Below are 144,179 nucleotides of genomic sequence, written 5' to 3' on the forward strand. Positions count from 1 at the left end.
GTGCCATAAAGTCAAGGCCCTCCTTAATCACAAGTGAGTTGTATGTGGGGGGGATGTAGCAGGCTAGTATCAGAATAGGGGCTCCATTAATAGCAGCGTGTATCAATATATATCTGCCCTGCCGGTCCGTCTGGAGTAGTATTAGCTCAAACGGAACCATTTTAGCAATCAGGACAGATACAGCTCTGGAATAAGAAGTGTGGGTGGCGTGATATGCCCAACCAATCCAGGGTTTTTTAAGAGAGGATTGCAAGTGGCCCGTGACGTGGATCTCAACTAGGGTGATGATATCGGCATGTTGGGACTTAAGGAATGTCAGGGCGGCTGTACATTTAATCTTATTGCGCAAGCCCCTAACATTCCATGTAAGGAACTTCAGAGAACTCATGGTGGGAAAAGGGTATGAATAATGAACCGCGGCTGGACCAGGACCGGCAGAACAGACATAGCCACATCAGATAACATAAAACACAATGATAACCAGTAACGACAGTGCATGTATGATAATAACATAGTATCTTTAGCGTAAACAAACAGTTGCAAACATGGTGGTGTGAGAAAAAAAACAACCACAACATTTTCCCTCCCTCCCAGTCCAGTGCCACCCAAACTTAGCACAGACATAATATCCCATAACCAGGTATCAACTAGGGACATCCAACGTATAGGACCCGTTGGAGGCCAGGGACTTAATTTCAGAGGAGCATAGATACCCATAAGAAAGGGAATAAAAACAAAGGGAAAAAAAAACAGTCAAACCAACGGGAAATGAAGAAATTCACAAAAACACTAGGAGGGTGACTTCTTCTCTGAGAAGTGCATGGGGTGTAGGGGCCACAAAAATGTAGCGCCATTACAGTTGCGCAGGGGGGGGACTCCGCTTGCCATCAGGGTGGTAGATAAAGTAAAGTAACAGAGTCTTGAATGACGATCGATCTGTTATTCTCTAAAGGCATCTCACAGGTAAGGGGAAATCGGGGAACATGAGTCAATGAGGTCACTTGGAGACAGTAGGCACACTGTGAGATCCAGTATAGGGCTGGAAAGGATTTGCAAGTCCACCCTCCAGCTCCAGCAAAGGATATGTACGTGCAAGGTGCCCACTGAGAGGCTCAGTAGTAAAGCAGTGGATGATATTGCTGGTACCGGGGGAAGTAGAGGGAGAAAAAAAGGGTAAAGTACTCACTGCTTAAAGGCTAAGTGATACATTCAGTCTCAGTAATCCCTCTGGTCAATCCAAGCGGATGCTAATTCAGGGTCTTCAAAAAAGTGGGTTCGCCATCGCACTCGACACGGAGCTTTGCAGGATACAGCATAGCGTATTTGAGGTGCAGTACTCGGAGGCGTCGTTTAACATCCTGAAACTTGGATCTTTGTTGTTGTACCTCGTTGGAAAAGTCCGGAAATACGGCCACACTAGTGTTGGTATGGGGAATATTCCCCTTCTCCCTGGTCAGGCGGTGGATTTTGTCGCGGTCTCTGAAATTGAGGAACTTCGCTATCAGGGTACGCGGTGGAGCCCCTGAAGGAGGAGGACGGGAAGGGATTCGATGAGCCCTTTCCACCGCAAACATTACCGAGAATGCATCTCTGACGAAGGTGGATGTCAGGAGGTTTTCAAGAAAACTTGCCGCGTCACTGCCCTCAGCATTCTCAGGAAGGCCGATAAATCGGAGATTACGTCTCCGGAGGCGATTCTCCATGTCATCCTGTTTTGCACTGATCTGCTGAAGCTGCCGGCGCACCTCATCAGTAGTATGTTGCAGGGGGTGCAATATATCCTCCGCTCTACTAATATGGGTCTCTGTCTCTGCCATGCGGTCCCGCAGGGTAGAGAGGTCTTGTCGGATAAGAGACACATCAATTTTGACTTCCTCGATTTTGGTGGTTAGCGTGCTCTGGCATAGGGCAATAGCATCTAGTACTTTGTTTGTGGCCGCTGTAGAATTTTCCGTGGCTGGAGAGGGACCGGCACCATCTTTGGCCTGTTGGTCTTCTTCAAGGCGACGGTACCTGGCAAGCTTGTCAGTAGCCTCAGAAGCCTTTTTTGGTGGAGACATAGTGCAGAGGTGGTCGGAGGAATCTCGGGGTGTACTAATATGGCCGCTGCTTTCAGGGCCGAGTCCTCGGTGATCCCCTCTCTTCGCAGTTTTAGAGTGGCACAATAGGGGCTAAAGATTGCGGCCAGAGGAATACGAGGGAGGCAAAGATCAGTCTCCGGGGAGCCGAGCAGGCCAGGGAATCCTATAGGGCCGTCGCTGGGTGTAGCAAGATGGCCGCTGCTCCAGGGACCAGGTCAGGGCCTCAGACCTTCCAACCAGCTGCTACAGGGTGTAGAGATGCTGTGGCAGTGCCCACAGGTAATCCGGTGGCCAGGGCAGGTAACCAGGAGTCTCTGGGGGGCAAGATGTGGCAAGAAAATGTGTAGGAGCTGCCGGCGGGTGTAGCAAGATGGCCACCTCTCCAGGGACCAGGTTGGGGCCTCAGACCTTCCAGCCAGCTGCTACAGCGTGTAAAGATGCTGTGGCAGTGCCCACAGGTAATCCGGTGGCCAGGGCAGGTAACCAGGAGTCTCTGGGGAACAAGATGTGGCCAGAAAATGTGTAGGACCTGCCGCCGGGTGCAGCAAGATGGCCGCCGCTCCAAGGATTAGGCCGAAGCCGCGGTCTCTCCTACAGGCAGTCCCCGGGCGGGGAGATCTGGCGATCGCGGCCGCGGATGGCGCTCCAGAAGGCTGGATAACTCCGATGGCCAGTCAGGGGACAAAGCAGGCTTGCTGGGCACTGTATTTAAGGTAGGATCGCCAGGATTAGAGCAGGATGGTGTTGCAGGAGTATGGGCAAGCGGAGCTTTCACTGCACACGTCCTACCCCATCGCTCTCCAGGCCACGCCCCCCCAGGTATGAAATTTAAAGGAATATTACACTTTTATTGTTTGACTTTAAGCATTATTAAAATCACTGCTCCCGAAAAAACGGCCATTTTTAAAACTTATTTTTGTATTGATCCATGTCCCCTGGGGCAGGACCCAGGTCCCCAAACACTTTTTATGACAATAGCTTGCATATAAGCCTTTAAAATTAGCACTTTTGATTATTCATGTTCGTGTCCCATAGACTTTAACGGTGTTCGCACAAATTTTTTGCCTGTTCGCATGTTCTGGTGCGAACCGAACAGGGGGGTGTTCGGCTCATCCCTACTAGAAACCAAGGTTATACTTCTGAAGGTCAATGCACTAAACAAATGTCATGGCTGATATGTGGTGTATGCAGCATACCTTCAAAATGCATGCTAAGATATTTTGATCAATTGTACACTTCTAACTTTGTGCAAAAGTTTGGTGAAGGCTAATTTAAATTCCAGCATGACTACCCACAAGGCCAGCTGGGTGGAATATAACACCAATTGTGAACCAAGTCCTTATATCCAAAATCAGTGCCTAACATTAAAAATGCAATGCCCACAGATAAAATCCAAAACCATGCTGGAAGCCTTCCCGGATAAGTGGAGACTGTTGTAGATACGTGGGAAAAAACTTAAGCCCCTAAATAACTTAAGAACTGAACCAACCCTCATGCTGCATGGCGGGCGAGATCTCATTACCTTACCTGGCTTCCAGCAGCTCCGCTCGGGGCGAAGAACGGAGCTGCCGATGTCACTTCTGGTTTTCGTCTATTACACGAAACCCGGAAGTAACTTCAAGATTTAAACAACAATGCTCCAGCCCGAAGTGATTCTGTGATTCTGAAGCTACTCGGCGCTTTGTATTGCATCGCAAGGCGGGTTACAAGCCCGTAAATGAAGCGCCACGTCTGCAATTTCATGATTGCATTGATGTGGCGCTTCCCATAGCGCACTGTGTCTGGCGCCCGAACACAGTGCACTTAGTTAAAGGACTTTTTTTTCTTCTTAAAGGGGCAGTTTTAAAAAATTTTATTGTTTTGAAATTTTTTTTGTGACTACACAGGAGGGGGGCGGCGCACAGGTGCCCCCTATGGACAGGCCGCCACTGCACCACACCATAATCCCCTCTCCACCCAAGGATTTGGACCAGTGCACAAAGCAAGGTCCATAAAGACATGGATGAGCGAGTTTGGTGTGGAGGAACTTGACTGGCCTGTAGAGAGTTCTGACCTCAACCCGATAAAACCCGATAAACCATCTAATCAACTGATCACATGTGCAGCTTAATGGCAGTTGAGGAGTAAACAGAGACCAAGATTACAGCTTCCTTGGCTGAAAATGATAGTTGGGTTTACTTTCACTTTAAGTTGAACAATAGAGGACACAGTCATCGAATTTAAGAGTGTTGACTCTTGGTCAGCTGAATAGAAAGGTTTAGGTTTGTTTTTCATTAGCTTGGCAGCAGTAACACTTGTAAGTTCTGAAAGCCTATAAATATGGAACAGCTTCAGTTTTAAAAAAGTTTACTTCTTTCTGGGTCCAGGTCTTAAGTTCTTAAGGTTCAAACTACCTTTTAGACTCTGGGCAAATTCTCAGGGTCTTTTAGTTTTCTGTATTAAAAGGTTTATCCAGAGGTTGATTAGTATAATTCATTGAGAAGTTATATGTAATAATTTTGAGGCTCTAACAAGTGAAAACCAAAGAATTTTTGAATTTTTATGAAAAGATGGACTAGCTCACATCACCCTAACACCCTTCCTCCAATCTCTGCTGCACTTATACAGTATATTATGACCACCCACACCAGCCTGTGTAACAGAACTCACACTTGGAGTATTCACTGCACAGCTCTTGGCCGCAGATTTGCATATAATTTTGTAAACACAGCTGTACAGAGAGTGCGCTCCCTGTGCGCTCCCAGCACAGTTACCGGCGACTAACAGAAAGCTTTCCAATAATGTGACTGCTGTGACAGACAATCATGGTGGTCACATGATCATAAACCCCGTCCTGCCTCCCGGCATCTGTAACCCCTCAAAGGGCCAGGAGGCACTGCCGCCAAGGGGTTTTCCTCATCACCATAGGTCATAGAAAATGAGGACTGTAGATGTCAATTTCAGTGCTATCTTTTAAGAAGGTGTTGAATGCAGGACCACAAATGTGACCAACTCCATGAGGTAGAGAATACTTTGATAATTTGTTTTCCAATTCTATTGGTCTAAGACACAGCATTGGCAAACAGGTATAGATAAGACTAGGCCTGGCCTATTGCATCTTGTATTCACCCTCATTTCTGTTCCTTTACATAGTTATGCAGTTTATAATGTTGAAAAAAATAAATCCAGTTAAACCTATGTAGTGTGATTTTTATTCTATAACAATCCCGGTAGCCTTGTATATTCTATCTTGTGAAAAAGACATCTTTTTTGAAGTATAGTTCTTTACTTACATGGCACCATTTATGTGGCCTCAAATATCATGGTCAGCACATCTTGTAATTGGCTACTATGCAGCTTCTGCCTGAAGACCTTCAGATGCCCTTTTGCAGGTACTTTGCAAAAGTCATCATTTATGTTAGTACTGTCCCTGGTACTGGTTTAAAAAAAAACACTAACCTAAAGCTTTATCTAACTATAGTAGTAACAAATATCATGGTCAGCACATCTTGTAATTGGCTACTATGCAGCTTCTGCCTGAAGACCTTCAGATGCCCTTTTGCAGGTACTTTGCAAAAGTCATCATTTATGTTAGTACTGTCCCTGGTACTGGTTTAAAAAAAAACACTAACCTAAAGCTTTATCTAACTATAGTAGTAACAAATAATTGGTTATTACTACATATATAAACTCATTATAGAATCGAAAAAGTATAACTAAAAAAAGTCACGTTTTGTGAAAATGTAAACATTTACTTTTTAGTTTTTATGATGTGTATATCTAATTAATATTTAAAGTAATTTATTTGGCATGCTATTTACAAAACGTAGTTTATTTATTATATATACACTGTGATATTGGAGCCGGAGATCATCAGCCAAGCACCTTAGTAAAAGCAAACAGTCCCTTTTACGGTCAAAAACAGGCCAACAGAAAAAACAGCTGGTCCTCCGGAAGCAAAAAATGACGATTAATTGTTGGTACAAAACATAAACGCTCGGCTCACTGCCAGTCACACTTCTACTTTAACAGGGTGTTTGAAATCTCCTGGATGTCTAAGGGGTCCCAAAGAGAAGGTCATCAGAGTTCAGCAAGCTTGTCTCAGCCACGCGCTAACCCACATTGCTCATTTAGTTGTGTTTCTTCTCTACTTCACATCACAGACTGGCACTGAGTGTTTCCTCCTCCTGTTCTGGACTCTGATACAAACGTGTGAACCCTTTCAGGGTAAAAGTCCCTGTAATGAGGGATGGAAGTTCTTTCTCACCCAAATATCTCTCTGAAACTCCAAATTTCGGGTCCCAAATGAGGACTTATCAAACCAGAGGGGACCATAAGTCAGTCCTCTTCTCTCCCTTGGGTTCAGACTCACTGATCACAGTTTGGGGTAAAGGGCCAATCACAGCGGTCCTTTACCACGTGATCAGCTGTGTCCAATGACAGCTGATCACGGATGTAGACACAAGCCGGTTATCTGTGTTTCTTTCCTCACACTGAAAGTGCTAGGAGAGAAGAAGGAAGCCAGAAACCAGCTTGTGTTAAAGGGGCATCAACACTGTTAATAAGGACACTGATGATCAATGCAGTCCCAACAGTGCCCACCAGTGCTGCCAATCAGTGACCATCAGTGCCTCATCATCAGTGCCAACTATCAGTGTTGCTTACCAGTGCCCATCAGTGCCACCTATCAGTGCTGCCTATCAGGACAGCCTCATTAGTGCCCACCAGTGCTACTTATTAGTGCCCATCAGTGCCACCTAATAATGGCCATCAGTGAAGGAGAAAAATTACATCTGCCAAATTCTATAACAAACTATGAAAAAAAATATTTTTGAAAAATGTTCGGTCTTTTTTCGTTTGTTTAGAAAGAAATTGAAAACCCAGTGGTGATTAAATACCACCAAAAGACTCTATTTGTATATTTGGCAAAGTGTATAGCATGACCGCGCTGAATTGTCATTCAAAGTGTGACAGCGCTGGAAGCTGAAAATTGGCCTGGGCAGGAAGGGGGTAAAAGTGCGCAGTAAGCAAGTGGTTAAAGGGAACACAACTCAAATAGTGGGGAAATATAGCTGCCATCCAGGACCGATCCCTGACGTCCTGTACAACACTTATCAATTTAATCTCTTCTAGATTGTTTCTCCTCACAAACTTTTAATAATGTTTAGGTATTGAACCTGATAATGTTAATTTTTTATGTTTTCTAATATATTGTTCATACACTGTATCTGATATTGTATCTTTATATAATCTGTATCCATATTCTGATGAAAGGTACACAGTAAATGTCCTGAAATGCGTTGGTTATCAATAAATAGATAAAAAGATATATTGTATACATAAAAGGTTTACAATATTGTTCCAAGGCAATTCAACACACATTTATATTCTGAATGATCTTTATTAAAAGAGTGATATTTGTTAACACAATTTAACACAGATTGATGCAAAATAGCATTGCTGACTTTAGCGCAACTGCTGTGATTTCTGACTGCAATAAAACCAGGAGGCCAACATAATTCTATTTGGCTAAATTTGGCTCCAGATTAATGCTATTGGCTCCAATCATCTACTCCCCTTTGCGTCCAACAATGAATAGAACAGCTTTATAATCAGTGAGATCGCTGACATTGCGTCTCCTCTTCACTGCACAGTAATCAATGACTAAACCCACCTTACCAAAGGCATTTTTCACAAACTCCTCATTACATTTAAAACAATGGAACCGTTCTGCTCCAACAAACAAGTAAGTTGTATCTAATGCCGCAATAAGTAACAGTTGGCCTCCGGGTTTTAGCAGCTTTATTGTCTTCTCCAGATTCTTCATGTATTCATCTTCATTTTTACTGATCATTTCCAGTATCCACACACTGATAACACAATCAGCAAGTGGTAGTAGCACCGGGGAAGATATGTTTTCATGTTCAAAATCACATTTCAAAATCTGCTTGATGGATGACCTTAGGCGCATTTCTTTCTCCTGAAGTTGATCTCTGAAAGAAGAAAAAAAACATAATATGGACATTACAGGAAATATTTCAATATACAGTGATGTGGCGTGATAAGCAATTCTGCTAAAATTCAGCGAGACTTTAATTTTACAAGTTAAAATAAAATTGTCATACTAGTGTAGCATTACCCCTGTAGGAGTTGCTAATGGCAGGGTTCCCCACTACTACACAGCCAGTCACACAGCATTTCCTTCTTAGCATTTCCTTCTTGTAGCCAGACACAGTGATCAGCCCTTTGGCTTTTTTTTTGTTGTTGTTTTATTAGGGGATGATAACTTGGATGGGGTAAGGGCAGGGCCATCTTAATAGCATCATGGGCCTCTGGGCTAAGTAATGCACTGTAGCCCCTACCAGCTTGCCCCAACTTATGCACCTACTTTCAAGAAATAGTTGATAGAATTAAACAAAGATTCATTAGTACTTTCAATAAAATACATTTTTCAAAAAGAAAACATTCCATAAATCAGAGACTAATCAACACAAAGGGGACAGTACAGTGGGGAATGCAGAAGGGCACAGTACAGGAGGGGTCAGGAGGGCACAATACTGAGATCAGGAGGGCACAGTATAGGTTCTGGGACACTTCCCAGGACACGGCCATCTCAGGACAGTTTAGTAAAGAGCATGAATGTCCCAGACAGTTGGCAAATATGATGTAATGCAAGATTATTGCGGGGCCCCATGCACCTGGGACCCCTGGGCAGTGGCCAGGAGTGCCCTTGCAATAAGATGGCCCTGGTTAAGGGATTATGGGATACCCAACTTGAAAATGTCCAACAATTAAAACCAGGGACAACTTCCTCCCTATTTACAAATTCCTTTTCTTCCTTCCACCTGCACAAACTTGGTTCCATTGTACAGATCCTGCTGGTTCACTCCTGTGGGAACTAACAGTCCCTAGTTAGTTCGGCAATAGCCCATTACAGGCTAGGAACAGTCCCTTGGTAAACTTACAATGTGGAGTGAACAGCATCTCACACAACCTTCTGCCTCCTCGTAGACACTTGTCCCAGTTCCACTGCTTGCAGAAATGCTAGCCCACCTGGCTGCCACCAGCCCACCTGGCTGCTTTCTCTTCCCACTCCTGTAATGGGATCCTTCCAGGCCAACCTCCCGAGTTCCAGCCCAAGGTAAAACTCCTCCTGGCGGGGGCCCCCAAGGGCCACCGACAGACTCTCTTCAACACTGCTTGTCCTTCTACCACTCAACTCCTCTGCTGGCATGGCTCATTAGTTCCCTGACAGGCCCCCAACCTGGGTATTGGCTAAGGACCCCTAAATATTCAAAGCAAACCCTCCCAGTTTTTGCCCACTATCTTCCAGAATGTTCTCCAACATTCTAGAAACAGTGTGGGGTTATCAGAGAGCTGCTATGAGTCATCCAGCCCTGGCCTCTAATAACCCTGACCTAGATCCAGTGACTCAGGTTTATCCTTGGGCTAGACTATAGTCTGCCTAATCTCCCTTCTAGTAGCACACACTGGAGGGTGCTACACTAGGATTTTGAAATTGAATTACATTGCAGTCAATAGGAGGTCATATCTGGAGGGCTGCTTGGCAAGCTATTGTCACTGAAATGACATGTTTGTGTTTGCTTGTTGTTCCTTGAACTGGTAAGACAATGAGGTTGGTTTACTAAAAGCAAAAAGGCTGTTGGCTTTGAAAGTGAAGTTGCACTTTGCAAGGGCATTTTTCCCCAGAGCTTAGTGAATGAGGTGATATTCCACTTTGCAAACAATATCCAATCAAGCACAAAGAAAGTGAAAAAAAATGTTTTACTTGCATGTGATTAGATGATGGAAGTCAGCAGACCTTCACCTTATTCGCTAAGTGCAGGGTAAAATTCCCTTGCAAACTACAACTTCCCTTGCAACGTCTATTTGCCTTTAGGAAATTAACTCCAAAAAGTGTGATAATAGCACCCTAAAAAACAAAGAGGCAATATAATTTCTTACCACATAGCGTACAATGCATCCAAACACAGTAAATGGCTCTTGCTGTCCCTTTATCACACACAATTTGTTTCTTTGGTCAGCGCCTTTTAAAGCGGAATTCCACTCAAAAGTGGAACTTCCGCTTATCCATCTTCTCCCCCCTCCATTACCACATTTGACACCTTTTAGGGGGGAGGGGGGAACGGGTATCTGTTTTTGACGGGGTACTGTTTCTCACTTCCGGGAGATGGGGCCCCTACTCCTTCCTCCGCCACCGGACCAATTAGAAAGCATAGCGCGCTACACGCATGTGCAGTAGGGACCTGGCTGTGAAGATCGGCTGGGGTGCCGACATTGCAGGATCCCTGGACAGATAAGTGTCCATATATTAAAAGTCAGCAGCTGCAGTATTTGTAGCTGATGACTTTTCATTTTTCAGGGGCCTCCTCTTTAAGTTCATTCTCATAACTGATTATTCACTGTGATTGTATTTCAATACATTTTACCTTCGACTAAATAATATTTCTCATTTTTGCATTCTGCCTAATAGCCCTTTCCTGTGCATGGCATGGCAGCATACTGATGGGTCAAACCTTACAGGGCTACAAGACTGACTACTCCATAAATAAAAAAAACTCTACCTAGCACCAGAATCCGTTTTTTTTTTCCTCACAGTAATAGGATGCAGCTACTGTCCCTAGCAAGATATGAATTACTAATGAAATTCATTTTTGTACTATTTTTACCCTTACCTGACTGCTTCTTTTGGTCCTTTCCAAGCAGGTTCTCTGAAACTCTCCTCCCTGAATTCCTCATACCAGAGGTACTAAAGGAGTCCCTCATGAGGAACCCTATTCTGGTGGTTGTGGGGTAATGTCCAGTAAGCAGGTAACAGAGTAATGTGGTGTTCTATCAATGAAGCACAGGACATGTGTTCCATGCTTATATTTCCATGCTTTCAAACAGACTTCCTGAGCCAGTGCATATGGAGATGATTACTTCAGATAAGCCAAATTGGCTCTAGGTATTGAATCTGCAAAAGCGGCTGGACATGGCAACTTGGATCGTAATATGTCAGATGTCAGCACTCAAGGCTGCAGAGCTCATTTTCAGGATATTCTAGTCCAGGGCAAATCACCAAGGTCAGAAATAATAACAGTCTTCAATATTCTGGACCATTGAGCACCATGACAAACATTGTACTTGGCTTCTCTAATCAAGAGGAAGAAAACTCTAATTCAAATAAACAACAAGATGGTCGTGTCCTATTTTCCGAAGCAAGGGAGAATGAAATGCAATGCCATCCTGAAGGAATCCAAGCCAATGAGCGCTGCATTCTGCGCCCTGATCATGGTGCAGTGTAAGCTGGTTGTTAAGGAGCAGGGCCGGGAAGCCGGCCGCAGCTTCCTTAACACCCATTGAGTCTTCAGCTGTCAAGGGGTTCCCCCGATGAGTCTTCAGCTGTCAAGGGGTTTCCCCCACTGACAGCTGAGCAAAAAAAAAGTCCAGTTAAAACCTAAAGAAAAAAAAGAGCGTGGTCTGATATGGGTTTGGAGGGGAACCCCATGCCAAATAAATAAAAAAAAAAATGGCATGGGGTCCCCCCAAAATCCATACCAGACCCTTATCTGGACATGCAGACCGGCAGGTCAGGAAAGGGGGGGCAAGCGAGTGCCCCCCCAACCATACCAGGCCACATGTCCTCAAGTGGAGGGTGGGTGCCTTGGGGCCACCCCAAAGCACCTTGCCCTCATGTTGATGGGGACAAGGGCCTCATCCCCACAACTGTGGCCGTTGGTTGTGGGGGTCTGCAGATGGGGACTTATAAGAATCTGGAAGCCCCCTTTAACAAGGGGCCCCCAGATCCCCCCCCGCCATGTGAATGGGTATCAGGTACATATTAATAGTACCCATTCACCTAAAAAGTGTCAAAATGTAATAAAAACAAGTTTTTGACAAATCCCTTATTAAAAATAAGAAAATGGTGTCCCTCGATGTAAATCCATCGTACCGCGGTGGGTGGCCTCCCGCCAAATGCCTGCTCTGCACTTTGACATGTTTTATATAGGTAAGGGGTGGGGCCACCTGTCTACATCACCCAGGGGCCCCTTGTGATATCACAGGCCCAGCATGCACCAGTCTATTTTTTTTGTTGTTGTTGAAAAATATGATCTTTATTAAATCATCACACATGGGAGATTATATAGAACATACTGTTTACACGATACAAATACAAGTACATGCGAAGGAAAAATCTCCCAATAGTACAACACTATACAGTACAATGGACAGTATTGAAGGCCCCCTGACCCGCCCCGCCCTGAGGAAAGGGAGCCTTGACTGCTGGATGCTTGGCAACCAAGCGGGCGTCAACCTAATCAGGGAGTTGGAGTGGCTCCGCTGGGATTGGCTACAATGGCATGAGGTGATGGGGTGGAGCCTGAACTCTAGAAAAAGCTACGCAGAGGCACGTCCCACTACTTCCGGAAGAATTTGAGGTCACAAGAGTTGGCCTCCCCTGCATTCCTGCTAGACTCGCCATGGACACCGATGCCTTGATTGAGAAGGTCAGGGATCTGCTCAAAAGGGGCCAGGTGGACTGGCTCATGCCTTTACTCTCCAGTGAGTCTGTTTCCCCGGCCCTCACCCCCCCACCTGTGGATGCAGCCGAGGCTGGCCTGCTGCTAGCTCCAAGGGCCCCCATGGCCACCCGTCAACCCTTCAGGCTGAGCCCCAACCCCCCTAGGACCACAACTCATGCTTCTAGGGAGGATAGGGAAGCCACTGGCCTTGATGGTGCTGGCTCCTCTGCTCACCCCCAGCCCTGCACTGCTCTTAGATCCCGGCATACTCCCAGCCGCGGCTCTCCTAGGCCTCCCCAGGCAGCTCGGCAGCGTCTCCCCCGCTCTAGGAGCCCCAGAGCCCCGCTGAAATCTGCCGGTCACTGTCGGGTAGCTGCTCGGGCTCGCACAGCACCTCCTCCAGAGACTGTTCCAGGTGCTCAGCCCTTGGCGCCCGGCAGGGCGGGAGCTGCTGCTGGTGCTTATGCCCCCTCACAATGCCGCGCGGCGCCATTACCAATGTTGGGGCTTGCCCCTCCTCACAGCGGAAAGTTTCTGGCTCCCTGTCAGGCTTGCGCCCGCTCCCTGGTTCTTCCCCCAGGCTCTCTGCCTTCCCCCCTCGCATGGCTCCACGGGGCGCGTGGGCATCGGTACCTGTGTGGGTGATGGCTCAGCTCCTCTGTGGGAGGGTCCCAGGCCCGCCTCTGCCTGCTTCCTGGATCCTCCTCTGCTCCTGCTGTTCTTTCTATTCCCTCCCGAAGTGACAATGCCGCTGTTCATCTGCCTGGGTTCACTGGTCACTTGAGGCAGGAGGCTCCAGCGCTGCTAGGTGAGTCTTTCTGCTCTGCACTGCCACCTGCTGGTCATTTCACTCACCAATAGCCTGTGTTTCTTCCCTTAGACTTGAGCTACTCCCAGCCTTCTCTTCTATCTGCACCTCCTCCCAGGATCAGCTGTCTTTCACCCGGGCTTCAGCATCCAGCTCCAGCTCCTCCTGCCAGTGACCACCTGCGGCAAAGTGCAACACCTGATGGACCTCCGCTGAGTTCCCCTACTCAGCCGCTATTGCGTGAGTATGACTATGGGGTGGTTTGGGGTAGCGATTCTTGCACTGTTTCCACAAACGACCGCATCCTTGTGGCGGTGAAATCAGTATTGATGCAGTTGGGCGTTACACCAGGCGCGGCGCTCTCGTCGTCCCCGGGGTCGGGTTGTCACCTGGGTGGCCCCCTGTGGTCTGTTTCACCGTGGGTCTGCACCTGCCGCAGGACATCAAAGAAAAAATTTGGCGCCATGAGTTCGTTGACGTATTGACGCTGGTGCCGTTTGACAAGGAGACAGTGGATAGGTGTAGGCAGATCGATGTGAATGTTCAGGCTGAAAAGGTGAAGTGGCTTCCTCTCACATTTGGGAACTGGCTGCAGGGTTTCTGCGCCTATGCAGGGGTGCTCTGTGAGAAGTTCCAGGAGCTGGCCCCTTTCCTCTTTGTATACCTGGATCTCATTTGGGGGGCATACAAAATGTATGCCGGGCAGTGCTGATTCAATTATGACACCCAGTTTCACCAGAGGATGGCCGCCCGCAAAGAACTGTGTTTTGACAGCCAGAATGGGAGTCTTTGGCTGCTACTCATGTGCCCTCATAGACCGACCACCTTTCAGTCCCCTGCCGGTGCTCTCGTCGGACCATCAGAAGCGTCCAAGAAAGGCATCTGCTGGATGTTTAATGAAAGCCACTGTAAGTGGTACACCTCGTGTCGCTTTAAGCATGAGTGTTCCACTTGCGGAGGGGCTCACCCAGCGGTCCGCTGTTTCCAGAAAACGAAAGGGCCTCAATCAACTAAGCAGGGTTACAGACCCGACCTTCCTAAGGCGGAGGACGCCGGGGAGCGTCACAAGGATGCTTCACTTGCTCGCCCAGTACCCTCTCAGTAGGGAGGCATCGATCCTTCAGGACGGTTTTTACTGGGGATTTTGTATTCCCTTTGTGCCGTCGGATGAGCCCATGATGTCCAATAATTTGAACTCTGCGGCGCGGTTTGAGTCCGTGGTTGCTGACAAAATTGAACAAGAGTTACTAATCGGCCGCATGGCGGGACTGTTTGACCTCCCTCCCTATCACAACTTACGGGTTTCCCCGCTTGGCGTGGTGCCTAAAAAAGATCATGGCAAATTCCGACTTATCCATCACCTTTCCTTTCCGTCGGGTTCTTCTGTTAACGACGGTATTGACAAGGAGGAGTCCCGGGTGCAATATGCCTCTTTCGATACGGTGCTTGGTCTGCTTAGGTCTGCAGGTGCTTCTGCTCTCCTGGCCAAGGCGGACATTGAATCTGCCTTTGGCCTCCTGCCCATCCACCCGGACTGTTTCCATCTCCTGGGTTGTTTTTTCCAGGACAGCTATGAGGATATGTGCCTCCCCATGGGTTGTGCCATTTCATGCTACTATTTTAAACTTTTTAGCTGCTTCCTGGAATGGGTTTTTATTCAGTTCTCTGGCTTTCACTCGGTTTTACACTACCTGAACGGCTTTTTGTTTATAGGTCCTGCGGGTAGTGACGCTTGACTTCACATGTTGTCAGCTTTTCAGGAGGTTTGTAGTTCCTTTGGGCTTCCCACTGTCGATTGCTAAAACCGAGGGTCCATTCCCTGTGTTGTCATTTTTAGGTATCGAAATTGATTCGGTGGAAATGGTCTTTCGGCTCCCGGCGGATAAACTGGCTAAGCTTAAGGCTTTGGTGCGATTCGCTAGGGACGCCAGGAAGCTCCGGCTCCAGCAGCTTCAATCCCTGTTGGGACATCTTGTCTTTGCTTGCCGAGTGCTTCCCATGGGTAGGGCTTTCTGTTGGAGGCTGTCATGGGCCACGAAGGGCATAGCGGCCCCTCATCATTACGTACGCATAACTAAGCCTATGCGTGATGATTTGGAGGTGTGGCTTTCCTTCTTACAGATCTTTAATGGTCATTCCTGCTGGCAGCTGGAGGAAGTGCCTAACTTGCAGTTGGTTGGTTCTTAGATGTTTACAATTGAATGTGTGGTTTAGGGCAAAACATGTCCCTGGTGTTTCTAATGCTATCGCTGTGTCAGGTACCTGGTAGGTTTTGAGCCTGAAGTGCAGAGAGAGGCCTCCCCTACGGCTCCCACTCTCATCCCTCTGGAGTGGAGACAGAGGACACAGAAGTAAGGAGTGGTATGGGTGCCTGGCAGGATCAACAGTCACCAGAAGTTCAGGAGTGGTGGAAACCTCTGGAATCAGGAACTGAAGAGAAGACTGGAGACTGGAATGCAGACTGAACCAGGAACCACAGCAGGTAAGTAGGCAGGAACTGGAGTGCTGGACTGGAACCAGGAACAAGCAGCAGATAGCAGGCTGGATACTGGAATGCTGGACTGGAACCAGGAACAAGCAGCAGGTAACAGACTGGATACTGGAGCGCTGGACCACAACCAGGAACAACAGCAGGTAGCAGGCTGAACGCTGGAGTGCTGGACTGGAACCAGGAACAAGCAGCAGATATCAGGCTGGATACTGGAACACTGGACTGGAACCAGGAACAAGCAACAGGTAACAGGCTGGTAACAGGTATCAGGCAGAGGAATAGTCAAACAGGCGGGTGGTTGATATCAGGCGGACAACAGAGGTACCAGGGATCAAACAGGAGAATGGTCAAGCAAGCCAAAGGGGTCAGATGCAGGCGGATAGCTGGATAGTCACAACAGGAAGCCGGGTCAGATAACAGAAGGGTTCAGATCAGATCACGGAACGCTGTAGAGCAGACAGCGGGGATGAGTGTGACAGGCAGGTTTAAACAGCCCGCCTGATGCCAATGGGAGTGCACGTGCCCGTGCGTGACAGCACCTGTGAGCGTGCGCGCATGCGCGGTAGTGCCCGTGGCCATGTTCCAGTGCGCCTGGAGCGCCGATTACTGGCAGGATCTTCATGACATGCTGATTCCCTTTCTCTTTCACGTTTCGACCGTTTCCGCTGGCCCTGAATGCTTCTCCAGTGGGCCTCCCTTGCCCGAAGTTCTTGTGGGCCCTCGTTTCCAAAGCTAGTTGAGCCACGTCGGTGCCTCACTCTATTGAAATACGTGGGTGGCCTATCGTCGGATTTGGTCTGAATGGGTGTCTGTGCTTGGCGGTGAGTTCCTCCTTTCTACCCCATAGGACAGGCGCTTGGCTCTCTTCTCCTTCCTGGTCCACCTGCAAGAGAAGAAGGTCTCTGATTCGTCGGTGGGTACTGCTCTCTCTGCTCTCTCCTTTTGGTTCAGGCTCCTTGGCTGGGAAAACATCACCAGGGATTTTGTCGTTCGGAGGGTTTTGCGAGGATGGAGATGTCTGACTTGCTTCCCCGACTCCGGGCGCCCAGTCCAAATTCTGACAAGTGTTTTGTCTATCTTACCTAGGGTTTGTTTCTCCTCCTACGAGAGTCTCCTTTTCCAGCTCGCCTTTTCCTGGGCATTCTTTGGTGCCTTTCGGATCAGCGAGCTGGTCTCCAAGGATAGATATTCCTTGGGTGGAGTTTTGGCTGAGAATGTACTTACCTCTAATTCTTTTGTCTCTATTCTTTTGCCCTCTTCTAAAATGGATCAGTCTTCCAGAGGTAAGCGCGTTGACCTCAAGACCTGTGGGGGCCCCTTTTGCCCGGTTCGCTTGTCTTCTTCCTTTTCTTCTGTCCGCCCTCCTGCTTCTGTTTGTCTTGTTCATGCTGATTCCTCCAATCTCAGCAAGTTTCAGTTCCTTCGGGTTTTCCGCCTTTGTCTCTCTCAGTTGGGCCTGCCTCCTGCGGATTTCACTCCTTTTGCATTGGCGCAGCCACCTCTGCGCATGGGATGGGTTTTTCAGACGAGGAGCTGCAGCGCCTGGGTAGGTGGGATTCTTCTCGGTTCTCCCTATATGTTCATCCTCATCTTTTGTGTTGATTTCAGGTTGCCCTCCAGTTCGGGTTTGGATCATCGGAGATTCTTTTGTTTACTGGGCTGCCTGACGTGCCTCCAACAGACGCTATGGGAGGAATCTTGGATTTCCTTTCTCGGTTGCCAGAATACGCTGGTGTGGCTTCCGTGGGCTTCATTGGGTGCAAATGTTGCCTGAACTGTTGATCCTTAGAAGATTTGTACAAGGTCCGATTGTCCTTATCATCCATGCTGGTGGAAATGACGTAGGCCTGTCTCATTCTGTGGACCTCATTTTATCCATTAAACGTGACATTGCTCATTGCTGTGCCATGTTCACTAACCTTACTGTTGTCTGGTCTGAGATTGTCCCCCGCCTGGTCTGGGCTCACCGTGCTCCAGGTGCGAGCCTGGAGTGTTTTCGGCGCAAGATGAACGCTCAAGTTTCGAAGTTTGTTCGCTGTATCGGTGGTATTGTGGTACGCCACAGGGAGCTGGAAGGGGACAACAGTGATTTACTGTAGCCTGATGGGGTCCATTTGAGCGAGATTGGCATTGACATTTTCAACCTGGGCCTCGTTGGTGGTGTTGAGCAAGCGCTGGCTGCAGTGGGGCGCTAGTCAGTGTACCACTGACTTGCGTGTGGCAGTTCTACCTTGCCAGCAATTGGTATTACTTTATGGGCTAAGCCCTCAAGTTGAATTACGGGGTCAGTTTAATGCCTGTCTCGTACTGATGGTGGAGACAGGTCTCTTAGACTAGACGGTTTGTTTATAGATGCTCACGGTATAACCGTGTATAACCGTGTATAACATGATGGGACTTCCCTTTGGCATTCCCCGTGACATCACAGGGAAGTCCCGTCAAGTCACCATGCGTCAGAGGGGGCGGGGTCACCGGGTGGCCCCGCCCCCCGTTATTTAAGAACCGTCAGATAAGGAGACGCCGTCACACAGCGGGAGCCTCCCTCCATGCCAGCATGGATGCGGAGCAGCCCCGAGAAGATGAAGAAGAGAAGAAGAGAAGAAAAAAAGAAGATGAAGAAGAAGATGAAGAAGAGAAGAAGATGAAGAGAAGAGCGGTAGCTTCCCCCCATGCCATGGGTGCGGAGCGGCCCGAGGAGAAGAAGATAAAAGACGCTGCGGAGGAGATGCTGGACGAGAATGCCGGAGGAAGAACCAGAAGAGCCAGAAGAACCAGAAGAAGATAAAGGAAGATAGAAGATGAAGGAAGATAGAAGAAAGAAGAAGCATTTAAATAAAGGAGTTGTCAAAAACTGTCTCTTGTCATTTTTAACATTTTTGACAGTTTTTTAGTGAAATGGTAGGGGCATGTAACCCCTTACCATCTCACACAGGGGGGGGGCGGGATCTGGGGGTCCCCTTGTCCCTTGGGGGACCCCCACGTCATTTTTTTTTATAATTTTGGCTGGGGTTCCCCTTAATATCCATACCAGACCTGAAGGGCCTGGTATGGAATTTGGGGGACCCCCACATCATTTTTTTTTTAATTTTGGTTCGGGGTTCCCCTGTGGGGAATTCCCATGCCGTTTTTATCAATGGACTTCTATGTGTATTGTCGGACTGGCAATGCAATAGCAGTTTTAAATGGCTTTTTTCCTTTGAAATGTCATTTTGCTGTCAGACTGTTCTAAACACGGGAAACATGCGCCCCTTTACAGGCATACTATAGACACCCCCCAGCTATGAAATTTAAAGGGATATTACACTTTTATTGTTTGACTTTAAGCATTATTAAAATCACTGCTCCTGAAAAACGTCCGTTTTTAAAAGTTTTTTTTGCATTGATCCATGTCCCCTGGGGCAGGACCCAGGTCCCCAAACACTTTTTATGACAATACCATGCATATAAGCCTTTAAAATTAGCACTTTTGATTATTCATGTTCGTGTCCCATAGACTTTAACGGTGTTCGCGTGTTCGAACAAACTTTTTTCCTGTTCGCATGTTCTAGTGCTAACCGAACAGGGGGGTGTTTGGCTCATCCCTACATGCAATACCGCATGTGGCCAGAGGTGGGGGGGCATTGGAGAGCCTTGGAAATACTCGGGGACAGCTCGGCTGAACTCGGAAAGGCTCAGAAACACTCGGAAACTGAGTATTTCCGAGTTTTTCAGAGTATTTCTGAGTTATTCCGAGTATTTCCGAATGGCTCCGAAACCGTTCCGAGTGTCCCCGGCGCTCCCGCACCTCTGGCCAAATGCGGTACTGCACCGCCCATTAGCTTGAATTCTACTCGTTTTGCAAGACAATACTCGCAAACCGAGTCAGAATTTTAAAAAAAAGTTGCTCATCTTTCAAAACGTTTGTTAACTGTGTTACTCGTAAACCAAGGTTCCACTGTATTTGGACAGGCAGCCTCTATGGACATAGATAAACTTCTTTTAAAGCAATGTATTATTAGTTTCACAAATCCAGGAGTTGAGTGTAGGGGGATCAGCCCTCATCCAACTTCTTGCAATTAGTTTTCTAGCTAGGAATAGGGTTTCATATTTAATAATTTTAGTGAACTTATCCATATCGGGATTAGGATAATGTTCAAGCAGACACGACTTAGGGTCCAGGGTCAGTGGGGAGCCCATGGTGTCATGCAAAAATGTCACCACCTGTGCCCAGAACTCCTGAATAATATGACAGACCCATAGCAGATGATAAAATGTGTCCGAGGTAAGTTCTGCACCTGAAGCATGTCGTAGGTACTGCCTGCATAGCATACCAACCACAACCCAGGGTTGTTGGGAAGAGGCCCTTGTCCCCATCAACATGGGGACAAGGTGCTTTGGGGCATGTGGCCTGTATGGGGGGGGCTCGCATGTCCTCTCCTGTTTCCTGACTGGCTGCATGCTCGGTTAAGGGTCTGGTATGGATTTGGGGGGGCTCTATGTCATTTAATTAAAAATTTTGGGGTAGTATGGGCCTGGTATGGATTAAGGGCACTCCATACCGTTTTTTCCTTTATTTTTTCAATAGCTGGATGTCGGAAATTGTAACGGCAATCATTTTAGTTTTTTCTTTAGAAATCTCATTTTTGCTGTAGCATGTTTTATGCATGCTACAGATGGCCACTTTACAGGCACATTAAAGGGACCCCCCAGGCACTATATGTAAAGGAATTTTTCATTTTTATTGTTGCACTTTAAGCATAATTAAAATCACTTCTCCTAAAAAAATGATAGTTTTTAAAAAGAAAAATGTTATTGGTCAATGTCCCCCAGGGCAGTACCCAGACCCCCATACCCCTTTTATGGCCAATTACTTGCATATAAGCCTTCAAAATGGGGACTTTCTGATTTTTCCTGTTTGGCTCTCATAGACTTGAGGTTCGCTGTTCGGGTTAGAACATTTCCCATTCTGGTGTGAACTGAACAGGGGGGTATTTGGCCCATCCCTATCCATATGTAATGGTACAGTAGGTTAGTGCGGTCATGTGATAGTGGGGAACCCCATAGGCTGATTGACACTGAGAGAACTGGGTGGCATCTGCATCTGAGTGGGGCAGAGGAGGGTATGAAATCTAAGATTATCTGATTTGTCTTTATGTGGAGGCTTCAAAAATATGATTCAACAAGTGTAGAAGTTTAAGGATTACATTTTTTAATGTTGTTTAGTAGGGATGAGCTTGGTGTTCGAGTTGAACGCATGTTCGACTCGAACATCGTGTGTTCGACCGTTCGTCGAATTACGAACGATATGGGCCGTTCGCCCCAAATTCGAGTGACAGGTCACGGCCCATAATTCACTGCGGCATTGCAGTGCATTGCTGGCTGATGATTGGCCAAGCATGCACTATGACCCGCATGCTTGGCCAATCACAGCGCGTCTGTACAGAGAGCTGTAATTGGCCAAAGCCAGGGGGGCTTTGGCCAATTATGGCTCAGGGGGTTTAGTACACGCCCCGCACTATATAAGGCCGCCTGCACGTTAGCCCTGTGTAGTGTGTTCTGGTGTTGAGAGACAGAGACAGAGAGACAGTGTCATTTGATTTAAGTTAAATAGATTAGGCAGGACAGTCAGTCAGTTAGCTGCACTTACAGTGTATTGTGTATATATATATGCATCCCAGGTGTTGTGTATATACATATATATATATATATATATATATATATATATATATATATATATATATATATATATACACTGTATTCAGATTAGCTAGATCCATTCCTGTTATTATCTTCCTACTGACAGGCAGGCAGGTGTTGTTACAGTATTTACAGCTACCTGAAGAAAATTGCTGGTGTTCTTCTGATCATAGTACCACAGGCAGGCAGCTACAGTATTTACAGTTAGTGTAGTGTGTCCTCTGCACAGTGCTCAGCTAAATCTACCTGTAGAAGATTGGTGGTGTTTTTCTGATCCTATCATTACCGCAGGCAGCTACATTATTTACAAGTTAATGTAGTGCGACCTCTGCACAGTGTTCAGCTAAAGTTACAAGTTAGTGTAGTGCGACCTCTGCACAGTGTTCAGCTAAAGCTACAAGTTAGTGTAGTGCGACCTCTGCACAGTGTTCAGCTAAAGCTACAAGTTAGTGTAGTGCGACCTCTGCACAGTGTTCAGCTAAAGCTACGAGTTAGTGTAGTGCGACCTCTGTACAGTGTTCAGCTAAAGCTACCTGTAGAAGATTGGTGGTCTTTTTCTGATCCTATCACTACCGCAGGCAGCTACATCATTTACAAGTTAGTGTAGTGCGACCTCTGCACAGTGTTCAGCTAAAGCTACCTGTAGAAGATTGGTGGTGTTCTCATACTAATAATACTACAGGCAGGCAGTTGATTCTGCTAGCTGCAGTATATATACAAATATATATATATATATATATATATATATATATATATATATATATATATATATATATATATATCCCAGCTTAGTGCAGCTACATCTCACTGCAGGCCATTAGTATGTCTGGAAGGCCAACAAGGAGAGGCAGACAATCACAAGCCAATAAAAGAGGGCAAGCAGGCTCTGTGTCTAGAGGCAACAGTGCTGGTTGTGGACACGGTGCATCCTCATCAGCACGTGGCCGTGGGACACGCTTGGCCTTTTTTTCGGCAGCTGGCCATGTTGAGCCGCAACATGTGGAATACTTGGTCGAGTGGATGCCCAAGCCGTCCTCATCTTCCTCATCCTCTCTCACTCATGCTCAGGGTACTTTGTCTGGCAAAGCAGCTGCCATCCCGGCCTCTTCCCTCAGCTCAATGTAATTAGTCACTCCTTCCCTAGCCCCACCATGTCCTCCTGAGGAGTCCCCCGAACTGTTTGACCACAGTGTTGGGTACATGCTCCAGGAGGATGCCCAGCATTTTGAAGGCTCCGATGATGGTACTCAGCTAGAGGAAGGCAGTAACGTGAGCCCAGAGAGAGGGGATGCACAAGAAGGACAGCAATCTGGCAGTCATGTTCCCCCTGCTGCAGCATACTGCCAGGTTTGCTCCAGTGATGAGGAGGGAGGGGATGATGAGGTCACTGACTCCACGTGGGTTCCTGATAGGAGAGAGGAGGAGGCACATCACCAACGAGGCAGGATGCCTCCAGGGGCCAGCTTAAGGGCAGCACACTGACTGCATCACACCTCAAAGCTCCACATGTGCAGGGCACTGCTGTCTCTGTGCATTATTCCAAAAGTTCTTTGGTGTGGGCCTTTTTTGAGACGAGTGCATCAGATCGCACCGCTGCTATTTGCATATGTCTCAAGCGTATCTCACGTGGCCAAAACACCTCCCGCTTGGGCACCACATGCTTGACCAGACATATGTTGACCTGCCATGCAGTTCATTGGCAAGCGTACCTAAAAGACCCACACCAAAGAACAAAGAGGACCTCTCCTTGCTCCTCATCAGCTGAGATCTCCAACCCCACTATACCTTCAGTCCTCTCTGAGACCTGCACTGGGAGGAATGAAGGTGTAGAATTAGGTGTGTCACAGCCAAGTACTTGTGGGCAATCTGCTATCGGTACACCAACGTCAGATTGTACCAGGCAAATTTCCCTGCCCCAGCTTCTGCACCGCCAAAAGAAGTTCGCTCCCAGCCATCCACATGCCCAGCGGTTGAATAATAACTTGGCAAAATTACTAGCACTTCAACTGCTGCCTTTTCAGTTGGTAGACTCTGCCCCCTTCTGTGAGTTTGTGGAATGTGCTGTTCCTCAGTGGCAGGTACCCAAACGCCACTTTTTCTCACGGAAGGCGATTTCGGCTCCCTACCGGCATGTGGAAGACAATGTCCATGCCTCGCTGGACAGGGAGGTCAGCGGTTGTCACGTACCTGGTGGGTGAGCCTGACGTGTAGAGGAAGGCCTCTCGTACAGCTCCGGCTCGAGAGCCCCTGATAGTGAGACAGCAGGCTCAGGAGCATGGTGGGGTAAGAGTGCCTATGATCAGTCCAGAAGTCTGTATCGCCGAAAGCCAGTAACTTGCAGCAGGAAGCCGAGACACAGCAGGTAGCAGGCAGGAGAGGTGGCAGATGGCTGGCAGACTTGGCAGGAGATGGATAAAGATGCACCACTGGATGCAGGAGCTTGCAGCAGGCTGGACAGACAGAAGCAGAGTCAGACGAATCGGGTAGGCAGCAGACAGGCAGATCAGGCAGACGTGGCAGGCAGAAGCGTAGTCGGGTCACAGGCAGGTTTTGGCAACAGACAGGCAAATCAGGCATAGACAGCAGGCAGAGGCGTAGTCGGGTCACAAGCAGGTTCGGCAACAGGTGCTAGGTAACAGGAACTGGAGACAGAGAATAGTCCGTGGAAAGCCAAGGGGTCAAAGTAGGAAGCAGGCAGCGGTAGTAGGGAACAAGCCGGATCGGTAGCAGAAGTCAAGCAGACAGGAATCAGGATTCAGGTAACGCTGTAGACCATGCAGCAACCAGCCAGTGTTGAAGCTCCATTTAAATAGACCGACTGGCGCCAGTTCTGGTAACAGGTGCGCATGCGCCAACGCGCGGTCCCGTTTGCGCGCGCGTATGCACATCAGCGGAAGCGCCCACAGTCATTCTGGACATTCTTGGTTGGCGCCTGCACACAGGTATGTGCCTGGAAACAACAGTGGTCCTTTGCAGACGTCTTCCCTGACACTGCCCCCCCTTACGGGCAGCCCCTGGATGCCCAATTGGTTCCTCTTCTGGGGGTGACTGTGGAAAAAGGCGCGGACCAAGTCCATAGCGTGCACATCCTGTTCAGGTTCCCAGGAGTTTTCCTCTGGCCCATAGCCCTTCCACTTAATCAGATATTGCAGACGACCCCTTCTCCTCCTGCAGTCTACAATTGCTTCCACCTCGAACTCCTCGTCCCCATTAACGATAACTGGTTCAGGCGGTCTAGTCCCCAGATTAGGAAAGGGATCCGGCACTGTGGGTTTTAATAAAGATACATGGAACACTGGATGTATCCTATAGGAGTCCGGTAAAGATAGTTCATAGGAAACATTATTAATTTTCCTCTTTACAGGGAACGGTCCCAAAAACTTTGGGGCAAGCTTCTTTGATGGGCAAGCCAACCTCAGATAGGTTGTGGCTAACCACACCTGATCACCAGGCTGCAGGATCAGTTCTCCCCTCCTCCTTCTGTCGAAAGCCTTTTTATTATCTTCCTGCACCTTGGTTACGGCTTCTTGCAACACCTTATTGTTACGACTGAAGAAGTCTACTGTACTCTGGACAGCTGGAACTGAGGGCTCGGAGACAAGGTCAGGCAAGAAGGTGGGATGGAAACCATAGTTTGCGAATAACGGAGACTGTTTAGTGGCTGAATGACAGGCAAACTCGGCTAATGGTAAGCGAGACACCCAGTCATCTTGGACAAAAGATGTGAAGCAATGGATATATTGCTCCAAAGTTTGGTTAGTCCTTTCGGTCTGTCCGTTAGACTGTGGGTGGTAAGCGGATGACATAGAGAGTTTGAACTTCAGGGTCTCACAGAGTGATTTCCAGAACCTGGATGTAAATTGGACCCCTCGGTCAGATATGATATCAACAGGTACCCCACGGAGTCTCACAACTTCCCTGATGAACACTCAAGCCATCTCTGCAGCAGATGGTGTACCCCTTAAGGGCAAGAAGTGGGCCATCTTGGACAGGCGGTCCACAATAACAAAGATGGCCGTACAACCTTCAGAAGGTGGTAATTCCATTATAAAGTCCATCGAAATCATGGACCAAGGCCTGTCGGGCACAGGCAGAGGTCTGAGCAAACCCCATGCCCTGTTTCGGGTGCTCTTACTCTGGATACAGGTTGTGCATGCACCTACGTAGCTTTTACAGTCCTTTTCCAGATTAGGCCACCAGAAAGTGCGTTGCACCAGCTCCATTGTCTTGCGAATCCCAAAATGCCCCGCTAAGGGATGATCATGGCAAAAACCCAACACCAGCAACCGAACTCCTTCCCGAACAAAAACTCAGTCCCCCTTCCAAAGAAGACCCTCCCTTGCCTGAAGGGTATCCCCGGTGGGAGCAGGGGTAACTGTGGAAGCTTGTTTTAGCTGAGACACCAAGTCAGTCTGTAGTAGTAGGAAGTTTCCTGCTGGCAGATTGGTGTCTGACACTGGCAAGTCCTTGGGATCTTCGAACATGCGCAACAGCGTGTCAGGCTTCACATTCTTAGACCCAAGTCTGTAGGTTATATGAAACAGGAACCTTGAGAAGAAAAGTGCCCAACGGGCCTGGCGAGGTTTCAGCCATTTAGCAGTCCGTAAATACTCAAGGTTCTTGTGATCCGTATATATCAGTATTGGGTGTGCTGCCCCTTCTAGAAAATACCTCCATTCCTCGAGAGCGGCTTTTATGGCAAGAAGTTCACGATCACCGACATCGTAGTTTTTCTCAGCAGGGGCGAGCTTCCGAGAGAAAAAGGTTACAGGGTAAATCAGATTCTTTAGACCTTGACGTTGGGACAGAACCCCTCCGACAGCACTCTGGGAAGCGTCTACCTCCAGAATGTAGGAAAACACTGGATCTGGATGGCTTAGGACGGGGGCAGATGTAAACAGTCTTTTAAGAGTCTCGAAGGCAACCTGGGCTTCGGGGGACCAGTGGAAATGGACACCCTGCCTGGTAAGTTGTGTAATGGGTGTAATGATAGTTCTTGATGAATCTGCGGTAAAATTTAGCAAACCCCTCGAATCGCTGGATTCCTTTCTTATCAGTGGGGGCTGGCCAGGTCCGGATTGTGGACTTTCTGGGGATCCATCTCAATCCCTCCGGTGGAGATGATTAATCCCAAGAACTGGATACTTCGCTGCTCAAACTCACACTTCTCTGGCTTGGCATAGAGTCCATGTAAGCGGAGGCGGCTGAGAATATTCTTGACATGTTCGCGATGACTTGCAAGAGAAGTGGAGAACACCAATATGTCATCTAAGTAAACGATAACAAAGATGTCTAGGTAGTCCTTAAAGACATCATTAATGAAGTGCTGAAACATAGCTGGCGCATTACACAGACCAAATGGCATGACGAGGTACTCGTATTGGCCAAAACGGGTGCGAAAGGCAGTCTTCCACTCATCTCCCTTCCGTATGCGGATAAGGTTGTAGGCTCCCCTCAAGTCTAGTTTGGTGAAGATTGAAGCAGAGCGAAGTCTTTGGAAAAGTTCTGGAACCAGAGGAAGGGGATAACTGTTCTTCACCGTGATCTTATTTAGTTCGCGATAATCTACGCAAGGCCGTAGAGAATGGTCCTTTTTCTCCACAAAGAATATTCCCGCCCCAGTGGGTGAAGTAGAGGGGCGGATGAACCCCTTTTAAAGACTCTCATCAATGTACTCCTTCAGAGCACCTAGTTCCTTTTCAGACAGAGGGAAGATCCGACCAAATGGAATTGTAGCCCCCGACAGGAGTTCGATGGGGCAATCGTAGGCTCTGTGTGGGGATAGGGTGTCTGCCCCCCGCTTACTGAAAACGTCCAGATATTCATGATAGGCCTCGGGCACCCTTTGATAAAGTTCAGTATCAATGTCCATACAAAGTAGCGCAGTGGGTGACATGTTGGGCTCAGATAGACAGTGCTCCTGACAGTAGGATGACTGGTACTTGATGCTGCCAGAGCTCCAATCAATCAGCGGGTTATGGGCCCGAAGCCATGGTAGACCCAAAATGACAGGAAACAGGGGTGAGGAAATTGCGTCTAAACGTAAAAGTTCCTTGTGATTGGTAGGAGTCAAAGTCAACAATGGAGGAGTCTCCTTAGTCACCAGTCCAGACTTAACACAGGAGCCATCAGCCAGAAATACAGTAAGTCCTTGCTCCTTGGGTAGCAGAGGAATATGTTGTTGACCTGCGAATACCAAATCGATGAAGCAACTGCAGGCCCCGGAGTCCACAATTGCTGTAGTAGATACGCTTCTGCCTGGAAGCTGGAAGGTGATGGGAAGTGCCAGTTGAGCAGAAGTTGCCAGCAGGACTGACTGGGAAACTGAAGAAGCAGTGAGACATCTACGTTCTTTAGTTGGGCAATTACGTACATAATGGCCGGCCCCTCCACAGTAGAGGCAAAGATTGTCCTGACAGCGTTGTGACCATTCTTCAAAGGAGAGTGACGGGCGGATCAGACCAAGTCGTGTGGACATTGCTGTTGTCGGTTTGGGTGAAGGTAACTTAACAGGTGTTGGCTGGGCCTGAACTGGAACTTTAGGGATCATCCATGCAGGTTAGGATGGACCAGTAGACCTTTCTTGCCTGCGCTCTCAGAGACGACGGTCAATCTGAATGGATACAGAAATTAAGTCCTGTAGTGAACTCGGCACCCCCACACAAGCCTACTCATCCTTCAGGCCCTCTGTCAATCCCAGGTGGAACTGATGCGCAATGCAGCGTTGTTCCAACCTGTGTCTGCACTCCAGCATCTGAAGTCCGTTACATAGTCCTCGACTGCTCGGCGGCCTTGCTGGAGTGCATGAAGAGAAGACTCAGCAGTAGCAGTTCGTTGAGGGTCCTCATACAGTCGGGACATCGCCTGGAAGAAGGAGGACATGGTATAAAGTTGTGCATCCCTTACTTCCAATAGACGATGAGCCCAGGTTTGGGGTTCACCCTGGAGCAGAGATATGATGAACACCACTTTGGTAGTCTTGGTAGAGAAAGTGCGTGGTTGAAGTGAAAAATAGAGCTGGCAGGCATTGCGGAATGCTCTAAACCTGGACCGGTCCCCGGAGAACCGTTCGGGACAAGGCACTCGTGGCTCGGGGGATGTCATTACTGTAGATGAATCAGTACTGGACACTTTCCTGGTTGACAAAATTTCTGAAGATGCTCCCGCAGGAATGGCAGGAAGAGGCAGGATCTGCACACGTTCTTCAAGCTGAACAAACTTTTCTTGCAGGGTCTTGATTGCTTGTGTCAAGCCTGCGATGCTCTGGCAGACTCCAGATACGAGAGAGGTTCCTCCTGCAGGCTCAGTCATGGCTGCTTGGTACTGTCACGTACCTGGTGGGTGAGCCTGATGTGTAGAGGAAGGCCTCTCGTACAGCTCCGGCTCGAGAGCCCCTGATAGTGAGACAGCAGGCTCAGGAGCACGGTGGGGTAAGAGTGCCTATAATCAGTCCAGAAGTCTGTATCAGCGAAAGCCAGGAACTTGCAGCAGGAAGCCCGAACACAGCAGGTAGCAGGCAGGAGAGGTGGCAGATGGCTGGCAGACTTGGCAGGAGATGGGTAAAGATGCACCACTGGACGCAGGAGCTTGCAGCAGGCTGGACAGCCAGAAGCAGGGTCAGGCGAATCGGGTAGGCAGCAGACAGGCAGATCAGGCAGACGTGGCAGGCAGAAGCGTAGTCGGGTCACAGGCAGGTTTTGGCAACAGACAGGCAAATCAGGCATAGACAGCAGGCAGAGGCATAGTCGGTCACAAGCAGGTTCGGCAACAGGTGCTAGGTAACAGGAACTGGAGACAGAGAATAGTCCATGGAAAGCCAAGGGGTCAGAGCAGGAAGCAGGCAGCGGTAGTAGGGAACAAGCCGGATCGGTAGCAGAAGTCAAGAAGACAGGAATCAGGATTCAGGTAACGCTGTAGACCAAGCAGCAACCAGCCAGTGTTGAAGCTCTGTTTAAATAGACCAACTGGCGCCAGTTCTGGTAACAGGTGCGTGCACGTGCACGCGTGCGCATCAGCGAAAGCGCCCACAGTCATTCTGGACATTCTTGGTTGGCGCCTGCGCACAGGTATGTGCCTGGATACAACAGTGGTCCTTTGCAGACGTCATCCCTGACAGCAGTAAGGTGCATATTACCGCTGACTCATGGTCCAGCAGGCATGGACAGGGACGTTACCTAAGTTTCATGGCGCATTGGGTGTCTCTGCTGGCAGCTGGGAAGGATGCAGGACAAGGTGCAGTAGTGTTGGAGGTTGTTCCGCCACCACGCCTCCAAAATGCTACTACTGGTGATTCTGACACACCTCTCTCCTCCACCCCCTCCTCTTCTTCTTCTTCCATGGCCCCTTCCTGTGCTTTGTCCTCGGAACCAGCGGTGCTCTGTAGGCATTCAAGAGGCTACGCAAGTATGCAGGCCAAAAGATGCCATGCGGTACTTGAGCTGTTGTGCTTGGGGGACAGGAGCCACACTGGGGCAAAGATTCTGTCAGCTCTGCAGGGGCAGGCTCAGAGTTGGTTGACGCCACGCCAGCTTAAGCCAGGAATGGTGGTTTGCGACAATGGCACCAACCTCCTCTCCGCCCTCCGACAGGGACAACTGACCCATGTGCCCTGTTTGGCTCACATCCTTTTTTTTTTTTTTTTCCTTTAAATCTTTTTATTTGAAAAAAATTTTCATTACAACAAACCAATAATAAAAAAGCAAGGGACATCATCATCATCATAAATAGAAGCACATTAATACCTGTCCCTACATTATTATTATACATATGTGTACCATTTCAAATCGCCCATAGGCGAAATGCTTCAAGAATAATTTCTTCCTTTTTCCCCCATTCACTCTCCCACCCCCTATCCACCCCCCATCATACACCTTACCATGTGTTTTACTATTTATTAGACCAACCCCCCCCCCCCCCATCATCCACATTACACCCCCCACCAATCCAACCCCATCCTGGTCCAGCCATGCGTTCCATATTTTTTAGAATTTCTTATAGTTACCCCTCTTCTTGTATATATACTTCTCTCTGCAGATCACCTCCCTAACTGCATTCACCCATTCTGGGACCGTCGGTGCTTCCCTTCTCTGCCAATACTGTGCGATAAGCTTTTTACCCTGAAACAGGCATCTAATCCTTGCTGTTTGTATGTCCCTTGAGGCCACTTTATCCCCCGTTAATCCCAACAAGCACTCTCTCGCCTCCAGTCTCAATGACGTCCCAAAAACCAAATTTATCTTTTCCACAATCCCTTTCCAATATATATGTAATTTGGGGCATCGCCAAAACATGTGGATCAGGTCTCCATACCCTCCTCCACATCTCTGGCACTTCGAATCGGACCTCTTACCCCACTTAAATAGTTTCAATGGTGTATAATATGCCCTATAGGAAAGATAAAAATGAGACATCACCTGTGAAGGAGAGAGAGTGACCCTGGGCCCCAGCGACAGAACCTGCTTCCATTGGTCATTGGACAGTGCTCCCACATCTCTCTCCCATTTAATCCTATTTTTATTTTCCGCCATACCCTTCTGGACTGATGTCTTCAGGCATCCATAAATATCGGAAATCGAACCCTTCGTAGTGTGTGCATCGGTAAGCTTTCTCAAAGAGGTCATTTCGCACCACACTGGGGCATCATTCCCGAATTGTGCCTCCAGGGCATGCCTGAGTTGTAAATATCTATAAAATTACCTGTTAGAGATTGCATACTCCTCCACCAACTCCTGGAAAGATTTTAATCTCCCCTCCTTATATACCTGTGTCAAGCAGTGAATCCCCTGGCGGTCCCACTCTTCAAAGCGTCCGCAACCTTACCCTTGAGATTTTTTTTTATCTCATTGAGGTTGTTGTTATCCCAGAGTGGGGAGAATTCCGCAAAGCCAGTATAACCCAGAGTTCTTTTAACTTGTACCCAGGCCTTAACCATCCCTAACATCCTTAACTTGGTGGTGCAGCAGTTCTTGGGCAGGTACCCGGGCTTACAGGATGTCCTGAGGCAGGCCAGGAAAGTCTGTGTGCATTTCCGACAGTCATATAATGCCAGTTCTAGGCTGGCTGACCTGCAAAAGGAATTTAACCTGCCCAAGAACAGCCTAATCTGTGACATGCCCACCAGGTGGAACTCAATGTTGGCCATGCTGCAGCGGCTGCACATGCAGCAGAGGGCCATCAATGAGTACCTGTGCGACTATGGCACCAGGACAGGGTCAGGGGAGCTTAGTTTTTCTTCCCCACGCCAGTGGGCCATGATCAGGGATGCATGCACTGTCCTGTCACCATTTGAGGAGGCCACAAGGATGGTGAGCAGTGACAGTGCATGCATCAGTGATACTGTCCCCCTTGTCCACCTGTTGGAGCACACGCTGCGTGGAATAATGGACAGGGCACTTGAGGCAGAACAGAGGCAGGAAGAGGAGGACTTCCTTACCTCTCAAGGCACCCTTTATCCAGACAGTGTTCCTGCATGCCCGCCGATCACACAGGAAGAGGACGAGGAGGAAGAGGAGGAGGAGGAGGAGGAGGATTGTGTTAGCATGGAGGTGGAGCCTGGCACTCAGCATCAGCAGCAGCCTTCAAGGGATCATTTACAGTCCCAAGAAACCCATGGACTTGTACGTGGCTGGGAGGAGGTGGCTGTGGATCAGGTTGTCCTTAGTGACCCAGAGGACTCCGGACCGCATGCCTCAGCAAACCTACGCTGCATGGCCTCCCTAATCCTGCAAAGCCTGCGGAAGGATCCTCATATTCGTGGTATCAAGGAGAGGGATCAATACTGGCTGGCAACCCTCCTTGATCCACGTTACAAGGGTAAGGTTGCGGACCTTATCTTGCCGTCGCAGAGGGAGCAGAGGATGAAACATCTTCGGGAGGCCTTGCAGAAAGGTCTGTGCAACGCGTTTCCAGAGACTGGGAGGTTACAAACTCCTGTTCCTGGACAACGTGTTGCTGAGGCTTGGGTCAGTCAAAGAAGGAGCGGTGGAGAAGGTGGCCGTCTGACGATGCTTTCAGATAATTCTTTAGTCCGCAGCCCCAAGGTATGATCGGTTCCAGCAACCATCACCAGCGTCTGTTTTACATGGTGCAGGAATACCTAGGGGCAAGCTCTGACTTGGACACCTTCCCCACCGAAAATCCTCTGGGTTACTGGGTCTTGAGGATGGATCACTGGCCAGAGCTTGCACAGTATGCAATTGAGCTACTGGCCTGTCCTGCATCCAGCGTTCTTTCAGAACGCACATTCAGTGCTGCTGGAGGCTTTGTAACCAATCACAGGGTGCGCCTGTCCACTGACTCGGTCGATCGACTGACCTTCATAAAAATGAATCAGTCTTGGATCACCACCAGCTACCAAGCACCTGATTACTGATGTAAGCGAATAATTTTTTTTGAAATGTCAGATCCCATCAAGACTGCCTATGCTGATGCCGAGTGACTATCCTGTTGTGCTGAGTGACTATCCTCTTCCTCCTCAATGATCATTCTGATAGCTTGTAAGAACATTTTTGGTTCTGGGCACCGCTACCAGTGGCTAAGGCCCAATTTTTCAGCCCCTGTTTAACAGGGGCGTGTAATTACAATTGTTAATGCTCTATTTTGCAGGAGGGCTCATTCCTGCACTCCAACTATAGTATCCATGAGGGGCTGCAGTGTTGTGGCACCAGCACCAGTGCCTAATGCCCAATTTTTAAGCCCCTGTTTAACAGGGGCGTGTAATTACAATTTTTAATGCAATACTTTGCAGCAGGGCTCGTTTCTGCGCTTCAATTAGAGTATCTGTGAGGGGTTGCAGTGTTGTGGCACAAGCACCAGTGCCTAATGCCCAATTTTTCAGCCCCTGTTTAACAAGGGCATATAATTACAATTTTTGATGCAATATTTTGCAGGAGGGCTTATTCCTGCGCTACAACTAGAGTATCTGTGAGGGATTGCAGTGTTGTGGCACCAGTGCCTAACGCCCAATTTTTCTGCCCCTGTTCAACAGGGACATGTAATTACAATTCTTGATCTAATATTTCACAGCAGGGACTGTTCCTGCGCCCACCAAGAGTAACTGTGAGGGCTTACAGTGTTGTGGCAACACCACCACCACCACCAAAGGCCCAATTTTTCAGCCCCTGTTCAACAGGGACATGTAATTACAATTCTTGATCTAATATTTCACAGCAGGGCCCGTTCCTGCGCCCACCAAGAGTAACTGTGAGGACTTACAGTGTTGTGGCAACACCACCACTACCACCAAAGGCCCAATTTTTCTGCCCCTGTTCAACAGGTGCATGTAATTACAATTCTTGATCTAATATTTCACAGCAGGGCCCGTTCCTGCGCCCATCAAGAGTAACTGTGAGGGCTTACAGTGTTGTGGCAACACCAATACCTAAGGCCCCAATTTCTGCCGAGTATATAGGGCAGGCCCCTACTTTCAAACATCCAACTTACAAAAGACTCCTACTTGCAAACGGAAAGAGACAACGGAAGTGAGATGAAATTTACCCCTAGGAAGGGAAATTCTCTCCTGTAAGAGTTTATATGGGAAAAACGTGTCTCCTCTCCACTGATGCTTTATCAACAATCCTCGTTTCACTAAAAACCCCAAATTTTCAAAAAACATTTGTCATTGGGACAGAAAGTGACGTGAAATCTTCTGAAAAGGTGCACAGACAGCAAAACAAATGTTACAGGGGTGATAACCCTTCCCTATGTTTTCCAAAAAGATTAAAAATAGATTTTTTGGCTGGAGCTACACTTTAAAAAGTACCAGTTTAAAATTACAAACAGATTCTACTTAACAACAAACCTACAGTCCCCGTCTTGTTTGCACCGCCTGTATACTGCTGTTCAGAGTATATAGGGCCTGGGGGCCCCTTAATATCCATACCAGACCCAAAGCGGCTGGTAATGGGCTGTGGTGGGGGGGTACCCATGCCTTTTCTCTCACTGATTTTCATTCATATTGCCAGGACCCGACATTACATTAAAGCCGCAAGCAGTTTTAAATGACTTTTATTCTTTTAAAAATTTCATTTTGTGCAGGGACTGTTCTAAGCACGGGAAACACGCGCCACTTTACAGGCATACTATAGACACCCCCCAGGTACGATATTTAAAGGAATATTTCACTTTTTTTCACTTTAACCATCATTAAAATTAAACTGTTCCTGAAAAAACGTCTGTTTTTAAAACTTTTTTTTGCATTGATACATGTCCCCTGAGGCAGGACCCGGGTCCTCAAACCCTTATTAGGACAATAACATGCATATTAGCCTTTAAAATTAGCACTTTTGATTTCGAACGTTCAAGTCCCATAGACTTCAATGGAGTTCCAACGTTCGTGCAAATTTTCGGTCCGTTCGCAGGTTCTGGTGCGAACCGAACCGGGTGGTGTTCGGCTCATCCCTATTGTTTAGTTATTGGTGATCACTTTAAAATATGTAGTACGAAAAAGCTAAAAAAAAATACATGTCTTAAAAGACAGGAGAAAAACGTGGCGTTGAGATTGTGCCATGATAATAAACCTGCATACTAAATCCCAATCGTAAAACTTACAAGAAAAGGAAAGGAAAAGGAAGGAAAAAGGGACAATACACAAATGTTTAACAGAAATATTGTGTAAGATAGGGAGCAAAGCTACCACAATCTAAACAAGCTGATGAATTAACCTATGGGGACACAATAAACTGGGATGAGTCTATTTACAAGATTAATTTGAGTGAATAGATGATCTCCAACTGAGAAAAAAAAGGGAATAATATGAATAGTCTGTGTAGGTTCATGAGATATTATGGAATCCAGCAAAGATGATGAATATGTAAATCTAAAAATAAGTTCACAGGAATAAATTAAGTGCTGAACTCAGAGGTAAATCTGTGTGGTTAAATATCACAAGACTGTGATGTATCCCACAGAAAAAAGTAAACTTAAGGCAAGATTAAGGGCTCATTCACACGATACGTGCGTGAAAAATGATGGGAACTGAAGAGAATGCAGATTTTACTTGCAGAAACATCAGTTTCACATCAGTTTACATACATTTTTATGCATGTCAGTTCTGTGCCCTGTTATGTTTCATATTCCCATTGCACACGTTCCTGGTATAAGCTCTTAAAGGTCGGGTGCTGCAGCAACAACCAGCTGGATACTGGTTCAAGTCACAATGTAGATATTTGCCAGCACACCAAGGATCAGCACACGGTGGCGTCCAAACGGTTTAATTTATTGCATGATCACAACACAAAAGGTGCAACGTTTCGGAGTCGCGCAGGACCCCTTCGTCAGGCATGTGATAAATGTGAAAATTTCAGTGAAGAGAATTTAAATAACCATCAACCAAGCAAAAATCAAGGAAAAGTAAAGAAACAATGAAACTCCTCCCCCCCAGGGGGGTGTGGCCTCACAAAACCCACCAGAAAGACTCAAAAATAAACATAATAAAAGAATAGCATGTTTAAAACAGATCACCTGGGCGGGGCCAGCGGGCATCACTGGTTTCTATGACACCGGCTGCCCCGACAATGCAGCGTCTCCCGTTTCTTAGTTACCGCCCATGCATCACGCACGCGCGGCCAGTGTCTCCCTAGTCAAACGACAATACCCCCACAAGAGCGCCGATCTGGCGCCGATCGCATACAAGTTTATGGCATCGGCGGCCCCTGGCATTACAGTGTCACTGCTGCCTGGTTCCGCCGCCACATCGCACAAGTGATGATTGCCATCCATGCCATCCTTTTCCTTGATTTTTGATTGGTTGATGGTTATTTAACCACTAAGCCACCGCCCACCGTCATATGACGGCTGGACGAGGCTTCTGTTATTCTGGGAGGACGTCATATGACGTCCTTGCCTTCCCGAGCCACTAGGGGGCGCGCGCGCCGCCGGCGGCGCGCGCGCGCGCCCGCCGTGTCACTCGGGACCCGGTGCGCGTGCCCGGTGGCCGCGATGTCCGCCGGGCACCCGCGATTGCCGGGTAACACAGCAGGAGCGTGGATCTGTGCATGTAAACACAGATCCACGTCCTGTCAGAGAGGAGAGGAGACCGATGGCGTGTCCCTTGTACATAGGGACAGCGATCGGTCACCTCCCCCAGTCAGTCCCCTCCCCCCACAGTTAGAATCACCTCCTTAGGTAATACATTAACCCCTCGAGCGCCCCCTAGTGTTAACCCCTTCCCTGCCAGTCACATTTACACAGTAATCAATGCAATTTTATAGCATTGATCGCTGTATAAATGTGAATGGTCCCAAAAATGTGTCAAAAGTGTCCGATGTGTCCGCCGCAATATCGCAGTCACAATAAAAATTGCAGATCGCCGCCATTACTAGTAAAAAATAAATAAATAATAAAAATGCTATAAATCTATCCCGTATTTTGTAGATGCTATAACTTTTGCGCAAACCAATCAATATATGTTTATCGTAATTTTTTTTTACCAAAAATATGTAGAAGAATACGTATCGGCCTAAACTGAGGAAAAAATTTGTTAAAAAAAAAAAAAAATTGGATATTTATTATAGCAAAAAGTAAAAAATATTGTGTTTTTTCAAAATTGTCCCTCTTCTTTTGTTTATAGCGCAAGAAATAAAAACCGCAGAGGTGATCAAATACCACCAAAAGAAAGCTCTATTTGTGGGAAAAAAATGATAAAAATTTAATTAAGGTGCAGTGTAGCACGACCGCGCAATTGTCATTCAAAGTGCGACAGCGCTGAAAACTGAAAAATGGCTTGGGCAGGAAGGGGGTGTACGTGCCCTGTATTGAGGTGGTTAAATTCTCTTCACTGAAATTTTCACATTTATCACATGCCTGACGAAGGGGTCCTGCGTGACTCCGAAACGTTGCACCTTTTGTGTTGTGATCATGCAATAAATTAAACCGTTTGGACGCCACCGTGTGCTGATCCTTGGTGTGCTGGCATATAGTTCTGTGCCCTGTTCACACCAATGTTGATGTCATGTCAGATTTTTTTCCGTGTGGAAAACTGCATACACATTTAAGATTTCTGCACAGAAAAAATCCACACGTGATACCAGTGTTTTGGTGTGAACAGGACACATAGAGAACCATTATTGTTTTGTCCCCTTGCAGACATGGGCGTCTGCAGAACTTTTTTCATGGGGGGGCATCATTTTAGGGTCACCCATGCACTGCCCCTTTTCGACAATGTCATTATCACATTATCATGGTCAGAGACTGCAGACGTAGTACAGTCCCTAGGATAAGTAATGGATAATGGCCAACAGGTCCTCTTACCAGACCCAGCGAAACTACAGCAGTGATCCCTCCGGCTTGACAATCACTCACTCTGGGTTCCCCGGGGACGACTCTGGTCAGTAGTGTAGCATGTCTGTACCCTGGCAGTGGCTCAGTCTTTCTCTCTCTGATGGTGCTGGGCAGCGTGGCTCTCTGGTGGAGCTGGGCAGCATGGCTCTCTCTGGTGGAGCTGGACAGCATGGCTCTCTCTGGTGGAGCTGGACAACATGTCTCTCTGGTGGCACTGGACAGCATGTCTCTCTGGTGGTGCTGGGCAGCATGTCTCTCTGGTGATGCTGGGCAGTGTGGCGCTCTCTTTGGTGGCACTGGGCAGTGTGGCTCTCTCTAGTGGTGCTGGGCACCTTAGCTCTCTGGTGGTGCTGGGCAGTGTGGCGCTCTCTCTGGTGGTGCTGGGCAGCGTGGCTCTCTCTAGTGGTGCTGGGCAGCTTAGCTCTCTCTCTGGTGGCGCTGGGCAGCGTGGCTCTCTCTCTGGTAGCGCTGGGCAGCGTGGCTCTCTCTCTGGTGGTGCTGGGCAGCTTAGCTCTCTCTCTAGTGGCACTGGACAGCGTGGCTTTCTGGTGGCACTGGGCAGCATGGCTCTTTAGTGGCACTGGGCAGTGTGGCTTTCTGGTGGTGCTGGGCAGTGATGCTCTCTCTCTGGCTTCCTCCCACCACACTCCTTGTTCTTTGGCCTGTAGCACTCTCTCCCTCAGCTTTTTTCCAGGCTGCAGTCTCTCAATCTCTCACTTGATCCAGCTGTAGCCTCCTCCCTGTGGAAAATGGGGCTGCCAATCTTTGGGACTACATGTCCCATGATGGTCTCCTCTCCTAGTCTACTTTGATTGGCCCTCAGTTATTGCCAATGGGGAAGGGAAAATGGAGCGGGCAGGAAGCTGGGTGTGGAACCTAATGAGAGCCGCCGTCTCTTCTCCCTTCACAGGAGAAAGGGGGGGGGCGAGTGGGGGTAACTTCTGCGCAGGAATCTGCAACCTGTATGCAGTTTTCTGCATGTGAAAAAAACTAACATGGCATCAACACTGGTGTGAACAGGACACATAACTGACACGCATGAAAACTGATGTGAAACTGATGTCTCTGCAAGTGAAATCTGCGCGGATTTCACTTCATTTCCCATCAATTTTCATGCACGTATGGTAGAAATGTTTTCAATCCTGATCTGATTAAATGCGTGTGAAAGGATGGTGATACTCTCCTTGATAGTGGAATAGACTATAATACAAAAAAAACTTAAAAATGGCTCAAATATGCAAATATTACTCAATGTGCTACACTGGCGGGCAAGTTCATGTGTAAAAAAGCAGGCCCGGGACAAGGGGTGCGCAGGACGTGTGGCTGCACTAGGCACTGTGGGTTCATGTGAGGTGAGGGGGGCGCTGCGAGGTGGTTGAGGGGGAGGGTATGTGTACTTGGAGGGAATTTTGAGGGGTAGAGGATTTGTGGTAGGAGGTATGACTTGGGGAGGGGTATTTGTATTGGGGGGATTTAGGGGATGGGGGGCAAAGATTTGTGCTCCGAGGGGAGATTTCAGCAGTGGGCAGATTTGTACTTGGGGGTAAGCATGCAGATTAGTGCTCAATTTTGTGGGGGGGGGATTTTTGCTGACACATAATGCTTATACATCTCAACATCGCTCTAGATTACTTTGTGACGGCACTGCAAAAAAGCATAATAAACCATGCATACCTATCAGAGTGCCCACTGAGAAAAGTCTAATGCCGCGTACACACGGTCGGACTTTTCGTCTACAAAAGTCCGACAGCCTGTCCGACAGACTTCCTGCGGACTTTCGGCGGACTTGCAGCAGACTTTCTAACGAACGGACTTGCCTACACACGACCACACAAAAGTCCAACGGATTCGTACGTGATGACGTACACCGGACTAAAATAAGGAAGTTCATAGCCAGTAGCCAATAGCTGCCCTAGCATGGGTTTTTGTCCGTCGGACTAGCACACAGACGAGCGGATTTCGGGGTCCGTCGTAGTTACGACGTAAAGATTTGAAGCATGTTTCAAATCTAAAGTCCGTCGGATTTGAGGCTGAAAAAGTCTGCTGAAAGTCCGGAGAAGCCCACACACGATCGGATTACCAGCCAGCTTTAGTCCGTCGGCGTCCGTTGGACTTTTGTAGACGAAAAGTCCGACCGTGTGTACGCGGCATAAGTAGAAGCAATAAGCTAAGTGTTTAGTATAAAAAATATAATATGATAATCCCTGTAGGGGCATGCCGAAGTACTGAAACCTTTACCAAAACAATGTGTAAAACATACAGCAGCCAATACTCTATTATTGCCTGAGAGTTATCACCCTAAACCCCTGAATAGAGGCATTCTGGTGGGCCAGTTCCTAAGAGTTCGGAGGAACTGTTCCACTGAAGATGACTATAGACGAGAATCAGATCTACTCTATGATCGATTTAGAGAGGTTACTCTCATCGCATTCTGAAACGAGCACGTAAAATTGCTGCATGCAAAACAAGGACTGATCTTCTCTCCATCCGTGAACCAGTTCCTAATGTCACAGACCGACACTCTGACCTGATCTACTTGTCAGCGGCATCGCCACTATCGGAGGAATTAAACAGAACTGGGAGATCACGGAGACTACGAAGCCCTTGGTGGTTACTGTGGAGTGGTGAGAGCCCTCGGGCTACCATTTAAATCTACCGTTTCTCTCCTTCCTCATTTTCCTTCCACACTAGTAGTGATTATATGATGCGATCCTATGAACTGTGCATGTTTCAGCAGAACCAATAACGACCGGGAGGAAACAAAATATTTTTTATACTTTTCTTGTGCCTATACAAGGTTATCTAATCATTTACCCCCCTGACAAGTCTTCATTGATATTTGTAGCATCTCAGTTTGGACATCAGTATTCGCTTAGCTCAGACAACGATCTACCAATTATCAATCAAATATTTAATCAGGAAACTTTCTCTAAATATGGACACCAGTAAGGGCTACAAGTCCGATATGGACATTTAGCTAAAAAATTTCATCAACATTTTTTGAAATGTTGAACTGGCTGTTTGCCAGTTCGCCGAACAGCAAACAATTTGGGGTGTTCGCGGCAAATTTGAAAGCTGCGGAACACCTTTTAAAAGTCTATGGGAGAAATCAAAAGTGCTAATTTTAAAGGCTTATATGCATGGTATTGTCATAAAAAGTGTTTGGGGACCTGGGTCCTGCCCCAGGGGAAATGGATCAATGCAAAAAAAGTTTTAAAAACGGCCGTTTTTTTAGGAGCAGTGATTTTAATAATGCTTAAAGTCAAACAATAAAAGTGTAATATTCCTTTAAATGTCATACCTGGGGGGTGTATATAGTATGCCTGTAAAGGGGCGCATGTTTCCCATGTTTAGAACAGTCTGACAGCAAAATGACATTTCAAAGGAAAAAAGTCATTTAAAACTACTCGCGGCTATTAATGAATTGCCGGTCCGACAATACACATAACAGTTCATTGATAAAAACGGCATGGGAATTCCCCACAAGGGAACCCCGAACCAAAATGTAAAAAAAAACTGACATGGAGGGTCCCCCTAAATTCCATTCCAGGCCCTTCAGGTCTGGTATGGATATTAAGGGGAATCCCGGCCAAAAAAAAATTGCGTGGGGTCCCCCTCAAAATCCATACCAGACCCTTCAGGTCTGGTATGGATTTTAAGGGGAACCCTGGGCAACATTTTTTAAAAAATGGCGTGGGGTACCCCCAAAAATCCATACCAGACCCTTATCCGAGTGCGCAACCTGGCAGGCCGCAGGAAAAGAGGGGGGACGAGAGAGCGCCCCCCCCTCCTGAACCGTACCAGGCCACATGCCCTCAACATTGGGAGGGTGCTTTGGGGTAGCCCCCCAAAACACCTTGTCCCCATGTTGATAGGGACAAGGGCTTCATCCCCTAAACCCTTGCCTGGTGGTAGTGGGGGTCTGCGGGCGGGGGGCTTATCAGAATCTGGAAGCCCCCTTTAACAAGGGGACCCCCAGATCCCGACCCTCCCCCCTGTGTGAAGTGGTAAGGGGGTACAAAAGTACCTACAATTTCACAAAAAAAGTGTCAAAAATGTTAAAAATTACAAGAGACAGTTTTTGACAATTCCTTTATTTAAATGCTTTTTCTTTCTTCTATCTTCTTTCTGCTATCTTCTATCTTCCTTCGGTTTCTTCCTCCATCTTCTTCTTCTTCTGGTTCTTCCTCCGGTGTTCTCATCCGGCATCTTCCTCAGCGGCGCCTTCTTCTCTTCATCTTCTTTTCTCGGACTGCTCCGCATCCACGATTGGATGGGAGGCTCCCGCTGTGTGACGCTTTTCCTCTTCTGACGGTTCTTAAATAATGGAGGGCAGGGCCACCCGGTGACCCCTCCCCCCCTCTTATGCATGGGGACTTGACGGGGACTTCCCTGTGGCATTTTCCGTGATGTCAGAGGGGGGCGGGGTCACCCATTACGTAACAGGTGACCCCCTCTGACGTCACGGGGGAATGCCACAGGGAAGTCCCCGTCAAGTTCCCATGTGCCAGAGGGGGGCAGGGTCACCGCCCTCCGTTATTTTTTTTTTTTTTAATTTTGGTTCGGGGTTTCCCTGTGGGGAATTCCCATGCCGTTTTTATTGATGAACTTTTATGTGTATTGTTGGAACCGGCAATTCATTAATAGCCGCGAGTACTTTTAAATTACTTTTTTTCCTTTGAAATGTTGTTTTGCTGTCAGACTGTTCTAAACACTGGAAACATGTGCCCCTTTACAGGCATGCTATAGACACCCCCCAGGTATGAAATTTAAAGGAATATTACACTTTTATTGTTTGACTTCAAGCATTATTAAAATCACTGCTCCCAAAAAACTGGCCGTTTTTAAAACTTTTTTTTGCATTGATCCATGTCCCCTGGGGCAGAACCCGGGTCCCCAAACACTTTTTATGACAATAACTTGCATATAAGCCTTTAAAATTAGCACTTTTGATTATTCATGTTCGTGTCCCATAGACTTTAACGGTGTTCGCGTGTTCGAACAAATTTTTTTGCCTGTTAGCATGTTCTGCTGCAAACCGAACAAGGGGGTGTTCAGCTCATCCCTATTGTCAGGTATGATGGGGATGCACCCCTTATTTGAATTATCTAACAATTTTTGGAATTTTAACACACTTTTTTGATACAATAATAACGTTTATTATCATTTTTGGATATACCGTGGTTGATTCTGCAAGGGGTTTTCTGGGGCATCCCTTTGCTCCATCTCTTTATTATTTAAATGTGTAAAACATGACTAAAGGATTTGTCAACCTAAGTTCTTACAAATTTAGAATAAAGGCACAGACTGAGTGACATGGGTTTTATACGGCCACAGCAGCCAATTTTATTAACCAAAGAATAAAATAACATATTATTAAAACATACCAATAAGTGCAAATTCAACAATGTAATGCCCAACAACAAGAGGTCTTTGGGTGTCCTTAAGGCACAATTTTAACTGGAATCATCCATGTCCTCAGCTGCGCCCCAACCGGCTCGAAGACGTTCCGACATCACACATAATTCCATAATCCCCTCCCTCAGGAGACCTCACTCCTGGGAGAACCACCGCTAACCAAATGGAAGCGTCATACTTTAGATGGTCCCCACAATTTTGTAACCATGTAATTACTGGACCCAAAGACCCCTTGACCCGCCAACTGCTGTGACAAAATAAGCAACATGCACCATTTAGTGAATTATTATTATATATGTATATTTTTTTATTTTTATTTTTTATCATTATTATTTTTATTTTGTTTTTTTTGTTTTGTATAAACTCAATAAAAACTTTAGACACATAAATACAACCACTTACCTATCCACTTCGATAAACCCCTAACACCAGGGTGGGTGGGTGGGAAGCTGCCACTCCTCCTGACTCCTTGGAATGTGAGAGAACTACCTCACCACAAAGACCGTCTAATGTGAACCCTGCCCCTTTGACCTCTGCCTCCAATTAGGTAAGGGCTACACCCCCACCAAACACACCGACCTAGCTGACCGTTCCCTGACCTTGTTCCTCCCTTAGTCATGCAGCCCCTCCATACATTTTCTCCTCTAGGTCTCACTTGACTAAAGGATTCGTCAACCTAGGTCCTTACAAACTTAGAATCAAGACACAGACTGAGTGACATGGGTTTTATACGGCCAAAGCAGCCACTTTTATTAACCAAAGAATAAAATAACATAACATTAAAACATACCAATAAGTGCAAATTCAACAATGTAATGCCCAACAACAGAGGTCTTTGGGTGTCCTTAAGGCACAATTTTAACTGGAATTGTCCATGTCCCTCAGCCGCACCCCAACTGGCTCGAAGACGTTCCGACATCACACATAATTCCATATTCCCCTCCTCCAGGAGACCTTGCTCCTGGGAGAGCCACCGCTAACCAAGTGGAAGCGCCATACCTTAAATGGACTCCACAATTTTGTAACCATGTAATTACTGACCCCCCAGGACCCCTTGACCCACCACATGAGCTTGAGTGACACCTCATTCAAGCAAATCTCTCCACACCTGCAGCACCCTCAGCACCCCCTCCTGTAGGCCCAAAGACCAAATATCTGTCCCCACTGCATTCAGGTGAACACCATCATCCCTCCAATAGCAAACAGACTGATCCTCCAGCTCCGGTGGTGAACCACCATGCCCCCGAGCTTAGCCACAAACCCGCCTACCTCCCTGTTTAACTTAATTCTCACCTTGTTCAGATGACCAATGGAGTGAGTAAAATGCCAAACCTTTTTAGCCACGATATCTATCATACAATGATGCATCTGGGAAAATCGTGCATCAAGCGTAAACATCAAATTTGACATCCCTCACCAGGTCCCTGGCAGCCCAGACCCCCAACTCAGTACCCCCAACCCACAGCACTATAACATCTGGGGGCCTGTCGACTCTAGAATTGTAATAAAATGCAGGGAGAACCTGGCCCCACATCATGCCCCGAATCCCCAGCCATTTCAGAATAGCTTCACTCCGTAGACTGCCAAGTTGCCTCCCCTCAGGATGAGTGTCAGCTCTCACAGCCCCCCAAAAACATAGGAATCCCCCAAGATCCAGACAAGCCCAGGAGGAAGATCTGAAAGGAAACAAAAGAAAACAGAGAGCCACACGAAAACCCACAATATAAAGAACAGATGACAACTTCAGAGCAAATGAGGGCAAACATAAATCTTAAAAGGATCGGACTCCCACCTCCCTATATATCTCACAACCTGAGGGCCAAAACCCCATCTGGCCCCCTCAGTAGCAGCCCCCACATGAAAGGAATGTGGCTGCCCGCCCCAGCCAAATAACGTTGGAAAACAGCCAAAAACTGAAATCGCAACAAAGGACAATCCATCCTCGTGCAGCAAAAAAGGCACCAACTCTTTTGCCAAGTGCCGACCCCCTCGCCTCGACAAACCGCTGAACAGAAGAGACTGGGCAAACCGAGGCTGGCAGTACCCGAAACAAGGACACAGTAACCCCCTTCTTAACTAATCAGTTTTAGATTTCCCAATATAAATCCGGACGCAGTTGTCAGCCACTGTCATATCCAAGGCTCGCAGTCCACCCACATCACACCTGTTCTTGCTAACCAGTTACCCAATCCACAATGTCCCAAAAAAGGCCAGTGCAAAAGCCACAGTAAACAGCCGCACCTCATAAGCAGAGGGTCAGACCCTGGGCAACTCCTCCACTAATTCCTGACGCAAATCAAATGAGACCGGGCGCCTGGTATCTATCTTCACCCTCCCATGCCGAAAACCCTTCATGGCCTGTATCACCATAAAGCCTTTGGTAACATCACACAAGCCATGCATCCGAAAGAGGAAAACTAAAGCAGCCAAGCCCTGGCAAATTCCATACCAACAAAAAAAAATCCAAAAGCAAAAACAATCAATCCGGAGTGGAAAAAACAACCACCGACCAAACTTACCAAAGCGCACCACTCACCCCAAACCGACAAATATCCAGCCCACGTACCTTCCCTCACAAATTGACTTAACAGCTCCCCTGCTACTCCAATGCCAGTCTCCACAGCTGTTCGGTACAAGGAACCCCCCGCTGTTCCTCTGCCGGTGCCAGCCTTCGGAACCTCTCCCACTGGAAACGAGACAATGAAATGGCAATGGAATTCAGAACACCTGGGACATGAACAGCTTGCACAAAACAATTCAAACTTAAACACAGCAAGACAAGGTGATGCAGTAAGCGCACCACCAGCGGCGATGAAGCAGACAGACTGGACACAACTTCCACCACCCCATGTTGTCGCAATGAAAACAAATTTGACAATCCTGAAACTTAGAGCCATAGGCATAATGCGGCAGGCAAAATTAAGCATACCCAATAAGGACTGCAATTGTTGAAGCCTAACCCTCTTCGCTGTTTAGACCTCATCAACCATCCAATGCAGATCTTCCAATTTGTCATTTGGCAAGCGACATTCCATTATTCACATGTCAATGACCCCAGAATTGTATGACCGTGGCAGAACCGTCCGTGATTTCAGACGCCAGAGGAATCCCAAACCGTGTTGCAATAGATTCCAAAGTGTGTGTCACGTACCTTACAGCGGAGCCCGAAATGATGAGGGTGGCCTCTTGCACGGTTCCGGTCCAAGCACCCCTGGTGGTGGGTACAAGGAGCGCGAGGACAACGAAAGGGTGCAGGTGCCTGCAGGCAGGAGGCTGGAACTTGGAGATATAGGAACCTCTGCTGAGGAGATGTGGAAACTGATCACCAAACTTGTTCAGCGGGAGCCAGATCAGGATCAACTGCAGAATCAGGAACAGGCTGGAGTCGGCAACAGGCTGGCAGTGGGGTACCAAGTCAAAAGGCAAAACTGTAGTCAGGAACAGGCAGGGGTTGGCAACAGACGGGCAGCAGGGTATGGAATCAGGAGACAGAGCTGTAATCATAAGTTCAAGCCAAGGTCAGTATTGCAGGTAGAGGTAGGTTCAGCAGGCAGGGGAGATCCAAGAGAATGGTCAGAAGATAGCCGGGTTTTCAGGAACAAGGTCAATCAGGCAGAGTAACAACAGGAACACAAGAACAAGCTGAAGAAAATCCAGCACTGATGCTAGGCAGACTCTCTGTTTATATAGGGTGCTGTGTGCCAGGATTCGCACCAGCGTACGTGCATGCACATTAGCAACTTAGTACATTGGCACATGCGCGTTAACACATTAGCGCTTTGGCACTCACGGGCGCACGTTATCGCGCGTGCGCGTTTGCATAGAGGTGCCATTGTGCATGCCCACCCTGGATCTCATTTGTCTCTGGCTATGGTTCCGTGCATGCACCTTGGCATTAGCAGAACAAGGATTAGTAGCTGCTGCATGGAGACGGGTGCTTGCTGTGTGAGTTCTCTGACATTGCCCCCTCCTTAGGGGCAGCCTCCGGATGCCCATTTGAGCCATCTTCTCTGGGTGGGAACGATGAAAGGCCTGTATCAGTCTCTGAGCATGGAGATTGGTCTCAGGTTCCCAGGAATTTTCCTCCGGGCCAAAACCTTTCCACTTGATCAGGTATTGGTTCTGCCCCTGTCATTTCCTACAATCCAAGATGGCTTCAATCTCAAACTCTTCTTCTCCATCCACCATTATAGCTTCTGGGGGTCCCACTTCACGATCTGGAAAGGGATTCGCTACGTCAGGCTTCAGTAGCGAAGCATGAAACACAGGGTGGATCCTAAATGAGTCAGGAAGTTCGAGCTCAAATGCTACCGGATTAATCTTCCTCTTAACTGGGAAGGGTCCCATGTATCTGGGTCCCAGTTTCCTGGAAGGGTATGCCAGTTTCAGGTTTGCTGTTGAAAGCGACACACGGTCACCAGTTTTCAGGTCCAGTTCCCCCCTTCTTCTTTTATCAAAGAATCTTTTACTATTTTCCTGTGCCTTGGAGATGGTTTCTCTCAACACCTGATTGTTGGTAACAAGGAAGTTTAGTCTATCCTGGACAGCTGGCAAAGGAGAGTCCGGCACTAGTGTTGGCCAAAAAGAGGGGTGGAACCCATAATTGGAAAAGAAGGGTGACTGGTCTGTGGTAGAGTGGGTGGAATTATTGAATGCAAATTCTGCCAGGGGCAGTAGTGAGGCCCAATCTTCCTGGGTGAAGGAGGAAAAACAACGTAGATATTGCTCCAACGTTTGGTTGGTACGTTCAATCTGCCCATTGGTCTGGGGGTGGTAGGCTGAGGAGTTTGATACCCAGGGCTTCACACAAGGCTTTCCAAAACTTTGACGTGAACTGTAACCCACGATCAGAAACAATGTCACCAGGAATTCCGTGAAGCCTAACAATTTCTTTAATGAACACCCCGGCCGTCTCTGTTGCTGATGGAGTCCCCTTCATGGGGATAAAATATGCCATCTTAGAAAGATGATCAACCACCACAAAGATGGACAAAAATCCTTCAGAAGGAGGAAGCTCAACAATGAAATCCATTGCGATCTTATCCCATGGTCTTTCAGGAATGGGCAGCGGTCTTAGTAACCCCCAAGCCTTGTTTTTACTGTTTTTATTCTTGAGGCAGGTTAAACAAGAACTAACGTAATCCCTGCAATCCTTTGCTAGATTGGGCCACCAGAAATGTCTTTGAAAGTCCATAGTCTTGTGTCCCCCGAAATGACCCGCCAAAGGATAGTCGTGGCAGGCCTGTAGGATGGTAGTGCTCAGGTCCTGTGGTACAAATATTTTATTTCCCTGCCAGTAAAGCCCATCTCTTTCTTGCAGGTTCCTGCCTTGAGGTAAGGAAGTTCTCAGGGATGCCTGACGGATCTGCGATACAAAATCGGATTGGGTTAACAGAAAATTTCCAGCTTGCAGGATAGTATCTGGAGCTGATGAAACTTCGGTCTCTGTAAACATGTGGGATAACGCATCGGGTTTGACATTTTTGGACCCTGGCCGGTAAGTGATATGGAAGTTAAAGCATGAAAAAAAAAGAGCCCATCTCGCTTGTCTGGGTCTGAAGCGTTTGGCAGTTCTGAGATATTCTAAATTTTTATGATCCGTGAAGATCAATATTGGGTGTGCTGCTCCCTCCAAGAGGTACCGCCACTCCTCCAAGGCTGATTTTATTGCCAACAGTTCTCGGTCCCCCACATCATAATTTCTCTCCGATAACCCTAGTTTTTTGGAGAAGAAAGCCACGGGATGCATTAAAGACTTAGGTCCTTGACGCTGGGACAGGATGGCCCCTACAGCACTCTCAGAAGCATCCACTTCCAGGATGTACGGCAAAGCAGGATCAGGATGCTTTAATACTGGAGCGGAGGTAAATAGTCCTTTTAGCTTGTCGAAAGCAGCTTGAGCTGCCTCAGTCCATTGGAAACGGTTTTGTTTCTTTGTGAGTTGTGTAATAGGTGCTATGATACCAGAAAAATTTTTGATAAATTTTCTGTAGAAATTGGAAAACCCGATAAAACGTTGTACCCCTTTCTTGTCGGTTGGAGGTGGCCAGGACATTATAGCCGAGACTTTCTGAGGGTCCATTGCCACACCCCCAGTTGATATTACCAAGCTGAGAAAATGAATGGTCTGCCGTTCAAATTCACATTTCTCGGCTTTAGCATACAATCCGTTCTGTCTCAGTCTGTGGAGAACTTGCTTCACATGGCTACGGTGTAATTCTAGAGAAATTGAAAATATCAGAATGTCATCCAGATAAACAATCATGAATAAGTCTAGGAAGTCCCTGAAGATGTTATTAACAAAATGCTGAAAAGTGGCTGATGCGTTACAAAGTCCGAATGGCATAACAAGATATTCGAAGTGACCAAAACGTGTCCGAAAAGCCGTCTTCCATTCATCCCCCTCACGGATTCTGATTAAGTTGTAGGCACCTCGTAAGTCTAGTTTTGTAAATATTTTTGCAGAACGGAGTCTCTGAAAAAGCTCTGGGATCAGAGGAAGAGGATAGAGATTTTTGACTGTTATTCTATTCAATTCCCTGTAGTCTACGCATGGGTGAAGGGAATGATCTTTTTTCTCAACAAAAAATATTCCTGCGCCAGCTGGAGAAGAGGAGTGTCGGATGAACCCTTTCCTAAGATTCTCATTGATGTATTCTTTAAGGACCAGGAGCTCAGGCTCTGAAAGAGGGAAGATCCTTCCAAAAGGGATTTCTGCCCCAGGCAACAGTTCAATTGGGCAATCATAAACCCGGTGAGGGGGAAGGGTATCTGCCTTCTGTTTGTCGAACACGTCCAGGAAGTCATGGTATACAGATGGGACGAGTTTCCGGGTTTCAGATATGGATTTCAAGCAGCCGATGACTGGAACTACATGGTGGGAGGACTTGAAAGTTCTGGAGGCAGTAGGAGGACTGGAAAATCACCTGGCCAGTAACCCAATTAATTTGGGGGTTATGGGCTTGCAGCCAGGGCATTCCCAGAATGATCGGGAATAATGGGGAGGAGATGACATCAAGGCATACCAGTTCTTGGTGATCTGGCAAAATGTCCGCAAACAAAGGTTGAGTTTCCTGGGTAATAGGTCCTGGTTTGATGCCTGACCCATCAGCTAGTTGTATGGAGAGTCGCTGTTGTTTGGGTTGCAGAGGAATGTTGTGCTGCTGGACGAAGGCATGGTCGATGAAGCAGCTGCAGGCGCCTGAGTCAATTATAGCCTGGACCCGGAGTGCCCCTTCTGGAAGCTGTAGTGAGACAGGAACAGCAATGTGAGCAGATCTGGTCAAAGTCAATACACAAGAATCATAAGGAGGGGAGTCACACTTACGGGTCTTGTTGGGGCACATGCTTGCATAGTGGCCAGCTCCCCCACAGTACAGACAGAGGTTATTCTGACGACGACTCTGCTTGTCCTCTGGTGACAGCGGTGAGCGAAGCAGGCCTATCTGCATTGGCTCTGGGGCTTCAGTAGTGGTGGTAGGTAGTGAGGAAGGAGGAACAGATGGACTGCTAGGTACTTTGGGCAGCATCCATATGGGACGAAATTGGCTGGTCCTCTCAGATCTTAGTTCCCTTAAGTGACGATCAATCTGGATGGATAATTGGATCAAATCTTCCAAAGCACTGGGGACCCCAACTCGAGCCAGCTCATCCTTAAGTGCTTCAGAGAGTCCTAGACGGAACTGGTAGTGGAGAGCGGCATAATTCCATTGTGTATCAGAACTCCACTGCTTAAAGTCAGTTACATAGTCCTCTACCGGCCTGCACCCCTGCTGGAGGGCGTGAAGGCTGGCTTCCGCTGTTGTGGTACGCTGGGGGTCATCATACAACTTAGCCATTTCATCCAGGAAAGAGTCCATGGAATTCAAAAGAGGGCTGGCTTGTTCCATCAAGCGGTGAGCCCATGTTTGGGGTTCACCCTGGAGTAGTGAGACGATGAACCCCACTTTAGTGCTTTCCAAAGAGAAGGTGCGTGGTTGTGGTGGCAGGAAGTATAACTGGCACGCATTCTTGGAGGCATGGAACTTGCTGCGATCTCCCGAGAATCTCTCAGGAGTAGGGACCCGAGGTTCTGGAGGAGGCACCACTACTGTGGGGACCGATGCTGATGTTGCAGGAGCAGAGGGTGGAGGTGCCGTGGCTGTCAGATGTGCTGAGGTGCCTGGAGATAGCGATTCTACTCTTTTTTCAAGTTGACGATAGCCATCTTGTAGGCCCTGGACTGCCTGGGTAAGGGCTGCGATCTGTTAGCACAGTGCTTCCATGGGTGAGGCCCCCCTTTCAGGCTCCATGTGGCTGGATTGTACTGTCACGTACCTTACAGCGGAGCCCGAAATGATGAGGGTGGCCTCTTGCACGGTTCCGGTCCAAGCACCCCTGGTGGTGGGTACAGGGAGCGTGAGGGCAACAAAAGGGTGCAGGTGCCTCCAGGCAGGAGGCTGGAACTTAGAGATATAGGAACCTCTGCTGAGGAGATGTGGAAACTGATCACCAAACTTGTTCAGTGGGAGCCAGATCAGGATCAACTGCAGAATCAGGAACAGGCAGGAGTCGGCAACAGGCTGGCAGCGGGGGTACCAAGTCAGAAGGCAAAACCATAGTCAGGAACAGGCAGGGGTTGGCAACAGATGGGCAGCAGGGTACAGAATCAGGAGGCAGAGCCGTAATCATAAGTTCAAGCCAAGGTCAGTATTGCAGGTAGAGGCAGGTTCAGCAGGCAGGGGAGATTCAAGAGAATGGTCAAAAGATAGCCGGGTTTTCAGAAACAAGGTCAATCAGGCAGAGTAACAACAGGAACACAGGAACAAGCTGAAGACAATCCAGCACTGATGCTAGGCAGACTCTCTGTTTATATAGGGTGCTGTTTGCCAGGATTCGCACCAGCGTACGTGCATGCACATTAGCAACTTAGCACATTGGCGCGTTAGCACATTAACACCTTGGCACATTGGTGCATGTGCATTAGCACATTAGCGCTTTGGAACTCACGTTCGCATAGAGGTGCCATTGTGCAAGCCCACCCTGGATCTCATTTGTCTTTGGCTATGGTTCCGTGCATGCACCTTGGCATTAGCAGAACGAGGATTGGCAGCTGCTGCATGGAGACGGGTGCTTGCTGTGTGAGTTCTCTGACAGTGTGTAACAAAACAGAACAAACTGAGGAATCTGGGGGGCCAATGCAAAGGAAATCATCGAGATAGTGTATCACCGATCTTACCTGTGTCTCCTCCCGTACCACCCATTTAACGAAGGGGCTAAAAACCTCAAAAGACGCGCAAGAAATGGAACAGCCCATCGGGAGACAGCAGAAAGAACTGCCTATCTCAAAACAACCCAGCAAATGTCGGCTCCCATGGTGAACCGGCAGCAGGCAAAAAGCAGATTTGATATCTGTCTTCGCCAACAACGATCCGATGTTTACGACACCGAAGCCAACTCCGGCGAAATGGCATAGTTCACCGAAGCTCCCTTTGGATACTACAAATGGTGTATTAACCTAATTTTTTGTTGGGTTCCCTTTTGGGGACCACCCCCAATGGAGACACCTGCAAAGACACACTGGGCGGAGGGTCGAATGGTCCAGCCATTCTCCCAAGTTCCACCACTTTTACCAATTTGTCAGAAACAATCTGAGGAAAATGCCGCGTGGATTTAAAATACCGAGGCAGTGAAGATGGAGCCACCAGCACAGAACACGGAACGCGAAAACCATGAGCAAAACCATCAGCCAGGAAATTTGCCACCTCCCTCTGTGGATATCTATCAAGATATGGCACCATCGCGGGAAGGCTTACCGGTGCCCTCCCTGTTGAAGCAGAACCCCTCTCTTAAAACATTGGGTTGCGTTGGAACTTCCCTCTCTTAAAACATTTGTCATAACTGTGTGACCCCCGCAACTGAGCACTCATGGCAAAAACGACAGGCCACGCCAAGACGGCATGAGCCCTCATTAAACTGCCAAACTCCTTTTTAAGGTTGGCCGACTGTCCAGCAGCACCCGCACTGCTATCCCCCCTGAGAAAGGGCCGCCCTGGAGCCCTCGCCTGAGCCATAAGTTTCATCCAAAGCCCAAAGTCCTTATGATCCCAGCACAAGTAGGCCGTAAGGCCCTCTCTTATGGCAGAACTGCTCATCATAACACAGCCAAGCAGTACCCCCGTAAACTCTATACGCTTCCCCAATGGCGTCAAGATAGCAAAAAGTGGAGAACAATTTTCCGGTGCCTTTTTGCCAATGACGCTGGCCAAGATGGCAAAAGCCTGAAGCCAATTAGAAATAGTGCGGGGGATAAGCCGCCAGCAGCGCTTCGCCTCCTTCTCATTCTTGCTTTCATCCGCCTTACCCTTCTCTATATTCAATTTCTCCAAAGGCAAGAGGTAACATATTCCCTCTTTCAGATTTTGTCCCCGACACCCTGCTTAAGATGGACCCCCAGTGGGCCCTCAAAGCACACGTAAATCTCGCACTTTGCCGCATCTTCCAACTGCCCCTCTCCTCCGTGGCTCATTTGCCTTGAGGGGTTCTGACCCCCAGCCGTCTCCGTTTGCAATGCAGACATAAAATCTGGAAACGGAGGACGCGATTGCCTCAGCTGTTCATCCGGATCCAAGCTGGCTCCGCAAGGCAGGGTGCCTCTCAGTCGACCGCCCATCATGATCTTTGCTGGTGACCTCATCGGATGCTGCAGAAGATTCCCACTGCGTCGGCGTCCCTTGCAGCCTGCGTTCTGGCAACTCTGGCTCAGGGCTCCCGGAAGCACCATCGTCTGCCCCAGTCGTATCTTGCAAGGATGATGAACTGCAGGGTACCTTAGATCCCTCAGCTGCAGCAGGGACATGCTGTCTCTTTAAGGGGGTGGATCCCCCAGCTTGCGTCTCCAGCCTTCTTCCACTGGCATTACCAGGCTGCCTATAGCTGATCTAATTGCTGGCAGCCGAGCTCCTCTCTGAGCTGAAGCCACAGAGAGAGCCGATGGCCATGGATCCCTGCGGCAGTGGCGGGCCGGGGAGTAAAGCGGACCCCCCTCTGTGTGATCTCCTCCAGCATCCAGGGCAGATGATCTCCCACCGGGAGCAGCTGAGGGGCAGCGACACCCCCCACTGTGTGTTCCCAATCATCTCCCATGCTGAGCCGCCCCCCCCCACTCAGCACCTCAGCAGGGGGGCAGCCACAAACTCTGGCATCTGAAGAGAGGGGGAGGAGGGGAAGTAAGAGCAGGATGCCCCCTCGGGTCCCGCCTGTGACGAGGATTCTTCCCGGGGCCACTGCTGGGACTTGGAGTAGGAATCCCAGCAGCGGGCCCTGGAGGCGGGTCCCTGAGACAGGGGCTCCTATGTGGATGCTGGACCTAGGGGACAGGTGAAGGACTCAGGCGCTCAGGAGGGGGAATCTTCCTAGTCCATTTCTGAGCAGATGGGGAAGTAGCAGGTGAGGGAGCCGCTCCCCACCCCCCCCAGCATGTCTGATAGCTGCTGCTGCAGCCGTTGCGGTCCCCGATCCTCCGCGGCCCTGACCTGGCCCAACAAGGCCTCCACTTCACTAATTCTTATATATTATAAAATTTTTATAGGGATAGAACGGCGCTACCTGAAAAACCTGTTGGCTAAGCCTATACAGGAAACATTAGCATAACGTTTTTTATCTCATATATACAAGATTCTAAACCCTCAAAGATGTATGAGAGGGAATATTTAATAATATTAAAAATGGGTAGGAGACATATGTATAAATCATACCATTGTTGCATGCAGCCTACGTTAAGAATGGTGTGTAAAACATATAAGAAAAAAACATATAAGAAAAAAACTTTATATAAACCCTATATGTTACTGATAAGTCAATAGCCAATCTTTAAATCAGTAACCATATCCAGCACTGTTGCAAAACAACTGGAAACATACTATGTGTAGCAAGAAGCATATACTAATGCAGTTATGCTAATTCCTATAAAGAAAGGTTGCATCCACCATATGTGTATATACAACAGTGTTTACACAGTTCATATGTTATGACGATTGAAGCACTGTATATTAGTCCCATGCACTTTACACGACAGCAAGGCAAGATATTTCCCAGGGTGACTTTCATGTGAACAGGGTTGACTGGTGACTTCTTTTTTTTTTTTTTCAAAATTTTTTATTTATCAAAGAAAACAGGTCTACAGGGACCGATACATCGGTATTTAACATTGTAACAATACAACATGAACATTTACTTAGGTCTTATACCGGAGACTATCTCCCACTTATTTTAAGGATCTCTTGTGTTGTGGTGTAGTATGAGATTGGCATATTCCAGAGGATACAACTGTGTAAGATCTTCTAGAATGATGGATAACAATATTGTTCTTTATTGTCTTCGGGTTATGATAATGTCATGGTGTGTTCGTCAATTAGTATCAGTATTGTAGGGCCTATTAATTGTTCCCTCGTGTACCCTGTTCTCTTCCTTGTTTTTATTTTCTATAGATCAGTAGAGCCGAGATAGGAGAGAGAGTGTAGAAAGAGGAAAAGCAGAGAGGGGGAGGAGACGGGTAGAGGAGGAAGGGTGGATAAGGAGGGGTCTGCGAGCAAGGGGGACTCCTTATTGTCCCGTGGGATTAATTTTCTAATCTGTCAATTAGTTACCTATAGGATTCAAGTATGGGCTAGGTATCTGTTTCCTCTCTCTGGAGGGCCTGTCCTTCTGCTGAGTATTTAAATATATTCCAGGGCTGCCAAGTCTTGGAGTATGTCTCACTTCTGTTCTGGCTCGTGAGGATTAGATCTTCCAATGTGCTAATTTCGTCTACCTTTCTAAGCCAGCTGGCGATAGAGGGCGGCTCGGGAGATTTCCATTTGAGGGGAATGCAGATTTTAGCCACGTCTAATAGGTGACGAACGATTGATTTTTTATATACCCGGGTAGGTGTATCGGTGGCGTGTAGGAGGAAGTAAGCCGGTTCATCAGGGACATTACGATCGGTGAATTTCTGTATTATCTCACGGACCCTTCCCCAGAAAGGCCTTATCCGGGGACATGACCAGAAGAGATGAATGAGCGTGCCTGTGTTCTGCTGACATCTCCAGCATAGTTTCGATGTCTCAGGAAAGATTTTTTGTAATAATGCTGGTGTTCTGTACCATCTCGTAAAAATTTTGTAATTGGTTTCTTGAAATCTGGTGCATATGGATGATTTATGAGTAAAGTGAAGTATGTGTGTTCTTGTTTGCGGAGTAAAGTGGCAGTTCAGGTCTTTTTCCCATTTATCAAAACTGGGGTGTTGGTAGTCTCCAGGAGGTGTGATGAGCATGTTATAGGTCAGAGACAGCGTGTGCGGTAGCACACCGCTTTCCAGACAGATTTCTTCGAGGGTAGTGTAGGGAGGGTCAGTTACAGTCGGGGGAGTCAGACTGTTAAGGAAGTGTGAAAGCTGGCTTGCCCTCAAGAAGTCCAATCGGTATAAACCGTTCGGATCTGATAGTTCGGCCAGAGTTGCCCACCTTCCGCCAGTGCTGTAATGGGAAGCTTGGTACATCCCTGAGTTTCTGAGTGTGCGGAATGTAGGGTCTGTCATGCCTGGGGTGAATTGTGGATTGCCTATTATGGGTCTCAGTAGTGAATTTTTAGTAGAGAGAGATGCTTGTGACATTAAGCGTGTACAGATGTTCGTTGTGGTTCCAATTAGCGGATGAGATCGTATTCGTGCAGGGAGTGTGGAGCCGCTCCATGGAGCTCTATTTAGTGGGATGTCAAATTGTGATTGTTCTATCTGAGGCCATAGCTTTGTTTCCTGGTGTCTGCACCAGTCAATAAGCCTACTCAGATGCACTGCTTGGTAGTATGTTTTAATTTCTGGCATGGCCATTCCGCCGTGGTGTTTTTGTAATGAGAGTGTCTTTCTCGGGAGGCGTGGTTTTTTCCCTGCCCATAAAAAGGTTGAAAATAGTGAGTGTACTTGTCTGAAATAGTTTGCGGGTATGTGAATAGGTAAAGCTTGTAGTAAGTACAAAAATTTGGGAAGGACCATCATTTTTAGTATATTGCAGCGTCCGAACCATGAGTGTAGGCCATTTTTCCAGTTGTGTAGTAGTATTTGGACTTTTTTTAATAAAGGTGGGAAATTGAGTTTGAAAATCTGGGAGAGTCTAGGAGGGATATAAGTGCCTAGATATTTCAGGGCTTTGTCTGTTCATTTGAAGTGGAAGTTATTCTGGAAGTGTGCGAGTTGGGTTTGTGGAATCCCTATTCCCATAGCTTCGGATTTGTTAAAGTTTATTTTTAGGTTGGAAAGATGTCCGTAGATCTCGAACTCTTTCATTAAGTTTGGAAGGGAGATGGCTGGGCTAGTGATGGTGAACATCAAATCATCTGCATATGCAGATACTTTATGTTGGGAGTCCCGTACTGTGATCCCCTTGATGTCTGGGTTTAGCCTCACGTGGCACAGGAAGGGTTCTAGTGATATGGCGAATAGCAAGGGTGATAGTGGGCACCCCTGCCTAGTTCCATTTGATATTGGGAAAGCCTCGGAGACAACACCATTAGCCCTGACCCTGGCTGATGGATTCGAATATGCTGCAGATATCCAATTAAACAGCCTTTCTCCCACTCCGATATGTTTCAATGTTTCAAACAGAAATTTCCAGTGTATGCGATCAAACGCTTTTTCTGCATCTGTGCTAAGAAAGATGCTTGGCGTCTCGTTTCTATTTGCTATGTGGAGTAGGTTCAGAACCTTGATGGTGTTGTCCCTGGCCTCTCTGGTTGGCACGAAGCCCACCTGATCTAAGTGTATGAGTCGTGGTAAATGTTGCTGTATCCTAGAGGCAATAATTTTGGTAAAAAGTTTTAGGTCGGTATTTAGTAATGATATTGGGCGATAGCTGCCGCATTGTGTGTGGTCTTTACCCTCTTTTGGGATTACTGAAATCTGTGCCTGGAGTGTCGAGGGGTGTAGTTTTGAGCCGTATCCAAGGTCATTGAATAGTTTCGTTATGTGGGGGCCTAAAGAAGGGAGGAAGGTTTTGTAATAGTTAATAGTTAGGCCATCGGGTCCTGGTGCTTTCCCCTGTTTGGTGGTTTTTATGGCCGACTGAAGTTCTATAAGTGTGATGGGTTCCTCTAGGGTTTCCCTTGCCTCCAGCGGTAGGGATGGCATTAGTGATGAGGATATATATTCGTGTGTATTGTCTGGTGTGGGTGGTGTCATCTGTAAATTATATAAAGAGTTGTAGTACGTTTTAAATTCTTCCGTAATTTGTTTGGGGAGGGAGACTGTCTTCCCGAAAGTGGTTGTGATCTTAGGTATGTATGACGCCAGCTTTTGTTGTTGTAGGGAGTGGGCCAACAGTCTCCCACACTTATTGCCGGATTCATAAACTTTTCTTCTGCATATTTGGAGCGCTGCTTTTGCTTTAAAGCGCAAAATGTCCGTGACTTGTGTACGGGTGTTATCTAATTCGGTCCCTAATTCCCTTGTGGGTGTTAGTTTATGACTTGTTTCTAATGTCTGTAATTTCCTAAGCAGAGTGTCTAATTGTTCTGTTCTTTTACGCTTTAGTCTGGATCCATGTTTAATAAGCACACCTCGGATCACGGTCTTATGTGCCTCCCACACCAGACCAGCGCCACTGTCTGGGGTATTGTTAGTTTTAAAGTAATGTTCAATTTCCTGTTTTATGTCTGCGCAGACTTCCGGGTCTTGCAGTAAGCTTTCATTTAGTCGCCAAGGCGGGCGCTGGGTCGTGTGCGGGTCAGCAATTGCATATGTCAATGATATCGGTGCGTGGTCGGACCATGTGATAGGTTCTATCTTAGTGTGTAGAACAGCCTGTAAGTTTTTGTGGGGTATTAGAAAATAATCTATGCGGGAATATGATTGGTGGGGCCGAGAAAAGAACGTATAGTCCCTCTCCCCAGGGTGGAAGAGGCGCCAGGCGTCCATTAGTTGCGCCGAGTGAAGGGCCATTTGTATCTTTTTGCGTGAGGTGTTTGAGGTCGAGGATGTACCAGAGGACGTGTCTTCTGTCGGGGTTAGGGGTGTGTTGAGGTCTCCCCCTACTATCAGCTGTCCTGCGGTGAACTGTGTAATTTTGTCTAGTCGTTTCTTAATAAATGTGTCCTGGTGTTCATTGGGGGCGTATAGGTTTGCGAAAGTCATTTTTGCGTTCCCTATCAGTCCTTTTAAGTATAGATATCGTCCTTCTGGGTCTGTTTTAGATTCTAGGCATGTCCATGGAACTTTGGCTGAAATTAGGATTGAAACCCCTCTGGACTTTGCTTGTGTATTGGTGGAGTGGTAAACAATGGGGTAATATCTGTTTTTGAGAATTGGTATAGTATTGTCTCTGAAGTGCGTTTCCTGAAGCAGGATTACGTCCGCCTTCATGCGTCTCATGTCATTAAGAAGCATCCGCCTCTTCTCTGGTGTGTTTAGTCCTTTTGTGTTTAGTGATATTATGTTTAGGGTGTCCATGCTTGCAGTTTAGGGAAGGGGGGGAAGGGGGGGAAAGTGGGGAAAAGAGGGGTAAGGGGAGGAGGGATTTGGAAAGAGAGTCAGATAATAGGTCAGTATAGAAATAGTAAGTAAGACAGAGAGAATAGTGTCAGGGCAGATTGCCCCTAAAGTGTAGGAAGTTTAGAGAGCTGTCACTAGGTTGTGCAGCGTGAGAGGATACTAAGGGTGCAAGTAAAAGTACTTGCTGAAGCGCTGTCCGGAGAGAGTCCGGCTATGTAGCGCTAGCCTAAGTGGGTTTGTGGGAGGACACGGTCAAGGGATGAGTCTCCCCGAGTCTCTTTCCGCCCGTGGCATAATGTAAAGTCGTAAGTTCAATCGGTATAATGTTGTAGTCTGATATGTAGAAATCAGTACAGGAATTAGCATTCAATATCAGGATATTCTTCAGCAGTAGTGCAAATAACATTTCAAAACAAATAACTAAAATCACCAAAAACTAAAAGATATAAACAGAGATCCCCCTCTCAACCCTGAGTAAGTGTTAGGTATTATTCTGTAAACCTCTGAATCTTGTTTCTGGGTACTTATGGAGGGTTTCTAATCCACAGAGGTTCTAACTCTCCTCTCCCACATGGAGAGAGCTAGTCTGCATGTCTCGCAATGTATATGAAAGGTGCTGAGATGTCTTTCCAGGGTTTGCAGACTAGAACAATATCCATCCCTCCCTCTCCCACCCTCATCCATGCAGCAAGGTTCAGTCTACAGCAAGAGGTTGTGCCATCCAGGCTTGTAAGGATATTAAAGTTCTGATAGTTCCTTCATAGCTGACCAGTAAGGAGGGTGGTATTTTCTTCTGTGCTGCATATAAGGGTTTTCTGTCTCAGTTTCTGACTACCACAAAATGTATTTCTAAAGTAGGCTCTCTTACTAGCATGTGGGGGAGTGATCCACCTCTGTTTTGCTGGGTAGTTTGTGGTTTAAACTAGCGGATCCTCTCGGGGTAGGTCGGAATGGTGTGAGCCCAGGGGACAGAAGTCACTTATCAGGTTAAGCCCTCACCGCAGGGACGACACCCCTGGGACAAGGGTGTAGGGCGGGGGCCGGCGGCAAATTGAAACATCCCCCCTCTCATCTCCATCGGGTGGCCCCAGCCGGGGTGATAGACATGGAGTATTGGAATGTTCAGAGGGGGGGTGTTCGAGGAGAGTGTTTTCCGGGAGTCAGTAATGATGTGAGAAGGGATGCAGGTCAGGGGTGAGCGGGGGCCGCAGGACATCTTTACTCACGTGCAGGACCTCCAGATGCCGAGCGGCGTCCCCTCCTTCCCCGTTGACGAAGCGGCAGAGGACCCCGTGCAGCCGAGGGGCCCGATCTCCCTGTCGGGCGTGGGAGGATTTGTAGCCAGTCCGGGATCGAGATCGGTGGTGCTTCTAGGAATCGGAAGAGTGCCGGTAGGTCCGCCGCTGTTTGCAGTGTGAATGTGGCTGTGTCGTTGCGGAAAGTTACCGAGAGTGGGTATCCCCAGCGGTACGTAAATCCCTGCTGCCTTGCTAGATCCAGGAGGGGTCGCAACATGGCTCGGCGTTTCAGGGTGGCTCTCGATAGGTCCGGCAGGATTCTGACTCGAGATTCGTTGTATTCTGCGTCGCCATGTTCCCAGGCGCGACGCAGGATGGCTTCTTTCTGTGTGTAGCGGTGTAGTCTGCACACCACGTCACGCGGGTTAGATGGGTCTGTTGGCCTCGGTCCCAATGTTCTGTGCACCCTGTCTAATTCTATGTCTGTATCGGTTTCATCCAGAACGGTGTGGAAGATATTTTTCACTGCATCTGCTAGGTGTTCTGAACTGGTTGTTTCCGGGATGCCCCGCAGCCGCAGGTTGTTTCGGCGGCTTCTGTCCTCGATATCTTCCATATGTAGCTGGAGGGAGACGGCTGTGTCTCTGTGTAGGTCTCTGGCTTGCTCCAGAGCTGATACTCTTTCTTCTAAGGAGGACACCGCCGTCTCTCCCGAGGAGACTCTGTCTGCCAGGCTGGACACTTCACCCCTCACTTCTTGTATGTCCCGGCGGTGGGTCTCTTCAAGCCGCAGGATCATCGCTTCAATATCGTTCTTAGTGGGGAGTGCTTGCAGGAGCGCTCGGATCTCTGGATCCATTGGTGCTGGTTCGGGAGGGTATGTGGAGGCCATTTCTCCCATTGTGGTGTTTTCTGGGAGCTCAGGCACCAGGGTGAGTGGTGAAGACAGGTTCTCCAGGGAAGTCTGGATGTCTCTGGTAGAGGCCTGGTGTGCGAGCTCCCGCGGAAGGCCTCGTGGCGCTGTAGGCCCGGTACCAGGGGAAGATTCTTGTCTGAAATAGCGGTGTATTTCTCCGGATTTCTGGCTGGAAGGGATCCCTTTGGATACTGCTCTTGTCCTGTATCGTTTAAAAGTTTTCATACTGATTGAAATGGTATAAAATCCCGCGGTTAGGAGTTTGAGATCGGGAGCTCAGAAAGAAAGCAGCCTCACCGCCCCGACTGGTGACTAGGGATGAGCCGAACACCCCCCTGTTCGGTTCGCACCAGAACATGCGAACAGGAAAAAAGTTCGCTCGAACACGCGAACACCGTTAAAGTCTATGGGACACGAACATGAATAATCAAAAGTGCTAATTTTAAAGGCTTATATGCAAGTTATTGTCATAAAAAGTGTTTGGGGACCTGGGTCCTGCCCCAGGGGACATGGATCAATGCAAAAAAAGTTTTAAAAACGGCCGTTTTTTCAGGAGCAGTGATTTTAATAATGCTTAAAGTCAAACAATAAAAGTGTAATATCCCTTTAAATTTCGTACCTGGGGGGTGTCTATAGTATGCCTGTAAAGGGGCGCATGTTTCCCGTGTTTAGAACAGTCTGACAGCAAAATGACATTTGGAAGGAAAAAACACATTTAAAACTACCCGCGGCTATTGCATTGCCGACAATACACATAGAAGTTCATTGATAAAAACGGCATGGGAATTCCCCCCAGGGAAACCCCGAACCAAAATTAAAAAAAAAAAAAATGACGTGGGGGGGTCCCCCTAAATTCCATACCAGGCCCTTCAGGTCTGGTATGGATTTTAAGGGGAACCCCGCGCCAAAAAAAAAAAAAAAAAACGGCGTGGGGTCCCCCCAAAAATCCATACCAGACCCTTATCCGAGCACGCAACCTGGCAGGCCGCAGGAAAAGAGGGGGGACGAGAGTGCGGCCCCCCCCCCCTCCTGAACCGTACCAGGCCACATGCCCTCAACATTGGGAGGGTGCTTTGGGGTAGCCCCCCAAAACACCTTGTCCCCATGTTGATGAGGACAAGGGCCTCATCCCCACAACCGTGGCCGGTGGTTGTGGGGGTCTGCGGGCGGGGGGCTTATCGGAATCTGGAAGCCCCCTTTAACAAGGGGACCCCCAGATCCCGGCCCCCCCCCTGTGTGAAATGGTAAGGGGGTACTTACCCCTACCATTTCACTAAAAAACTGTCAAAATAGTTAAAAATGACAAGAGACAGTTTTTGACAATTCCTTTATTTAAATGCTTCTTCTATCTTCCTTCATCTTCTTCTTCTTCTGGTTCTTCTGACTCTTCTGGTTCTTCCTCCGGCGTTCTCGTCCAGCATCTTCTCCGCGGCGTCTTCTATCTTCTTCTCCTCGGGCCGCTCCGCACCCATGGCATGAGGGGAGGCTCCCGCTCTTCTCTTCATCTTCTTCTTCATCCTCTTCTCTTCTTCATCTTCTTCATCTTCATCTTCTCTTCTTTTCTTCTCCAGGCCGCTACGCATCCATGCATGGAGGGAGGCTCCCGCTGTGTGACGGCGTCTCCTCGTCTGACGGTTCTTAAATAACGGGGGGCGGGGCCACCCGGTGACCCCGCCCCCCTCTGACGCACGGTGACTTGACGGGACTTCCCTGTGACGTCACGGGGAATGCCACAGGGAAGTCCCGTCATGTCCCGTGCGTCAGAGGGGGGCGGGGTCACCGGGTGGCCCCGCCCCCCGTTATTTAAGAACCGTCAGACGAGGAGACGCCGTCACACAGTGGGAGCCTCCCTCCATGCATGGATGCGGAGCGGCCCGCAGAAGAAAAGAAGAGAAGATGAAGATGAAGAAGATGAAGAAGAGAAGAGGATGAAGAAGAAGATGAAGAGAAGAGCGGGAGCCTCCCCTCATGCCATGGGTGCGGAGCGGCCCGAGGAGAAGAAGATAGAAGATGCCGCGGAGAAGATGCTGGACGAGAACGCCGGAGGAAGAACCAGAAGAGCCAGAAGAACCAGAAGAAGAAGAAGATGAAGGAAGATAGAAGAAGCATTTAAATAAAGGAATTGTCAAAAACTGTCTCTTGTCATTTTTAACTATTTTGACAGTTTTTTAGTGAAATGGTAGGGGTAAGTACCCCCTTACCATTTCACACAGGGGGGGGCCGGGATCTGGGGGTCCCCTTGTTAAAGGGGGCTTCCAGATTCCGATAAGCCCCCCGCCCGCAGACCCCCACAACCACCGGCCACGGTTGTGGGGATGAGGTCCTTGTCCTCATCAACATGGGGACAAGGTGTTTTGGGGGGCTACCCCAAAGCACCCTCCCAATGTTGAGGGCATGTGGCCTGGTACGGTTCAGGAGGGGGGGGGCCACACTCTCGTCCCCCCCTCTTTTCCTGCGGCCTGCCAGGTGGCGTGCTCGGATAAGGGTCTGGTATGGATTTTTGGGGGAACCCCACGCCGTTTTTTTTTTTTTTTTTTGGCGCGGGGTTCCCCTTAAAATCCATACCAGACCTGAAGGGTCTGGTATGGAATTTAGGGGGAACCCCACGTCATTTTTTTTTTTTAATTTTGGCCGGGGTTCCCCTTAATATCCATACCAGACCTGAAGGGCCTGGTATGGAATTTAGGGGGACCCCCCACGTCATTTTTTTTTTTTTTAATTTTGGTTCAGGGTTTCCCTGGGGGGAATTCCCATGCCGTTTTTATCAATGACCTTCTATGTGTATTGTCGGCAATGCAATAGCCGCGGGTAGTTTTAAATGTGTTTTTTCCTTCCAAATGTCATTTTGCTGTCAGACTGTTCTAAACACGGGAAACATGCGCCCCTTTACAGGCATACTATAGACACCCCCCAGGTACGAAATTTAAAGGGATATTACACTTTTATTGATTGACTTTAAGCATTATTAAAATCACTGCTCCTGAAAAAATGGCCGTTTTTAAAACTTTTTTTTGCATTGATCCATGTCCCCTGGGGCAGGACCCAGGTCCCCAAACACTTTTTATGACAATAACTTGCATATAAGCCTTTAAAATTAGCACTTTTGATTTCTCCCATAGACTTTTAAAGGGTGTTCCGCAGCATTCGAATTTGCCGGCGAACACCCCAAATTGTTCGGTGTTCGGCGAACTTGCGAACAGCTAACTCGAACTCGAAGCTCATCCCTACTGGTGACTTCTGTGCTCCCCCCTCAAATTGCCCACTCACCAACTGTCGGAACCCCTGCAGGGGTATCAGGCCTGTAGTGCTTTAAATGGGCTTTGCTGCTCACTGCTGCTGGTCCTTAGATGTCTCCAGTAGGGATGAGCCGAACACCCCCCGGTTCGATTCGCACCAGAACCTGCGAACGGACCGAAAGTTTGCACGAACGTTAGAACCCCATTGATGTCTATGGGACTCGAACGTCGAAATCAAAAGTGCTCATTTTAAAGGCTAATTTGCATGGTATTGTCCTAAAAAGGGTTTGGGGACCCGGGTCCTACCCCAGGGGACATGTATCAATGCAAAAAAAACTTTTAAAAACGGCCGTTTTTTCGGGAGCAGTGATTTTAATGATGCTTAAAGTAAAAAAAAAAAAGTGAAATATTCCTTTAAATATCGTACCTGAGGGGTGTCTATAGTATGCCTGTAAAGTGACATGTGTTTCCCGTGTTTAGAACAGTCCCTGCACCAAATGTCATTTTTAAAGGCAAAAATCTCATTTAAAACTGCTTGCGGGTTTAATGTAATGTCGTGTCCTGGCAATATGGATGAAAATCAGTGAGACAAACGGCATGGGTACCCCCCAGTCCATTACCAGGCCCTTTGGGTCTTGTATGGATATTAAGGGGAACCCCGCACCCAAATTAAAATAAGGAAAGGTGTGGGGCCACCAGGCCCTATATACTCTGAACAGCAGTATACAGGCTGTAGGTTTGTTGTTAAGTAGAATCTCTTTGTAATTTTGAACGGGTACATTTTTAACGTGTTTAGCTCCAGCCAAAAAATCTTTTTTAAGCTTTTTGGAAAACATAGGGAAGGGTTATCACCCCTGTGACATTTGTTTTGCTGTCTTTCCTCCTCTTCAGAAGATTTCACCTCAAATGTTTTTCCCATATTAACTCTTACAGGAGAGAATTTCCCTTCCTAGGGGTAGATTTATTCTCACTTCCTGTTGTCTCCTTCCGTTTGCAAGTAGGAGTCGTTTGTAAGTTAGTTGTTTGAAAGTAGGGTCCTGCCCTATATACTCAGCAGAAATTTGGGCCTTAGGTGTTGCTGTGGCCACAACACTGTAAGCCCTCACAGGGCTCTGCTGTGAAATATTAGATCAAGAATTGTAATTACATGCCCCTGTTGAACAGGAGCTGAAAAATTAGGCCTTAGGCACTGGTGCTGGTGCCACAACACTGCAACCCCTCACAGACACTCTAGTTGGAATGCAGGAACAAGCCCTGCTGCAAAGTATTGCATCAAAAATTGTAATTACACGCCCCTGTTAAACAAGGGCTGAAAAATTGGGCCTTAGGCACTGGTGCTGGTGCCACAACACTGCAACCCCTCACAGACACTCTAGTTGGAATGCAGGAACGAGCCCTGCTGCAAAGTATTACATCAAAAATCGTAATTACACGCCCCTGTTAAACAGGGGCTGAAAAATTGTGCCTTAGGCACTGGTGGTGGCGCCCAGAACCAAAAATGCTCTTACAAGCTATCAGCGTGATGATTGAGGAGGAAGAGGATAATTACTCAGGAATAGTCACTCAGCATCAGCATAGGCAGTCTTTGAAGGGATCTGAGATTTCAAAAAAAATTATTCGGTTACATCAGCATCAGGTGCTTGGTAGCTGGTGGTGATCCAAGACTCATTCATTTTTATGAAGGTCAGTCGATCGACCGAGTCAGTGGACAGACGCACCCTGTGATCGGTTACCACGCCTCCAGCAGCACTGAATGTGCGTTCCGAAAGAACGCTGGATGCAGGACAGGCCAGTAGCTCAATTGCATACTGTGCAAGCTCTGGCCAGTGATCCATCCTCAAGACCCAGTAACCCAGAGGATTTTCGGTGGGAAAGGTGTCCAAGTCTGATCTTGCCCCTAGGTATTCCTGCACCATGTAAAACAGACGCTGGCGATGGTTGCTGGAACCAATCATACCTTGGGGCTGCGGACCAAAAAATTGTCTGAACGCATCGGTCAGACGGCCACCTTCTCCACCGCTCCTTCTTTGACTGACCGAAGCCTCAGCAACACGTTGTCCAAAAACAGGAGTTTGTAACCTCCCAGTCTCTGGGAACGCGTTGCACAGACCTTTCTGCAAGGCCTCCCGAAGATGTTTCATCCTCTGCTCCCTCTGCGATGGCAAGATAAGGTCCGCAACCTTACCCTTGTAACATGGATCAAGGAGGGTTGCCAGCCAGTATTGGTCCTTCTCCTTGATACCACGAATACGAGGATCCTTACGCAGGCTTTGCAGGATCAGGGAGGCCATGCAGCGTAGGTTTGCTGAGGCATTCGGTCCGGAGTCCTCTGGGTCACTAAGGACGACATGGTCCGCAGCCACCTCCTCCCAGCCACGTACAAGTCCATGTGTTTCTTGGGACTGATCCCTTAAAGACTGCTGCTGATGCTGAGTGCCAGGCTCCACCTCCATACTGACACAATCTTCCTCCTCCTCCTCCTCCTCTTCCTCCTCGTCCTCTTCCTGTGTGATCGGCGGGCACGCAGGAACACGGTCTGGATAAAGGGGGCCTTGAGAGCTAAGGAAGTCCTCCTCTTCCTGCCTCTGTTCTGCCTCAAGTGCCCTGTCCATTATTCCACGCAGCGTGTGCTCCAACAGGTGGACAAGGGGGACAGTGTCACTGATGCATGCACTGTCACTGCTCACCATCCTCGTGGCCTCCTCAAATGGTGACAGGACAGTGCATGCATCCCTGATCATGGCCCACTGGCGTGGGGAAAAAAAACCAAGCTCCCCTGACCCTGTCCTGGTGCCATAGTCGCACAGGTACTCATTGATGGCCCTCTGCTGCGTGTGCAGCCGCTGCAGCATGGCCAACGTTGAGTTCCACCTGGTGGGCATGTCACAGATTAGGCGGTTCTTGGGCAGGTTAGACTCCTTTTGGAGGTCCGTCAGCCGAGCACTGGCATTATATGACCGGCGGAAATGCACACAGACTTTCCTGGCCTGCCTCAGGACATCCTGTAAGCCCGGGTACCTGCCCAAGAACCGCTGCACCACCAAGTTAAGGACGTGAGCCAAACAGGGCACATGGGTCATTTGTCCCTGTCGGATGGCAGAGAGGAGGTTGGTGCCATTGTCGCAAACCACCATTCCTGCCTTAAGTTGGCGTGGCGTCAACCACCTCTGAACCTGCCCCTGCAGAGCTGACAGAACCTCTGCCCCAGTGTGGCTCCTGTCCCCCAAGCACACCAGCTCAAGCACCGCATGGCATCTTTTGGCCTGCGTACTTGCGTAGCCCCTTGAACGACTACGGAGCACCGCTGGTTCTGAGGAAGAGGCCATGGAGGAAGAAGAAGAGGAGGGGGTGGAGGAGAGAGGTGTGTCACAATCATTAGCATTTTGGAGGCGTGGTGGCGGAACAACCTCCAACACTACTGCACCTTGTCCTGCATCCTTCCCAGCTGCCAGCAGAGTCACCCAATGCGCCGTGAAACTTAGGTAACGTCCCTGTCCATGCCTGCTGGACCATGAGTCAGCGGTAATATGCACCTTAACGCTGACCGCCCTGTCCAGCGAGGCATGGACATTGCCTTCCACATGCTGGTAGAGAGCCGGAATCGCCTTCCGTGAGAAAAAGTGGCGTTTGGGTACCTGCCACTGAGGAACTGCACATTCCACAAACTTACGGAAGGGGGCAGAGTCTACCAACTGAAAAGGCAGCAGTTGAAGTGCTAGCAATTTTGCCAAGCTAGCATTCAACCGCTGGGCATGTGGATGGCTGGGAGCAAACTTCTTTCGGCGGTGCAGCAGCTGGGGCAGGGAAATTTGCCTGGTACAATCTGACGTCGGTGTACCAAAATCAGATTGCCCACAAGTACGTGGCTGTGACACACCTAATTCTACACCTTCATTCCTCTCAGTGCAGGTCTCAGAGAGGACTGAAGGTCTAGTGGGGTTGAAAATCTCAGCTGATGAGGAGCAAGCAGAGGTCCTCTTTGTTCTTTGGTGTGGGTCTTTTAGATACGCTTGCCAACGAACTGCATGGCAGGTCAACATATGTCTGGTCAAGCATGTGGTACCCAAGCGGGAGATGTTTTGGCCACGCGAGATACGCTTGAGACATATGTTGCAAATAGCAGCGGTGCGATCTGATGCACTCGTCTCAAAAAAGGCCCACACCAAAGAACTTTTTGAATAACGCGCAGAGACTGCAGCGGCCTGCACATGTGGAGCTTTGGGGTGTGATGCAGTCAATGTGCTGCCCTTAGGCTGGCCCCTGGAGGGCATCCTGCCTCGTTGGTGATGTGCCACCTCCTCCTCCTCCTCCTCCTCCTCCTCTTCTCTCCTATCAGGCACCCACGTTGAGTCAGTGACCTCATCATCCCCTCCCTCCTCATCACTGGAGCAAACCTGGCAGTATGCTGCAGCAGGGGGAGCATGACTGCCAGATTGCTGTCCTTCTTGGGCATCCCCTCTGTCCGTGCTCGTGTTACTGCCTTCATCGAGCTCAGTATCATCATCAGAGCCTTCCAAACGCTGGGCATCCTCCTGGAGCATGTACCCAACACTGTGGTCAAACAGTTCGAGGGACTCCTCAGGAGGACATGGTGGGGCTAGGGAAGGAGTCACTGATGACATTGAGCCGAGGGAAGAGGCCGCTGCTTTGCCAGACAAAGTACCCTGGGCATGGGTGAGAGAGGATGAGGAGGATGAGGACGGCTTGGTCATCCACTCGACCAAGTCTTCCGCATGTTGCGGCTCAACATGGCCAGCTGCCGAAAAAAAGGCCAAGCGTGTCCCATGGCCACGTGCTGATGAGGATGCACCGTCTCCACGACCAGCACTAGACACAGAGCCTGCTTGCCCTCTCTTATTGGCTTGTGACTGTCTGCCTCTCCTTCTTGGCCTTCCAGACATACTAATGGCCTGTAGCTGCACTAAGCTGGGATATATATATATATATATATATATATATATATATATGTACTGATACTGCAGCTAGCAAAATCAACTGCCTGCCTGTAGTATGAGAACACCACCAACCTTCTACAGGTAGCTTTAGCTGAACACTGTGAGGTGGACGCACCCAACTAACTTGTAGGTTTAGCAGAACACTGTGAGCAAGACGCACTGCACTAACTGTAAATAGTCTAGCTGCCTGACTGTGGTACTAATAGGATCAAAAGAACACCAGCAATTTTATTTAAAATACTGTAACAAGACAAGCCTGCCTGTCAGTAAGAAGATAACAGGAACGGATCTAGCTGAACACTGTGAGCAGGACGCACCCCACTAGCTTGTAGGTTTAGCTGAACACTGTGAGGTGGACGCACCCCACTAACTTGTAGGTTTTGCTGAACACTGTGAGCAGGACGCACCCCACTAACTTGTAGGTTTAGCAGAACACTGTGAGCAGGACGCACTGCACTAACTGTAAATAGTCTAGCTGCCTGACTGTGGTACTAATAGGATCAAAAGAACATCAGTAATTTTCTTTAAAATACTGTAACAAGACAAGCCTGCCTGTCAGTAAGAAGATAACAGGAACAGATCTAGCTGAACACTGTGAGCAGGACGCACCCCACTAGCTTGTAGGTTTAGCTGAACACTGTGAGGTGGACGCACCCCACTAACTTGTAGGTTTAGCTGAACACTGTGAGCAGGACGCACCCCACTAACTTGTAGGTTTAGCAGAACACTGTGAGCAGGACGCACTGCACTAACTGTAAATAGTCTAGCTGCCTGACTGTGGTACTAATAGGATCAAAAGAACACCAGCAATTTTATTTAAAATACTGTAACAAGACAAGCCTGCCTGTCAGTAAGAAGATAACAGGAACGGATCTAGCTGAACACTGTGAGCAGGACGCACCCCACTAGCTTGTAGGTTTAGCTGAACACTGTGAGGTGGACGCACCCCACTAACTTGTAGGTTTTGCTGAACACTGTGAGCAGCACGCACCCCACTAACTTGTAGGTTTAGCAGAACACTGTGAGCAGGACGCACTGCACTAACTGTAAATAGTCTAGCTGCCTGACTGTGGTACTAATAGGATCAAAAGAACACCAGCAATTTTCTTCAGGTAGCTGTATTTACTGTAACAAGACAAGCCTGCCTGTCAGTAAGAAGATAACAGAAACGGATCTAGCTGAACACTGTGAGCAGGACGCACCACACTAGCTTGTAGGTTTAGCTGAACACTATGAGGTGGACGCACCCCACTAACTTGTAGGTTTAGCTGAACACTGTGAGCAGGACGCACCCCACTTACTTGTAGGTTTAGCAGAACACTGTGGGCAGGACGCACTGCACTAACTGTAAATAGTCTAGCTGCCTGACTGTGGCACTAATAGGATCAAAAGAACACCAGTAATTTTCTTCAAAATACTGTAACAAGACAAGCCTGCCTGTCAGTAGGAATATAACAGGAACGGATCTAGCTGAACACTGTGAGCAGGACGCACTGCACTAAATGTAAATAGTCTAGAAGATAACAGGAACGGATCTAGCTAAACTGAATACAGTGTATATATATATATATATATGCAACACCTGGGATGCATATATATACACAATACACTTTAAGTGCAGCTAACTGACTGACTGTCCTGCCTAATCTAGCTAACTCAAATGAAGTGACACTGTCTCTCTCTCTCTCTAAGCACACCGGAACACACTGCACAGGGCCGCCGTGCAGGCGGCCTTATATAGTGTGGGGCGTGTACTAAATCCCCTGAGCCATAATTGGCCAAAGCCTCCTTGGCTTTGGCCAATTATGGCTCTCTGTTAAGGCGGCGCTGTGATTGGCCAAGCATGCGGGTCATAGTGCATGCTTGGCCAATCATCAGCAAGCAATGCACTGCGATGCCGCAGTGAATTATGGGCCTTGACGCGCCACACGAATTTGTCGCGAACGGCCCATATCGTTCGCAATTCGGCGAACGATCGAACAGCCGATGTTCGAGTCGAACATGGGTTCGACTCGAACACGAAGCTCATCCCTAGTCTCCAGTGATATTCAGGTGGGTCATAATGCGGCAATACCCTCATGCATCAGAAAAATATAAAGAAGGGCTTCCATAGTGTGATAAAGTACCAAAAAATGTTTTTATTTAAAAAAACCACACTTAAAACCAAAAGTGCATGGCAAAGATAAAATAAAATTAAAAAATCAAAAAATCCAAGAGGTAAATTAGGTCCACCTGCCCAGTGACCACTGGGGTGGGATGGCACTCAGATGCCGGCTTGGATGACAGGCAGAGTCACTGTACCCAATGCAGGTATCGAGATGGGGGAAGTGACAATCAGATGGATATGCCTGTGTTCCACCCACTCGTCTGCCGGGAAGTGACGTAATGAGCGTAGTTCCGTCGTGCGCGCTTCGTCACCTGACCTATGTGGATTCTGGACCTAGGGGACAGGTGAAGGACTCAGGCGCTCAGGAGGGGGAACCTTCCTAGTCCATTTCTGAGCAGATGGGGAAGTAGCAGGTGAGGGAGCCGCTCCCAACCCCCAGCATGTCTGATAGCTGCTGCTGCAGCCACTGCAGTCCCCGATCCTCCGCTGCGGCCCTGACCTGGCCCAACAAGGCCTCCACTTCACTAATTCTGTCTCTCTATTCCAGCGGGGGGGGGCAACCGAAGATGCCACTTCTCCTGACTCCTTGGAATGTGAGAGAACTACCTCACCCCAAAGACCATCTAATCTGAACCCTGCCGCTTCGACCTCTGCCTCCAGGTCTCACTTTATATGTAATCACTAAGAAGTGAATATACAAATGAAAGATAAAATAATCTGATAAGTTTAGACCCCTAAACAAAGGTCATTTGTGCAGAAAATTGCATCTAAAGGGTTAAGAAAAAGTGCCCCAGCTGTGTAACTAAATAATATCAGCCATGGCTCACTCATTCAGCAAAGTGTCAGATTGAGATATCCAAGGAGCCATTATACTTGCAGATAACCATCAAAAAGTCTCAAAAAAGGTAATTTGTCCAACTATTCACAAAAGTCCATATGATCCAGTCATAGACAAGAACTTAGCCTCATTGTTGAGATTGTTTAGACCTGTGTACATGCTGGGATGTGCCCCAGCTGACAACTCATTCACCAGAGTAGTGCCTTCAGGTGAGGCATAATTAACAAGCAATGAAGATAAGAATAAATATAAATATAAACTGACCAAGCAGCAAGATCCTGTATAGAAATCAGGCTCTAAAGTGCATAGCTTCAATAAGTACACAATGGACCAAAGCCGAGACCAGGGAACCCGGACGTACTCACTGTGACCCATGATAAATGCTTAAGGGTACCCGCTCATGTTGTCAAGGTCCCATGAGTTGGATGCTGCTGACTAGTGAGGGTGCAGGCTGAGGAGAGGTCCCCCCAGACCCAAAGCATACTGCAGAAATAGGAAGATATAGTCCAGCCACAGCACACCTCACCTGGCCCAAGTGGTTAGCAGGTAAAAGGTATCTCTGTGTAACTCTAAATGGGTAACCTGTAAAAATGTTTAAAGCATTGCCTATGGAGAATTTTAAGTACCGTAGTTAGGCACCATACAATGGGCGTACGCAATTTTAAAGTGTGACGTGTTAGGTATCTATTTACTCGGCATAACATTATCTTTTATATTTTACCAAAAAATGGGTATTATATTGTGTTTGTGTGCAAGTAAATTCATTAAAGTCTATTCTTCCAAAAAAAAAAAAATGTATTTGAAAATCCTCTGCACAAATACCCATTATTTTATTCTATAGGGCCTCTGCTAAAAATATATATACAGTATATACAATGTTTGGGAGTTCTAAATAATTTTCTAGCAAAAACAAATGTAGAATTTACATGTATGTGAAAAGTATCAGAATTGGTCCAGGAAGGAAGTTGTTACATTAAGAAATAGTCTTGCCAATTTTCCCAAACTTATCATAGACCAACTTCATGCTCTTACCATCCAAATTTACCTGTAAAAGAGCAGAATATGGTGCCACGGAAAATGTATTTGTGCTACCAAGAAAACCATGCAAAAGACAGCCAGTGACTTCCAGAACCATTTGCTTCATGGCTAGAAAAAAATAATCAAAAAGGCATACTCCGTCCAGGGCATGGAAGTTCCAATTGGTATTACAGAATATTCATGAGAGCTTTATCTTTGTCTATAGCAGTGATCTCCAAACTGTGGCCTGAGGAGCAGATGTGGCCCTTTGCCTGATGTCATCCGGCCCTTCTGGGCATTTTTTCATCCACTGATACCAAAAATAGGGCATCATTTCTTCAACTGACACCAATGAAGGGGCACAATTGCTCCCAATGACACCAATGAAGTGGCACGATTCCTCCCACTGACACCAATGATAAGAGCATTGTTTTTTTCCCACTGATGTCAGGACATTCTCTGCTCCCAATGTCCACAGTCCTGCCCTCCTAAAGTCTGAAGGACAATAAACTGGCCCTTTGTTTAGAAAGTTTGGAGACCATTGGTCTATAGCAGGGGTATATAAACTATGACCCTTCAGTTGTTCTGGAACTAAAAATCCCATCATGCCAAGTCATGTCTGTGAATGTCTTAGTTTTTCAATGCCTTATGGGATGTGTAGTTCTGCAAAAGCTGGAGGGCCGTAGTTTGGAGATCCCTGGTCTATAGCAACATGCAGAAGATTTTACTCCATTGGAGATTTCTAAGGTATCAATATAGTTGTCTTATGCTATCTCCTTGACACATGACAGGGTCAATCCTATGATTGATCTGTTATTTTTCTCTTCTACTTCCAATATTAATAATTACAAGAGAAGTAAGGTTTTTTTTTTTTTTTTTAAATTTATACTTACCTCGGTGGATGCAGCATCGCTCTGATCCTGCATCTGTCCCCCCGGTGCCTCTACACTGAAAACAGAGCGATCGAACACCGCCAATCACTCAGTTTTCACAGCTCCGTGAGCGGAGAGCTGTAGACTGTCAGTCTCAGCTCTCTACTCATCTCCCTCCTCACTCATTGGAGCACTGAGCTGTGGAGGGGCGGCTTGCTGAGAGGCTGAGATGGGTGTCAGTCCAGGCACCTGGCGGATCCTGACTTCAATTGTTGGGATGACGTGGTGCCTGGTCTGATATCCATGACATCAGCAGAGAGCGGACTTCAGTCCACTCTCTGCTGTAAACGAGTCACAGGAGTGCAAAACGAATTGCACTCCTGTGATTCATAGGAGAACCTCAGCCAAACAAGCTTTTGCTGGACTTCTCCTTTAAACTTTATAGGTAGGGATGGGCTGAACACCCCCCAGTTTGGTTCGCACCAGAACATGCAAACAGACAAAAAATTTGTTTGAACACGCGAACACCATTAAAGTCTATGGGACACGAACATGAAAAATCAAAAGTGCTAATTTTAAAGGCTTATATGCATGGTATTGTCTTAAAAAGTGTTTGGGGACCTGGGTCCTGCCCCAGGGGACATGTATCAATGCAAAAAAAGTTTTAAAAATGGCCGTTTTTTTGGGAGAAGTGATTTTAATAATGCTTAAAGTAAAACAATAAAAGTGTAATATTCCTTTACATTTTGTACCTGGGGGGTGTCTATAGTATGCCTGTAAAGGGGCGCATGTTTCCCGTGTTTAGAACAGTCTGACAGCAAAATGACATTTCGAAGGAAAAATTACATTTAAAACTACCCGCGGCTATTGCATTGCCGACAATACACATAGAAGTTCATTGATAAAAACGGCATGGGAATTCAACACAGGGAAACCCCGAACCAAAATTAAAAAAAAAAAATGATGTGGGTGTCCCCCTAAATTCCATACCAGGCCCTTCAGGTCTGGTATGGATATTAAGGGGAACCCCGGACAAAATTAAAAAAAAAATGACGTGGGGTTCCCCCTAAATTCCATACCAGACCCTTCAGGTCTGGTATGGATTTTAAGGGGAACCCCGCGCCAAAAAAAAAACAAAATGGCGTGGGGTCCCCCCAAAAATCCATACCAGACCCTTATCCGAGCACGCAACCTGGCAGGCCGCAGGAAAAAAGGGGGGGACGAGAGTGCGGCCCCCCTCCTGAACCGTACCAGGCCACATGCCCTCAACATTGGGAGGGTGCTTTGGGGTAGCCCCCCCAAAACACCTTGTCCCCATGTTGATGAGGACAAGGGCCTCATCCCCACAACCCAGGCCGGTGGTTGTGGGGGTCTGCGGGCGGGGGGCTTATCGGAATCTGGAAGCCCCCTTTAACAAGGGAACCCCCAGATCCCGGCATCTCCTCCGCGGTGTCTTCTATCTTCTTCTCCTTGGGCCGTTCCGCACCCATGGCATGGAGGGAGGCTCCCGCTCTTCTCTTCATCTTCTTCTTCATCCTCTTCTCTTCTTCCTTCTTCTCTTCTTCTCTTCTTCATTTTCTTCTCCGGGCCACTCCGCATCCATGCTGGCATGGAGGGAGGCTCCCGCTGTGTGACGGCGTCTCCTCGTCTGACGGTTCTTAAATAACGGGGGGCGGGGCCACCCGGTGACTCCGCCCCCTCTGACGCACGGGACATGACGGGACTTCCCTGTGGCATTCCCTGTGACGTCACAGGAAAGTCCCGTCAAGTCACCGTGCGTCAGAGGGGGGCGGGGTCACCGTGTGGCCCCGCCCCCCCATTATTCAAGAACCGTCAGACGAGGAGATTCCGTCACACAGCGGGAGCCTCCCTCCATGCCAGCATGGATGCAGAGCGGCCCGGAGAAGAAAATGAAGAAGAGAAGAAGGAAGAAGAGAAGAGGATGAAGAAGAAGATGAAGAGAAGAGCGGGAGCCTCCCTCCATGCCATGGGTGCGGAGCGGCCCGAGGAGAAGAAGATAGAAGATGCCGCGGAGGAGATGCTGGACGAGAACGCCGGAGGAAGAACCAGAAGAGCCAGAAGAACCAGAAGAAGATGAAGGAAGATAGAAGAAAGAAGAAGCATTTAAATAAAGGAATTGTCAAAAACTGTCTCTTGTCATTTTTAAAATTTTTGACAGTTTTTTAGTGAAATGGTAGGGGTAAGTACCCCCTTACCATTTCACACAGGGGGGGGCCGGGATCTGGGGGTTCCCTTGTTAAAGGGGGCTTCCAGATTCCGATAAGCCCCCCGCCCGCAGACCCCCACAACCACCGGCCAGGGCTGTGGGGATGAGGCCCTTGTCCTCATCAACATGGGGACAAGGTGTTTTGGGGGGCTACCCCAAAGCACCCTCCCAATGTTGAGGGCATGTGGCCTGGTACGGTTCAGGAGGGGGGGGCCGCACTCTCGTCCCCCCCTCTTTTCCTGCGGCCTGCCAGGTTGCGTGCTCAGATAAGGGTCTGGTATGGATTTTTGGGGGGACCCCATGCCGTTTTTTTTTTTTTTTTTGGCACGGGGTTCCCCTTAAAATCCATACCAGACCTGAAGGGCCTGGTATGGAATTTAGGGGGACTCCCACGTCATTTTTTTTTTTAAATTTTGGTTCGGGGTTTCTCCTGTGTTGAATTCCCATGCCGTATTTATCAATGAACTTCTATGTGTATTGTCGGCAATGCAATAGCCGCGGGAAGTTTTAAATGTAATTTTTCCTTCGAAATGTCATTTTGCTGTCAGACTGTTCTAAACACGGGAAACATGCGCCCCTTTACAGGCATACTATAGACACCTCCCAGCTATGAAATTTAAAGGGATATTACACTTTTATTGTTTGACTTTAAGCATTATTAAAATCACTGCTCCCAAAAAACGGCCGTTTTTAAAACTTTTTTTTGCATTGATCCATGTCCCCTGGGGCAGGACCCCGGTCCCCAAACACTTTTTATGACAATAACTTGCATATAAGCCTTTAAAATTAGCACTTTTGATTTCTCCCATAGACTTTTAAAGGGTGTACTGCGGCATTCGAATTTGCCGCGAACACCCCAAATTGAATTTGCCGCGAACACCCCAAATTGTTCGCTGTTCGGCGAACTCGAAGCTCATCCCTACTAGGTACTGGCCCTGTTCGTTATGGGCTTCACAGTAGAGGAAAAGGGTCTGGTCGGCCACACATCTGATAAAATCACCTTAATTTAGACATATCCTGAATAGACACTCCACAATGTACAATTGAGCTAGTGCTATTTTCCCTCAATTGTACATTGTGGAGTGTCTATTTGGAATATGTCTTCTTAATAAAAGTGATTTTATCAGATGTGCGGCCGACCAGACCCTTTTCCTCTACTGTGAAGCCTGTAATGGACAGGGCCGGCACCTGGTACTGTGCAGTTGAAGTGGTACAGGTGGAGAACAACCTTGAGCGGTGATTACTCTTCATTCATAGACTTACTATGGGGCATCTGTAGTCAGTTTGGATTGGAGGGCCCTCAGAATAGGTAAGCATAGACATCCTTCCTTACAGGGTAGTTAGTATAGGGCTTAGAATGGGGGTGAGAGCAGGGTTAAGTTTAGATTTGACTGGACTTCTACTTTAAACAAGGTGAATAGGCTTTTTCAGCACAGTAGATAAGGAGAGCCTGATTAAAAACACTATAAAGAGCTGAGAGCTCCATCTGCTGATGAAAACATTTGAACTTTTGAAATACAATATTTCAAAGTTACCTGACTAAAAACATAAAAAAAGTTTGTATGTTAAATAACTTAATAAATGAAATATACTCAAAAACAATAGAAGTTGCCTTTAAAGAAACAATCTTCTGCAACCTAAAGTGCAAAAATCAGAAAGGGAACAAGTCACCTCGTTCCTTCTAACTCAGCTGCGGCTGATGATGTATGCGACCAATCATATGCTCCGGTACGGTCATGTAGCCATCTGTTTAGTTCCATGATACATTTCTCTTGGAATTTTAATAGGACTATTTTTTTGAAAAACTTAGAGGCGGAATAAAGATGGTGAATGAAGGAACCAAGGCTGATGTCAATCAAAAATGTACCCTCAGCTCGACCTGGAGGAATATTAGAGATTCAGATGTTATCTTACCCGAAACTAATTTCACTGCCAAAAAAGAGATTTCACATTTTCATAACATTTGGCATTTAATGACACTGCTAGGTGAAAATAGCTTTAAAAAATTGTTCCCAACCAACATATAATATGGCTCTGGGATTTCCTGCTAGGCCAGCCACCATTATACAGTATCTCACAAAAGTGAGTACACCCCTCACATTTTTGTAAATATTTTATTGTATCTTTTCATGTGACACACTGAAGAAATGACACTTTGCTACAATGTAAAGTAGTGAGTGTATAGCTTGTATAACAGTGTAAATTTACTGTCCCCTCAAAATAACCCAACACAAAACCAATAATGTCTAAACCACTGGCAACAAAAGTGAGTACACCCCTTAGTGAAAATGTTCAAATTGGGCCCAATTAGCCATTTATCCTCCCCGGTATCATGTGACTGGTTAGTGTTACAAGGTCGCAGGTGTGAATGGGGAGCAGGTTTGTTAAATTTGGTGTTGTCGCTCTCACTCTCTCATACTGGTCACTGGAGGTTCAACATGGCACCTCATGGCAAAGAACTCCCTGAGGATTTGAAAAAAAGTATTGTTGCTCTACATAAAGATGGCCTAGGCTATAAGAAGATTGCAAAGACCCTGAAACTGAGCTGCAGCATGGTGGCCAAGACCATACAGCGGTTTAACGGACAGGTTTCACTCAGAACAGACTTTGCCATGGTTGACCAAAGAAGCTGAGTGCACGTGCTCAGCATCATATCCAGAGGTTGTGTATGGTGAAATAGATGTATGAGTACTGCCAGCATTGCTGCAGATGTTGAAGGGCTGGGGGGTCATCCTGTCAGTGATCAGACCATATGCCGCAGACTGCATCAAATTGGTCTGCATGGCTGTCATCCCAGAAGGAAGCCTCTTCTAAAGATGATGCACAAGAAAGCCCGCAAACAGTTTGTTGAAGACAGGCAGACTAAGGGCATGGATTACTGGAACCATGTCTTGTGGTCTGATGAGTTCAAGATAAAATTATTTGGTTCAAATGGTGTTAAGTGTGTGTGGCGGCAACCAGATGAGAAGTACAAAGACAAGTGCGTCTTGCCCACAGTCAAGCATGGTGGTGGGAGTGTCATGGTCTGGGGCTGCATGAGTGCTGCCGGCACTGGGGATCTACAGTTCATTGAGGGAACCATGAATGCCAACATGTACTGTGACACACTGAAGCAGAGCATGATCCCCTCCCTATGGAGACTGAGCTACAGGACAGTATTCCAACATGATAACAACCCCAAACACATTTCCAAGGCGCCCACTGCCTTGCTAAAGAAGCTGAGGGTAAAGGTGATGGACTGGCCAAGCATATCTCTAGACCTAAACCCTATTGAGCATCTGTGGGGCAAGGTAGAGGAGCGGAAGGTCTCTAACATCCCCCAACTCCATGATGTCATCATGGAGAAGTGGAAGAGGACCCCAGTGGCAATCTGTGAAGCTCTGGTGAACTCCATGCCCAAGAGGGTTAAGGCAGTGCTGGAAAATAATGGTGGCCACACAAAATATTGACACTTTGGGTCCAATTTGGACATTTTCACTTAGGGGTGTACTCACTTTTGTTGCCAGCAGTTTAGACACTAAAGGCTGTGTGTTGAGTTATTTTGAGGGGACAGCAAATTTACTCTGTTATACAAGCTGTACACTCACTACTTTACATTGTAGCAAAGTGTCATTTCATCAGTGTTGTCACATGAAAAGATATCATAAAATATTTACAAAAATGTGTGGGGTGTACTCACTTTTGAGAGATACTGTATGTCACATTATCCTCCGTATATGAAAGCACCAGATGAGAAATATAGTATAAAGGGATCAGAGGGCCATTTTGAAGTCTATGGCCCTCATATTGCATAAAAGTCTGACCAAAGTAGTACAGGAACTACTTCAAAGTCACTGTGACTTTAAGGCCTCATGCACACAGTGCGTTAAAAAAAGCGAGCTGCAAAGCCAGTACTGCCACCAGCAAAAACGTGCTTTTAGAAGCATTTTGCATTGGCGTTAATGTCCATTTAGCTGCGTTTAGCTGCATTTAGCTGCATTAGTGTTGAGCAGTGTTTCTCTGCCCTCTTCTATTTTCCACTCTCAAATCCAATTACTACAGCTTAAAAACGATTGACACATCCTAACACTGTATACAGCATTAACATGCATTTAGCTGCGTCAGACATTTTTACAGCTGTAACGCTGCTGCTCAAGAATGCGCTGGCTCTGGGGTTTTTTGCAGCTTGAAAACTCCTATGCCACTAAAAGCTCCTATAAACCTATGTGGAGACATAGAATAACATGGAGAGACGTTTTTAATCTGTAAAAAAAAAAAAAAACGCCTAACGCTCCTAAATGTGAAAGGAAAAAAGTCCTGAGTCTTAAGTCGCACAAATATGAACAGTACTCATTGGAAAACATGGGGTGCAACTTCTCATGTGACTTTGGGGTCCAAAGTTGCATGACAAGTCATACAAGTGTAAACTGGGCCTTAAAGATAGAAAACAACAATTATAATGTTTGTGAATTGACCTTTTGCAAGCAAATACATAAAAAGTGATAATATAATGACTAAGAGTTACATATTCACCAAATAAAACAGTCATAAGAAATAAATTATCATTTGTTATCGTCTCATCATAATGTGGTACCAGTTTATGATTCTGTTTTACAATAATCTTCTTTGGATCAGGCTGCCACTGTTGACCTTTAAACTTCAAGTTGGAGTTCTCCATCCCTTCATTGTGCCAATGGATGGAGTAAATGGACAGAGGCTTAATCTGGAAGTTGTTGTTTGCCTCCCATGGCAGTGGCACCCAAGACAGCTTTTCACAATTAAATGTTTTTCAAAACCCACTGGAGAAGTTTCTAAAAATTATTTCTAGAACCCAACCTTGATTGGTACTTGTCTAAACCCTTATCCTGGACTAGCTTACTCCAGGAACATTAATTACCCAAAAGTAGACTTCATTCAACCAATTATACTAAATCAGAGGGAGATTGGTTGCTCCAGAGGAAACCCAATATTTTTGTGTTCTTATTGTTATTTATTTACAAATTCAATTTAATTTAATGTACCTCAGTGTTAAAAAAAATCAATCAAATCAAGTTCAATTGCAGGTTGTAAGACAACAAAATGTGGAAGAGCCCATAGTGAGGTATATAATTTTTTTTTATAGAAACAGTTTGATTTTTGAGTAAGAAATAAAGCATTCCGTCTCTACCAGCAATAGGAAGCTGTGAGGTCAGAGCTATGGGGACTGCCACTTATGTGAATGATACTCTTAGATTTATTAACAACATTTTTTGTTGAAAATATTAATCTATGCTGTACATACCGGTGCTGAACTGATAGTGAATCATCGCCATTGGAAATTTTAAAGTATCTTCTGCAAAGACCATGTCCTCCTTATTAGAGAAATATAAATCCAGATAATCTCTGGAATCCATTCCGTGTACATGATAGAGTTTATGTGTTGTGGAATCCATCGTCCTGCAATGCTGAATTTCACCTCTTTGATTTCTGCTTTCAACTAAACTTTAATGTTTGAGTTCTATTTATATTCTTTTGAAATAAGGTGTTTACATTTTATTGTAATATAATTATAAATATATTTATAAGGCAGTCATGGGAATAGTGCTGACTGAGGTATGATTGCCATCTGAGTTTGCAAAGGTTTAACGACTTTAAGACCAGGCTTTTTTTTTATATTTGTTGTTTTGAAGTAAAAATCTGTATTTTTTGCTAGAAAATTACTTAGAACACCCAAATATTATACAGTGAGGAAAATATTTTTTTGATCCCCTGCAGATTTTGTAAGTTTGCCCACTTACAAAGAAATGAAGGGTCTATAATTTTTTATCATAGGTGTATTTTTGTAATGATAGAGACAGAATATCAACCAAAAATCCAGAAAAACCACATAAAACAAATGCTAAAAATTGAGTTGCAGTTCAGTGAGTAAAATAAGTATTTGATCCCCATGTAAAATATGACTTAGTACTTGGTGGAGAAAACCTTGTTGGCAAGCACAGAGGTAAGACGTTTCTTGTAGTTGGTTACCAGGATTCAGTGTTGCCAACTCCATGTCAAGTGCAATTTACTGGCAGGATGCAAAAATTTACAAACAGAACCAATTTTTTACTGGGGAAAATCATGAAATTTACTGACAGAGCCAAATTTTTTTAATGACACTGCAAATGTACCTAAAATGCCAGTTTTCACTGCTAGACAGTGCAAATATTAATATTTACACTATAAACATGTAGCTAGTGCTATTAGTAATGTGTTTAAGTTAAACAATGTCAAAAACACAGAGTTCCTCTTTACATCAGAGTTTGCAGGATTCCCCCTTACAGTGCAAGGGAATTCTGACACAAAGGGGAATTCTGCAGATCATGATCTAAAGGGGAACTCCGATGTAAAGGGGGGGCCTCTGGTCACCAGAGACTACTCTTTATCAGTCCACTCCATTCCCTTTTATAACAGAGTTCCCACTTACATTAGGGTCTGCAGCATTGCCTTTTATATCAGAGTTCCCCTTTACATCAGGTTTTGCAGAAATCCACCTGCAGACTGATGGAAATTGGAACACCTGGAACTCTGATGTGGGGGACACTCTGGTGACCAGAGTCCATCTTCTGCAGAGTGAATACACTAACGTAAGGGGGGGTTACTAATATAAGGGGGAACCTTTATATCAGAGCCCCCTTACATTATTGTATTGACTCCCCACTTACACCAGTGACCCCCCTTAGACTGGCCTGACGGTGCTGTCACTGACCTCCTCTCAGGTGCACTGTGCAGGGCTCAGTCAGTCGGCTCCAGCTTGGTGGCTCTGGTTTTATCCTATAATCTCCTCTCCACAGTCCACACGACTCCTCCCGTAATCCCCATCCCGGCGGCGTTCTAACTTTCAATGCCTCTCCAGGTTCCCCCTCAGAGACTGCAGATATGGTCAGAGATTGTAGACATGATACAGGAGATGGTTAGAGGCTGCAGACATGGTACAGAGGTGGTCAGAGGATGCAGACATGGTACAGAGGTGGTCAGAGGATGCAGACATGGTACAGAGGAGGTCAGATATTGTGGACATTATACAAAGGTGGTCAGAGGATGCGGACAGGATACAGAGGTGGTCAGAGGATGCGGACATGAATGATACAGAGGTGGCCAGAGGATGTGTACATGGTACAGAGGTGGTCTGAGGATGTGTACATGGTACAGAGGTGGTCTAAGGATGTGTACGTGGTACTGTACAGAGGTGGTCAGAGATTAAGATGCATTCATTTTCATTTTTCCTGATGAAATCCAGTATCCGTGCATTAACAATGCAATCAGCAAGTGGTAACACCTCCGGGGAGGTTATGTTTTCCTGTTCAGAATCACATTTAAAACCCTGCTTGATAAACTATTTTAGGTGCATTTCTTTCTCCTTAATTTCCTCTCTAGATAAAATATTAAATGGGCATTACAGGGAAAGTTTCCAATATTCTGCAAGTGAAGAACGTAAATTTTGGTTCCACAATGAATTTATCAGCAACATCTACAAGTTATATTCAGACTTGATTGTAAAGTCTCATTTTTTTCCTATAAAAATAACAAACATGTCATACTTACCTCCTCTGTGCAGGGTATTTACACAGAGCAGCCTGGATCCTCCTCTTCTCAGGTCCCTCTTCGGCTCTATTCGCCCCTTCCTCCTGTTGAGTGCCCCCACAGCAATCAGCTTGCTATGGGGGCACCCAAGCCAAGTCACAGCTCCCTGTGTTCATTCAGTCATGGAACTGCGGGCCGGCCCCACCCCCTCTCTCTCCTGATTGGCTGACTGATTTTGATTGACAGCAGTGGGTACCGCTGCTGAGTCTCAGTCAATCAGGAAGGAGAGTCTCAGACGGCCGAGGCACTCATGGACATTGATGGTCAGGGATGGGGGTCAGGTAAGTATTAAGGGTGCTGGGGGGGCTGCTGCACACAGAAGGCTTTTTATCTTAATGTATAGAATGCGTTAAGATAAAAAAACCTTCTGACTTTACAACTCCTTTAAGGGCCGCACACATGGGCTGCATGTCAGGTGGCATAGACCGATTCAATAGAAATTGCCTGACATTCGGCCCTTCTGTTGAAGGGGCATGACTTAAAAAGGTCTGTTGATCACCACCCCATCAGCGTTCTCAACCAATGGCTGAGATCGCTGACCAGTGTGTTCTGGCAGGGGCCCCTGTCAGAACACAATAGCTCAGCCGGGGAGATCGCTAACATTGGATAGTTAGGAAAGCGGCTCCTCCCGAGCTCTTCATTTTTTTTGTTCAGCCTGAAAAAATAACTGTTATGCCCCGTACACACGGTCGGATTTTCCGACGGAAAATGTGTGATAGGACCTTGTTGTCGGAAATTCCGACCGTGTGTAGGCTCCATCACACATTTTCCATCAGATTTTCCGACACACAAAGTTTGAGAGCAGGATATAAAATTTTCCGACAACAAAATCCGTTGTCGGAAATTCCGATCGTGTGTACACAAATCCGACGGACAAAGTGCCACGCATGCTCAGAATAAATAAAGAGATGAAAGCTATTGGCCACTGCCCTGTTTATAGTCCCAACGTACGTGTTTTACGTCACCGCATTTAGAACGATCGGATTTTCCGACAACTTTGTGTGACTGTGTGTATGCAAGACAAGTTTGAGCCAACATCCGTCGGAAAAAATCCTAGGATTTTGTTGTCGGAATGTCCGAACAAAGTCCGACCGTGTGTACGGGGCATTAGTGTGTACCAGGCTTTATAGACAGAAAAATTAGAAAGTTGGAAATGCTTGTCTCCTGACTCTCCTGACTCATTCAGTTCTGCAGTAAATTTCTGCTTGAACTACTGAGCTGTATAAAAGAAGCTGAGAGCTTTATATGTGGCTAGAAATATTATTAGTAAATATTAAGGAAGTGTATGCAATATTTCATATTTTCCTGACTAAAAGTTTAAAGAGTGTAGTTCTTCTTTATTGGGGGGGGGGGGGGGTAATGGGAAATAGCAATCCCAAACAGGATATTGCACTAAACCCCTAGGAAAATAAGAGAACCAGAATCATCGGTAAGTGGAAGTGTGAGTTTGATAATAAAGTTGGCAGTGCCTCCACCCAGGGCAGGGCCTCTGTGAACAGTGGGGACTTCCTTACTCAGAAATTAAACAGAAATCTAAACAAAGTAATTGGGAGCAGAGGAACTACTGCAACCAGCATATACCATTATTAATCTCTATCCACAGCGCTGTCCTTCTCATGCTAATATTTTCACAACAATAGTACTGTACATGATCTCATCATATACTGTATGCATTTGTGCATTGAATACAAAACTAATGAAAGTGATTTAACAAGAAATACAAAATTATTATACCAATTTCATTAATTTTGTAATTAATGCACAAATGCATATATGATGAGATAATACTAGCATGAGAAGGACAGCGCTGTGGATAAAGATTAATAGTACAAACAACTGCCTAAATTTTTGGTACTTGATAAACAGCAAGCAGTCCAAGGCAAATATTCATGCTTTTAAAGTGACAGCGCTGTGGTAAATTTATCAGCATATACTATTAACCATAAGTATAAAGATAAAACCACAAAACACAATACACTACAGCGCTATCTCTGTGCCAATCCCATGGTCATAGGATATAATTAAGTAACTGATTAAAATAAACAGCCAAAAAAAAAGTCTTATTCCCGGAGGTATAGGAATAAATGTCAATAATAAAAAAAGAGGCTGTTGAAGGTAGTGTGGCTTGCTTCCGAAACGCGTTCCCATTGGTTCTCATGGCAGACAGACTGGCAGCTCCTCTCTACACTCCCACTGGAGATATATATTTTGGATGCATATCCGAACACCAGACGAACCATCCCAGATATATAGGGCAGCTCGACAAGGGCTTCCTCTGGACAGATCTCAGGCTGATCTCGCTCCCTCTATACAGCTTGCCTTCTTCCTATAATGGATAAAGACCATAGCTCCCGGTTCACACTTGGACTTCCCATCCACTGCAAACTTCATCCCCCACCACACCCACTTGTGAGTGCCATTGCTGTTTATATCATTTTTTATCCTTTACCAAATTGTGCTTCACAATGCCTGCTTGGCGCTTTTTTCCTTTTTCTCTTGCATAAGTATAAAGATGCACACCTGTATGGAAATAATACAAGCTTTATATAAGAAAAGGTTATTAACAGTACATACATCCAATGTTCAAAAAGGTATATCAGCAAAAGGAATTTTGCACATGTACCTGGGTATATACACTATATTACCAAAAGTATTGGGACACCTGCCTTTACATGTGCATGAACTTTAATGGCATCCCTGTCTTAGTCCGTAGGGTTCAATATTAAGTTGGCCCACCCTTTGCAGCTATAACAGCTTCAACTCTTCTGGGAAGGCTGTCCACAAGGTTTGGGAGTATGTCTATGGGAATGTTTAACCATTCTTCCAGAAGTGTATTTGTTAGGTCAGGCACTAATGTTGGACGAGAAGGCCTGGTTCTCAGTCTCTGTTCTAATTCATCCCAAAGGTGTTCTATTGGGTTGAGGTCAGGACTCTGTGCAGGTCAGTCAAGTTCCTCCTCCCCAAATTTGCTCATCCATGTCTTTATGAACCTTGCCTTGTGCATTAGTGTGCAGTCATGTTGGAACAGGAAGGGGCCATGCTCAAACTGTTCCCTCAAAGTTGGGAGCATGAAATTGTACAAAATGTCTTGGTATGCTGATGGCTTAAGAATTCCCCTCACTGGAACTAAGGGGCCAAGCCCGACCCCTGAAAAGCAACACCACACCAGTGGCAGCTGGTGAAGTTTTTGGATGGGGGGGACCAGACCCTGCCCATCGTTTTTGACTCCTCACACTTTTCATAAACCACACCCCTTATAGAATTTTGTCTTTTATCTTTATAGTGAATGAACGATAAGAAAGGTTGTGCCAATCAAGCTATAATCTTCCTTTGTGCAGACCTTTCACTATGCAGACTAAGGCCCGGTTCACACTGCTACGATGCGAGAACCCTGTGAATCCACTGCTGGTTCCCGCATCACACCCGACTCGCACGGCAGTTCACACTGCCATATGCGAACTGCTGGGGAGTGTCATACAATGTTAATGACACCCCCATTTCAGCTCGCATATAGCTCTACGAACTGACAGTTTCTAACACCCATGCGATCCGATTCTGGGGTGGACCAAAAAAGGGTTCTATGCGAGTTTAGTCTGAATGCGATGCAATTTTAGCCATACTATCTGTATGGCTGAAATTGCACTGCACGGACATCACATGTGATTTGCACTGCAGTGCGGTGCGAATCACATGCGATCTCGCACAGCGCACCAGTGTGATCAGGCCCTAATAAAGATACAATTGTACATAGTATCCAGAAAATAAAACATATGTGTACACACCAAATATAAGTACTAGAAACTAGGGATGAGCTTCGAGTTCGAGTCAAACTCATGTTCGACTCCAACATCGGCTGTGGGGTGTCCGCGGCAAATTCGAAAGCCGCGGAACACCCTTTAAAAGTCTATGGGAGAAATCAAAAGTGCTAATTTTAAAGGCTCAGGAGGCCCCCCTCCTGAACAGTTCCAAGCCACATGCCCTCAACATTGGGAGGGTGCTTTGATGTAGCCCCACAAAACACCTTGTCCCCATATTGATGGGGACAAGGGCCTCATCCGCACAACCCTTGCCCGGTGGTTGTGGGGGTCTGCGGGCGGGGGGCTTATCGGAATCTGGAAGCCCCTTTAACAAGGGGACCCCCAGATCCCAGCCCCCCCCTGTGTGAAATGTTAAGACCATTTCATAAAAAAAGTGTCAAAAGTGTTAAAAATGACAAGAGACAGTTTATTTACCATTCCTTTATTTAAATGTTTCTTCTTTCTTCTATCTTCTTTCTTCTTTCTTACTTCGGTTTCTTCCTCCATCTTCTTCTTCTTCTGGTTCTTCCTCCGGTGTTCTCGTCCGGCATCTTCCTCCGCGGATCGGTCCGAGAAGAAGAAAGGAAGAAGATGCCGGCGCCGTGGAGGAAGATGCCGGATGAGAACACCGGATCAAGAACCAGAAGAAGAAGAAGATTGAGGAAGAAACCGAAGGAAGATAGAAGATAGAAGAAAGAAGCATTTAAATAAAAGAATTGTCAAAAACAGTCTCGTCATTTTTAACATTTTTGACACTTTTTTTTGAGAAATGGTTGGGGTACTTTTGTACCCCCTTACCATTTCACACGGGGGGAGGGCCGGGATCTGGGGGTCCCCTTGTTAAAGGGGGCTTCCAGATTCCGATAAGCCCCTCGCCCACAGACCCCCACAACCACTGGGCAAGGGTTGTGGGGAGGAGGCCCTTGTCCCCATCGATATGGGGACAAGGTGTTTTGGGGGGCTACCCCAAAGCACCCTTCCAATGTTGAGGGCATGTGGCCTGGTACGATTCAGGAGGGGGGGGCGCTCTCTCGTCCCCCCCTCTTTTCCTGTGGCCTGCCAGGTTGCATGCTCGGATAAGGGTCTGGTATGGATTTTTGGGGGGACCACACACCATTTTTTTTTTCAATTTTTGCATGGGTGCCCCTTAAAATCCATACCAGACCTGAAGGGCCTGGTATGGAATTTAAGTCGACCCCCAGGTCTTTTTTTTTTATTTTGGTTCGGGGTTCCCTGTGGGGAATTTCCATGCCGTTTTTATCAATGAACTTTTATGTGTATTGTCGGTCCGGCAATTCATTAATAGCCGCGAGTAGTTTTAAATGACTTTTTTTCCTTTGAAATGTCATTTTGCTGTCAGACTGTTCTAAACACGGGACACATGCGCCCCTTTACAGGCATACTATAGACACCCCCCAGGTACGAAATTTAAAGGAATATTACACTTTTATTGTTTCACTTTAAGCATTATTAAAATCACCGCTCCCCTGAAAAAAACTGACGTTTTTAAAACTTATTTTTGCAATGATCCATGTCCCCTGGGGCAGGACCCAGGTCCCCAAACACTTTTTATGACAATAGCTTGCATATAAGCCTTTAAAATTAGCACTTTTGATTATTCATGTTCGTGTCCCATAGACTTTAACGGTGTTCGCACAAATTTTTTGCCTGTTCGCATGTTCTGGTGCAAACCGAACAGGGGGGTGTTCGGCTCATCCCTACTAGAAACCAAGATTATACTTCTGAAGGTCAATGCACTAAACAAATGTCATGGCTGATATGTGGTGTATGCAGCATACCTTCCAAATGCATGCTAAGATATTTTGATCAATTGTACACGTCTAACTTTGTGCAAAAGTTTGGTGAAGGCTAACTTAAATTCCAGCATGACTACCCACAAGGCCAGCTGGGTGGAATAAAACACCAATTGTGAACCAAGTCCTTATATCCAACATCAGTGCCTAATGTTAAAAATGCAATGCCCACAGATAAAATCCAAAACCATGCTGGAAGCCTTCCCGGATAAGTGGAGACTTTTGTAGATACGTGGGGAGGGGGTAAAAAAAAAAACTTAAGCCCCTAAATAACTTAAGAACTGAACCGACCCTCATGCTGCATTGCGCGTGAGATCTCATTACCTTACATGGCTTCCAGCAGCTCCACTTGGGCCAAAGAACGGAGCTGCCGACATCATGTCTGGTTTTCGTCTATTACACGAAACCCGGAAGTAACTTCAAGATTTAAACAACAATGCTCCCGCCCGAAGTGATTCTATGAGCTGAAGCTACTCTGCACTTTGTATTGCACTGCAAGGCGAGTTGCAAGCCCGTAAATGAAGCGACACGTCTGCAATTTCGTGATTGCATTGATGTGGTGCTTCCCATAGCGCATTGTGTCCAGCGCCCAAACACAGTGCACTTAAAGGACTTTTTTTCTTCTTAAAGGGGCAGTTTTAAAAAATGTTATCATTTTGAATTTTTTTTGTGACTATACAGGAGGGGGGGCGGCGCACAGGCGCCCCTATGAACGGGCCGCCACTGCACCACACCATAATCCCCTCTCCACCCAAGGATTTGGACCAGTGCACAAACCAAGGTCCATAAAGACATGGATGAGCGAGTTTGGTGTGGAGGAACTTGACTGGCCTGCACAGAGTTCTGACCTCAACCCGATAAAACCCGATAAACCATCTAATCAACTGATCACATGTGCAGCTTAATGGCAGTTGAGGAGTAAACAGAGACCAAGATTACAGCTTCCTTGGCTGAAAATGATAGTTGGGTTTACTTTCACTTTAAGTTGAACAATAGAGGACACCGTCATCGAATTTAAGAGTGTTGACTCTTGGTCAGGTGAATAGAAAGGTTGGCAGCAGTAACACTTGTAAGTTCTGAAAGCCTTGTAAACATGGAACAGTTTTAGATTAAAAAAAAAAAAGTTTACTTCTTTCTGTCTTTTAGAGAAGTTATATGTAATCATTTTGAGGCTCTAACAAGTGAAAACCAAAGAATTTTAGATTTTTTATGAAAAGATGGACTAGCTCACATCACCCTAACACCCTTCCCCCAATCTCTGCTGCACTTATACAGTATATTATGACCACCCACACCAGCCTGCGTAACAGACCTCACACTTGGAGTATTCACTGCACAGCTTTTGGCTGCAGATTTTCATATCATTTTATAAACACAGCTGTACCGTGAGCCCGCGCCCTGTGCGCTCCCAGCACAGTTACCGGCGACTAACAGAAAGCTTTCCAATAATGTGACTGCTGTGACAGACAATCATGGTGGTCACATGATGATAAACCCCACCCTGCCTCTGAAACCCCTCAAAGGGCCAGGAGGCACTGGCACTCATCACCATAGGTCATAGAAAATGAGGACTGTAGCTGTCAATTTCAGTGCTATCTTTTAAGAAGGTGCTGAATTCAGGACCTCAAATGTGACCAACTCCATGAGGTAGAGAATACTTTAATAATTTGTTTTTCCAATTCTATTGGTCTAAGACACAGCATTGGTAAACAGGTATAGATAAGACTAGGCCTGGCCTATTGCATCTTGTATTCACCTTCATTTCTGTTCCTTTACATAGTTATTCAGTTTATAATGTTGAAAAAAATACATCCAGTTAAACCTATGTAGTGTGATTTTTATTCTCCAACAATCCCGGTAGCCTTGTACTGTATATTCTGTCTTGTGAAAAAGACATCTTTTTTGAAGTATAGTTCTTTACTTACATGGCTCCATTTATGTGGCCTCAAATATCCTGGTCAGCACATCTTGTAATTGGCTACTATGCAGCTTCTGCCAGAAGACCTGCAGATGCCTTTTTGCAGGTACTTTGCAAAAGTCATTAATGTTAGTACTGTCCCTGGTACTGCTTTAAAAAAATACACTAAACCTAAAGCTTTATCTAACTTTAGTAATAACAAATGATTAGTTATTACTACATATATAAACACATTATAGAATCGAAAAAGTATAACTAAAGAAAGTCACCTTTTGTGATAATGTAAACATTTACTTTTTAGTTTCTATGATGTGTTTATCTAATATTTAAAGCAATTTATTTGGCATGCTATTTACAAAATGTAGTTTATTTATTATATATACACTGTGATATTGGAGTCGGAGATCATCAGCCAGCACCTTAGTAAGAGCAAACAGTCCCTTTTATGGTCAAAAACAGGCCAACAGAAAAAACAGCTGGTCCTCCGGAAGCAAAAAATGTCGATCAATTGTTGGTACAAAACAAACGCTCGGCTCACTGCCAGTCACACTTCTACTTTAACAGGGTGTTTGAAATCTCCTGGATGCCTAATGCCACGTACACACAGTCGGACTTGTCCAACGGACGCCGACGGGCCAAATCCGGTGGACAATCCGATCATGTGTGGGCTTCACCGGACCTTCAGCGGACTTTTCCAGTCGCAAATCTGACGGACTTTAGATTTGGAACATGCTTCAAATCTTTACATTGTAACTCCGCCGGACCCAGAAATCCGCTCGTCTGTATGCTAGTCTGAAGGACAAAAACCCACGCTATGGCAGCTATTGGCTATTGGCTATCAACTTCCTTATTTTAGTCCGGTGTACGTCCTCACGTACGAATCCATCGGACTTTTGTGTGATCATGTGTAGGCAAGTCTGATCGTTAGAAAGTCTGTTGAAGGTCCACCGAAAGTCTGTCGAAAGTCTGTCAGACGGGCTGTCCGGCTTTTGTAGCTGAAAAGCCCGACCGTGTGTACGCGGCATAAGAGGTCCCAAAGAGAAGGTTATCAGAGTTCAGCAACCTTGTCTCAGCCATGCACTAGCCCACATTGCTCATTTAGTTGTGTTTCTTCTCTACTTCACCTCACAGACTGGCACTGAGTGTTTCCTCCTCCTTTTCTGAACTCTGATGCAAACGGGTGAACCCTTTCAGGGTAACAGTCCCTGTAATGAGGGATGGAAGTTCTTTCTCACCCAGAAATTCATATTTTCGGGTCCCAAATAAAGACTTATCGATCCAGAGGGGACCATAAGTCAGTCCTCTTCTCTCCCTTGGGTTCAGACTCACTGATCACAGTTTGGGGTAAAGGGCCAATCACAGCGGTCCTTTACCACGTGATCAGCTGTGTCCAATGACAGCTGATCACGGATGTAAACACAAGCCGGTTATCTATGTTTCTTTCCTCACACTGACAGCGCTAGGAGAGAAGAAGGAAGCCAAAAACCGGCTTGTGTTAAAGGGACATCAACACTAATATTAAGGGCACTGATTATCAATGCAGTCTCAACAGTGCCCACCAGTGCTGCGAACAAGTGACCATCAGTGCCTACTCATCAGTGCCATGTATCAGTGTTGCTTACCAGTGCCCATCAGTGCCACCTATTAGTGTCACCTATCAGGACAGCCTCATTAGTGCCCACCAGTGCCATCTATCAGTTTCCATCAGTGCCGCCTAATAATGGCCATCAGTGAAGGAGAAAAATTACGTTTGCCAAATTCTATAGCAAACTATAAAAAAACAATATTTTTGAAAAATGTTCGGTCTTTTTTTGTTTGTTTAGAAAGAAATTAAAAACCCAGTGGTGATTAAATACTACCAAAAGGATATTTATGTGAAAAAAATGATAAAAATGTCATATGGGTAAAGTGTATAGCATGGCCGCGCTGAATTGTCATTCGAAGTGTGACAGCATTGAAAGCTGAAAACTGACCTGGGCAGGAAGGGGGTAAAAGTGCCCAGTAAGCAAGTGGTTAAAGGGAACACAACCCAAATAGTGGGGAAATATAGCTGTCAGCCAGGACCCATCCCTGCCATCCTGTACAACACTTATCAATTTAATCTCTTCTATATTTTTTCTCCTCACAAACTTTTAATAATGTTTAGGTATTGAACCTGATAATGTTAATTGTTTATGTTTTCTAATATATTGTCCATACACTGTATCTGATATTGTATTTTTATATAATCTTTATCCATATTCTGATGAAAGGCACACAGTAAATGTCCTGAAATGTGTTGGTTATCAATAAATAGATAAAAAGATATATTGTATACATAAAAGGTTTACAATATTGTTCCAAGACAAGTCAACACACATTTATATTCTTAATGATCTTTATTAAGATAGCGATATTTGTTAACACAATTTAACACAGATTGATGCAAAATGACTTTAGCGCAACTGCTGTGATTTCTGACTGCCGTAAAACCCGGAGGCCAACATAATACTATTTGACTCGATTTGGCTCCAGATGAATGCTATTGGCTCCAATCATCTACTCCCCTTTGCCTCCAACAATGAATAGAATAGCTTTATAATCAGTGAGATTGCTGACATTGCGTTTCCTCTGCACTGAATAGTAATCAATGACTAAACCCACCTTACCAAAGGCATTTTTCACAAACTCCTCATTACATTTAAAACAATGGAACCGTTCTGCTCCAACAACCCAGTAAGTTGCATCTACTAGCGAAATAAGTAACAGTTGGCCTCCGGGTTTTAGCAGCTTTATGGTATTCTCCAGATTCTTCATGTATTCATCTTCATTTTTACTGATCATTGTCAGTATACACGCACTGATAATACAATCAGCAAGTGGTAGTAGTACCGGGAAGTTACCTTTTCCTGTTCAAAATCACATTTCAAAATCTGCTTGATGGAGGACCTTAGGCGCATTTCTTGCTCCTGAATTTGATCTCTGAAAGAAAAAAAAAATATATATATAATATGGACATTACAGGAAATATTTCAATATACAGTGATGTGGCGTGATAAGCAATTCTGCTAAAATTCAGTTAGACTTTAATTTGACAAGTTAAAATAAAATTGTCATACTAGTGTAGCACTACCCCTGTAGGAGTTGCTAATGGCAGGGTTCCCCACTACTACACAGCCAGTCACACAGCATTTCCTTCTTGTAGCCAGACACAGTGATCAGACCTTTGGCTTGTGTTTTTGTTGTTTTATTAGGAGATGATAACTTAGATGGGGTAAGGGCAGGGCCATCTTAATAGCATCATGGGCCCCTGGGCAAAGTAATGTTCTGGGGCCCCTACCAGCTTGCCCCAATTTACACACCTACTTTCAAGAAATAAAGTATAAATAGTTGATACAATTAAACATAGATTCATTAGTAATTTCAATAAAATACATTTTACAAAAAGAAAACATTCCATAAATCAAAGACTAATCAACACAAAGGGGACAATACAGTGGGGAATCCAGAAGGGCACAGTACAGGAGGGGTCAGCAGGGCATAATACTGGGATCAGGAGGGCACAGTATAGGTTCCGGGACGCTTCCCGGGACACGGCCATCTCGGGACAGTTTAGTAAAAAGCATGAATGTCCCAAACAGTTGGCAAATATGATGTAATGTAAGATTATTGCGGGGCCCTATGCACCCGGGGCCTCTTGGCAGTGCCCAGGAGTGCCTTTGCATTAAGATGGCCCTGGTTAAGGGATTATGGGATACCCAACTTGAAAATATCCAACAATTAAAACCAGGGACAACTTCCTCGTTATTTACAGATTCCTCTTCTTCCTTCCACCTGCACAAACTTGGTTCCATTGTACAGCTCCTGCTGGTTCACTCCTGGGGGAACTAACAGTTCCTAGTTAGTTCAGCAATAGCCCATTACAGGCTAGGAGCAGTCCCTTGGTAAATTTACAATGTGGAGTGAACAGCATCTCACACAACCTTCTGCCTCTTTGTAGACACTTGTCCCAGTTCTACTGCTTGCAGAAATGCTAGCCCACCTGGCTGCCACCAGCCCACCTGGCTGCTTTCTCTTCCCACTCCTGTAATGGGATCCTTCCAGGCCAGCCTCGCGAGTTCCAGCCCGAGGTAAAACCCCTCCTGGCAGGGGTCCCTCAAGGGCCACCGACAGACTCTCTTCAACACTGTTTGTCCTTCAGCCACTCAACTCCTCTGCTGGCATGGCTCATTAGTTCCCTGACAGGCTCCCAACCTGGGGACTAGCTAAGAACCCCTAAATATTCAAGGCAAACCCTTCTAGCTTTCATCCACTATCTTCCAGAATGTTCTCCAACATTCTAGAAACAGGGTGGGGGCATCAGAGAGCTCCTATGAGTTATCCAGCCCTGGCCTCTAATATAAGGTGACCAGATTTTTAAAATGAAATCCAGGGACATTTTTTTATTTTTTATTTTTTTTTTGGCAAATGGTATTTTATAAGCATATTTTCCTCAAATGATATATGCAGCGTATGTGTTTATGGAGTGATTGTATGATATGCATGTTATTTCTCACATTTTGCCCATGAGATAAAGAAAAAAAATACTTCTAATATTTTTTTGGGATATGACTACAAAATGTTAAGAAGATAAGCTGCATTTTTTGATATTATATATTTCTCTATATACACTGTATCTCCCTCTCTCTGTACATACTGCATCTCTCCTCTTTCTCTGTATATACTGTACCCCCCTTTGTCTCTGTATATACTGCATCTCCCCCTCTTTCTGTATATAATGTACCACTCCTCTTTCTCTCTCTCTCTCTCTCTCTCTCTCTGTATATACAGTACCCCCACTCTCTGTGTATATACTGTACCCCCTCTCTATATACTGTATCCCCCTCTCTATATACTGTAACAGCCCCCTCTATATATACTGTAACCCCCATCTCTCTGTATATACTGTAACCCTTCTCTCTATACTGTAACCCTTGCCCTCTCTATACAGTAACCCTTGCCCTCTGTATATACTGTAACCCCCCTGTATACTGTAACCCCCACCCTCTGTATACTGTAACCCCCTCACCCTCTGTATATACTGTACCCCCTCCCCATCTCTGTATATACTGTACCCCCTCCCCATCTCTGTGTATATACTGTATCCCCCCTCTCTATACGCTGTAACCCCCTCTGTATATACTGTAACCCCCCTCTCCGTCTCTGTGTACTGTAACCCTCCCTCTCTCTGTACCTCAACAGTTGCAGGCTGCAGCCAATGGTTGGGTGTAGTGTGGCCTCTGAATGCTCCTCGAGTGTCAGTCTGGGCCCCGCCTCCTCCCTTCTCCTTCCTTCCATTCAGCAGAGCGGCCAGCACAGCTGTGTGTCTGTGTGCAATCAGCTGTGTGCTGCTCGGGGGATCTGGGCTGGATCGGCACTGCAGGGGGAGAAAAGCAGTGACTGCAGCCCGGAGTTGGACCCGGCGGCCCCTGCCTGCAATCCGGGGACAAATCAGGGGACAGTCTTGGACCGGGGACCATGTCCTCAGTCCGGGGATGTCTGGTCACCGTACTCTAAAAATCCTGACCTAGATCCAGTGACTCAGGTTTATCCCTGGGCAAGACTATAGTTTGCCTAATCTCCCTTCTAATAGCACACATTGGAGGGTGCTACACTAGGATTTTGAAATTGAATTACATTGCAGTCAATAGGAGGTCATATTTTATGTTTAACCTCTTCAGATCCGGGCCATTGCCAAATGACGGCAACAGCGCGGATCTACATTGCCAGGACTACGTCTATTGATGTCGTCCCGTGCACGAGCGCGCAGCGCGCTCGGTGATCAGCGAGTCTATGAGACTCGCCTGATCACAGATCAGAGTAAGGGGTCAGTCCCGACCCCTTTCAACATGATCAGCTGTCAGCCAATGACAGCTGATCATGTGATGTAAACACCGCCGGTAATTGGCTATTTTTCCTCCTCGCGCTGACAGCGTGAGGAGGAAAAAAAAACCCGATCACCGGTGCCTGTGATCGGGATATCAGTCCCGATCATGGCGATCATCTGTCACAAAGCAATAGGCAGCAGTGCCGCCTATCAGTGCCCGCCAGCGTCACCCATCAGTGCCCACAGTGCCATCAATCAGTGCCATCCATCAGTGCCCACAGTGCCACCCATCAGTGCCCACAGTGCCACCCATCAGTGCCCACAGTGCCACCCATCAGTGCCACCCATCAGCGCCCACATCAGTGCTGCACATCAGTGCCCATCAGTGTCACCTACCAGTGCCCATCAGTGCGGCCCATCACTGCCCATCAGTGCCACCCATCAGTGCCCCCCCATCAGTGCCGCCCATCAGTGCCCCCATCGGTGGTATCTATCAGTGCCCATCAGTCCCACCTATCCGTGCCACCCATCAGTGCCACCCATCAGCGCCCATCAGTGGCCATCCGTGCCGCCTTATCTGTGCCCATCAGTACCGCCTTATCTGTCCCCATCAGTGCTGCCTTAACTGTGCCTATCAGTGCCGCCTTAACTGTACCTATCAGTGCCGCCTTAACTGTGCCTATCAGTGCCCATCAGTGCAGCCTATCAGTGCCCACCAGTGCCGCCTCATCAGCGCATATCAATGAAGGAGAAAAATTACTTGTTTGCAAAATTTTATAACAAACTATTAAACATGATTTTTTTTTTCAAAAATTTCCATCTTTTTTTGTTTGTTTAGCAAAAAATAAAAATCCCAGCTGTGATTAAATACCACCAAAAGAAAGCTCTATTTGTGGGAAAAAAATGATAAAAATTTAATTTGGGTACAGTGTTGTATGACCGCGCAATTGTCATTCAAAGTGCATCAGCGCTGAAAGCTGAAAATTGGTCTGGGCAGGAGGGGGGTTTAAGTGCCCAGTAAGCAAGTGGTTAACCACTTCAATACAGGGCACTTATACACCTTCCTGCCCAGACCAATTTTCAGCTTTCAGTGCTGTCGCAGTTTGAATGACAATTGCGCGGTCATACAACACTGTACCCAAATGAAATTTTTATCATTTTTTTCCCACAAATAGAGCTTTCTTTTGGTGGTATTTGATCACCTCTGCGGTTTTTATTTTTTGCTAAACAAATTTAAAAATAGACCAAAAATTTTTTTAAAAAAATAAAAGTTTTGCTTTTGTTTCTGTTATAAAATTTAGTAAAAAAGTACGTTCTCTTTCACTGATGGGCACTAATAAGGCGGCACTGATAAGCGGGCACTGGTAGGCGGCACTGATATGCAGCACTGATGGGCATTGATGGGCACTCATGGGTGGCACTGATAGGCGACACTGATGGGCACTGAAAGACTGCAAAGATTGGTTCCTATGGGTGGCACTGATAGGCGGAACTGCTGGGCACTGATACGTGGCATCAATATGAGGCACTGATAGGCATCCCTGGTGGCACTGGTAGGCATTGTGAGTGGGCGCTGATTGGCAGCTGCCTGGGCATTGATTTGGCAGCTGCCTGGGCACAAATTAGTATTTCCCTGGGGGTCTAGGGGGGCATACCTGGTGGTCCAGTGTGGATGGCCATCCTGGTGGTCCTGGGCGGCATGATGGTGGTCCTGGGTGGGATACAAGTGGGGGCTGTGCTGATAAACAATCAGCACAGACCCCCCCCTGTCAGGAGAGCAGCCGATCGGCTCTCCTTTACTCGCGTCTTTCAGACGCGAGTGAGGAAAAGCCGATTACTGGCTCTTCCTATTTACATCATGATCAGCCGTGATTGGACACGGCTGATCACGTGGTAAAGAGTCTCCGTCAGAGACTCTTTACCTAGATCGGTGTTGCGGTGTGTCAGACTGACACACCGCAACAACGATCGCCGTGATGCGCGCCCCCGGGGGTGCGTAGCTGCTTTATATCCTGAGGACGTCATACGACGGTCAGGTTATTGAAATCACTTTGCCGCCATCATTCTGCTATATGGCGGGTGGCAAGTGGTTAAATTAGGTCCTCTGGAGGGCTGCTTGACAAGCTATTGTCATTGAAATAACATGTTTGTGTTTGCTTGTTGTTCCTTGAACTGGTAAGACAATGGGGTTGGTTTACTAAAGGCAAAAAGGCTGTTGACTCTAAAAGTGAAGTTGAAAAAAAATGTTTTACTTGCATGTGATTAGATGATGGAAGTCAGCAGAACTTCACCTTATTCGCTAAGTGCAGGGTAAAATTCCCTTGCAAAGTACAACTTCCCTTGCAATGTCTATTTGTCTTTAGAAAATTAACTCCAAAAAGTGTGATAATAGCACCCTAAAAAACAAAGAGGCAATATAATGTGTGCATTTATTTTAATGTTATTTGATATTTTTTTTTTACCACGTAGCGTACAATACATCCAAACACAGTAAATGGCTCTTGCTGTCCCTTTATCACACACAATTTGTTTCTTTGGTCAGCGCCTGTTAAAGTGGAATTCCACTCAAAAGTGGAACTTCTGCTTATCCGTCTTCTCCCCCCTCCATTACCACATTTGGCACCTTTTAGGGGGGGGAACGGGTACCTGTTTTTGACAGGTACTGTTTCCCACTTCCAGGCGAGGGGGCCGCGGCCCCGTCTCTCGGAAGTTCGGCCCCCTACTCCTTCCTCCGCCGCCGGACCAATTAGAAAGCACAGCGCGCTACGCGCATGCGCAGTAGGGACCTGGCTGTGAAGCCAAAAGCTGGGTTCCCTTACCTGAAATGGTGGCAACTGCACCCGACAGTCAATCAGAAGATCTCCTGGGGTGCCAACATTGCAGGCTCCCTGGACAGATAAGTGTTCATATATTAAAAGTCAGCAGCTGCAGTATTTGTAGCTGATGACTTTTCATTTTTCAGGGGCCTTCTCTTTAAGTTCATTCTCATAACTGATTATTCACTGTGATTGTATTTCAATACATTTTACCTTCGACTAAATACATTTCTCATTTTTGCATTCTGCCTAATAGTCCATTCCTGTGCATGGCATGGCAGCATACTGATGGGTCAAACCTTTTAAGGCTTCAAGACTGACTACTCCATGAATAGGGATGAGCCGAACACCCCCCGGTTCAGTTCGCACCAGAACCTGCGAACGGACCGAAAGTTCGCACGAACGTTAGAACCCCATTGACGTCTATGGGACTCGAACGTTCAAAATCAAAAGTGCTCATTTTAAAGGCTAATTTGCATGGTATTGTCCTAAAAAGGGTTTGGGGACCCGGGTCCTACCCCAGGGGACATGTATCAATGCAAAAAAAACTTTTAAAAACTGCAGTTTTTTCGGGAGCAGTGATTTTAATGATGCTTAAAGTTAAAAAAAAAAGTGAAATATTCCTTTAAATATCGTACCTGGGGGGTGTCTATAGTATGCCTGTAAAGTGGCGCGTGTTTCCCGTGTTTAGAACAGTCCCTGCACCAAATGTCATTTTTAAAGGAAAAAATCTCATTTAAAACTGCTTGCGGGTTTAATGTAATGTCGGGTCCTGGCAATATGGATGAAAATCAGTGAGACAAACGGTACCCCCCAGTCCATTACCAGGCCCTTTGGGTCTTGTATGGATATTAAGGGGAACCCCGCACCCAAATTAAAATAAGGAATGGTGTGGGGCCACCAGGCCCTATATACTCTGAACAGCAGTATACAGGCGGTGCAAACAAGACAGGGACTGTAGGTTTGTTGTTAAGTAGAATCTGTTTGTCATTTTGAACGGGTACATTTTTAACGTGTTTAGCTCCAGCCAAAATATCTTTTTTAAGCTTTTTGGAAAACATAGGGAAGGGTTATCACCCCTGTGACATTTGTTTTGCTGTCTTTCCTCCTCTTTAGAAGATTTCACCTCACTTTTTGTCCCAATGACAAATGTTTTTTGAGAATTTGGGGTTTTTTGTGGAACAAGGATTGGAAAGCATCAGTGAAAAGGAGAAATGTTTTTCCCATATTAACTCTTACAGGAGAGAATTTCCCTTCCTAGGGGTAGATTTCATCTCACTTCCTGTTGTCTCCTTCCGTTTGCAAGTAGGAGTCGTTTGTAAGTTAGATGTTTGAAAGTAGGGGCCTGCCCTATATACTCAGCAGAAATTTGGGCCTTAGGTGTTGTTGTGGCCACAACAACGTAAGCCCTCACAGGGCCCTGCTGTGAAATATTAGATCAAGAATTGTAATTACATGCCCCTGTTAAACAGGGGCAGAAAAACTGGGCCTTTGGTGGTGGTGGTGGTGGTGGTGGTGCCACAACACTGTAAGTCCTCACTCGCTCTTGGTGGGTGCAGAAATGGGCCCTGCTGTGAAATATTAGATCAAGAATTGTAATTACATGCCCCTGTTGAACAGGGGCAGAAAAATTGGGCCTTTGGTGGTGGTGGTGGTGGTGGTGGTGCTGGTGCCACAACACTGCAACCCCTCACAGACACTCTAGTTGGAACGCAGGAACGAGCCCTGCTGCAAAGTATTGCATCAAAAATTGTAATTACACGCCCCTGTTAAAAAGGGGCAGAAAAAATTGGACCTTAGGCACTGGTGCTGGTGCCACAACACTGCAACCCCTCACAGACACTCTAGTTGGAACGCAGGAATGAGCCCTGCTGCAAAGTATTGCATCAAAAATTGTAATTACATGCCCCTGTTAAACAGGGGCAGAAAAATTAGGCCTTAGGCACTGGTGCTGGTGCCACAACACTGCAACCCCTCACAGACACTCTAGTTGGAACGCAGGAACGAGCCCTGCTGCAAAGTATTGCAACAAAAATTGTAATTACACGCCCCTGTTAAACAGGGGCTGAAAAATTGTGCCTTAGGCACTGGTGGTGGCGCCCAGAACCAAAAATGTTCTTACAAGCTATCAGCGTGATGATTGAGGAGGAAGAGGATAATTACTCAGGGATAGTCACTCAGCATCAGCATAGGCAGTCTTTGAAGGGATCTGAGATTTCAAAAAAAATTATTCGGTTACATCAGCATCAGGTGCTTGGTAGCTGGTGGTGATCCAAGACTCATTCATTTTTATGAAGGTCAGTCGATCGACCGAGTCGGTGGACAGACGCACCCTGTGATCGGTTACCACGCCTCCAGCAGCACTGAATGTGCGTTCTGAAAGAACGCTGGATGCAGGACAGGCCAGTAGCTCAATTGCATACTGTGCAAGCTCTGGCCAGTGATCCATCCTCAAGACCCAGTAACCCAGAGGATTTTCGGTGGGAAAGGTGTCCAAGTCTGATCTTGCCCCTAGGTATTCCTGCACCATGTAAAACAGACGCTGGCGATGGTTGCTGGAACCGATCATACCTTGGGGCTGCGGACCAAAAAATTGTCTGAACGCATCAGTCAGAAGGCCACCTTCTCCACCGCTCCTTTTTTGACTGACCGAAGCCTCAGCAACACGTTGTCCACAAACAGGAGTTTGTAACCTCCCAGTCTCTGGGAACGCGTTGCACAGACCTTTCTGCAAGGCCTCCCGAAGATGTTTCATCCTCTGCTCCCTCTGCGATGGCAAGATAAGGTCCGCAATCTTACCCTTGTAACGTGGATCAAGGAGGGTTGCCAGCCAGTATTGGTCCTTCTCCTTGATACCACGAATACGAGGATCCTTACGCAGGCTTTGCAGGATCAGGGAGGCCATGCAGCGTAGGTTTGCTGAGGCATTCGGTCCGGAGTCCTCTGGGTCACTAAGGACGACATGGTCCGCAGCCACCTCCTCCCAGCCACGTACAAGTCCATGTGTTTCTTGGGACTGATCCCTTAAAGACTGCTGCTGATGCTGAGTGCCAGGCTCCACCTCCATACTGACACAATCTTCCTCCTCCTCCTCCTCGTCCTCTTCCTGTGTGATCGGCGGGCACGCAGGAACACTGTCTGGATAAAGGGGGCCTTGAGAGCTAAGGAAGTCCTCCTCTTCCTGCCTCTGTTCTGCCTCAAGTGCCCTGTCCATTATTCCGCGCAGCGTGTGCTCCAACAGGTGGACAAGGGGGACAGTGTCACTGATGCATGCACTGTCACTGCTCACCATCCTCGTGGCCTCCTCAAATGGTGACAGGACAGTGCATGCATCCCTGATCATGGCCCACTGGCGTGGGGAAAAAAACCAAGCTCCCCTGACCCTGTCCTGGTGCCATAGTCGCACAGGTACTTATTGATGGCCCTCTGCTGCGTGTGCAGCCGCTGCAGCATGGCCAACGTTGAGTTCCACCTGGTGGGCATGTCACAGATTAGGTGGTTCTTGGGCATGTTAAACTCCTTTTGGAGGTCCGTCAGCCGAGCACTGGCATTATATGACCGGCGGAAATGCACACAGACTTTCCTGGCCTGCCTCAGGACATCCTGTAAGCCCGGGTACCTGCCCAAGAACCGCTGAACCACCAAGTTAAGGACGTGAGCCAAACAGGGCACATGCGTCATTTGTCCCTGTCGGAGGGCAGAGAGGAGGTTGGTGCCATTGTCGCAAACCACCATTCCTGCCTTAAGTTGGCGTGGCATCAACCACCTCTGAACCTGCCCCTGCAGAGCTGACAGAACCTCTGCCCCAGGGTGGCTCCTGTCCCCCAAGCACACCAGCTCAAGCACCGCATGGCATCTTTTGGCCTGCGTACTTGCGTAGCCCCTTGAACATCTACGGAGCACCGCTGATTCCGAGGACAAAGCACAGGAAGAGGCCATGGAGGAAGAAGAAGAGGAGGGGGTGGAGGAGAGAGGTGTGTCACAATCATTAGCATTTTGGAGGTGTGGTGGCGGAACAACCTCCAACACTACTGCACCTTGTCCTGCATCCTTCCCAGCTGCCAGCAGAGTCACCCAATGCGCCGTGAAACTTAGGTAACGTCCCTGTCCATGCCTGCTGGACGATGAGTCAGCGGTAATATGCACCTTACCGCTGACCGCCCTGTCCAGCGAGGCATGGACATTGCCTTCCACATGCTGGTAGAGAGCCGGAATTGCCTTCCGTGAGAAAAAGTGGCGTTCGGGTACCTGCCACTGAGGAACCGCACATTCCACAAAACTCACGGAAGGGGGCAGAGTCTATCAACTGAAAAGGCAGCAGTTGAAGTGCTAGCAATTTTGCCAAGCTAGCATTCAACCGCTGGGCATGTGGATGGCTGGGAGCAAACTTCTTTCGGCGGTGCAGCAGCTGGGGCAGGGAAATTTGCCTGGGATAATCTGACGTCGGTGTACCAAAAGCAGATTGCCCACAAGTACTTGGCTGTGACACACCTAATTCTACACCTTCATTCCTCTCAGTGCAGCTCTCAGAGAGGACTGAAGGTATAGTGGGGTTGGAAATCTCAGCTGATGAGGAGCAAGGAGAGGTCCTCTTTGTTCTTTGGTGTGGGTCTTTTAGATATGCTTGCCAACGAACTGCATGGCAGGTCAACATATGTCTGGTCAAGCATGTGGTACCCAAGCGGGAGATGTTTTGGCCACGCGAGATATGCTTGAGACATATGTTGCAAATAGCAGCGGTGCGATCTGATGCACTCGTCTCAAAAAAGGCCCACACCAAAGAACTTTTTGAATAATGCACAGAGACTGCAGCGCCCTGCACATGTGGAGCTTTGGGGTGTGATGCAGTCAATGTGCTGCCCTTATGATGTGCCACCTCCTCCTCCTCCTCCTCCTCTCTCCTATCAGGCACCCACGTTGAGTCAGAGACCTCATCATCCCCTCCCTCCTCATCACTGGAGCAAACCTGGCAGTATGCTGCAGCAGAGGGAGCATGACTGCCAGATTGCTGTCCTTCTTGGGCACCCCCTCTGTCCGTGCTCATGTTACTGCCTTAATCGAGCTCAGTATCATCATCAGAGCCTTCCAAACGCTGGGCATCCTCCTGGAGCATGTACCCAACACTGTGGTCAAACAGTTCGAGGGACTCCTCAGGAGGACATGGTGGGGCTAGGGAAGGAGTCACTGATGACATTGAGCCGAGGGAAGAGGCCGCTGCTTTGCCAGACAAAGTACCCTGGGCATGGGTGAGAGAGGATGAGGAGGATGAGGAGGATGAGGACGGCTTGGTCATCCACTCAACCAAGTCTTCCGCATGTTGCGGCTCAACACAGCCAGCTGCCGAAAAAAAGGCCAAGCGTGTCCCACGGCCACGTGCTGATAAGAATGCACCGTCTCCATGACCAGCACTAGACACAGAGCCTGCTTGCCCTCTCTTATTGGCTTGTAACTGTCTACCTCTCCTTCTTGGCCTTCCAGACATACTAATGGCCTGTAGCTGCACTAAGCTGGGATATATATATATATATATATATATATATATATATATATATATATGTACTGATACTGCAGCTAGCAAAATCAACTGCCTGCCTGTAGTATGAGAACACCACCAACCTTCTACAGGTAGCTTAAGCTGAACACTGTGAGGTGGACGCACCCCACTAACTTGTAGGTTTAGCTGAACACTGTGAACAGGACGCACCCCACTAACTTGTAGGTTTAGCTGAACACTGTGAACAGGACGCACCCCACTAACTTGTAGGTTTAGCTGAACACTGTGAGCAGGACGCACCCCACTAACTTGTAGGTTTAGCTGAACACGGTGAGCAGGACGCACTGCACTAACTGTAAATAGTCTAGCTGCCTGACTGTGGTACTAATAGGATCAAAAGAACACCAGTAATTTTCTTCAGGTAGCTGTATATACTGTAACAAGACAAGCCTGCCTGTCAGTAAGAAGATAACAGGAACGGATCTAGCTGAACACTGTGAGCAGGATGCACTGCACTAACTTGTAGGTTTATCTGAACACTGTGAGGTGGACGCACCCCACTAACTGGTAGGTTTAGCTGAACACTGTGAGCAGGACGCACTGCACTAACTGTAAATAGTCTAGCTGCCTGACTGTGGTACTAATAGGATCAAAAGAACACCAGTAATTTTCTTCAGGTAGCTGTATTTACTGTAACAAGACAAGCCTGCCTGTCAGTAAGAAGATAACAGGAACGGATCTAGCTGAACACTGTGAGCAGGACGCACTGCAATAACTTGTAGGTTTAGCTGAACACTGTGAGGTGGACGCACCCCACTAACTTGTAGGTTTAGCTGAACACTGTGAGCAGGACGCACTGCACTAACTGTAAATAGTCTAGCTGCCTGACTGTGGTACTAATAGGATCAAAAAAACACCAGTAATTTTCTTCAGGTAGCTGTATATACTGTAACAAGACAAGCCTGCCTGTCAGTAAGAAGATAACAGGAATGGATCTAGCTGAACATTGTGAGCAGGACGCACCCCACTAACTTGTAGGTTTAGCTGAACACTCTGAGCAGGACGCACCCCACTAACTTGTAGGTTTAGCTGAACACTGTGAGGTGGACGCACCCCACTAACTTGTAGGTTTAGCTGAACACTGTGAGCAGGACGCACTGCACTAACTGTAAATAGTCTAGCTGCCTGACTGTGGTACTAATAGGATCAAAAAAACACCAGTAATTTTCTTCAGGTAGCTGTATATACTGTAACAAGACAAGCCTGCCTGTCAGTAAGAAGATAACAGGAATGGATCTAGCTGAACACTGTGAGCAGGACGCACCCCACTAACTTGTAGGTTTAGCTGAACACTGTGAGCAGGACGCACCCCACTAACTTGTAGGTTTAACTGAACACTGTGAGGTGGACGCACCCCACTAACTTGTAGGTTTAGCTGAACACTGTGAGCAGGATGCACTGCACTAACTGTAAATAGTCTAGCTGCATGACTGTGGTACTAATAGGATCAAAAAAACACCAGTAATTTTCTTCAGGTAGCTGTATTTACTGTAACAAGACAAGCCTGCCTGTCAGTAAGAAGATAACAGGAACGGATCTAGCTGAACACTGTGAGCAGGACGCACTGCAATAACTTGTCGGTTTAGCTGAACACTGTGAGGTGGACGCACCCCACTAACTTGTAGGTTTAGCTGAACACTGTGAGCAGGACGCACTGCACTAACTGTAAATAGTCTAGCTGCCTGACTGTGGTACTAATAGGATCAAAAAAACACCAGTAATTTTCTTCAGGTAGCTGTATATACTGTAACAAGACAAGCCTGCCTGTCAGTAAGAAGATAACAGGAATGGATCTAGCTGAACATTGTGAGCAGGACGCACCCCACTAACTTGTAGGTTTAGCTGAACACTCTGAGCAGGACGCACCCCACTAACTTGTAGGTTTAGCTGAACACTGTGAGGTGGACGCACCCCACTAACTTGTAGGTTTAGCTGAACACTGTGAGCAGGACGCACTGCACTAACTGTAAATAGTCTAGCTGCCTGACTGTGGTACTAATAGGATCAAAAAAACACCAGTAATTTTCTTCAGGTAGCTGTATATACTGTAACAAGACAAGCCTGCCTGTCAGTAAGAAGATAACAGGAATGGATCTAGCTGAACACTGTGAGCAGGACGCACCCCACTAACTTGTAGGTTTAGCTGAACACTGTGAGCAGGACGCACCCCACTAACTTGTAGGTTTAACTGAACACTGTGAGGTGGATGCACCCCACTAACTTGTAGGTTTAGCTGAACACTGTGAGCAGGATGCACTGCACTAACTGTAAATAGTCTAGCTGCCTGACTGTGGTACTAATAGGATCAAAAAAACACCAGTAATTTTCTTCAGGTAGCTGTATATACTGTAACAAGACAAGCCTGCCTGTCAGTAAGAAGATAACAGGAACAGATCTAGCTGAACACTGTGAGCAGGACGCACTGCACTAACTTGTAGGTTTAGCTGAACACTGTTAGGTTGACGCACCCCACTAACTTGTAGGTTTAGCTGAACACTGTGAGCAGGACGCACTGCACTAACTGTAAATAGTCTAGCTGCCTGACTGTGGTACTAATAGGATCAAAAAAACACCAGTAATTTTCTTCAGGTAGCTGTATATACTGTAACAAGACAAGCCTGCCTGTCAGTAAGAAGATAACAGGAATGGATCTAGCTGAACACTGTGAGCAGGACGCACCCCACTAACTTATAGGTTTAGCTGAACACTCTGAGCAGGACGCACCCCACTAACTTGTAGGTTTAGCTGAACACTGTGAGGTGGACGCACCCCACTAACTTGTAGGTTTAGCTGAACACTGAGCAGGATGCACTGCACTAACTGTAAATAGTCTAGCTGACTCACTGTGGTACTAATAGGATCAAAAAAACACCATTAATTTTCTTCAGGTAGCTGCATATACTGTAACAAGACAAGCCTGCCTGTCAGTAAGAAGATAACAGGAACGGATCTAGCTGAACACTGTGAGCAGGACGCACTGCACTAACTTGTAGGTTTAGCTGAACACTGTAAGGTGGACACACCCCACTAACTTGTAGGTTTAGCTGAACACTGTGAGCAGGACGCACTGCACTAACTGTAAATAGTCTAGCTGCCTGACTGTGGTACTAATAGGATCAAAAAAACACCAGTAATTTTCTTCAGGTAGCTGTATATATTGTAACAAGACAAGCCTGCCTGTCAGTAAGAAGATAACAGGAACGGATCTAGCTGAACACTGTGAGCAGGACGCACCCCACTAACTTGTAGGTTTAGCTGAACACTCTGAGCAGGACGCACCCCACTAACTTGTAGGTTTAGCTGAACACTGTGAGGTGGACACACCCCACTAACTTGTAGGTTTAGCTGAACACTGAGTAGGATGCACTGCACTAACTGTAAATAGTCTAGCTACCTCACTGTGGTACTAATAGGATCAAAAAAACACCAGTAATTTTCTTCAGGTAGCTGCATATACTGTAACAAGACAAGCCTGCCTGTCAGTAAGAAGATAACAGAAACGGATCTAGCTGAACACTGTGAGCAGGACGCACTGCACTAACTTGTAGGTTTAGCTGAACACTGTGAGCAGGACGCACCCCACTAATTTGTAGGTTTAGCTGAACACTGTGAGCAGGACGCACTGCACTAACTGTAAATAGTCTAGCTGTCTGACTGTGGTACTAATAGGATAAAAAAAAACACCAGCAATTTTCTTCAGGTAGCTGTATTTACTGTAACAAGACAAGCCTGCCTGTCAGTAAGAAGATAACAGGAACGGATCTAGCTGAACACTGTGAGCAGGACGCACTGCAATAACTTGTAGGTTTAGCTGAACACTGTGAGGTGGACGCACCCCACTAACTTGTAGGTTTAGCTGAACACTGTGAGCAGGACGCACTGCACTAACTGTAAATAGTCTAGCTGCCTGACTGTGGTACTAATAGGATCAAAAAAACACCAGTAATTTTCTTCAGGTAGCTGTATATACTGTAACAAGACAAGCCTGCCTGTCAGTAAGAAGATAACAGGAATGGATCTAGCTGAACATTGTGAGCAGGACGCACCCCACTAACTTGTAGGTTTAGCTGAACACTCTGAGCAGGACGCACCCCACTAACTTGTAGGTTTAGCTGAACACTGTGAGGTGGACGCACCCCACTAACTTGTAGGTTTAGCTGAACACTGTGAGCAGGACGCACTGCACTAACTGTAAATAGTCTAGCTGCCTGACTGTGGTACTAATAGGATCAAAAAAACACCAGTAATTTTCTTCAGGTAGCTGTATATACTGTAACAAGACAAGCCTGCCTGTCAGTAAGAAGATAACAGGAATGGATCTAGCTGAACACTGTGAGCAGGACGCACCCCACTAACTTGTAGGTTTAGCTGAACACTGTGAGCAGGACGCACCGCACTAACTTGTAGGTTTAGCTGAACACTGTGAGCAGGATGCACCCCACTAACTTGTAGGTTTAGCTGAACACTGTGAGCAGGACGCACCCCACTAACTTGTAGGTTTAGCTGAACACTGTGAGCAGGATGCACCCCACTAACTTGTAGGTTTAGCTGAACACTGTGAGCAGGACGCACCCCACTAACTTGTAGTTTTAGCTGAACACTGTGAGCAGGACGCACTGCACTAACTGTAAATAGTCTAGCTGCCTGACTGTGGTACTAATAGGATCAAAAGAACACCAGCAATTTTCTTCAGGTTGCTGTATATACTGTAACAAGACAAGCCTGCCTGTCAGTAAGAAGATAACAGGAACGGATCTAGCTGAACACTGTGAGCAGGACGCACTGCACTAACTGTAAATAGTCTAGCTGCCTGACTGTGGTACTAATAGGATCAAAAGAACACCAGTAATTTTCTTCAGGTAGCTGTATATACTGTAACAAGACAAGCCTGCCTGTCAGTAAGAAGATAACAGGAACGGATCTAGCTGAACACTGTGAGCAGGACGCACTGCACTAACTGTAAATAGTCTAGCTGCCTGACTGTGGTACTAATAGGATCAAAAGAACACCAGTAATTTTCTTCAGGTAGCTGTAAATACTGTAACAAGACAAACATGCCTGTCAGTAGGAAGATAACAAGAACGGATCTAGCTAAACTGAATACAGTGTATATATATATATATATATATATATATATGCAACACCTGGGATGCATATATATACACAATACACTGTAAGTGCAGCTAACTGACTGACTGTTCTGCCTAATCTATCTAACTCAAATCAAATGTCACTGTCTCTCTCTCTCTCTCTCTCAATGAACGCCGGAACACACACTACACGGGGCCGCCGTGTAGGCGGCCTTATATAGTGTGGGGCGTGTACTAAATCCCCTGAGCCATAATTGGCCAAAGCCTCCTTGGCTTTGGCCAATTACGGCTCTCTGTTCAGGCGGCGCTGTGATTGGCCAAGCATGTGGGTCATAGTGCATGCTTGGCCAATCATCAGCCAGCAATGAACTGCGATGCCGCAGTGAATTATGGGCCATGACGCGCCACGCGAATTTGGCACGAACGGCCCATATCGTTCGCAATTCGGCGAACTCGAACAGACGATGTTCGAGTCGAACATGGGTTAGACTCGAACACGAAGCTCATCCCTATCCATGAATAAAAAAACTCCACCTAGCACCAGAATCCTTTTTTTTTATCCTCACAGTAATAGGATGCAGCTACTGTCCCTAGCAAGAAATTAATTACTAATGCAATTCATTTTTGTACTCTTTTTACCCTTACCTGACTGCTTCCTTTGGTCCTTTCCAAGCAGGTTCTCTTAAACTCTCCTCCCTGAATTCCTCATACCAGAGGTGCTAAAGGTATCCCTCATGAGGAACCCTATTCTGGCGGTTGTGGGGGTAATGTCCAGTAAGCAGGTAACAGAGTAATGTGGTGTTCTATCAATGAAGCACAGGACATGTGTTCCATGCTTTTATTTCCATGCTTTCAAACCGGCTTCCTGAGCCAGTGCATATGGGAGTCATTACTTCAGATAAGCCAAATTGGCTCTAGGTATTGAATCACAATTAGGGATGAGCCGAACACCCCCTGGTTTGGTTTGCACCAGAACCTGCGAATGGACCAAAAATTTGCACGAACGTTAGAACTCCATTGAAGTCTATGGGACTCGAACGTTCGAAATCAAAAGTGCTAAATTTTAAAGGCAAAATTTGCATGGTATTGTCCTAAAAAGGGTTTGGGGACCCGGGTCCTGCCCCAGGGGACATGTATCAATGCAAAAAAAAAAAGTTTTAAAAACGGCCGTTTTTTCGGGAGCAGTGATTTTAATGATGCTTAAAGTGAAAAAAAGTGAAAAATTCCTTTAAATATCATACCTAGGGGGTGTCTATAGTATGCCTGTAAAGTGACGCGTGTTTCCCGTGTTTAGAACAATCCCTGCACAAAATGACATTTTTAAAGGAATAAAAGTAATTTAAAACTGCTTGCGGCTTTAATGTAATGTCAGGTCCTGGCAATATGAATGAAAATCAGTGAGACAAATGGCATGGGTACCCCCCCCCCAGTCCATTACCAGGCCCTTTGGGTCTTGTATGGATATTAAGGGGAACCCAGCACCCAAATTAAAAAAAGGAAAGGCGTGGGGCCCCCAGGCCTTATATACTCTGAACAGCAGTATACACGCGGTGCAAACAAGACAGGGACTGTAGGTTTGTTGTTAAGTAGAATCTGTTTGTATTTTTGAACTGGTACATTTTTAACATGTTTAGCTCCAGCCAAGAAATCTATTTTAAGCTTTTTGGAAAACATAGGGAAAGGTTATCACCCCCGTGACATTTGTTTTGCAGTCTGTGCTCCTCTTCAGAAGATTTCACCTTACTTTCTGTCCCAATGACAAATGTTTTTTAAAAATTTGGGATTTTTAGTGAAACAAGGATTGGTGATAAAGCATCAGTGGAGAGGAGACACATTTTTCCCATATTAACTCTTACAGGAGAGAATTTCCTGTAAAAAAATTGGGCCTTTGGTGGTGGTGGTGCTGGTGGCACAACACTGTAAGTCCTCACAGTTACTCTTGGTGGGCGCCGGAACGGGCCCTGCTGTGAAATATTAGATCAAGAATTATAATTACATGTCCCTGTTGAACAGGGGCAGAAAAATTGGGCCTTTAGTGGTGGTGGTGTTGGTGGCACAACACTGTAAGTCCTCACAGTTACTCTTGGTGGGCGCAGGAACGGGCCCTGCTGTGAAATATTAGATCAAGAATTGTAATTACATGTCCCTGTTGAACAGGGGCAGAAAAATTGGGCCTTAGCCACTGGTGGCGGCACCCAGAAACAAAAATATTCTTACAAGCTATCAGCATGATCATTGAGGAGGAAGAGGATAGTCACTCAGCATAACAGAATAGTCACTCAGCATCAGCATAGGCAGTCTTGAAGGAATCTGACATTTAAAAAAAAAAATTATTCTTTTACATCAGCATCAGGTGCTTGGTATCTGGTGGTGATCCAAGACTGATTCATTTTTATGAAGGTCAGTCGATCGACCGAGTCGGTGGACAGGCGCACCCTGTGATTGGTTACAAAGTCTCCAGCAGCACTGAAAGTGCGTTCCGAGAGAACGCTGGATGCAGGACAGGCCAGTAGCTCAATTGCATACTGTGCAAGCTCTGGCCAGTGATCCATCCTCAAGACCCAGTAACCCAGAGGATTTTCGGTGGGAAAGGTGTCCAAGTCAGATCTTGCCCCTAGGTATTCCTGCACCATGTAAAACAGACGCTGGCGATGGTTGCTGGAACCGATCATACCTTGGGGCTGCGGACTAATAAATTGTCTGAACGCATCAGTCAGACGGCCACCTTCTCCACCACTCCTTCTTTGACTGACCGAAGCCTCAGCAACACGTTGTCCAGGAACATGAGTTTGTAACCTCCCAGTCTCTGGGAACGCGTTGCACAGACCTTTCTGCAAGGCCTTCCAAAGAGGATTCATCCTCTGCTCCCTCTGTGACGGCAAGATAAGGTCCGCAACCTTACCCTTGTAACGTGGATCAAGGAGGGTTGCCAGCCAGTTTTGATCCCTCTCCTTGATACCACGAATACGAGGATCCTTTCGCAGGCTTTGCAGGATCAGGGAGGCCATGCAGTGTATGTTTGCTGAGGCATTCGGTCCGGAGTCCTCTGGGTCACCAAGAATGACATGATCTGCAGCCACCTCCTCCCAGCCACGTACAAGTCCATGGGTTTCTTGGCACTGTAAATGATCCCTTAAAGACTGCTGCTGATGCTGAGTGCCAGGCTTCACCTCCATGCTGACACAATCCTCCTCCTCCTCTTCCTGTGTGATTGGCAGGCATGCAGGAACACTGTCTGGATAAAGGGGGCCTTGAGAGCTAAGGAAGTCCTCCTCTTCCTGCCTCTGTTCTGCCTCAAGTGCCCTGTCCATTATTCCACGCAGCGTGTGCTCCAACAGGTAGACAAGGGGGACAGTGTCACTGATGCATGCACTGTCACTGCTCACCATCCTCGTGGCCTCCTCAAATGGTGACAGGACAGTGCATGCATCCCTGATCATGGCCCACTGGCGTGGGGAAAAAAAAAACAAGCCCCCTGACCCTGTCCGTGTGCCATAGTCGCACAGGTAATCATTGATGACCTTCTGCTGTGTGTGCAGCAGCTGTAGCATGGCCAACGTTGAGTTCCACCTGGTGGGCATGTCACAGATTAGACGGTTCTTGGGCAGGTTAAATTCCTTTTGGAGGTCAACCAGCCAAGCACTGGCAATATATGACTGGCTGAAATGAACACAGACTTTTCTGGCCTGCCTCAGGACATCCTGTAAGCCCGGGTACCTGCCCAAGAACCGCTGCACCACCAAGTTAAGGATGTGAGCCAAACAGGGCACATGGGTCAGTTGTCCCTCTCGGAGGGTGGAGAGGAGGTTGGTGCCATTGTCGCAAACCACCATTCCTGGCTTAAGCTGGTGTGGCGTCAACCACCTCTGAACCTGCCCCTGCAGAGCTGACAGAACCTCTGCCCCAGTGTGGCTCCTGTCCCCCAAGCACACCAGCTCAAGCACCGCATGGCATCTTTTGGCCTGCGTAATTGTGTAGCCCCTTGAACGGCTACGGAGCACCGCTGGTTCCGAGGACAAAGCACAGGAAGAGGCCATGGAGGAAGAAGAAGAGGAGGGGGTGGAGGAGAGAGGTGAGTCAGAATCGCTAGTAGCAGTATTTTGGAGGTGTGGTGGCAGAACAACCTCCAACACTACTGCACCTTGTCCTGCATCCTTCCCAGCTGCCAGAAGAGTCACCCAATGCGCCGTGAAACTTAGTTAATGTCCCTGTTCATGCCTGCTGGACCATGAGTCAGCGGTAATATGCACCTTACCACTGACCGCCCTGTCCAGCGAGGCCAAGACATTGTCTTCCACATGCTGGTAGAGAGCCGAAATCGCCTTCCATGAGAAAAAGTGGCGTTTGGGAACCTGCCACTGAGGAACCGCACATTCCACAAACTCACGGAAGGGGGCAGAGTCTACCAACTGAAAAGGTAGCAGTTGAAGTGCTAGCAATTTTGCCAAGCTAGCATTCAACCGCTGGGCCTGTGGATGGCTGGGAGCAAACTTCTTTCGGCAGTGCAGCAGCTGTAGCAGGGAAATTTGCCTGGTACAATCTGACGGCGGTGTACCGATAGCAGATTGCCCGCAAGTATTTGGCTGTGACACACCTAATTCTACACCTTCATTCCTCTCAGTGCAGGTCTCAGAGAGGACTGAAGTTATAGTGGGGTTGGAGATCCCAGCTGATGAGGAGCAAGGAGAGGTCCTCTTTGTTCTTTGGTGTGGGTCTTTTAGGTACGCTTGAACTGCATGGCAGGTCAACATATGTCTGGTCAAGCATGTGGTGCCCAAGTGGGTCACTGCCTTCCTCTAGCTGAGTACCATCATCGGAGCCTTCAAAACGCTGGGCATCCTCCTGGAGCACGTACCCAACACTGTGGTCAAACAGTTCGGGGGACTCCTCAGGAGGACATGGTGGGGCTAGGAAAGGAGTCACTGATGCCATTGAGCCAAGGGAAGAGGCCGCTTTGGCAGCTGCTTTGCCAGACAACGTACCCTGAGCCTGGGTGAGGGAGGATGAGGAGGATGAGGACGGCTTGGTCATCCACTCAACCAAGTGTCCACAAGCAGCACTGTTGCCTCTAGACACAGAGCCTGCTTGCCCTTTTTTATTGGCTTGTGACTGTCTGCCTCTCCTTGTTGGCCTTCCAGACATACTATTGGCCTGCAATGAGATGTAGCTGCACAAAACTGGGATGTATATATATATATATATATATATATATATATATATATACCAATCATACTGCAGCTAGCAGAATCAACTGCCTGCCTGTGGTATTAATAGGATCAGAACACCAGCAATTGTCTTCAGGTAGCTTTAGGTGCACACTGTGCAGAGGACACAGTACACTAACTGTAAATACTGCAGCTGCCTGCAGTATTTAATGCAATAATGCAATGGTATTGCATTAAATTATCATGATAGTCCATATTATCATAAGCATATGGCATTGTGGTTTTTTAATGTGGTTTTTATAATTCATTCATTGGTGTTTTTTCTTTCCTTCATTCACTATATACTGTATATGTGTTATAATATGTATTTATGCAATGTGCGCCATTGAGGTGGGGTATGGTAAACCAATTCTCCTGAGCTCCATCCTGGATTATTTTAATTCCTTCCACATACATGAATAAATGCCCTTTAGCGGAGTGACAGAATTGTAATATAACCTAGCTATGCGCTGCCTTTCGTTTTGGTGATATTCACATTGGATATGTGATAGGAAAGTGTAGCCCATTGCTAGTAAGTCTGCGATCTCTGGCAAAATGACCGCCGCTACTGTATTTAAACCATAGAGCATGGACGGAGGATCGCTTCCCGGGTCCATCATCACAGGATTTTCTACACATGCCTTTCACCCCTGCAGGGGTTAGGCAGACCGGTGAGTGAAACCACGAGTGGGGATGCAGTGAAGGACGGGGGCAACACCACTTATTGCTGAGACTACGTTTCTTCCACCAGAGGGACACCCTTTTAGGATTTTTATTTTGGACACTTACCGCTTTCCACAGCTTTGGGATTTTTTAACACTGTTTCCATACACAAAAAGATTTTTTTTCTTACATTTCTTATACACAATTGTGTTTATTATTGGATTGCCTATGTACACATGGTGGGGATTTTTACTGTTATAACTGTTTGCATTTAGGATTTTGGCATTTTTTTCTGTTTTTTTACCTTCACAGTTTTGGGTACATTCCTTTATATATATATATATATATATATATATATATATATATATATATATATATATATATATATATATATATATATATATATATATATATATATATATATATATATATATATATAGGTATTTGGTATATACTGAGATTCTGGTATGTGTATACTTATATATTAGGAGCACGTTGCATTTTACCACATAATATTGTTGGGAGTGGTTTCTGCACCTAGATATGCTTCAGCCCTCACACATTGGTTACACGTATAAATAATTTTCATTTTTTATTTTTATTTTATATATATTTTTTATATATATGCTCTTTGTACACATATTTTTATGGACACTTATATACGAATCACCATTAATGCACATATAGCTGGACAGCGCCAATTCCCCTGTTTAGAGTACTCGGATATATTGGATTTCACCTAGGTGATTTTCAACCCTAGGGGGGCTGCAGTCCTTTCCGTCTCATCCTCCTAAGCGCGGAATTATTGCCATTCATTCATTCTCTTTCTATTTATGGCATGGAGCTGCATTGATCCAGATTGGAGATCGGTATCAAACTAGCTATACAGAGCCCAGGGGGAGCTCCACAGCGTGTTTTGACACAGCTAGTCACTGTGTCACACGCTCTGAGGTGAGCTCAACCACTTTGGGGGGGGTCACCGAGGCACACTGGAGCATGTTTTTGCAGCACTTGGATTAAGCATGCTGGATGACACTTAAATTGGACATTTTATATGCAATTTTTGGACATATGATATATGCACTCTTTTGGCGATTTTTCCACATATAGTTTTTACATGCCAATTTTATATATATGTGGTTCACTGGGCACTTTTTATTTGTATTTTTACTCATGCACTTTGTAACTTATTGAAAAAGTATATGCATGTCGCACTTTATATGGTTTTGATATACTTGTCACACTTTTTTTATGAATTTATGTATACATCTACGTATTTATATCTGTATGCACATTGCACTTGTATGCGATTTCATGAATATATGCTGGAAGGTTTTTCTATTTATACTTAGACTTATATGCACATTGCACTTTTATGCGATTTTGTGAAAACACTTCGTAGGGATTTTCAGTCTTTATATATTTTTTTCTGTTATTATTTTGATATCTATAGTCACATTGGGAAGTTTATGTGACAGTGTGATTTATTCTAGCGCAGCGTAATTTTTCTTTATATTGATTTGCACGGATATGAAACGTGGTCTGCGTTTGCTGCTGGGTACTAATATCTGCATTTTTCTTGGGCACTGGATTGTTGTGGCTCATAAGACTCCCTTTTATTAGAATCAACTGCCTGCCTGTAGTATTATTAGTATGAGAACACCTGCACTTGTCTTCAGGTAGCTATACTGTAGTGCAACTGTGCAGGGTACACAGTACACTAACTGGAAATACTTCAAGCTGCCTGTGCTATTAATAGGATCAGAAGAAGGACACAAGCACTTGTCTTCAGGTAGCTATACTATAGGTGCAACTGTGCAGGGTACACAGTACACTAACTTGAAATACTGTAAAAACACCTGCCTGCCTGTATATTAGGAAGAGAATAACAGGAACAGATCTAGCTAAACTGAATACATACATACACATATATATATATATATACATACATCACATGGGAGATAGATATCTATATATATATATATATATATATATATATATATATATATATATATATATATATATATATATATATATATATATATATATTATATACATAATAATAATATATATATATATATATATATATATATATATAATGTGGGGCGTGTACTAAACCCCCTGAGCCATAATTGGCCAAAGCCTCCCTGGCTTTGGCCAATTACAGCTCTCTGTACACATGGCACTGTGATTGGCCAAGCATGCAGGACATAGTTTGTATAAACTCGATAAAAACTTTAGACACATAAATACAACCACTTAGCTATCCACTTCAGTAAACCCCTAACACTAGGGGGGGGTGGGTGGGAAGCTGCGACTTCTCCTGACTCCTTGGAATGTGAGAGAACTACCTCACCACAAAGACCCTCTAATCTGAACCCTGCCCCTTCGACCTCTGTCTCCAATCAGTTAAGGGCTACACCCCCACCAAACACACTGACCTAGCTGACCGTTCCCTGACCTTGTTCCTCCCTTAGTCATGCAGCTCCTCCATCCATTTTCTCCTCCAGGTCTCACTTGACTAAAGGATTCATCAACCTAGGTCCTTACAAACTTAGAATAAAGACACAGACTGAGTGACATTGGTTTTATATGGCCACAGCAGCCAATTTTATTAATCAAAGAATAAAACAACATAATATTAAAACATACCAATAAGTGGAAATTTAACAATGTAATGCCCAACAACAAAAGGTCTTTGGTTGTCCTTAAGGACCAATTTTAACTGGAATCGTCCATGTCCTCAGCCGCGCCAAAACCTGCTCAAAGACGTTCTGACATCACTCATAATTCTACATTCCCCTCACCCAAGAGACCTCACTCCTGGGAGAACCACCACTAACCAAGTGGAAGCTCCATACCTTAGATAGGCCCCACAATTTTGTAACCATGTAATTACTGACCCCCCAAAGACCCCTTGACCCACCACATGAGCTTGAGTGACACCTCATTCAAGCAAATCCCTCCACACCTGCAGCGCCCTCAGCACCCCCTCCTTTAGGCCCAAAGACCAAATATCTGTCCCTACTGCATTCAGGTGAACACCATCATCCCTCCAATAGCAGACAGACTGATCCTCCAGCTCCTGGTGGCGAACCACCATGCCCCGGAGCTTAGCCACAAACCTGCCTACCTCACTGTTTAACTTAATTCTCGTCTTGTTCAGATGACCAATGGAGTGAGCAAAACGCCAAACCTTTTTAGCCACAATATCTGACTATACAATGATGCATCTGGAAAAATCATCATGCGCAAACGTCAAATTTGACATCCCTCACCAGGTTCCTGGCGGCCCAGACCCCCAACTCAGTACCCCCAACCCACAGCACTAAAACATCCGGGGGCCTGTCGACTTTAGAATAGTAATGAAATGCAGAGAGAACCCGGCCCCACATCATGCCCCGGATCCCCAGCCATCTCAGAATAGCCTCACTCGGCAGACTGCCAAGTTGCCTCCCCTCAGGATGAGCGTCAGCCCTCACAGCCCCCCAAAAACATAGGAATCCCCCAAGATCCAGACAAGCCCAGGAGGAAGATCTGAAGGAAAACAAAAGAAAACAGAGAGCCACACGGAAACCCACAATGTAAGTAACAGCCGACAACTTCAGAGCAAATGAGGGCAAACATAAATCTTAAAACGATTGGACTCCAACCTCCCTATGCGTCTTAAAACCTGAGGGTCGAAACCCCATCTGGCCACCTCTGTAGCTGCCCCCACATGAAAGGAATGAGTATTGAACTGGGGGGCGTGGTTTGGCACTGGAAGAGAATGGCTGCCTGAACTCCCGTCTCCCGCTAATGGAGGACACAGCACACCCGATAAGCTGAGACAGAGCTGTCCGAGATGGGTAAGGGAGACAGACACAACTCCGCAACTAGGTCCCGCTCACCACGGGACAGTGAGACCCAGCTAAGCCGCAACATACCCGCAATCTTTAGATAGCAACAGCGGGACATACAGGACTCCACACAAGCTTCTTCCCGCACCACGCGCTCGGCCAGTTACAGCCCCGACCGTGACAGGGACAGTTACAATCTTCCTGCACAAGCTTCTACAGCCAGCAAAGCACAACCTCTGTGCCTTGGGGATATGCAATCCATAGCATCAGACATTAAAAACACATTGTCAGCCGCTATTGCTGACCTCAGCTTTGACATTCAATCAGTTGCTGCACGGCTGGAGGGAGTAGAAGCCACCACAAACAGGCAAGAAGCCGCCATTGCACAAATACAACAGGTCTATGACACGCACTCTTTCCAACTGAGGGAAATGCACAGGCACCTGGAAGACTTAGATAATAGGGGACGCAGGCATAATATAAGAGTGAGAGGGCTCACTGAAGCTGTGGAACCTGGCAACCTCCACCAATGCGTCCAGTCTGTTTTCAATAGCCTGCTTGACAGACCCCACGACTCCCCTATAGACATAACACATAACGTATACACAGAGCTTTACACACTAGGGGCAGAGATTCTGATCCCCCCATGCAACGTCATCTGCTGCCTAGTAAACTTTCCGCTGAAAGAAGATATTCTCAAGCGTGCCAGAGACAGACGTCAGGTTCTTTACAAGGGAACAGAACTTAAACTCTTCCAAGATTTGTCCCCCATCACACTACAACACAGAAGGGATCTTCGCCCTCTTCTGGATCTCCTTCGCTCATGCAATATCTCCTACAGATGGAAATTTCCATTTGCCCTTTCAGCATCAGCAATGGGGCGCTCCACTATACTACGAGTCCCAGAAGACCTGCCACAGTTCTGCGCCGCCATGGATATTCCACAACCTCCGTTGCCTGACTGGTACATCGATCAACTCATCCGAACATCACGACACCCAGACCACCGAGAAGATCCCATGGAATGGAACTCACAAAGACCCAGGCAACAAAGATCTCCCCCAGCAACTCCTGCGCATCAAGCGAGTCGCCAACCACCAGGCGGGAACCCCTTAGCCTCACCAGCCCATAGGAGACCTAGACAGGATTCCTAAGCCGCCTTCTGCACTCCAGACCAGCACCCTACAGAAGACCTGGTCCACCAAGGTTTTGTGAGTTCTTTACGAGTTATACACAGTTTTCAATTTTTTTTTTTTTATATATAAGATACTGTTAAGATACCATGTCTGACTAACCTGTTCTACAAGCTGGACGTCCATATCCAGCAAGTTTTGACAGAGAATCTAAGTGGAGCCCCAAAAGCTCACCTCTCCCTACTTTATGCCTGACATTACTTACAGCTACCCATCTGGCAACATACCAACCCCTCACTGACTTGTTTGAAATCACACCACCTACTTCTCCGGAAGGGACACCAGAAAAATACTACTCAGGAGTATCTCCTACCCTATATCTGCTAACCCTCCACAGATTGCCCACAGCCACTCCCATGTTCCCAACTTACAACTGGGATGTTCTCAAAGAGCACGAGGAACTATCCAGAGAAATAACAAGGCAAAAGCGGCCCTAACAACAGTCTACCGGATTGTCATCCCACATCATTTTGTCAGAATTTATCTTCACTTCCAACCATGCCATGAACCACCTGACACAGACGCTACACAGATACCCTTTTTACCCTTATATCAAATGCCAGGGCAACGACTTGGCCCCATACAGGGCTTTAAGAACTAGGGTCCAAAATCTGCACCTACCTAATCCCACCCTCGGCATGATCCAGTTAGGTTTCCATTCAATTGTCACACTGAGCTTAAACATCCGCAACCCCTATAGGTTTCTCAACCTGCCTACTACAAGTCCTGTGGATCAATATTGCCCTCAACCATATGAAGGACGCTTCCACCTCTCGGCACACCACAACTGCTCACCTGGAACAATTACCCGTGCCTCCCTAGAACTTTTCTCAACTGTGGGCCACCCTACGCTTCCATCATACTCCCTGCCAGAGGGCGTACCTCATCATATACAGCAATAAAGCGCCCCTCTTTTATATAAACTTTTTTTTTTTATATATATCTTGCATATGAGGTAAAAATATTGTTATTGATTTGCCCAAACAAGATGCGAGGGAGAATTCTAAGTCCAGCGCCTGAATGAGCAAAAGAACTCAACAAATTTTACCTAGTACCCATGACCCAGAAAATACTCCTACGTACTTCCATACAAGAATATGATAGGGGAGTGCTTTCATCTCTATCAATATGCTTGATCCACTAATCAACGCCTAGGGTTGCAAATTAATATTGATACAACATTTCTAGAACTTCAGACCCAAACACGACTCCCTTGCATCCTGTTCATCCTGCTTATCCGGTTCAACCGGCTCATTATGCTTATTCTGCTCATTGTATATCATGTCAGGTTGTATGATGCTATCCTACTATACCTTATTGTATTCAGCATATCCCTCCTAACACGTCCAGCCATATCAATCCTCCGTTCAATAAATACACTATAGCACTCCACCAGCAATTAGACTCAACACCCCTTTGATACACAACCATACATTCTCCCAAGCAAATGATACACCCATACACTCAAGGGCCCAACCAACTTAAGGAATCACGCAACACTTACCTTGCCTATATCTCATACCTCATTGTTCTTTACATAGGGACTTCACCTCCTAATGCTCCACACCCTCACGGGCTAAGAACAGTAATTTGCAGACATGATGACCATACACTTGTTGAAAACTCTCTCTAGGGGGTTTTTTTTCTGCGTTTTGAAGAAATACATTAGTTGCTCTAAAAATGTTAGCTCTAAACTACATTCCTGTTTCAAGTTTACTGAATAGGAACTATTCTGTCTCCCCCTGTCTGTCTGTCCTTCCCACAGCGACTTGCTCTTTCCCTTCTTGACACAAAATATCAGCCCTCCATAGCGGGTCCACGTTAGTCTCAACCGGTCCTCCTATCCCCCCAACCAGTAGATTCCTTGAATCTCTGCTGATAACAACCGGATTCCATTTATTCCTTTAGGTAAGGTAGCTGGTCTATCCTCACCTCCGGTTTCACCCCCCACAACCCCAACTAACATACTCTTATCCTCATCACAACACAATCCGCTACCCTCTTACCTGACCCCCCCCCCCCCACCCTTTTTCTTTTTTTTTCCCTTTTTTTTTTTCTTTGCCCGTACCCCTACTTAAGGCCAGCGCTCCACCAAATACCCCTCCCCTATCGGCCAGATAAAACTGCCCCAATTTACACCGAAAATGCCTCTAAAGACCCTGACAACCCCTCTTATGCTAAAACTTCTCTCCTTAAATACCAAGGTACTAAACGTTCCTGAAAAACGCTCACAGGTACTTGCCTCAATGAAAAGCCATAAAGCAGATATCATCTATATACAGGAAACACATTTCAAAACAAAATGCCAACCCAAATTAGACAATGCTTATTATACGACTGCTTTTCATGCTCCAAACCCCAACTCAAAATCAAAAGGAGTCTCAATTCTAATAGCAAAACATTGCCCCATTGAAATAACCGACTCGATAGCAGACACTGATGGTCGTTATTTAATTCTCAAAGGCCACCTATGGAACAGACCAATCACCCTGGCCAACATTTACGCCCCAAATGTGAAACAAGTCCCTTTCTTCCGCAAAATCGCCTCTCTCCTCTCTTCCTTCCAATCAGGTATACTGATCCTAGGAGGTGACTTTAATGTCCCCCTTAACCCCATTCTAGATTCTTCCACAAGTACTTCTTCTCTCACGTTCCGAGCTTTACGCCAGATACATCGCCAATTACACGATCTCCTACTCCATGACACGTAGCGCACCCTCCATCCAGGAGACAAAGATTACACGTATTTCTCAACGCCACACAATCGTTATTCTGGAATTGACTATTTCTTCCTTACTCAACAGGACTTATCTCTTCTTACCAAAGCCACTATTGAACCTATATTTTTATCTGACCATCATCCCATCTCCATCACACTGAATTTACCAGAGACAATTGAAAGATTGAAAGTGTGGCGCCTAGACGCTTCCCTACTGACCGACAAAGCCAACCTAGACCACATACACTCCTGCATCGAATCGTTCTTCCAAACAAATAACACACCTGATGTACATCCCCTAACCCAATGGGAAGTGCACAAATGCACTATGAGGGGAACTCATAACTCTCTCCTCCAAAAGGAAACGTAAGAAGCAAGCACACATCAATGATCTGACCAATCAAATTAAAAAGCTGGAAGCAGCTCACAAAAGGACCCAAGCCACCCAAACTTTACAAGAACTCACTCGGGTAAGATCCCTACTATTAGATGAGCTACATGAAACAACAAACCGCAAACTTATCCTGACATGTAAACTGTTTTACGAACATGGCAACAAAAGCGGAGCACTCCTGGCTAGAACCTTACGGGCCAAGAGAGCACTCAATGTGGTAAGACAAATCCAAAAATCCGACGGCACTCTCGCCACAAATAACGAAGAAATAACTACATGTTTTGAACGCTATTACACCAAACTATACAACTTGTCCCATACAAACCCACTCCAGGAACCCACCACGCCCAGACAGACACTCATGCACGACTTTCTGAAACAACACGCTCCCAAACCAATACCACAGGATATAGCTCAATCCCTAGAAAACCCTATCTCTAAGGAGGAATTAGCCCTAGCTATCAAACAAATAAAAGCAGGGAAGAGTCCTGGCCCGGACGGCTATACGGCCGCTTATTACAAAACGTTCAAGGATATACTCACCGCCCCCTTTCTCTCTGCATTCAACTCTCTAACATCACCTACACGTCCACCACACCGCCTTCTAGAAGCCCACATAACTGTGTCACCTAAAGAAGGGAAAGATCACACCAAAGTCTCCAATTATCGTCCCATCTCCCTCCTCAATGTGGATACCAAGCTCTTTGCCAAAATTCTTTCTAATCGCCTTCTCCCACTCATCCCCTCATTGGTGTCCACAGACCAAGTGGGTTTTGTTCCTGGCCGAGAGGCCAGGGACAACACCATCAAAGCTATTGACCTTCATTCCTGGCTGACTTCCTCCAAACAAAATGGCTTCTTCCTCTCATTAGATGCGGAGAAGGCGTTTGACAGGGTGGCCTGGGACTAAATGGCTGCAACCCTACAATCCCTTGGACTCGGGAATAATATGCTTAATATGATCCTAGCCCTCTACTCAAGTCCTACAGCGCAAGTGAAAGTCAATGGCCGCCTGTCAAACGCCTTCACTATCCGCAACGGGACCCGCCAGGGCTGCCCCCTATCCCCCCTCCTTTATATACTTACATTAGAACCATTTCTTAACCACATCAGAAACAACCCAAATATCTGGGGAATTTTGGTTTCTGAACACGAATTTAAAACTTCAGCCTTTGCTGACGACATATTACTGACCCTCGCAGAACCACACGTCTCCATTCCGAATTTATTAAAAGATTTCGCCCACTTCCAACATATCTCCAACCTCAAAATTAATTTTGATAAGTCGTATGCCCTAAACATCTCGCTGCCAGAAGATAAAGTATCGCTATGCCAAAACAATTTTCCCTTCACTTGGAAAACCAAAGCGATCACATACCTAGGCATATAACTCCCAGCCCACTTGGATGAGCTATATTCCTTGAATTTCACCCCTCTATTAGCCTCGATTAAAAATGATCTACAAAAATGGGACACACCCTCCTTCTCATGGTTCGGAAGAGCCGCAATTTTAAGAATGAACGTTCTACCTAGACTTTTATATGTAAAGCAAGCCATCCCCATCCACCTACCTCCTTCCTTTTTCTCCACCTACAAAGCCATCTGTACTAAATTTCTATGGCGCATCAAACGTCCACGCATTAAATACGAACACCTTGTACTCCCCAGATCCAAAGGGGGCATAGGTCTCCCAGATATCCATAACTACCATAAAGCATGCCTTCTCACCAGAATAGTGGACTGGAATATTCATACATCCACAAAGCAATGGGTTACGCTAGAAGAATCCATATCCTCGCAACCCCTAGCAACCACGCCATGGCTTCTGTCTAGACATATCCCACCCACTACATCCAAACACTTACTCATAGGTCCTACGCTACGCTGCTTTCATGAAACCAAGACCAAACACTCCCTTTCGTCTAGTCCAGGCCCTATGACACCACTCCGTCTTAATCCTGAGTTCCCCCCGGGAATGTCTAAACAATTCCTATCAACTTCATGGCCACATAAACACATTCTGGCCAAACAATTCTTCAATAAGGCTACACTGCTAAGACAAGAAGATCTAGCCTCCCAAATGAAAGACCTCAAGTTCCCACTATGGACATACCTTCAAATACAACACTTCCTCCTGGACCCGAACCACAAACCGCTCTGGTCCCACCAACTTACCCCCCTGGAATCCCTATACTCCGAAAACACACCACAGAGACATGTGGTCTCAACCATCTATTCATTACTTTTTGCCAAATATCCCACAAAAAACAAAACATGTCAATCCTGGGAGAAAGAACTATCCCTAAACGTCACAGACACACAGTGGGAGCAAATTTTCGAAAACATACTCAAGGGTTCAATAAATATATCAACACAGGAAAATGGCTATAAAGTACTCACGAAGTGGTACAGAGTGCCGACCATTATACACAAGTTAGCTCCATCCATTCCCAACAAATGCTGGAGATGCAATTCTGAACCAGGATCTCTTCTCCACATTTGGTGGTCTTGCCCCATCATACAAAAATGTTGGCGCAAAGTCCACAACTTAATTTCCAGGATATCTACTTTCACATTAGAATTCTCACCTTCACAATTTCTATTGCACCATACTTCTATACCCAGACGATCTTACTTCAAATCTCTTGCTATGCACATGCTGAACGCTGCTAAGCGATGTGTTCCAATTTTATGGAGCAAAACCTATGCCCCATCGATCAAAGATTGGTTTCAGAGAATTGATACAATTGCCAAAATGGAAGAACTTATAGCCATCTCCCATGACAACATCTCCAAATACACCACTACCTGATCTTGCTGGTCACAGTTTAGAACTACTCCTGAATATATCCAAAACATGAACTCCAAACGTTAATGGAGAGGGAAACTTCCCAGAACATCTTTCCCTCAGCCTCCGGGAAACTTAAGGCAGGGTAGACGGCAAACCAGGGCTAGACAGGAGGCCTATGCCCCCCCCTGCGCCGGTCTATCCTGTCTATATTCTTCGACCCTCTCACATGCATTTTTCTTCTCACCCCTCCCACCCACCTCTCCCCACCTATCCAACCCTCCCTTCTTCCCCAACAGTCCCAACACCCCCCACCATGCTCCATCTCTACACACGTATAGCTAATACACCTAAATCTGTTTGTCAGCCGGCCTGTCAACCATGGAAACCACACCAAATGACTATTATACTCTACCCGAATAATCTATCACTTCACGAACTCTGTTCACCCATCCTTATTTAGAGACTCCCCCACACAACCGCTACTACTTCAAGAAATCAGACTGACTTATGGAACTATCCCCCCAAAAAATTAAGCCCCTCTGGGCCTACAAACCACATAGCTTGCTTGTATTCACTATACAATATTTGCCACCTTGCTGACTATCCTTAAAGACACCATAAATCTTCTACTTAACTTTTTGTCGTTATAGCGAGATTGAATGTTAACACAATGTTTTTGTTTTGGTTTACCTGTACTTAACCAGGCCAATGGGCCCATGTAAAATATGTTTTTGTACATACATCTGTATGTATACATTAAGCATCCTCAATAAAAAATATTATGGAAATGAGTATTGAACTGGGAAAAACCCTGCTGCCCGTCCCAGCCAAACAACAGTGAAAAGCAGCCAAAAACTGAAATCGCGACAAGGACAATCCATCCTCATGCAGCAAAAAAGGCACTGACTCCCTCGCCTCAACAAACTGCTGAACAGAAGAGACTGGGAAAACCGAGGCTGGCAGCACCCGAAACAAGGACACAGTAACCCCCTTTCTCAACTTATCAGTTTTAGATTTCCCAATATAAATCCGGACACAGTTGTCAGCCACTGTCATATCCGAGGCTCGCAGCCCACCCACACCACACCTGTTCTTGCTAACCAGTTACCCAATCCAAAAAAGGCCAGTGCAAAAGCCACAGTGAACAGCCGCACCTCATAAGCAGAGGTGCAGACCCCGGGCAACTCTTCTGCTCAGGGCCAGCTTTAAGGCAGGGTAAAAGAGGCAGCTGCCCTGGGCCCTGTCATTGTTGTGGGGCCCAAAACAGCTGCCTCATACTTGCCAACTATCCTGGTTTAAATTCCTGTGTCCCTTGAAGTTTTAGTCCCATGCTGTGTCCCATTATCTCAGTGTGAAGTGCAGCTACTAATGCTGCCCAGCTCTGCCCTATTGTTGTGTACGGATGACCCACCTGCAGACCCTGTGTTTACATATAAGTAACTGGCATTCATATGTAAATAGCAACGACATTCATATTTAAATAGTGGTGGCCAGCAGCATTGATATGTAAATAAAGGCAGCATCCATATGTATATCATGCCCCCCTGAGGTCATATCCACTATCACCTATACTGATTGCTGCCCACTGTGGGGGTAAAGGGGCATGCTTGAAAGTCCTGCCTGCAACTGTGGTCATTAAGCCTAACATCCGCCTGTTCTGCAAAGGTAAGCAAATTGGTGGGGGGGAGGGAGTAGTGTGGGGTGAGCAGAGGTAGGCAGAGAAGGAATTACAGTTTGGGGTGCACAGGGAGCAAGGAGGGGATATATAGAGATAAGGAAGGTGGGTGCAAAGATGAGCAGAGGAGGCAGGTAGAATTAAGGGGGAGGTTGGAGTGGAGAGGATGGGGGAGGTTTGCGGAGGTTAGCAGGAGTTTTAGGATGCAAAGGTGTACTGACAGGGTGGATAAAGATGTAAGTAGTGTGTAGGGCAGCCCATTCATTTCAACGAGCTGCTCTATGCGCAAGAAATGCTAAAGAAAGTCCCTAACCCTTTTTCAAAATCACACGGTGCCAAGGCACATGTCAGCAGATATGTGAGGGTGTCATTAACAATTAATGGCACTGCTGTGTATCTGCTAAAGGGCAGCACGTTTCTGTGGTGTCAGAAAAAGCGATTCTGCATGCGTTCCCGACACACAAATGTGAATGCTGGCTAAATTTCTCAATTACATTGGTGGTCAATGTAAATCTTCTCATTACATTGGTGCTTGGTGTAGAATATTTTCATTCACACTAGTGGCCAGTGTTCAGATCCTAGCTGGTTCCGCAAGGCAGGGTGCCTCTCAGTCGACCATCGGTCATCATCTTCACTGGTGACCTCACCAGATGCTGCAGAAGATTCCCACTGCATTGGCGTCCCTTCAACCCTACGTTCTGGTGACTCTGGCTCAGGGTTCCAGGAAGCATCATCGTCTGCCCCAGCCGTATCTTGCAGGGATGATGAGCTGCGGGGTACCTTAGAACCCTCAGCTGCAGCAGGGACATGCTGTCTCTTTAAAGTGGCAGATCCCCCAGCTCGAGTCTCCGGCCTCCTTCCACTGGCACTACCAGGCTGCAGCGGCACTGGAGGGCAAGCAGAGGGTGCCCGAACCCTCCTGAACCCTCCTGCTGCCCATAGCTGACCTAATTTCTGTCCGAGCTCCTCTCTGCACTGAAACCACAGAGAGAGATGACGGCTACAGATCCAGAGGCGGTGGGCAGGGGAGTAAAGCGGACCCCCCTCCGTGCAATCTCCTCTAGCATCCAGGGCAGATGATCTCCCGCTGGGAGCAGCAGAGGGGCCGTGACACCCCCCACTGCATGTTCCCGATCATCTCCCATGCTGAGCTGCTCCCCCGCTTGGAACCTCAGCAGGGGAGGCAGCCACAAACTCCTGCATCTGAAGAGAGGGGGAGGAGGGGGAGTAAGAGCAGGATGCCCCCTCCCCCCTCGGGTCCCGTCGGCGACGAGGATTCCTCCCCGGGGCCACCACTGGGACTTAGGAGCAGCAGGCCCTGGAGGGTCCCTGAGACAGGGGCTCCTACATGGATGCTGGACCTGGGGGACAGGTGAAGGACTCAGGCGCTCAGGAGGAGGAACCCTCCTAGCCTGTTTCCAAGCAGATGGGGAAGTAGCAGGTGAGGGAGCCCCTCCTAACCCCCCCAGCATGTCTGATAGCTGCTGCTGCAGCCACTGCGGATCCCAATCCTCCGCTGCAGCCCTGACCTGGCCCAACAAGGCCTCCACTTCACTCATTCTGTCTCTCTCCTCCAGCAGGGGGGGCGACCGAAGCTGCCATTTCTCCTGATTCCTTGGAATGTGAGAGAACTACCTCACCACAAAGACCCTCTAATCTGAACCCTGCCACTTTGACCTCTGCCTCCAATCAGGTAAGGGCTACACCCCCACCAAACACACTGACCTAGCTGACCATTCCCTGGCCTTGTTCCTCCCTTAGTTATGCAGCCCCTCTGTCCATTTTCTCCTCCAGGTTTTACTTTATACATGATCACTAAGAAGTGATTATACAAATGAAAGAAAATAATCTGATAAGTTTAGACCCCTAAACAAAGGTCAGTTGTGCTTGAAATTGCATCTAATAGGTTAAGAAAAAATGTTCCAGCTGTGTAACTTAATAATATCAGCCATGGCTCACACATTCAGCAAAGTGTTTGAGATTGAGACATAAACAGAGCCATTATACTTGCAGATAAACCATCAAAAAGTCTCAAAAAAGGTAATTTGTCCAACTGTTCACAACAGTCCATATGATCCAGTCAGACACAAGAACTTAGCCTCGTTGATGAGATTGTTTAGACCTGCGTACATGCTGGGATGTGCCCCAGCTGACAACTCATTCACCAGAGTAGTGCCTTCAGGTGAGGCATAAATCATAAGCAATGAAGATAAGAATAAATATAAATATAAACAAACCAAGCAGCAAGATCCTGTGTAGAAATCAGGCTCTAAAATGCATAGCTTCAATAAGTACACAATGGAACAAAGCCGAGACCAGGGAACCCGGACGTACTCACTGTGACCCATGATAAATGCTTAAGGGTACCCGCTCATGTTGTCAAGGTGCCATGAGTTGGAAGCTGCTGACTAGTGAGGGTGCAGGCTGAGGAGAGGTCTGCCCAGACCAAAAGCATACTGCAGAAATAGAAAGATATAGACCAGCCGCTGCACGCCTCACCTGGCCCAAGTGGTTAGCAGGTAAAAGGTATCTCTGTGTAAATCTAAACGGGTAACCTGTAAAAGTGTTTAAAGCGTCGCCTATGGAGAATTTTAAGTACCGTAGCTAGTTACAATACCACGGACGTACGCAATTTTAAAGTGAGACATGTTAGGTATCTATTTACTCGGCGTAACATCATCTTTTATATTTTACCAAAAGTTGGGTAATATATTTTGTTTGTGTGCAAGTAAATTAATTTACTTGCAGAACTATGAACCTTCAGTTGTTCAGTAACTACAATTCCCATTATGCCTAGTCTGAAAATGTCAGAGTTTTTCAATGCCTTATGGGATGTGTAGTTCCGCAAAAGCTGAAGGGTTGTAGTTTGGAGATTCCTTGTCTATAGCAAAATGCAGAAGATTTCACTCCATTGGAGATTTTTAAGGCAGCAATATGGTCGTCTTATGCTACCTCCTTAACACATGACAGGGTCAATACTATTGCCCTTACCAGGGTGGACTTTGGAAGATCTGTAGTTTTCTCTTCTACTTCCAATATTAATAATTAAAAGAGAAGTAAGGGTTTTTTTTTTTTTTTAGATTTATACTTACCTCAGTGGATGCAGCATTAGTCTGATGCTGCATCTGTCCCCCGGTGCCTCTGCACTGAAAACAGAGCGATTTAACACAGCTGATCACTCAGTTTTCACAGCTCTGTGAGCAGAGAGCTGTAGACTGTCAGTCACAGCTCTTTGCTCATCTCCCTCCGTGCTCATTGGAGCACTGAGATGTGGAGGAGCGGCTCGCTGAGAGGCTGAGACGGGTGTCAGTCCAGGCACCTAGCGGATCCCAACTCCCATTTCGGGATGACGCGGTGCCTGGACTGATATCCATGACGTCAGAAGAGAGGGGACTTCAGTCCCCTCTCTGCTGAAAACGGGTCACAGGAGTACAAAACAAATTGCACTCCTGTGATCCATAGGAGAAGCTCAGCCAAACAAGCTTTGGCTGGAGTTCTCCTTTAAACTTTATAGGTAATTTTTACTCTGTTTTTAGATTGTTATATACTTCTACTATGATGCCATACATATTGTACGTGTTAATAAAGGAAAATGACCACAGGTAAGTATACAGTTTTCTGATTTGTGTGTGTCTTTCAATATTTTATATTTCAGTATCTACTAAAGCTGGCCATACATGGATAGAAATTAGACTGGTTCAGCAGGGGCTTTGTATGGGCAGGCCCGAATTTACTCCCTTTGCCGCCCCAAGGCCGGGCCCTTCAATGCCGCCCCCCCCACACACACACACACACCACCAGAAAGATCCCCCAGACATAATACGGTTAAAGACTGCAGACATGATACAAGAGATGGTCAGAGACTGCAATCATAGTACAGGAGATGGTCAGAGACTGCAGACATGATACAAGAGATGGTCAGAGACTGCAGTTCCTATGGACTTTAGTAGATAATGGCTGATCGGCCCTCTCACCTGACCCAGCGATACAGCAATGGTTCCTCTGATCAGGAGTCAGCTCACTCTGAATTGCCCGTGGCGATTCCGCTGGGTAGCACCCAGATCTGCATTCCTGCAATGACTCCATTCCTTTCTCCGCCAGGGATGGCACCAGGCTGTGTGGCTTTCCCTCTGGTGGCACAGGGCAGCGGGGTTCTCTCTCTAATGGTTTTCCCTCAGCAGTGTCCTCTCCCTCTGGAGTCCTGGGTGTACTTTCCTTGGTGTAGACCCCCCCAGGACAAACCACCCCCCTCCATTAGTACAGACCCCCCCAGGACAAACCCCCATCCATTAGTACAGACCCCCACCAGGACAAACCCTCCTCCCTTCATTAGTACAGATCCCCCCAGGACAAACCCCCCTCCCTTCATTAGTACAGACCCCCCCAGCACAAACCCCCCTCCATTAGTACGGACCCCCCAGGACAAACGCCCCTCTATTAGTACAAACCCCCCCCGGACAACTCCCCCTCCATTAGTACAACCCCCCAGGACAATCCCCTCTCCATTAGTACAAACCCCCCCCAGGTCAACCCCCTCCATTAGCACAGACCCCCCCAGGACAAACCACCCCTCCCTTTATTAGTACAGACCCCCCCAGGACAAACCCCCCTCCATTAGTACAGACCCCCAGGACAACCCCCCTTCATTAGTACAAACCCCCCAGGACAACCCCCCCTTCATTAGTACAAACCCCCCCGGACAACCCCCCCCTTCATTAGTACAGACATCCCAGGACAAACCCCCCTTCACTAGTACAGACCCCCAGGACAACCCCCCCTCCATTAGTGCAGACATCCCAGGACAACCCCCCCTTCACTAGTACAGACCCCTAGGACAACCCCCCCCTCCATTAGTTCAGACATCCCAGGACAAACCCCCCCCTTCACTAGTACAGACCCCCCAGGACAACCCCCTCTCCATTAGTGCAGACATCCCAGGACAAACCCCTCCTTCACTAGTACAGACCCCCAGGACAACCTCCCCTCCATTAGTACAGACATCCCAGGACAAACCCCCCCTTCACTAGTACAGACCCCCAGGACAACCCCCCCTCCATTAGTGCAGACATCCCAGGACAAACCCCCCCTTCACTAGTACAGACCCCCAGGACAACCCCCCTCCCAGGACAACCTCCCCTCCATTAGTACAGACATCCCAGGACAAACCCCCCCTTCACTAGCACAGACCCCCAGGACAACCCCCCTCCATTAGTGCAGACATCCCAGGACAAACCCCCCCTTCACTAGTACAGACCCCCAGGACAACCCCCCTCCATTAGTGCAGACATCCCAGGACAAACCCCCCCCCCTTCACTAGTACAGACCCCCCAGGACAACCCCCCCTCCATTAGTGCAGACATCCCAGGACAAACCCCCCCTTCACTAGTACAGACCCCCAGGACAACCCCCCTCCCAGGACAACCTCCCCTCCATTAGTACAGACATCCCAGGACAAACCCCCCCTTCACTAGCACAGACCCTCAGGACAACCCCCCTCCATTAGTGCAGACATCCCAGGACAAACCCCCCCTTCACTAGTACAGACCCCCAGGACAACCCCCCTCCATTAGTGCAGACATCCCAGGACAAACCCCCCCCTTCACTAGTACAGACCCCCCAGGACAACCCCCCCTCCATTAGTGCAGACATCCCAGGACAAACCCCCCCTTCACTAGTACAGACCCCCAGGACAACCTCCCCTCCATTAGTACAGACATCCCAGGACAAACCCCCCCTTCACTAGTACAGACCCCCAGGACAACCCCCCCTCCATTAGTACAGACATCCCAGGACAAACCCCCCCTTCACTAGTACAGACCCCCAGGACAACCCCCCCTCCCAGGACAACCTCCCCTCCATTAGTACAGACATCCCAGGACAAACCCCCCCTTCACTAGTACAGACCCCCCAGGACAACCCCCCCTCCATTAGTGCAGACATCCCAGGACAAACCCCCCCTTCACTAGTACAGACCGCCAGGACAACCCCCCCTTCATTAGTGCAGACATCCCAGGACAAACCCCCCCTTCACTAGTACAGACCCCCAGGACAACCCCCCCTCCCAGGACAACCTCCCCTCCATTAGTACAGACATCCCAGGACAAACCCCCCCCTTCACTAGTACAGACCCCTAGGACAACCCCCCTCCATTAGTGCAGACATCCCAGGGCAAACCCCCCCTTCACTAGTACAGACCCCCAGGACAACCCCCCCCTCCATTAGTGCAGACATCCCAGGACAAACCCCCCCTTCACTAGTACAGACCCCCAGGACAACCCCCCCCCTCCATTAGTGCAGACATCCCAGGACAAACCCCCCCTTCACTAGTACAGACCCCCAGGACAACCCCCCCTCCCAGGACAACCTCCCCTCCATTAGTACAGACATCCCAGGACAAACCCCCCCTTCACTAGTACAGACCCCCAGGACAACCCCCCCTCCATTAGTGCAGACATCCCAGGACAAACCCCCCCTTCACTAGTACAGACCCCCCAGGACAACCCCCCCTCCATTAGTGCAGACATCCCAGGACAAACCCCCCCTTCACTAGTACAGACCCCCAGGACAACCCCCCTCCATTAGTGCAGACATCCCAGGACAACCCCCCTCCATTAGTACAGACCCCCAGGACAACCCCCCCTCCATAAGTGTACAGATGGAGACAGGCTTGGGCGGGAGTGAGAGACACAGGACACAGGAGAACACGCGCCCCCCCTCCCTCCCCCGCACAGAGACCAGCCGCTCCGATCTCCTTCGGCTGCTCTCCTTCTCTGACAGGAGGAGGGAGGGGGGACAGGCTTGAGCATCGAAAAACCAGCAGCGGCGGTGACCTGCGGAGGACGCCGCCTCAGTCTGGACACACACACAGAGGAGGAGGAGGAGGAGGGAGAAGAGCACTCTAGTGCTTCAGCGCCCCCACCTCTCTGGCGCCCGGGTGCGCTGCATCACATGCTGCTATGTTAGTGTTCGTTGCAGGAGCGGCGCCGCCTCTGTACCACTGCCGCCCCGAGGCCTGGCCTCGGTGGCCTTGTGGGAAATCCGGCCCTGTGTATAAGCACTGTAGTTGTACAGAAGTCAATCTACTGATTGACTTCTGTACAACCACCCTGTTGAATTCTTCACACTCGATCAGTGCTGCAGGAAGACAAAGACACAGCAGGGAGGATTCATTCATCCACCTTGAATGCGTGGATAGGGGGATCTGATCATTTTATTTCATTCAGCCCACTCATCTATGGGCAGCCTAATACACCACTCTAATACCCACTATCTGCTCCAACATACAGTACCTGACCGCGAGACTGTGTTTCCAGTGCGATCCCATCGCGCTGGTTCTCAGCGACAGGGTACTGTGCATCTCGCACTGGCTCGCTCATCGGGAAAGGAAAACTTTTTTTTCCTTTCCCGATGAGCGACAGGCAGTGCTGACAGCTGTCTGGTATGAATCATGAGGGGGAACGCCTTGCCAAATTTTAAATAAAAAACCGGCTTGGGTTCCCCCCTCAGGGGCATACCAGGCCCTTAGGTCTGGTATGAATTTTAAGGGGAACCCCCTACGCTGAAAAATCGGCAAGGTGGGTCCCCCAAAAAATCCATAACAGACCCTTATCCAAGCAAGCAGGGGGTTAGGAAAGGGGGTGGAGAGAGCGCCCCCCCTTCTGAACCGTACCAGGCCACATGCCCTCAACATGGGGGGTGGGCACTTTAGGGCAGGGGGGCGCCCTGCGGGCCCCCCCACCCCAAAGCACCTTGTCCCCATGTTGTTGAGGACAAGGGCCTCTTCCTGACAACCCTGGCCGTTGGTTGTCGGGGTCTGTGAGCGGAGGGCTCTGTGACATCATAAGGGGCAGGGTCACCGGGTGACAGCACCCGGTGACCACGCCCCATGCCTATATAAGTGATCGCGCAGCGTTCACACAGCATAACAGCGGGAGACAGCGTCATGTCAACATCGGAAGAAGAGAAGAAGGAGCAAGACGGCAAAGACTGGGCCACCGCTAGCAAGAGAGCAGCAAAAGAGCAGAAGATAGCGGAGGAGCCCGGCAGAAGAACCGGACACCGGGAGAAGAGGCCGGAGAGCGGGAGAAGAAACGGACACCGGGAGAAGAGGCCAGAGACAGCGGAAAAGTCAGAAGAAGACCCCCCGAAGTCGGAAGAAGACCCCGAAGTCAGAAGAAGACCCCCGGAGCTGCCTAATTTAAATTTTTAATTCAAAATTTGGCGCGGCGTTCCCCCTCATTATTCATACCAGACAGCTGTCAGCACTGCCTGTCGCGATGAAAAAAAAGTTTTCCTTTGCCGATGAGAGAGGCAGCTCGGTGCTGGCTCCCGTGACGGGGCTCGCAGGTGTCAAATCTCGGCGAGATTGACACAATATCGTGGTCACCTACTGTATCTGGTGTAGCAAGGTCCCAGGCCTCCTTTAGTCTAATGAGAAGCTCCAGAGCCAGGGACAGCTGACATCCTTCTGTATAGAGTGTAATGAAAGGTAGATTTATGGGTGCCAGACACTTCTTGAATGCAAAGAGATTTATTTTCTCTTGAACAGAACGGTGGGAGAGAGAGTTTAGAGCAAGGACACCCTTAGGTAGTTGCAATGTCAATTAGCAGACTCAGAGACTTCTACAGGTAGACAGCCATGCAGGGAAAGGCATTCAGCAAGACACCACATCTGCATGTGTAGGAGTGCTGTCTCCATTGGCAACAGTCTTAGAACAGTTCCTAACACAAATTCTAACAAACTCCTTTACTTTTATACAATCACTTCTTGTAGATTCTCAGCCCACTGAGCTCCCAGTCTCTCTCACTAGACTTGCTGATTCACTGCCACTGAATCCCGTGAGCTCTTCTAATCTTCTTACTTTAGTATCTTCCTCAAGCGTCAACGCCGCTTCCCTGCTGGGTCCCTGGCTTGGCACTCTAGATACTCCTCAAGCGTCACCCCACTGGCTGGGTCCCTAGCTTGGCACCTGCTGAAGTTTCCAGATTCTTCACCGTCCCCGGTTGGTGAGAATACTGCCCCGGCACCTGCTTCAGCTACTCACTGTGGACCCTGGTAACAAGGTGGTCTGTCCCTTAGTGGCGACAGCTTCCCCTCTACTTCTGACCATGATAGGTTCTCTGGCCGGCAGAACCGTCACTTCTGGTTGGACTGCAAGCCGCAATCCCAACCCTACACTGCTCTCTTGCTTCTGGATAGGCCCTCAGACAGCCTAGCAGCCAGATGTGCCGGGGATAGGCCCAAACTCTGGCCTAGCAGCCCGGACAGCACAATACACGTCCACCCAGAAAGCCATCCAGATGGCACCGAAACCCTGATCACCTGACCCCACCCAAACAAATAGGCTCTCCCAGCAGGCCGAGGGACCCAAGAAGATCCCTGCCCATTGGCTGAGACACCTCATCCATTCCCAATCCGTCCTTGCAATGCCCTTGCCTTATCTAATGTCACCAGATACCCGGCCATCTAGTGACAGAGGAGAGAAGTGCAGCAATTCCAGACTTAGGGTGAATTTAATTGATTCCTAACAATTGGCCAAGGCCAATACACCTGACAGGTAAATTTAGGAGCAACCCTGCCTAGACATCAGGGTGCTACACTGGAACATGCATCCCCTAATTTCTGATCAAATACAAATAAACATGATTTCATTTTATACTGTATACTATATCTATCAATTTTAGGATTTAAAAAAAAAAAACAGATGAATAGCAGATGAATAGCATGTTAAAAGATAAAATAATACAACCAGATTTTACTGCAATATTCACCTTCAGTCCAGAGATATCCCCCATAGTACCATTTGATGTCCTCAGTCTGATGGCCAGAATCATTGAACCCACTTCCTCTTAGCCCAGGTTGTCCTGGACCCTCCCCACTCTGTGACTGGACAGTGATATGAGAAGCAGCACAGTGATGGTCTTGTCTCTCTGTCACGCTGCTCCACCATATATCACCACATGAACATGTGCTGCTTTTTCCTCACACTCCAGTCCTGTAGTACAGAGACTGCAAGAGGCGGATAACAGGTTGGATTCAGGTACTTACACTGCGTTTAAAATGATTACAGATCTCCGTTAATCTGAGTCTTTTATATCTGCCTAGAATTCAGTTTTAATACATATATAAAATACATCTTGGAAGCCACCTAAACCGGAAGGAGGAAGTATTTGATGCTGTGAGCAGTCAGAAATATTTTTCCAGCCCGTACTTCACTCCCGTGGCCTCGGGGGTAGTCACTATTGGCATCTTGTATCTCCAACTGACTGAGAGCTACAGAGTTACCATTGGAACGACATTGCGCCAAGAGATCTGTTGATTTTATTTTATTTGTTTAATAAATTATCAAAACGATATTGGACTATGTGGAGTCTCTTTCCTATATGTGGATACTGCTGGTGGTTTTAACCACTTACCTATGAGGACCCCAGGAGCGACCGGATTGAGGAAGCTTTCTAAGGCCTATTAACCCCCGGGTTCTGGTAAGTTGGAACCCCCTGTGGGGGTGTGTGCAGCACGAGGTGACATAACGTATAGTGAATGGTGCACTCATCCAATCTGCTACACACACTCTATGTATCCAGTTGGAGACCCTATGTTGATTTCCATTACACCTGACTTTGCTCAAGTTCTTCATTTTGTACTTATAGCAGAGACATTTTTCATTTATCAGTCATTATATTTGACTGAGGAAAGCGCCGCTTTGATGTGATACTGGTTTCTATTTATAGTTATTATTTACACATCTGTTTGTATATGTTTGATTTATGTTAAGAGGCTGCTGAGAGACATCTCAATTTCTGACAGCTGATATTTAATAGATTTCAATCTCTGTTTTGTGACACATACCTAATACTAAACAGCGCTGAGACAGGAGAATTGTAGCAGGGCAAGCATTTCACCTTTCGTTGTTTTTTTATAAAATACATCTCGTTATAGAAAATTATTATTACCTTTCTCTTTTTATATGCATAAATATTCACCTTATTCATCCAATCAATGAGACTCGGCTGATCACAGATCCCTTACCACGTGATCAGCTGTCAGCCAATGACAGCTGATCACATGATATAAACAGAAGCAAGTAATAAGCTTTTTTTTCCTCATGCTGACAGTGTGAGGAGAAAATAAAAAGCAGATCACTGGCTTCTGTAAATGGGACATTGGTCACTCACACAGAGAGGCACTGCTGCCTCATCAGTGCCCACCAGTGCTGCCAATCAGTGCCCACCAGTTTTGCATCATCAGTGCCACCTATCAGTGCTGCCTATCAGTGTCACCTACCAGTGCCTATCAGTGCCACCTATTAGTGCCACTTTTTTGTGCCGCATATCAGTGCCCATCAGTGCCCATCAGTGCAGCTTCATCAGTGCCTCGCCTCCTGATCAGTGTCCACCAGTGCCGCCTCATCAGTGCCACCTATCAGTGCCCATCAGTGCAACCTATCAGTGCCCATCAGTGCAGCCTCATCAATGCACATCAGTAAAGGAGAAAAATTACCTGTTTGCAAAATTTTATAACAAACTATGAAACAGTTTTCTTTTTTTGGTCTTTTTTTATTTGTTTAGCATAGAATAAAAACCCCAGTAGTGATTAAATACCACCAAAAGAAAGCTCTTTTTGTGTGAAAAAATTACAAAAATGTCATATGGGTACAGTGTTGCATGACCACGCAATTGTCATTCAAAGTGCAACAGCGCTGAAAGCTGAACATTGGCCTGGGCAAGAAGGGGGTTTAAGTGCCCAGTAAGCAAGTGGTTAATGAGCAATTACAGTAGGTGCAATATCTCTGTACTTTTCTCTTCTACGAGTTAATGGGCCAATACCAGCTGCTTATGAAACACAACCCTGCTGGGATTTTTTAATACACCTCCCTTATCAAAGGGCCAAAAAATGTACCCCTATTGACTTGAACACAGTTGAAATCCTTTGTCTGCATTGGGAACACCCAAGCTGATGTCTATCAGAAAAACTAGAGAGAGCTGGAACTGCTCAAATCCAGGGCATGGCTGATCTAAGTTATATATATAAGTTGCAGATTGAGCTATTGAAGTAGAATTCCAATTAAATACCCTAAACTTTAACCTGCTCCCACCTTTATTCTAAACCCTGCAAAGGAAATAGGTACCAGAGTACCTATTCTGAAGGTGCTCTGGTCTGGTCACATGATCTTCTCAGCAGCCGGCTTCCTTGGAGAGGAGATATTTGCTGACAACGGCTGCAGTGCCTGGGTGGTGACATCACCCATAGGCTTCACAGTAGAGGAAAAGGGTCTGGTTGTCACATGATCGGCTCCCAGAGCCGGCTTCAGTGTATTGGAGGGACAACTAACTAAGGATGCCCCATAGTAAGCCTATAGGTTACACGTAATCAGGCCCAGACTGGGACAAAAAATACACCCGGGCATTTTAGACTGAGCAGCCCAGGGACCCAGGGGGGGGGGGTGTCGGTCCTCCACACTGTGATGTGCAGGGACACTGTGATATAAATATAAAGGGGACTGCACTGTAATGATTACAGTGCCCCTTTACAGTGCAGTCCCCTTTATATTACAGTGTCCCTGCAATCATGCCCCCCCTTTTACTCTGCTTCCTTACATCAGAGTCCACACAGTGATGTTTTGAGAACCCTGATTTAGGGGGGAAGCTGTGGACTCTGGTGTAAAGGGGAACTCTGATGTAAGGGGGGTCTCTGCTCACCAAAGCCCCCCTCTTTCATCAGAGTCCACAGAGCACCCCTTAAATTTGTTTTATGTATACACTGGGAGGCAGGAAAGAGGGTGACCTTACTCACCCCAGGATGGAGGCTTAGGCTCAGGCCCAGGCTGCCTGCAGCTTTTAATCTTGTGTTAAATCTTCCTTCACATCTCCCCGGGGATTATTATTATTATTATTACAGGTTTTATATAGCGCCAACAGTTTGCGCAGTGCTTTACAACATGAGGGCAGACATTACAGTTACATTACAATTTGGTACAAGAGGAACCAGAGGGCCCTGCTCGTTAGAGCTTACAATCTAAAAAGGAAGGGTAAATTGATACAAAAGGTAATAGCTGTGGTGGATGAGCTGATGGAGGAAGTAAAACAGTGTTAGTTAGAAGCAGGATAGGCTTCTTTGAAGAGAAGGGTTTTCAGGGATCGCCTAAAGATGGATAGATCAGGGGACAGTCGGACAGGGTAAGGAGTTCCAAAGGTTGGGAGAAGCTCTGGAGAAATCCTGGAGGAGAGCATGGGAGGAGGTGACAAGGCAGCTAGAGAGTAGGAGGTCTTGGGATGACCGAAGAGAGTGGCTTGGTTGGTATTTTGGGGCTAGGTTAGTGATGTAGCTGGAGGCAGAGTTATGGATGGCTTTGTAAATTATTGAGAAGGAAAATGCAGCGCTACAAAAATGTGAAAGGTTAGGTATGGCTAAACCTATTAAAAGGGGATAATGTGCTTGGCAGTGAAACATGTGTTCAAAAAAACATATACAAAATAAAGGTATACAACCACTATATGAAAAGTCCACATACAGTAGAGGAATTATTCAAAACTCAAATATTTAAGGGAAACCTGCATGGGCAGGTGTGAATGATGTGGGTCCTCAAGTGAGAAAAAACAAAGTCAATAATAAACAATGTAAATCCGTGACTGTAAACCGACATCAAGGTACAGGACATCCGTGACTGCAAACCAACATCAAGGTGTGGGACGTCAGAGTAAAAACATCAAAAAGTAAAGAAGGGTGGGTACTCTTACTAGATGGCGTGGACTCCCCTGTCATATGACATGGAGTCGATAAGGCATGGAGCCCCTGTTGAAGACCCTCTTGGTCGAAACGCGTCAGACAATCTCCCCTTCCTTACACTGCCTTTGTTTGTTTTAATAGTGATCACTTTTATTGATTTTGTGTACGGTGTTTTTAGAAATAAAAATCCCTGGTTTACCTGCACTATGCGGAAGCTTTTTATTTTTTATTTTTTATTTGCATACTATCCCGATGAAAGGAACTGCTTTCCAGTAGCTACTTCCACCAGGAGGTCTGGACCAAGTTTGCCCTCTGTTTCCTTCCGGATAATATTTGGATGTCCATCGGTTGATATTCATCGGGCCGTCCCTCCGGATACCCCTTCATTTCATCAGGGAG

At 46.9% G+C, this 144,179-nt stretch overlaps 1 protein-coding gene and 1 pseudogene across 1 annotated transcript; both read right to left on the bottom strand.

Moving 5' to 3' along the window:
• Nucleotides 1-7,453: 7,453 nt before the first annotated feature.
• On the bottom strand, nt 7,454-82,612 carry LOC141111267 (indolethylamine N-methyltransferase-like). The gene is made up of 4 exons (XM_073603410.1): nt 82,422-82,612; nt 78,833-79,040; nt 49,451-49,463; nt 7,454-8,040 (listed from the first exon to the last, which is right to left on the bottom strand). The coding sequence occupies exons 1-4, from the start codon at nt 82,570-82,572 to the stop codon at nt 7,630-7,632; spliced, it is 783 nt and encodes a 260-aa protein (XP_073459511.1). The 5' UTR covers nt 82,573-82,612; the 3' UTR covers nt 7,454-7,629.
• Nucleotides 82,613-94,713: 12,101 nt separating this feature from the next.
• The window catches only part of LOC141110160 (nicotinamide N-methyltransferase-like), a 65,118-nt pseudogene continuing 15,652 nt past the window's right edge, over nt 94,714-144,179 (bottom strand).

Source organism: Aquarana catesbeiana, linkage group LG10, assembly GCF_042186555.1.
Source record: "Aquarana catesbeiana isolate 2022-GZ linkage group LG10, ASM4218655v1, whole genome shotgun sequence".
NCBI classification, from domain to species: Eukaryota; Metazoa; Chordata; class Amphibia; order Anura; family Ranidae; genus Aquarana; species Aquarana catesbeiana.

Excerpts from the sequence above, each read along its gene's own strand:
- LOC141111267 (XM_073603410.1), bottom strand. The coding sequence starts at position 82,572 with ATGGATTCCACAACACATAAACTCTATCATGTACACGGAATGGATTCC. Across the intron at positions 79,041-82,421 it reads TCACTATCAGTTCAGCACCG|GTCGAGCTGAGGGTACATTT; the intron begins GTATGTACAGCA and ends ATATTCCTCCAG.